Source organism: Ornithodoros turicata, chromosome 3, assembly GCF_037126465.1.
Source record: "Ornithodoros turicata isolate Travis chromosome 3, ASM3712646v1, whole genome shotgun sequence".
Taxonomy (NCBI): domain Eukaryota; kingdom Metazoa; phylum Arthropoda; class Arachnida; order Ixodida; family Argasidae; genus Ornithodoros; species Ornithodoros turicata.
The window spans coordinates 80854600-80998778 of record NC_088203.1 but is presented as its reverse complement, the minus strand read 5'-3'; the positions used below and the strand labels follow the sequence as shown (position 1 = coordinate 80998778).

The window sequence follows — 144179 nt, the reverse complement described above, 5'->3', positions numbered from 1 at the left end:
CCATCCAACACCTTTCAAGTGAACGCAACGTTCATTTCGCCAAGCGATTGTTCTGCAGCAGCACAAAGTGCTAAAAATCTACGAATTGATTAAAAGACTATTGATAAGCTTATACAACATGAGGAAGTACACAGCACGCATAGCATTTTTCATTGCTAGAGTGTATTCGAACGAAATAGTTCCCACAATGTCAAAGTAGAATGTAGACATCCGATTTCACGCTTTTTGGAAGAGAGCACTGTTTTGGAGCATTATCACTGGTCTGCGCGGGATCACTAAGCTTCGCTGTCTGTTTAGGAATACGCAGTATTATTATGCCAGGACTGTCGTTATTGATGTCACACTCTTGTCTGGATATATCGTTAACGTTGCTTCCCTGCAGGGTGTACGTATAATTACCATTCTTTAAGAGTGCTTTTACCTAATTTTGGATATTTCAAAGCCAGATTTCCTTCGCCGCTTCTCTGCAGTAGAGGCGTCCTTGCCTACACCGTCGGTGCGAACTCACTACTGATTCTACTAGAGGTAAGCTCTTGTACATATTTCAGCTGTGCTTTGAGCTGTGAGTAAACAGTGAGTTTTAGTATATCGTTCGCAACACCTTACGTATGCAAGGGCGATGCCGTACGATGCGCTGAAGTTCACTAATTCGCACTGCGTTAGCGAAGACACGCATGAACTGGGACTTAAAAGAAATGTGAGACATAGGATAATAGCAAGTTCACGTTCATTTGGGTACCAGTTCTTGTGTATGGCAGAGGTTTACCCGAAAGAGAACACCCAGAACCACACACCGGAAGCGAATAATTTGTGACGTTACTATTTTACTCGTGGTGGCCTCTATCGTGCAAGCAATAGCCATCTGCAACATTGTCCCTCTCCCCCCAAGAAAAAAAAGATAGAAAACATTCGAAATGATGTTGGGCTACTTAGTACATGCTTCGCAGGCTTCAGTACTTTAACCGAAACGCGCAGGCAACTCGACAGATCACCTTCCATGTGCGAAGGTCACGTGCTATTAAACGATGTAGTTAATTGGAGCGAGATGGAGCTTAGCTGCTGGGTATGTAGTCCTTGTGAAATATTGCTGTGCATCTTATTGAAGTTTGATTCTTTTAATTAGGTGACTCCGACAGGCAGCTGCTTCCGCTTCCGTCAGAACCGGATCGCTGTGGTCCGCAATTTGCGACCGGCTCCAGTGACTGTTACGGACTACTATAACAGCGGTAAGTTGGAAACAGTTCCTTGTCTATTCCTCATTTATATTTCACACACCTATAATAACAAAGTATAAGAACAAGTATTGCAGTAGGGCTACGATGAACGTATTCAGTACGTCAGTAGTATGCAGTAACTTACGAAAGTGCAACGAAAGTAATTTACAAACGTACACCTAAAGTAACTTACACCATCACAGACTTAGAACAAAAAACTCTTGCGTGCCTCAGTTCCTGAATTGTTCTCTGTGATTACAGTGAACAATGTCTCCACCCTATACGCTGCTGGGCACAACTGTGAGGAACCCAACATGATGTTCGGTACGGGTGAATCCTACACCTTTGGTGCGTCAAAGCAATATGGTGGACCATATACTTCTCACTAATATTTTGCGGGAAGCGTGAAATACCTTCCTATACATTATGAAGACCTAGTGGTGATACCTGCGTATCGCTACAAGTGGCAAATAAATCGTTTCTTTCTTTTAAGAGTATCATATGCAGTGCGCAATGGAAAGCTCATCATATAAACAAACACGTAGACAGTCTTTGTCACCAGACTGTGGCTGTGTTGGCTATTAAAGCCCAATGGTAACTATATAACTCATATTTGGGTGTAGAGTTAGACGTAAGGTGAGGCCGAATGACAACAATTAATTTGCGGTGGTCAATAAGTTTTCCATTCACACTCGAAGTAACTGTTCGATGGGAAGATCCTATACCCCATGCGTTTGATTGTTTGCCCCGCATGAACTCACGAGTGAACTCCAACAGCCCAGAAAACGAGGGAAAGATCAATTAATTAATTAATCTACCTATGCAGTCGATGAAAACTTCCGGATGCAAGCGCATCGTTAACTGCGACGCGAAGTCCACGGCAACGAGAATCCAGAAGTCACGAAAGGAAGGTGTAGGAGCCCGAGAGGGATGAAGTGAACAGCCCGAGTGACAACAGCAACTGTTTTTTTTTTTTTTTTCTATAATCAAACTCAAACTCAGCAACTGGTTTATTGGACGGGATCGCCTAGGTTGCTATAGGCGCGCGCTCTGCGCTATCTTGCTCATTGTCGATGGTGACGATATGCTACATAGCCCCCCCTCCAGAGACGGCGAAGGGACATCCGACCAACGAACGTGTTTGGTCTTCGGCGGAGAAGGCGTCGTCAAGGGAAAGACAGCAGCGGCGAGGCGCTCGTTGTCGACGTGGGCGGGCTTCAGGCGGTCAATGCTGACTGTGTCCTTACGGCCGTTTACCGAGATGGTGAAATGCTTGGGTGAACGGGACAAGACGAGGTGCGGACCAGAATATGGAGGGTGAAGGGACTTCCGCGTCGCATCAGTTCGAAGATACACGTGAGACGCTGTGGCCAATTCGTGGGGAACGTGATGCGGGCGGTTGGAGGGTACACGGGTATCGGTGGGACGAATCTGAGCGAAGGTATGGCGGAGGCGATCAATGTATTCGGGCGCGGCTGTGGAGGCCTGAGCTGACGGGTGGAAGAATTCGCTCGGGAGTCGAAGCGTGGTGCCAAATACAAGCTCAGCACTGCTGCACGAGAGGTCTTGCTTGACGGCAGAACGGACTCCGAGGAGGACGATGGGGACGATGTCAACCCAGTTGGTAGGGTCTGCGTGAGCCATGATGGCTGCCTTGAGCTGCCTGTGTAACCGTTCTACAAGGCCGTTACAAGAAGGTGATAGGCGGTTGTGCGGCTGCGAGATGTCCCCAAGAGCATCGCGAAGGCGGCGAAAAGGTGCGCTTCGAACTGACGGCCTCTGTTGGTGACGATTTTAGATGGGACACCAAACCGGGAGATCCACGATGAAAGGAAGGTGGAAGCGACCGTTCGCGCTGAGGCGTCAGGCATTGATGTGGCTTCAGGCCATCTCGTGAAGCGGTCAACCGCCGTGAGTAGGTAGCGAAACCCTTCACAAGGTGGCAGTGGCCCGACAATGTCCAAGTGCACCACGTCGAAACGTGCGTCGGGAGGGGCGAAACGCCCTACGGGAGCTGTGGTCTGGCGAAAGACTTTGGTGGTCTGGCAAGCAGGACAGGAAGCAACCCAGGCTCGTATGTCCGCGTGCATTTTGGGCCATACGAAACGCTCAGCAACGAGCTTTTGTGAGGGGCGAATTCCTGGGTGCGAGAGGCGGTGCAGCGACTCGAAGACAGTTCTTCTGAGTGACAAGGGCACGAATGGTCGTTGTCGGCCTGTAGATGTGTCGCACGTGATACGGAGGGAGGAACCGGCAATTTCGAAATCTTCAAAGCATAGAGAGGAGGAAGACTGCCGGAGGCTTTGGAGCTCGACTTCCGCTTGCTGCTCTCGAGCAATGTCCTCGGAGGAACAAGTCGTGCCGTGTATGGCGTCGATGCGGCTGAGTGCGTCCGCGGGACCATTGTCTGAGCCCTTCACATGCACGATGTTGGTGCAGAACTGCGAAAGGAAAGCTAGATGGCGCGTTTCCCGCGGGGAGTAGCAGGTGCTTGGAGATCGAAAGGCAAAAGTCAGGGGCCACCAAATATGTAGGAGCCCGAGAGGGATGAAGTGAACAGCCCGAGTGACAACAACAACTGGTTCATTGGACGGGATCGCCTAGGTTGCTATAGGTCGCGCACTCGGCGCTATCTTCCTCATTGTCGATGGTGACGATATGCTACAAAGGCGAAGGTTGAGACTCGAAACAGCATGCTGCCATGTACATGATGCCGTTTGGGTGGACAGTTAGCACCGGAATTATCAGACTTCCATTGACAGGTGTATTACAATGATATCTTGATCACACTGGATACGACGTAGGCCCAACAATTCCCGTATATTCGACATCACAGCCCATCATATCATGACCCATCACTTAACATCATATCCCATTATTAAACGTCACATCCCATCACATCCCCGTTATTTAACATCACAGCCAGTCACATCATATGCCATAATTCGTCTGTAACTCAGCTTCAGAACTGGTTCTGAATTCAACTTCAAAACCTATCATTTCTAGTTATGGACAGTAAAGTATAATTAAAGTGACGGGTTGAGATTTGGGGGAGAGCCGCTGGCAGCCGAGCAGTCCGCCTGCCTGAATTCGAGGGCGGCATAGCTCGTGAGACCTGTGCGTCCTTGGTGCCGATTTCACTTCTGTGAGATCAAGTCCTAAATTTTGAGTTTTGCAGTTGGGTGGCGGTGACGTTTTCTAAACTTGAACTGAATACCGCCATCATGGCAGGTTTGTTTTCTTGACTGGTGTTTGCTTCTTTTTGTTTTGCGGTGGTTGGTTGAGAGGACGAGAGTTCATTAGCTCCTCTTGCGTTGTGGTGTCGCCATAGCGGGGTGCCCAGAGCCGTGTGTGTGTGTTTGGGACGGGAGGGGGGGGGGTCGCCGGCAGTGCTACACCGAAATCCAAAGGGGCAAATGTCACCGCGTTAGCAGTGGGTGGGAAGCTGTACACTCAAGAAGGCATAACAGATCTCGCGTTCGGCCGGCTTTATCTCAGCGAATACATGGTGGTCTAGTAGACATCGAAACCTGTTCAAACTTTAGATTTTAGAGCTAAGCAAAAAGTTAATCGTTTACTAAACATCTGAAATTCTTACCGGTATTTAGACGGAACGGCCACGCTTCCACCTTTGTCCTATCAACGTACTCTTTTATTGCAAAACCAAACCAACCTTAGTTAGCACTCCGAAGTGCCTTAAAGTGCTCCTTGTATTAAGCTTACGCCGAACCGGACGAACGCCGACATGGAAGACTCTTTGCTCCCAACTGGAGCTCTTGTCATGACAAGTAAGTCAGTCCCATCTAAGCGTGGACGCCTTTCTGGGGGTGAAGGAAGCGATAGCGAGGATAGTGACATGCCTTTCGCGAGTGATGATATGTCCGACGACCGCAACCTGGAGGCCGACGACACGCGCGGTGGCCAAGTCAGAATGGCAATTAATGCAGTCCCCAACCAGAATAGCAAGATGGCGAACGACGGTGGCTTTATTACCGTCGTACACAAGAAGAACAGGGAGTCAGGAATCCGAGTAATCTTGCGTTCCGTGAAGCCCAGACCACACGTTCATTCCAGTCAATCCCAATGCAATGGCAAAAGAAGTGATGAGCGCCACCCAAGAACGCATCAAGGGACATCGAATAGCCTCGAATGGTAGCCTCGTCATTACGGTTGCTTCCCTACCTGCGGCGAAAGCCCTGCTGTCGCTCACTAGTGTTGCAAACATCGCCGTGACGCCCCGAGTGCCCAGACCCCTATGCCCGCAATGGCAGCGGTCCGTGCTCAAGCCTACGAGGAAAACGTCAACAAGAAAACCATCAAATCAATGAACATGTAGCGGCACCGTCATCGTCATCGATCATCCCGATGATCTCCAGCATAGCGTGCCGCTGCGGAATAAACAGTCGAGCTTCTGGCACGAACCCGAGCTCTTGTCTGCTCTTTGCCTCCTAGCCTCGACAATCTGGTGACCCGGACGTGATACGTTCGCCGACCTTGCGAAGCCATGTACCGCGACGAACCCTCAGCCAGTTCAGTCCCACAGCCTTCGCTGTCCGCTGTTGCTGTCAAACTTCCGCAATACTTCGACCGAAACCCCGGGGTATGGTTCATCCAGACGGAAGCCCAATTCAGCCTCGCTGGCGTCACATCCCAGCAAACAAAATTCTACCACGTCATCTCTGCCCTTACTCCAACCGCAGCAGACGAGGTATATGACGTTCTAGCTAACCCGTCCCCTACAACGCCGTACGACCAACTCAAGAAGGCTCTCCTCCAGCGAACAACAGCTTCCAGCCGCTCCGGCGCGTCTCCGCGAACAGGTCTCCGGCGCGAATTCCACTGGATGTTTCTGGTCGCCCACGTCAACCAACCAATTTTGGGCGCGGAATTCTTGAACAACTGCCACCTCTTGGTCGACATCCGCACTCGCAAGCTCACTGACTCCAATACTAACCTAGCTGTCACTGGCATACGTCCTTCCTTATCATCTTTACGTGTTGCCTTTTACCACGACACCAGCAATGCCTTCTGTGCCATTCTTAAGGACTTCCCCGAACTCACCCGGCCACCCGACTGGTCGAAGCCAGTAATGCATCGTGTAGTCCATCACATAGAGACTAAAGGACCACCTGTGTTTACTCGACCACGCCGACTGCCCCCGGAAAAGCTGAAGATTGCTCGTGAAGAATTTAACCACATGCTTGACATGGGAATTATTCGTCCCTCTTCTAGCAGCTGGGCATCGGCGCTACACATGGTGCCGAAGAAGACAGGTGATTGGCGTCCCTGTGGGGACTCTCGGGCTCTCAATCGAGTTACCATCCCCGACCAATACCCGGTGCCCCACGTCCACGACTTTACAGCCTTCCTTCATGGCGCCACCATCTTTTCGAAGGTAGACCTAGTCCGGGCTTATCATCAGATACCCGTCGCTGAGGAGGATGTACCCAAAACGGCCATTACCACCCCATTTGGTCTATTCGAGTTTCTCAGGATGCCGTTTGGGCTGCGAAATGCCGCACAATCCTTTCAGCGCTTCATTGATTCGGTTATCCGTGGTCTACCTTTCGCGTATGCTTACATTGATGACATTCTTGTCGCCAGCTCATCCATCGAGGAACACGCCGATCACCTACGTGCACTGTTCTCCAGGCTTTCCGCCCATGGCATTATCATCAACGCCAGCAAGAGTCAATTTGGCGCTCCGTCTCTTGAGTTCCTGGGCCACCATATCTCTTCTCAAGGCGTCAAGCCTCTTCTATCCAAAGTCCAGGTCATTTCCGATTTTCCCCGTCCTGCTTCTCTCAGCAAGCTCCGCAATTTTCTCGGACTCGTTAACTTCTACCGGCGATTCGTCCCACGCTGTGCTAAGATCATCCAGCCCCTCGAGAAGGTCCTCTCGACCAAATCGCAATCTTCTCGACCTCTAACTTGGACGGATGACGCCATAGCAGCTTTCGAGAACATTAAGCAGGCTTTAGCTAACGCCACGGTCCTCGCCCACCCCCGCCCAGATGCGCCAACCTGTCTTATGGTGGACGCGTCTTCAACCGCAGTTGGAGCCGTCCTGCAGCAGAACATGTCTGATGACCATACCGATTGGCAACCCATTGGCTTCTTTTTCCGGAAGTTGAGACCCCCTGAAACACGCTACAGTAGTTTTGGCCGTGAGCTGCTTGCGATCTACCTGAGCACGAAGCATTTTCGCCATTTTCTTGAAGGACGAACTTTCACGATCTTCACAGATCACAAGCCGCTCGTCTACGCTTTCCAATCTCCGAGCACGAATCATTCATCAAGAGAGCAGCGGCACCTCTCATTCGTATCTGAATTTATAACGGACATCAGACATCTACCCGCCATTCGGAACCCTGTTGCTGACGCCCTCAGCCGTGTCAGTATTGCCGGACTGAACCGCGATTCGTCCGCACCGTTAACCTTCGCCGCCATAGCTGACCTGCAGCGCACGGACGATGAGTTCCAGTTTTACCGTTCCTCTTCTCAGACCAGCCTTCAACTCCAAGACATTCCTCTCCCAGGGGTTGGAGGTACCATTTGCTGCGACTTGTCAACCGGCAGCCCACGCCCATTTCTTCCTCTGGCCGCTCGCCGACCCGTATCTGAGCAGCTGCACTCCATGGCACACCCCGGGATCCGCGCCACCCAGAAGTTGATCTCCTCGCGGTATGTGTGGCCACGTATGCAAGCTGATATCAAGCGTTGGGTCCGTTCCTGCATACCGTGCCAGCGATGCAAAGTTTCCAGGCACACCAAGACCGCACGAGCTCAGTTCCTACCACCAGACTCTCGCTTTGATCATATCCACCTGGACATTGTCGGTCCCCTGCCTTCATCTAACGGCCATCGATACCTCCTCACAATGATCGATCGCTTTACGCGCTGGCCCGAAGTCGTCTGTCTCCCCGACATCACAGCCGCCACCGTCGCCGTTTCCTTCGTACAAGCTTGGGTCGCCCGCTTTGGCATGCTCTCAGTCGTCACAACGGACCGCGGACGGCAATTTGAGTCCGCCCTTTTCACTCAACTGACAAACTTGCTTGGCACATCCCGTACAAGAACAACAGCTTACCACCCTGCAGCCAACAGGATGGTTGAACGCTTACACCGCCGGATTAAAACAGCCCTCAAGTCTGTATCCCCCGCTTCCTGGACGGACGCCCTCCCCCTCACCCTGCTGTCCCTTAGGGCCACCGTCAAGGAGGACCTGCAGTGCTCACCCGCCCAGATGGTTTACGGGACTACTTTACGCCTGCCTGTCGAATTCTTTGCGCATCCCTCGCCAATCGTCCATACCGACCCGACAACCTACCCTGAACGCCTGCGCACGGTCATGCAAGCCCTACCAGCCGTCCGACCCCGCTCACCTGCGCAGCCCTTCACCTATCGCCACCCCCTTCTTGAAACGGCTTCTCACGTCTTCATTCGCCATGACGCGCCCCGAAAGCCTTTGCAGCCCACATATGACGGTCCCTACAAGGTTCTGCAGCGGTCACCGAAACATTTCACGCTTCAGCTCGCTGGCCGCCAGGACACTGTATGTCCAACCCAGAGAAAACGTTAGAGGCATTCCCGAACCTCCCAGCTGGCGCGAGGCCCCAGTCACAACGGCAGCCGCACAAGAGTCGGGAAAAGAAAGCAGCCATCAGTCAGCCGCAGGGCATTTTGGAGATCAAGGAGACATCCAGTTAGAAACTGCCAGCACCAGCGGGAAAGCCAGTGCAGCAGCGCAGACAGAACCAACAGCCACGCCCGTCCCAAACACGGGTTCCACCGGAAAGTGAGACCCGCCGAAGCCAGTCGTCATCATTGACTCTTGAAGGATCCCTGGTGATGAAAATTGTCCTGTTCCTCTTAGCCACACTCAATACGGTTATTGCTGCCATTCCAAACGCAGCAGAGCTATCGGAAATTCAAGCAGTCAAGACTTTCGAGCCACATTTCCTAAACGTCCTCTCATCCATCCACCATGGCTAACGTCTACAACACAGCCTTCATCCTACAATGGAACTGTGACCAACTTCAAAGTAAAATTAGTGATCAGAGGAATCTGCCTCATCGCCACCCCGTACCAGTCCTAGCCCTCAGCGAGGCGTATATCGATAGGACATGCAACTGGGTAACTATGAACCGCATTTCTTGCAACCATCGAAGCGCCGAATGGTGCTTGCAGTAAAGAAGGACTTACACCATCCACCATCCTGCATCTATCACCAGGCACCATTGAATTTTTCGCCTTCAAAGATAGACCGCCGTCCTCCTGCATCACTGTAGTCAGCACGTACATCCATCCTAGGGCAACCATCAGCACTACAGCCATCAAGACACTGCCCTCCCAGTTGGAACAGCCGTTCATAATCTGCGGGGACCTGAACGCCCACTCACCGGTATGGGGAAGCCACAAGACGAATACTAAGGGAAGAATCATACAAGAAGCAGTCACCGAAAGCGGGCTGTGCATTCTAAATGACGGTTCCCCAACATACCTCCAAGGCCCGCGGTACTCATCCTGCATCGACCTCACCATCTGCAGCCCTGGCGTCGTAGCAAACTTGGCTGGGAACGTCGACGAACCTTGCAGTAATATGCACTACTGATGGTGGTACCACTGGGCAGCAAATCAACGCCAGCCTTGCCCCAGAAAACCGTGGCTATGACATTACCCGCAAAATGGGTGCTTCGGAACTTCTTGGGAGCTGGCGAGCTCGAATGCTTCCACTGTTTTGATGCGCGTTTAGACTTAGGAGTAAAATGGTGCACGAACGTTTCATCGCACGTGATGTCATGACGGCTGTCCTTCAGTGTCGAAACTGCACCTTAGCTCTTGGCATATTTCCAGTCTTCTCTGCCGATAAAACACGGAGAGCTGCCTCGGGACCCAACGGGCACTAACTGGAGGTGCTTATGAATGATAGTGTTCAACGTTCCCACAGAAAGGTCCGTTTTTCGAGCCAGTTCGAGACGTGGTATCCGTCGGTCCCTGAGGATCAGGCACTCCACAAGTTGGATGTCCCCAGGAACTCTGACACGGGGCTCCGACCCGACCCGGCCGGCATCGTCCTCCACTGATGTACGGCCGTCTCGGAACCGTTTGCACCACTCAAACGCTTTGCTGCGGCTAAGTGTATCGTGGCCATACTGAGCCTGAAGTATTCTGTGAATTTCAGATAACTTTACGCCTTCATTCACGAGAAACTTCATGACAATTCGCTGTTCGATGTGCGCGCTCACCTCGTTGTCGGCCATCTTGTCCAGCACGTGTCTTCTGTTTTGCACAAACTTTGGACCACCACGTGGTGAACACGGAGGCCTGTCGCGTGTGAAAATGACGAAAAAGAAGTAGCGCGAGCCATTTGTACACTCAGAGACAGAAAGTCCCGGTGTGACTTGAACACCCCTCGTATCAGTATTAGAAATCATAAAAATTTTACCTTAGTGCATTTTTAAGAGGTGTGAACACATCCACACATCAAACAGAGTCATTAAATTATAAGGGGCAATTCTAAGCTGTAATTGGGGCTTCTTTAGCCTTCAGGCTTACAAACTGACGTTAAATTGTTAGGAAATATCTGAAGCAAACTGAATAACTTGAAGGTAGAGTATGAAATAGATTTCAGTTTCTAACATGATAGTACTGCTCAAGTCTTCCATATTCAATAAGGTATCTCTCCACTAGACTTACTACAAGCAAACTAAAAAATGTAGGAAAACGGAGAAGCTGAAGTGAAGTTAGGAGGGTCAACTAATGAATTGTTTATCTATTTTTGTTCTTGAAACGAGCACTGGGAAGAACTCGATGGTCGGGTAGTTGGGTGTGATACCCCGGCACCACAGACATTGGTTAATGCAGTAGCGCATAGCCTCTGTGTCAATACGCAGCATTAGAGCATGAATGTGCTACTTCCTAGCATGTCCGACTGTAAAGTAAGAGCTATCATACTTTTCGTTATAGCGAAAAGAAGGAAAGAAAGAAAAACGAAACTTCAGAGCGTATTCATCGACAGTTAATATCAGCATCTGAGCACACTTTATGGGCATTGATATGGTGTGTCCTTCAAACACAGTCGTGAAAATGTGCACAATGAACAATGTAGCGGGAAATCAGCTATAGCACCATGAAAGAATGTTTTTTTATCCTGCAATTCCCAGAATTGTTAAGGAAGACTGGCGGGTCACAGTTGATTAGACTCTGGTGCTGACGCCTGACGCTTAAGCATGGGAACAATTTTCTTTCAGCAGCTTCATTACCGAAATCTATGCGCGAGCTGAGAGTCACATTTGCTCAATAACGTTCGCAAATGTTCGTAAACGTTCGTACCGTTCTTTGCTCTTTGACATTGCCATGGTGGGTGTCAAAGGACACCGACTGCTTTTGCAGTGGATTCCGGGCCACATTCGTATACGTGGTAATGAAGACGCAGACTTATTAGCTGCAGAAGCCCACCGCCGTCGACATACGACGTCCATCATATTGCCAAAAGGGGATAGACCTTACCTGTCGGCGCTTACATCAGCAAAGGCCGCCCATCAATCGCCACACTGCAGCACAAACATTGACAAGGGTATAAGTAGGCTTATCCCCGTATTGCATGCAGAGGTTCAATTGGAATAGAAATAAGAGAAGGACGACTACGGGGCAGCGAATCGAACACTTTTTCGTAAACATCCGTCTGATGTACGTACGGAACAATAGCGAGTTTTAGTTAGTGTACCCCCCCCCCCCGTTGGTATCGTCGCCGTTAAGTTACCGTGCCTACCGGAAGCAATGACAGCGTTCGTGGCTCAGATTCGTATCTGCTGATTGGCTGCGGTAGACGCGGTAGCCTACCGGGCTTCCGGTAGCGGTATGCTAAAACTGGCTAAAAGCAAATACGGTACCGACATAAGCATAAATATTTTGGAACGCCAAACAAAAAGTCATAGCTCTGGTGATACAGAGGGGAATCTAAGAATACAGACGCTTGGTAGGGGTGTACCCGATTCGGTGATGGAAATCCATAGAGTAGAGTTTTACTTCAAAAATTTTACTAAAATGCCGGTGAACTTCCAAGAGTCAGTCAGCCAGACCAAGACATTTCCGTTTACGACCTGCTCTTTTGTTGCCGTAGTTGAATTACTCGCTCACCGTGTTATCATCATGCTTTTTTGTCAGACACCATACCTGTAATAATCTGCTTCACTGCAAGCTGCATAATTGAACAATAAAAAGTACAAAGCATAAAAGAAAAGCTTGCATGACCCGTGACTTGCTTGCAGGTACTAGTTACGATATAATATTATATAAATGAATAAATGAAGGCCCTTTATAAATGCTACGGCATGCAAGCGGAGTCCTGCTTCGACCTTGTAAAGTCTAATACTGATGTGTCCACACAGCCCTGAGGGCCTTGGGAACCAAAGCGTCGAACCGCAACGTTTTTCGGTCTGTTTCGGGTTCGGGTTCGGCTATAAAGGTAAGGTTCCGGTTCAGCTCCGGAGTTCACATATATCGGTTCGGTAACCGATTCAGAGGCTGTAAACCGGTTCGGAACCGGTTCGAGGTTCTAATATGCTACAAAATTATAGGTAGCCACTAAAAATGAGACAAGATCTCTTAGTTACGCTTTTTATGCAATGCATTTATTTCTGTTCTTCGACCAACAGAACCCCCTTTCATCCCTTCCCCGTACAACGTGCCGCCAATCCAGGCAGGCAGACCGCTCGAAAGCCCACGTCAACCCCCCCCCCCCCCTTCATGATAATTTAAATTGCGAAAACAACATACCTAGATACCTACCTAAAAAAACAATATACCTAGATCATAGCGGTAACACGTCATCTGGAAGTGGAACGTATTTTTATGTAGCATCTTCACATGGCAAATGAACTAGTCACTATTGCTCAACTACACTTCCAACGCCCCATCGAAGTCTCAGGACTTGCCTTCGTGGGCGTCACTAACATATACAGGGTGGAGGGACTTCACTCACCGAAACTTGCAGTCACCTCCGTGTGCTTCATTTCGCCTTCTTTGCCTCTGCGTTCAGACAGACTGAAATCGAAACTATAGAAGTACGCCACGCCGCAGCCGCCGCTGTCGACGCCTGGGCACTTCAAAGTTGCAAATAGAAGGACTGAACTGCTGTGACAGGCGAGTCGCGGCAAACTTGCAGCAGCAGTGCAGTGCAGCCTTATTGAACATAATGGTTCTTTGACTACGTTTTTAATGTTCCACATGATGGTGTTACATTAATCTGCTGCTGCAAACTTTCGAAGGTAGGAGTGACAAAACATGTTTCTTCCTTCACCCTTGACCTTGTATGTCCCGCGCTACCGAACGGACAGCCAGATCTCGAGTATTGTGTAACAAAACAGATGTCGCCACCAGACGATGGGATAGATAACAGGCAGTACACACCAACCAGAACCGGTAACCGAACTTTTTAGATCGGTGCAGTTCCGGTTCAAGTCCAAGATGGCGCTACGGTTCAGTTCCGGGTCAGTTCCAGTTTAAAATAACGGTTAATTCCGGTTTTCGGTTTCGGTTCGGTTCGACGCTCTGTTGAAACATTGCAAACTCACAGCCTATTAAGTATCTGATGTTGTTTCTCCAAAGCATCAGTGTCGAACTAATGTATCCTGTGGCAGAATGTCGATCCTTGGTTTCTTCCTTTTCGTTTTTTCTCTCTCTCTTTTTTTTTTTTTTTTGTAACACTGAAACTCAAGCTCAACTCATTCATTGCTGCTTCTTCTAGGTGATCGTATGCCGAGAAGGGGCTACATCGATGTTGACCCTGCTCTAACTAGTCTGATGTTTTCGTACGCTGAAGCAACATTGGCATACTTGACAGTTAATGCGTACCTTTACAATTACACCCAAGCCACAGGACAAGACAGCTACCAGTTCAAAGAAAACCTTATTGCAGGCAAGTACATACAGTTTCACTCTGTCAAGTTACCTGTTCATCGAGGGCTTTGCTTGACGTGCGGCGGTATGCTGCTTGGAGAGTGATCGTGCGTCCCGTGCCGACTGCACAGACAATGGACGATTTCAGAAATTGCATAGATGGCCCACCAGAGAGTGCCGTGTTGCGAAAGCCCCGCTGCACCTTGGGATTTAGTTTTCATGGGTCGAGCGCAAACGGGTTTCGGTTTTCTCTCTCCTTCACCTCCCGCATCTTCGAGCAACAGGCAGACGAACACGAATGTAAACCGTTTCCCACGACGCATTGCGCGATGCGCGTGACTTGGGCGACAAAGGGCCCCCGTGCGGAGCAGAAGGGCAATATCTGAAATCGCCTATTGCACCGACACACGTCTTAAGACGCCTGAGAAAATATCTGAGAAAGTTACCAGAGCCGCTGCATGGATTCGAGACCGAGTCACCTCTCAGTCATGATGCCACTTTTCGGTAAGTGCTGGCGCATACAGTATACACATAGGTCCTTTTTTATATGCTAACTGCCCTTGCAATTTGCATGTGCCCGACGAGGGGTGCAGCGTGCACGATTCCTCATTTGAATGATTCCTCATTTCTGTGCTAGGAAATATGTCATCAAAACCCTCAAATGTCCTCAAATGCAAAGGAAATGGGCTTTGCTGGTACGCACAGGTTGGTTTATCTGTGCAAGGGGTGGTGGCTCATATATATTTTCCGCTAATAACCTATTTTATTCTGACTGTTTCACCACATGAGTTTAATTAAGGGAATACCGCACAGCAAGAAATAGTCGGTGGCATCAGTAGAGTAAACAAACATCTCTAAACAGTACGCTAAATAAGAGTGAAACGAGTCCATGTTCCCCGAATGAGTGTATCAGAAGTGTAAAGGGCAAAAAAGGGTGAGGAAGAGTATGTGTGAGCAGTCCTCGACCGTCAACCTTCACCGGTATGAAGGAGCAGTGAAAGGGTTCTGCAAGTGGGAGACCGTTACTTAACTGATTAAATATCAGTTAGGAGCAAAGTTTGCGGTTCGAGTTCTGTTCCTGAACGAGGAACGTGCTGCTGAAACAACAGAAAACAAGTTTAATGAACGCGAAATGGCAAGCAACGCTTCTCTTGAGTATTAATGTAAGGGGAATTTCGCGAATCCTATTTCAAATGAACTTCACCCGCCCTGTTGTTACAATCTGATTTGATTGTGATTTGAAAGTATGAGAGATTGATTTGTGAACCAGAATTTGACTTTGAACTCAAAGGAATGCTCAGATTAAATATTATGGAAAATCGGAGACAAGTTAAGTACAGCATGCGCGTTGCGCAGAGGAAATCATGATAGGAAAAAGGAGCCCATGCAAAAAGGAGCAAAAGGAGCAAAGAAAGTGCAATAGTTGCTAGAAAGCAAGCGAGCTGGTGACTGGAATTGAACACGGTGAGAACTGATGTTGTCCCCCTGTGTGGGGTTCTTAGCGTGACGAACAAAGAAACAAACAAAAACCCTGTCAAAGCTCTGTAGCATGTGACATCTGCTTGAAGAGTATATCTGTTCAGAATACATTTAACATACATTACTAGTATGATTATGCTGGGATACTGCGGCATAGAGAGTACACGGACCGTTTTCCCCCTGGGCCGGCTTCATTCGCGATTTTTTTTTTCGTGCGCAGTGGGTGGCGCGTGGGCGCATTTAATCAAAGAAGATATTCTTAATCAATATGATAACAATCAAATTGCTACTTTTATTATAACAAGTCTCAAATTCTTATACATGACCACTACCATTGTGACACTAACAATTTCCCCATTATTATATATCCCCCTGTCCCCCACTCCTTCCTGCTGTCCTCTCCCCGTCTGTCCACATCTGTACGCCGCTCATAGCCTCATACGCAGCTCATAGCAGTTGCTTCGCGGCGCTAACACGCACTAAAAAGAAAACATAATAAGAAAATCCCTGCTATATGATGAAGTGCTGTAAGGATTTCGACCACAACAGGAGATCTAAGTTGGATATGCTTTATTCCAACATAACACATTTAATTAATTTAATTAATCAGTTTCTTAGTAAGTGAATAGCGCAGACATAAGAAAATAATTTGAATCAGAAACAACACAACACGATAAGAAGCAATACAGAATAGTCAACAATATGAGAGCGAACTGGTTTCCATACCGTACTTATCCAACGCACAAAGAACAGTTACATGTAGGGAAATAATAGCGAAACAATACTCAACCAATCTATCAAAACAAAAAAAAAAACATTACAAATTTAATCAATTCCAACTGTGACTTGCGCAGACTTAAGGCCCAAGAACAGAGGAGTGCAATCAACAGCTAGCAAAAAAACAAAGAACAGACAACGATATCAGAGCGAACCGGTTTCTCTAAGCGGCACATTCTCCAACACGCAAACAACAGATGCATAATATTAATTGAAATCACCATCGCGAACTGAGCTACGCGAACAATTTTCGTTCTAAGAAACACTAGAAACCTTACTTTGTTTTATGAATCCATTGGAAGTATTCACACTAACACACAGAAAATAGACATGGTACAATGAGAAAAACCAAGGTGAGCTATCTCGCGGTTTTTCCTTCTTTCTTTGAAACGAACGGAGACAATGTCTCTCTCTATACAGTCAAAGCAAAGAAACTCTGCATGCTTTGTCCCTCCAGGGATGGGAATCACTCTCTCTCTCTCTCTCTCTTTCACATTCTTTCTTTGAAATGGGTGAGGGGACCTTCTGTCACCAAACAGGAGGCATTCTCAAGGTCGATTGCCACTCCAAAGTTTGCGCAGGGGCGATATTTTTTATTGAACGAATAGAGAAAGTCAACATTATTGAAAGTTAGAAACAATACTCAATCACAATGAGAAACATTTCAAATTTAATTACGTAATTTTTTTAATAATAATTCTTTGCAACATAAAGTTCTACATGCAGCAACCACAAAGGAGCAACACAGGTATTCATTCGAAATGTAAATGATCAGACATAACACAGAGAATATTCAATTGAAGATCATTATTTTTATTAATGTGAATCGAGTGAACACCTGGAACAAAGTAAAACGACGATAAAACCCGGAGACACGGACAGAAAGAAGACAAACACGACACGTTCTCAGACACAGCAACCCATTTAATGACAGCCTACACTCCCAATAACCTCCTGATGGGTGGAAAGGGGGAAACAGAGGGAACACTAACGCTATTGCTTCGTGACTTAATCTCTCTGTACTCAGCTAAGAGTCGCCCAAACGGGTCACGTACCTGTCGGGCACCCAAACTTTTGAAAAATTTCGAAAAAAAGAATCGAAAGTTGGATTGATTTCGAAACCGAAACTAGGACGTCTAGGGCACATTTTCGCGCAAAAAGTTTTTGATTGCGCCATATAGAACGGGAGATCTGAGCAATTTCCAAGAATTGGTCACGCCCCTCGTGAACCGAAAGTGTGACCGAAAGCAGGCATTTACATTATTAAAAATGCAACGAAAAATTCTAAGCGATACTCACGCGTTTGGCTACACACCGGGCATCGTCTGGCAACCATTCTGTGATGCTTGGAAATTTCCACGTTGTTCTGTTCGCGCTTCGAAGAAATCGTTCTACAGTTCTCCTTTTCGTTATTCGTTTCGTTTTCAGTGTTTAGATAGTATATTTTTGACAGTGCCTGTGTGAAACTGACGTGCAATGGGCAAGGGTCGCGCGGTGAGAACGAAGAAGCGAAAATTCACTGGCAATCGTTACGTGACTCGTGACAAGGTGCGCAAGCTACAGCATGATGACGACACAGCCCCTTGTGATACCACAGCGAGCTCGTCAAAACTTCGAGGGATACCAAGGGGATGAAACTCGCGAGTTCCTTTGCGGACTAAAGTGAGGCGCTGCGAGCCTTTCGCGTCATCAAACGTCATGAAACGTCAAAATTTTTACGTCGAAGCGCGAGTTCTCTACCGAGAGCATCCCATTGGCTCCTGCGGCCGCTCCCCTGGTATGCGAGCGCTCATTGGTCCGTTTGAAATTATAACCTTTTCGTGGCGCGGGAAAGCGGGCCCCGCCGTGTCTGGGGTGCCGGAGCAGTTCGCCGTAAAGTTTCGAAATATGGTGCAGCAGGGACGCACGCATAGCATCTTTGCCGGTACCGCTTTGGATGGCCTTTAGTGCCCGTCGATACCGACTCTGCAAAACTCGAATCCTCTTGGATACTTCTGCAAGTAAATTCAGTGATAGATAAGTGGAAGGCGCAGGTCTGCTTCGCTTGCTTGGCGCGACAACGATTCAAGAAGGATCAACACTGTGTTTTTCCACTCGATGGCAGGTAAGTCAGTTCCTATTCCATTCTGCCGCTTAGCGTAGCATATACTCAGCATTTCGGCCGGTAGAATTTTTAGTTTTCACGTTTTCTGATCCCTATTCTGGTCTTTCTTGCTCAGGTATCAACTAGGTACTGCTCAACTCATATCTGCTTCAGAAAAGCATCGGCATGGACGCAATAGAATGGATATGCCACTCTGAGTGGTTGGAACATCATCTTTTGGCCTAGCAGCTGAACAGGTTCCTTTGTGACGGGTCAGCCTTGACATATGACACTATACAAGCAGCAAAGGGATATGGACATGTTTCCTGTCATGTTGGATTTGTGAATGTGTGTGCCTGTGCAGTGAATTTACTGATCTACTGTGAAGTCTTCCACTTGAGACATCAGCTAACAGTGAATGTGAAGTTGCTTCGGCATATTACTCGAACTTCAGAAACAATGTTCATGTAAAGTTCGTGTTTGGCGCAGATACACTGCATATGTGTGATTTGGAAATACCAATCCCGAAAAATAAAGCACCTTGTGCAACAGAAAGAGCCAACGCTTCCGCGTTTTATTTATTTCACTGGATGCGAACGAAAATCCAGAACCGCCAAAGCGGGGAGAGAACAGAGGGGAAAGGGAACGAGAACCCCTCGGCAGCGTCGCTTTACGTCACGCGTCACCCATGGAGACAAAATAAAACAGAGCAAAAAACTACTCTACCGAGGCCCAACGATTGGCCCGACGTCGGAGGTCACGTGAGTTTTTCCCGACAATAGAAATATACTACACGTTCATTCCCCTGGGGATACCAGGTCCAGGCAATATTCCGTCAGGCTCAGCACTCTCTGGTTTCCGCTTGCTTGATGTCACGCTTTTGGTGAACGTATTTCAAGCCTTGGCATGTTCGAACTGTGGTGGAATTGGCCTTGAACTTAGTGAAACCACTGTCGAAGGACTGTCCTCAAAAATGTGCCTCACCTATACGCATTGTGCCGAGGAAACTACTTTCCAGACATCTACAAAGAGTGGAAAGGCTGCTGACTTCAACACGCGATTTGTCTATGCTATGAGACAGATCGGCAAGGGCAGAAGCAGTGCAAGGCGCTTTTGTGCAACGATGAACATGCCGGCACCGCTAAGGGAAAAGTCATATGGATCACATGCGAAGAAGCTCAAAGTCGCTGCAATGCAGGCAGCAGAAGAGTCCATGTTGACGGCTTCCAAAGTTGTGAAATCGATGAAAGGGGTTGATGATGATGGTGTGGCAAAATGCGGTGTTTCAGTTGACGGAACATGGCAGAAGCGAGGCTACAGTTCCCTCAATGGCTGCGTTAGCGCCATTTCTATCGAAACAGGGAAGGTACTTGACGTTGAGGCCATGTCATCATTCTGCCAGGTGTGCCAAAAAATGGAGAAACTACAGAAAAGCTCAGTGGAGTGCCTAGTGCTCAAGGATCATGCGTGCTCATCCAACTATAAGGGCTCAGCACCAAACATAAAACCTGTCGGCGTGTACCGAATATTCGAACGGTCAGTTCAGAATCGAAGACTGCTGTACAGTGAATACTACGGCGATGGTGACTCACAGAGTTTCCTAAAGGTCAAGGACATTTACGAACGGGAGACTGTGAAGAAGTTAGAGTGCATTGGCCATGTCCAAAAGAGAGTTGGAACAAGACTTCGTAAATTGAAGAAAGCAGTGTCAGGACTAGGAGGAAAAGGAAAGCTGACAGACTCCTTCATCGACAGGCTGCAGAACTACTACGGCATTCCTATTCGGAGCAATCCAAACAATTTGACAGCCATGAAAAGTGCTGTACTAGCATCATTTTTTCACTGTTGCTCATCAAAGGAGAAGCCGATGCATGGGCAATGCTCAAGAGGGCGGGATAGCTGGTGCCGCTTCCAGAGGAATGCTGCTGAGGGACGACAGGGTCAGTTCAAGGAGAAGGGTGGACTGCCCCAAGACATCGTCAACAAGGTGAAGCCAACATACATGGAGTTGTGTCGGGATGAGCTGCTCTCAAAGTGTCTTCATGGCAAGACACAGAACAACAACGAGTGCTTCAATGGTGTGCTGTGGCAACGGGTACCAAAAAATACTTTTGTCGGGCGTGAAACTATGGAGTTTGGTTTAGCACATGCTATAGTACAGTTCAACGAACTGCTCGGAATAAGTGCAGGATATTATACGAGCACTGAGTATATGAAGCAAGATGAGGAAAGGATTTCTAAGAGCTTGCGCTGCACGACAACCTCTGCGAAACAAGGCAGGAAGGTGCTTCGGGCAAGACGGAAGAAGAAAATTCAGAAGCACGAGGTGAATGAAGGCAAGACGTACAAGCCTGGGGAGTTTTAGGAGCCTACGGACATCTTCTTATGAGATACTTGTGAATATGTCAGAAAAATCCAATTTTCTCAAATACGCATTCTTTGCTTATTTTTGAGACGGAAAACAGGATATCTCAAAAAGTATCCGCCACACATGCATGATTTTTTGCACACACACACTGCCAGGGTACTTGGCTCTGTACTTAACTAGAATGGTGTCATTCTATCGGTAATCTTCTGTTTGGGACCTTCTTACGTAAGACAACCCCCATTTTTTTTCATCAAAAAATTTCAAAAAATCACCAAAAATTAGTTTCGTCAGAGAAGTAAGCGATTCTAGGTCATTTCACTTGACAGGCTTCAATAAAGCAGCATGCCAAATGTCAGCGGCATTGAGCTACTGGTTGTCGTGTTATCACGAACTGGGAAAATGGCATTTTTCAACGTTTTTGCAGATGCAACAAAAATCGAGTGCAAAAAAATTCACAATTTTATGCCTGTAGCCTTGTCAACCCATCAGCAATCAGTCCACGAACTCCAAATATGTTATTACTCTTGGAGGAACAAAAAAAATTTTGAGTGCCCGACTACCTTAAATACAATGGTCTCTTGGAAAAGCGGGAAACAACTGTGACAATCTCTCAAGTGTTCGACCAATTCAGAGCTTCCTGAAAGGGTGTCTGCATTACTTTTATGCTCTAAGAGTCTAATGTTTAAGCATCTACCAGACTGTCCTACGTAGCAAAAACCACATGCAAAAGGAATATAATACACAACGCCTACGGCGCACTCAACAAAGCGGGTCTTGTGAGAAATACGGCAAACTGACTTATCAGAATGAAATGGCGTTAGAGAGCTTAAACGCGCAACGTTTGAAAAAACAACTTGAACATTGCGCCGTAGGCGTTGTGTATTATATTCCTTTTGCATGTGGTTTTTGCTACGTAGGACAGTGTGGTAGATGCTTAAACATTATACTCTTAGAGCATAAAAGGAATGCAGACACCCTTTCAGGAAGTTCTGAATTGGTCGAACACTTGAGAGATTGTCACAATTGTTTCCCGCTTTTCCAAGAGACCATTGTATTGAAAAAGGTGCGTGACCCGTTTGGGCGACTCTTAGCTGAGTACAAAGAGATTAAGTCACGAAGCAATAGCGTTAGTGTTCCCTCTGTTTCCCCCTTTCCACCCATCAGGAGGTTATTGGGAGTGTAGGCTGTCATTAAATGGGTTGCTGTGTCTGAGAACGTGTCGTGTTGTCTTTTTTCTGTCCGTGTCTCCGGGTTTTTATCGTCGTTTTACAATGTAGCAGCTCGCCTGCACCCTTGCACTTCTACATGGAACAAAGACTAGCCAATAACTAATTCTGTCAATCATTTTCTAGCAAGCGAGAGATATTACTCTAACATCGGCAAGACAACACTCAATCAAAACGACAAACAAATTTAAAGAGTTCAAATTTTTCATGGTAACTTTGCAACAGAAAAATCTACATAGATCAACCACACAGAAATATGACAAGTTTACCCCCGCGGGATAGTGATTGTATTCGCAGAGAGGGGAGGATTCTCGCAGGGTCCCATACACAGAATCATTGAAAGCACACGTTTTTCTTACACATTACATATTTTTTCTAAATCCTAATTCTCATGTTCACTTGAACAGGATTTTAATAACATTCTAAGCCTGATAGCATCCCAAATTTTAACCAATAAAATGAGCACACGTGTGCTTTAATTAAGTATAGAAGCACAATAGCAAACAGAACGAGCACGAAATAATCATCGAAGAGATGGACGGATTTTGCACACGATACCACAAGTCATGGGAGGATGTGATAAAAAAGTGCTTCAAAAAAGAAGAGCCTCGAAACAGTTCCATTATAGCTGCATTTTGATGCATCATAGCCGTGGTCGTAATCGGAGATATGGTAGAAATTACAGAATTGACGGTGCAAGAATTTGTATGTCGAATCTATAATAGTTATAAAAATATCTGCACATCAAGATCGGAAGGACCACTGGGATTGATGGTGGAGTTTTAGAGGTTGGCAAACGAAGAACTGAAGTTCTCGACACCGCATGTATTTTAGTCATTGCAAAGAGCATTGCATTAATCAAGAATGCAGTCAGATCAAATTATCATATACAAGCATACACTATGCATTTGTTGAAATTACGTTCATCTATTGACATGGAAACTACATAAAAATCTTATGTGATATGTTCCACCTACCACGGTTATACAATTATTTTAATCTACCAGTTCTTGCAATTATGTCCAATGAGCAGATGTTCAATATTGTTGTACAAGGTCTGATGTACGGTCACTTATTGAAACTCATCGACCATGACAACTGCAGTGGAGTACCGGACGATTTTCATCTAATACCCTCTTGTACACCATTCAAGAATCTTCACACAAAGAAAGGAAACACCAATAAGAGATTGTGCAAGCTTGTGGCAACTAAATGTAAGTTACTGAACTGATTCAAATGAGGCGACCTCGAATCGATTGCATTAATCAACGCTGGATTGAAGCGACCCATCACAAGGACCTACTATATGATGCATTCTCAATTCATCAGTCGAGAGCACAAACGAAAACTTTAGAGTTTTGAATAGGACAATTGTACTTTATCAAATTAAACAAGCGTATAATTGAAATAATAAATATATTTCCTTTTTCATCACTATAACGAATTCTATGCATTGCAACGAACAGAGATTGATTTCTAATGTGTTTAGCATGGTTAGTTTGAAAACAATGATTGGTAGGGAATTATGTCATTATGTCAATTATGTCATTCAAATTCAGAGGCAAGATACATCAATGTTTGCTTACAAAAGAGGACCACTAATATTTTGCAAAAACATAATATTTTGTGAATTGAATTGAACACTGTGTATATTTCTCAACTCGGCTGAACTAGCTCTCTTGCTGTCTGATTCTTGGGCAATGACAAATGCATAATTGAAAGAATGTCTATACCATCTTTTGGCAATATATGTTGAAAGGAATCCATTGCCGAATGCCGTGTGGAATGCCGAATGCCGAGGCGGAGTGTACAATTCTAATCACGTCATCGGTCGTAAAACACAGCACACAAACGAATGTGCGATAAATTCTAACTCGAAAGGGGTTTCTCAGACGAGCTAACCACACGATTATCATCAGAAATGATTAACCAATACACAATTAGGATGAGCATCATGGATAAGCACACGTAAACTTAATTATGATATTATCTAAGTAAATATTCCTTTTCAAAGTTAATCATTTTAAGCGGCATAGGTCACACATAAACGTAGATCATTTATTCAGTTCACAAAATGTACCTGTGATTTCTTGAAGATGTACTGATATACTGATATCATCCTTTTCATAGTGTCAAAGCTTACGGACACTACAAATGGAAAGGGCGTAGCTTAACTGTAGAGGTTTTTAGCTCATAATGAGGAAAATGCAAACTACCAAAGACCATTTCTTGCTTAAATTTTCAACATTAAAACTGCATATATTTTCCTACAGGTTTTAGATTTTTTTAAAGATTGAAACTAAAAAGTTGTACATAGTCAGGCATCCTATACAACATATTTGATTGTGCATTAAATGGTAATCGAAACTATGCGTTTGAGGGAATACGGTTAAAAGGGTTAAAATTCGCGAATGAAGTCGGCCCAGGCGGAAAAAGGCACGACGGTCAGCGCACGCGCAGCGCTCCGCCCACGCGCCACTCGCCGGTAAGCGTTTGAACAGCCCTCCGTCCACGCGCCGCCCACCGCGCGCGGGAAAATATTCGCGAGTGAAGTCGGCCCAGACGCGACGGTGAGACCGCCTAGCGACCTTTGCATGCAACTGACCAAGATACTATACTACTTAAATTGATGCAGAGAGTGTTTCTTTTTTTTTTTATCCGGCACAGTTTTTTCTATCAAAATACTATTAGAGCTGCATAAATTTCGTCTTCGCTGTTGGGTTATACGGCCAGGCCGACGTCCTGTAGGACAGCGTATGCAACTACTGGACAGCTAATTAGCTACACTTCATTAATTAAGTTATTGTTTAGATATTTTGTGGGAAATGCGAGCTAGCACAATTGGAGCCAGTCCTTACTCAAATCCATCGCTCTTATTAAACACCTAAAGAAGAGATCGTATCTTGAGATATAAATTCCCGAATGTTGCTATTCAAATGAGCCGTGACCAGAACTACGCACTTCTCTAGCGCAGAAACGACACGACCTTGGCCTTATCTTGCCGCGGTCGTCTATCTTTCCAACAGATGCCCTCCTCTGTAGCTCACTCGGTAACGTGTTGTCTTACTAAGCTCAGGATCGCGGGTTCAAACCGCGGGCGAGGACAGCAGCAATGTGAGGAAGGTAAACATTGCTTCCAGCGCCGCGTGTCAGAGATTTCGGGCGCACGTGAGAAGAACCACAGGTGGTGGATATCATCCGCAGTCCTACCCTGCCGCACGAGTAACATGTCACCATACGATAGGCAGTCAAACCTTACATGTAACATCACGGCACCATTATTATTTTTTTGTCCAAGAGATGAGCGCCTTCTCCAATCAGCTCAATCGTTCCAAAGCACGTGACCCTCTCATGTGGTATGACCGTCGCTCTTTCTGCGCTCGAGCAGTTCGTAGTTCTGGTTTTCGGCTCATTTACATGGCAAAATTCGGAAGTTATATCTAAAGGTACGTTCGCTACTCAGGGTGTTTAATAAGGATGATGGATTTGAATAAAAACTAGGTCCAATTCTGCTATGTCGCATTTCCCAGAAAACATCAAATTAATAATAATAAGTTAATTAACTATGTTTAGCTAGAGAGAACTGATGTTCTGAGGCTGGAACAACATAGAAGGATATTGAGTCAATATGTTTAGCTAGTTAGTCGTCCAGTTGGAATAGCTGTCCTACAGGATGTCCGCCTGGATGCATAAGCCACCTGCGAAAACTATGCAGCTCTAATAGCTTTTTATATAAAAAAACATCCTGTATATCACACACCAAAATTTACAAGTATACCGAAAATCGAAAGTATATATGCACGGAATCAAGAACTCTATTATTAGCAACTGCTGATTATACAGGGATTTTTTTTTTGTCCGATACAGGTTTTAAATAAAAACTTGTGAGAGCAGCAGAGATGACTGCTCTGCAGGCATGCATTCTGTTCAAGAGAGCATGTAAATACTAGATGACTTTACCAAAGAAATCAAGACTGAACTTTTTTAAGTAGAGGCTTTCAGGAAAGTGTGAGATAGCAGAATTCAATTCATTATTTAATATCCCACCTTCTTTAACAAAATTTTGCTATGTAAATGAACCGAAAACGAAACAAGCGAGTTGCAAGCACTGGAAGGTCAACACCCATTACATGTCGGGGGGCCACGTGTTTTGAAGTAACGTAGCTCATTGAAGCAGGGGCTGATCTGGTGGCCATTATAAAATACGTCACGTCACAGATAAACCACCGACTCCTACCCCGCCCCTTACATCTTCTCTGCCTTACCATATCGTTTCCGACCACTGAATAGAGCCTTTCTTTGTTGATATTGCTGTCTGCCTCTCCCCTGGCCCAGCTGCTCAAGGTCATTCTTGGTTCCAACGAAGACGTTCGTGGCTCTACTGAAACTCCCTCTTCTATTCGATAGTCGTGCCGTTGCCCGCCTGAGCGTGACCGAGTACGGCAAGCAGTTTCATCACCACCACAATCCACGCCAAAGGCCGTGTCCTTCTTGCGGTCTTGACGCGCTTGCTTTCTGCTTACTTGTACAGAAAAATGTCGTGATCGATATCTCTGAGTACGTGTTCATTTCAGGACATTTTAAAAAGAAGGTGGCTTTAAATAGAGATTGGCTCAAACCCTGCTATCTAACGTTTCCCTGAAAGACTTTACTCAAAAGTTAGTGAATAATATAAAAGTAACTAGTGAATTAAAATCATCTGATGGCTTATTTATCGAGACGCTTACAAATATGCTGTATACGGGGATGTTTGCTAGTGAAAATTAGTAAAAGAAAAATAAGTTCAATGATCTGTCCCCGTCATCTATTGGGTATTGGCCATGCTGAGGGGTGCAACATGGCCGTCGAACGCGTTTCGTCAGGTCTGTGTCTAGCCTTTTACCCCAACAATGTTGTACTGTAGTTATCACGCTAAGAGTAACGCCATGCAATCTCCTTCCTCGTAGCATATGAAAGGCAGAAGGCATTCAGGGCCAGAGACGGTTCCTACGGAAGCTATAGTGGTGCCGACAACGAACGGAGTGTCTTTCTGACAGCGTTCGCCGTACAGGCTCTGGCAGATGCGTCAAGCGTCATGAATGACCCCACTGGTATCAGCGACGCCGAAATCGCTCAAAGCATACAGTATTTGAAATCCCTACAGGATCCTTCCACAGGTTGCTACAGGGAAACGGGTCAAGGAAATCCTGCATTTACGGTTTGTATGAGAGAGCAGTTCGTGGCATGCTTCTGGCAAAGAGGCCGTGACCAAACTATACAGGGCGCATAATACGAAGGAGACAGCAACGGAATTTAATTGGCAGTCGTCCTGTGGAAGTCGGGATATAATTTGCATCGTCCCTAATTACTAAAAGTTAAGATTGACTACGTTATTTTAATATACATTTTAAAGCAGAGAAAAACAACAAATTCGTTGCTCGCTAAGTGCCTATAGTAGGTGATATTTTTAATCGGCTTAACAACGTGTGCATAAAGGAAGGCTGATGTGTGCATTGGATTACTGATTCCATATATCTTCTAAATCCATAGACTCCGGCGCATTTGACTCTGTACGTGGGGCTGTCGGTTATCAGAGAGAGAGAAAAGGACTACGACATCTACAAGAGCGTCGTGCAATGTGTGGAAGCTGAACCCACGCTCAACAATCACTCGTTGGCAATGTACGCCTTCCTGTCTGCAAGAATAGGAGAAGAAGCCAAGGCCTCTGAACTCATCCGCACACTCCTTGCTAATGCTGACCATTACTGTAAGTTTTATTCCATTACGTTTTATTTCTTTATTATCGGACAGTTATCGGATACAGCTTCTTAATATTTCCGCTCTGTCAGATTACTACACCTACTGGTCTGCCAGTACATACAACGAACAAGTGGAAACTGCTGGATACGTCCTACATGCCATGTTCCAGATTGGCCAGGACATGACACCCGCGGCACCAGTGTCGGAGTACTTGATTGAACAGTTGAACGTCGGTGGAGTAACGCCTTACACAGAGGTATGAGAGTGCATCCTATAAGTCCCCAGCGGACAGTTGCTTCTCTTACGTGCAGAAGCGCCGATACGGTTCCATTGAATTTCGTTAAGATGTGTACCGTTGATTTTTAGCATGCATCGATTGGGCGACAAATGTGTAACTTGTTGGCAAAGGGCCAGTGTAGCATGTTGAAGATTACAAACCGGAGCCCAACATTAGCCATGGGAAAAAATCAGAAACCTAACTGTCTTAAAATATGCGTCTCTGTTGTGCCCGTTTTGCTACCACACATTACCTCACCCGGGAACGCACGACAGCCAGCAGACTCTTACGTATGTTAGCCTTTATCACAGCCATGTTCAGCGGCTGACTTGATGTGATAGATGAGGCCAAAATCTACAAGCAGTCTTGCTCACAAATGCACAAGTGGCTACCACGTAATAGAGGGAAATCATGTCTGCCTTGTGCTAGCTTCACACCATTGGGGGAGGTTTGTGAGCTCCTCCTGGCTGGCATGGTCCTTTTGCGGGGCACCGCAGTATCACTCGGTTGGATGCAATCCATATTGGCAGTGCATGCGGTGCACAAGCACACATAGCGACCAAGGCAGCCACGAAAAGTGGAATTCGGGGATATGCCTCAAAGCTACACCCTCACGAGGAATAGACCTGCATGACCCGCTCTTCAAGTTGTGCCAACGGTTGCCAGATTTGGCTATAAGTAGTCAACTTTGGCTACTTTCGGTTTGAGCTGGCGCCGTAATATCGAAGTTTGCTATTCGGAAAAACTGAGAAATAATGCGAAACAGAAAGAAAATAGTTCTTTCTTCTTTTTTTAAGCGAAGGTTTGTCTTTTTCTCAACTATGGTGACATACCGTACTCAGAAGGGGTTGGCATGCAGTGCTTTGCAGACGATAAGAACCAACTAAGCGTCTCGCCCCTCAGCGTTTCAGCAGTATACGTGGGATTACTTTCGGCATGTGGCATGATTTCTGTATTACAGTGAAACTTAACACCTCACATACAGGGTGTCCACGCTAAGTGTGAAGAGATTTTTTAAAAATATATCAATGGCTTTTTCCGAGATGAAATCAATTGCAATATAGCATATGCTGAAGGGCACTCCCTAGGGGGGCATTAACAGACTCCTAAGGCAATGTCTTAATTAACTTTCAATAATTAACTTTTTAATTACAAAAGCTACGAAGTTGCTCCAATGAGAACATCTTATCTCTTCGGTCACCATATACCAAAGCCGTTTTCAGAACAAAAATCCGTTCGATAGATCGTCCGCAAAAAATTCGTGAAGGAACGCCATTTTTTCTTTATTTTATTCATTGCGCATCTCTAGAGACGCGTCTTTCATTCGCCCCCAATACGAGAGGATGAAAGAGCACACTATCACCTCTTGCGTCCTGGAAAAAGATTAAAAGAAAACAGAAAATGCAGCCCAAGATAAGGGCAGTCGCGATAGTCACCCGATAGATTTGTGTTTTTGTTTTGTTTCCGCAAGTTAAAGCTAATCTTCGACGCATGAGGCGGCACTGTGCTCTTCCACTCTCTCACACTGGGGGTAAAGGAAAGCCGCTTCTTTGAAGATGCGCAATAAACCAAACAAAGAGAAAAATGGCGTTCCTTCACGAATTTTTTGCGGACGATCGATCGAACGGATTTTTGTTCTGAAAACGGCTTTGGTATCTGGTGACCGAAAAGATCAGATGTTCTCATTGGAGCAACTTCATAGCTTTTACAATTAAAAAGTTAATTATTGAAAGTTAATGAAGACATTGCCTTAGGAGTCTGTTAATGCCCCTCTAGGGAGTGCCCTTCAGCATATGCTACATTACAATTGATTTCATCTCGGAAAAAGTGATTGATATATTTTTAAAAAATCTGTTCACACTTAGCGTGGACACCCTGTATATACAGGGTGTCTGAGTGAAATCCCCGTGCTAAATAATTTGCGAACTGGTGCACCAGTCGAATAACTTTCTTTTTTACAAGTATCTGTCAGATACCGCCTACAATCTGCGCACCATGTGAATGAGTGGGAGGCGCTGATTAGTTAAATTAAAATGAGTTTCGTGAAAGAACATAACTTCTAAAGCAGGGCGCCGTCGGCTTGAAAACGGGTACAATCCCTTTAGGGACATTCAGTGAACACCTTTTAGAGAAAAATCTGCCACCAAAGCCGGTCATTTGTTGCAGTAATTAATTGGTTTCGGTTTACATATTCTTGTCGCGGCTGGTCGCCGTGAAGCGCAAGAGGACGCTCTTCCACTCCCATGTCCACCAATGAATTACACCAATGACTTACGTCCTTTTGCGCTTCACCGCGACTAGCCGCGGCAAAAATATGTAAACCGAAACCAATTAATAACTGCAACAGACGACTAGCTTTGGTGGCAGATTTTTCTCTGAAAGGAGTCCACTGAAGGTCCCATTTTACCCATTTTAATGCCGACGGCACCCTGCTTTAGAACTCACTTTTTTTACGAACCTCATTTGACTTTTTATTTAAATAATGAGCACCTCCCACTCATTTAGACGGTGCGCAGGTTGTAGGCTGTATCTGACAGATACTTGTAAAAAAGAAAGTTATTCGACTGGTGCATCGGTTCGCGAATTATTTAGCCCGGGGATTTAACCGAGACACCGTGTATGTATCCTGTCGGGAACAATAATAGCTCTTATTTTGATGACAATTATTCGGTCCTATCTATAGTTAGGTAAATAATTGCTGAAGTTCGGTACCGACAGGTGCTTGGTCATTATGCAGTAGTGACCAATGTTGTTTTTGTGAGCTTTTGATGTTGATTAATAGTAGGTAAGAAAACGTATTACGAAGTGTTACGAACTTTTCGGCTACAGAGAGCCTTGCTTAGCTGGCTACAGTTTGACTACGCGAGATTGGCTACATGTAGCTTTTGTCATCTGGCACCCCTAATTGATGTCTTTCCCTTTTCTTTTCTTCTTTCCCCTTTCTTTTCTTTCACCGTTTCTCATTTCTTCTTCTCCGTTTTTCTCCTTCTTTTCCTTTTCTTTTCTTCCCCCGTTTTTCTTTTTTTGAATAGCAAGCCGACCTCCGTCTGGCTGAACTTTCCTTTCCTTTGTTTTTTCTTAATAAACATATCCCCCCTCTTCCGGGTTGGAGCTTCGTCGCGCCGAGAGCTGCGTCTGTTTTCTGTCACATTATTTGCTCACAAGCACTATAACCGCTCATAAATTAGCGGTCTGCTGGTAGCTAGGCATAGTTCATGGTAGCCAGCCGTCCTAAACACTGTGTATAACATCGTAGTTATTTGAAAAAAATCCATTCGGTCGTGCTGAACCATGCAAAGACGATTCAAAGTGAGGAATAGCTGATGGACCCCTAGAGACATAACTCTACAGGGTGTCCCACCGAAAAAGGGCCAGCTGCTAAAGAAAAAACGGAGTGGTCTACAAAAATGGAACCAACTGTACGTGCTTGGCAGTTGTGTGGTCTATCCAAAAATATTTTTTCATCGGCTATTGTCAATTAATTAGCGGTAATTAATTTTCTAACTTTTTAATTATCGGTTTTAGCTCTCAGATGTCAATTAGGAAGTTGTAGTACATGTCGAAAGAGACGCAACTGAAGTGGTCCGAGGTTGCTATGGCTTGTGGTTTCGCTTTTCCCCGAGTTTAAAAATTGGTTTTGGAAGCCGCGCACACCACAGAGCTCTCCCCATAATTCGGTGCCCGCGCGCGACGATTGCAGTGCGCTCCGATAGCTGTGCCGTGAAACAAGTGAAATATCTTCCTCTTGCGTGACGTGGCCCAAGAATGGTCTCCAAGCGCTAATCGCAAGGTCAATGTACGCCGGAGGGCGCTCGAATCGTCGCGCGCGGGTGCCGGATTGCGGTCCGCCCGGCATCTGAAACGAACTTTTAAACCCGGGAAAAAACGAAACCACAAGCCATAGCGAACTCGAACCACTTCAGTTGTGCCTTTTTCGACATGTACTACAACTTTCTCATTGACATCTGGGAGCTAAAACCGATAATTAAAAAGTTAGAAAAAACTAATTACCGGTAATTAATTGACAATGGCCGATGAAAAAAATATTTTTGGATAGACCACACAACTGCCAAGCACGTACAGTTGGTTCCATTTTTGTAGACCACTCCGTTTTTTCTTCAGCACCTGGCCCTTTTTCGGTGGGACACCCTGTATATAGCTCACCGTTAGTGTGTCACGCTGCAACACTCTGTATTGTGGCTTCTGGAGACTTTATTACCGGTTATCGCTTTTATTTATTTTATTTTATTTCTGAGTGACGGATACAGTTAACCGTTCCAGGCGTATGCTGTTGGGCTCCATGCGCTGTACCACTACGTCTTGGAGACCACGTACAGACCTCACGTCTCGATGATGCTCACCGTATCCGCTGCAAACGGCTATAGCTCCCCTAGTTCGGTCGACTTCACCATAACTGATGAAAACAAGTTCATGTACCAGGTAAGTAATAGAGCCCAATGACGCCGAGCATCCGCCAAATGCTTCTTACATGCTATAATTATTCCCATGCAGCACAGAGTCCTCGAAAACTCAACTGCGACGAAGTTTCTAACCACGATTCGTCCAGGAGGGATTGGCTGTGCTGTTACCTTTGTGAGCGTGCCTTTGTAGTCGATTGTACGGGATGTTGCTTGTTTTTCTCGAATCTGCGTGATGACTTTCCTGCTGTTGAGCGGTCATTCATCACGTTCGCACACTCACTCCCATGACCGTCACGGACTTATTACCGTGCGCGATTTCTAAGTTTGGTGCTGATCTTATCAACAAACACATCTCAATTGCCGTACTCTCGCCGGCCTTCGTGGCTTAGTCAGTACTCCCGCCGGCCTAGTCAGTAGCGTGCCAACCAGGGTTGGACAGTTCAAAGCGAGGGTTCGAGGGTTCAAACAGATCGAGGGTTCAAACCAAGCCGAGGACGGTGACAACTTGATATAAGGACATAAGGGTATAAGGACACCGTCTTCCGCGAGGGACGCTAAATATGGTGCGCTGTGTGTCGAGATTTCAGCGCGCGGCGAAGACCCCTTAGGTGGGCAAAATTAATTCACAGACCTGACCATTACGGTCACTTTTGGTTGATATTAAACTGCATGTAATGAGAATCATATATTTACGTTTTTATCCTTCACCACTGCGCCCGCCACGTCGCTCATGCGCGAAGCACCCCGTGAGCCCTCCGAGAGTTCCTCTGCTTCCATCACAACAACGACAAGAAGTAAAATGCAAACAAATGAACAATTGAAAGAGTATTAAAGTTCCAAAATTATCTTTCGCACTCAGTTTTGCTTCTCTGTACACGTGTTTTATCCTATAAAAACTTAGCTCAGAACTCGCTTACCACACGTGGCGCCATCTGACGTGTGACGTGTCAGACTCTCCATGCGCATCGAATCGCCCCTGCAGCAGCGGTCAAGCATCGATGTACATCGGAACGTCGGGTGGTCATCGCTTTCCATGACCATCGAGACGGCCGTCTGGCAGGGGTACAAGATTACACGTTCGCTTTACTAAAGAAAAAGCAAAGAGCGCAGTCCATGCATTTACGTACGAATGCCCCTGGCATATGGACATTTATGTGAAGGAAAAGCTGCCTCGAGCAATAAAAAGCGAATTTAATTGATCATGTATAGGGCTATTGTCTGTTTAATACTCCTGCTTCCCATGCATGGATGTTCTTTTCTTCTTTTCTTTTTTTCACTTTTTATAGTTCCTGCTACACTCAAGGTTTAGGAAACCGAATAACACTAAATGACTTCCCTCAGGTCAAATATAGCCTCAACGTGAACAGCTTGCCACCATCCAACACCTTTCAAGTGAACGCAACGACCGTTTCACCAAGCGATTGTTCCGCGGCAGATGTTACCATCTGTGTCTGGTAAGATGGACGCAAATTGCTACAAATTTTATGACTTGATTCTAACATATTGATAAGTTAAACCACATAGGACACTACACAGTACAGGCACACTATAGCGATGAGTATGGCCCGCAAAGTTAGGCACTAAAAACGATGGAAATAGGCAGGTATTTAGACCCTCAGAAACACAAAAACAAGCAATAAAATGCAGAAGATAGGCACATTCATCTGGTACGCTCTTTGGCTTTGTTAGTGCTTAGTGTTTCAGAGTGCTTCATGCAGGAAAACGTGCTCGTTTAAAGGCTACGGAACAGCGTGAATGCTGAGCCGGCCTAGAGTCAAGCTATAATTATAATACTTTTAGTTCTCCGCCATCATGTTCTTGAAAGGAGAAGAAACGGCAAATATTTTGATCAGAAATAGATGAACACCTTCTGGCAAACCAAAGTATTGAAAGAAACCAAACGAAAAAAAGAACAAAAAGTGCAAACACGCAGAAACGAAAAGCAAAAAGGAAGCAGTTGCCATGAGCATGAAACGTGGACTTGCACTTACACCACTAAAAAAAAGGGCTGTTATGGCTTCTAAAAATGCTAAAGAAGGCTACAATTCAGAAATCGATAATAAGATAGACATCCCCGAAAACGTCCCAGTTAGGTGTTTATAGGCATTTATAGGCAAATTAGTAAAATTCCGGGTCCTACTAATGAGATAATGCCACATTTCAACAAGGTTGCCTTTCCCTTTTATCTTTCCTTCTTTTTTCCTGCAATAAATACTCCACCCAACAATGTCAAGGTCGAATGAGGGCATTCAATGTTGCGCTTTCTGGAAGAGTTGGATGTTTTCGCGCGTTCTCAGTGCTCTGTGCGGGATCACTAAGGCCTCGCCCTCCTTTAGGAATACGGAGTATTATTATGCCAAGACGGTCGTCATTGATATCACACTCCTGTCTGGATATGCCGCTGACGTTGCTTCCCTGCAGGGTGTATGTATAATTATCATTCTTTGAGCGTGACACGGGTCCAATTTAGGTGATTTCAACCGGCTTTCCTTCGCAGCATCTTTGTAACGGAGCCGTCCAAGCGTATGCAGTTGGTGCCAATTCACTAGTGATACTACTACAGGTAAGCATTCTGAAGTACTCTTTCACAGGTCCCAAGAAGCGTTTCGGAAACGCGCGAGCGTTGTACTGTTTCTTCGGTGCGGCATCCTAGCGGTGGCCGAAAGCAGGCTTGTTTACACGTTCAGAAAGGTGCCCATGTGCGGTAGTGTTCCTTGAAGTGATGGTGCTACCGGAGCTACAGCGGCGTGTCGGTTCCAGCGCACTCGTCCAACCCTCTGAACGAATGGACGCGCCAGCTTCCGTATCCGCTATGGCGTCACGCTGAATAAAAAAGAAAAAAAAAGAAGAAGAAGTAAAACACCAGAACTCGCTGTGCAGATTGGCATTCGAGATGCGACAGCATTTAAGAGCTCATCGCGGGCATTCTCCGACGATGGAGAGTAGAGGCATGTGAGGACCAAAGTAGTTGACGCACTTGGCCACCACCAGTAGTGGCCATTAGTGGGCATCAGCCCTTAGCAATACAGCCCGTACGTTCCTAGAAATATTAAAGAAACAGTGCTACGCGCAACTCGCTACGATCCAGGCCCAACAAGAAAATAATAAAAATAAATACAACACAAGAAAACGACAACGACCTCCGACTACCATCAACCTGGACACCAAATCAAGGCCGAGAACCCGCATTAGACCTGTACATTAAACTAGTAAGCAACGACATCCTTCGCGGTATTTCGCAAAGTTCGCGTGGTCACAACCTCACTAAAACACAGCGTGACATCATGAAAGCCCTACCTGACAGAGATGATATCATTATCAAGCCCGCAGATAAGGGTGGGAGTATCGTCATCTGGTCCACAGATAAATACGTTTCTGAAGCTTGTAGACAACTCAACAATACGCAACACTACCTCAAACTGGGCCATCACCCAACAAAGGAGCACACGGCGTTAATAACCCATACCATACAGGACCTCCACGAACGAAAGCTCATCACATGTGATGACCTCAGATATCTCACTCCATCAAACACAGGCGCAGGTTGTTTCTATTTGCTGTCCAAAATCCACAAGGTACACGCCAACGAGCTCTATACGGCTGACATCCCTGGCAGGCCAATTGTATTTAATAACAACACACCAACAGAAAGACTCGAAATTCCTGGACCAGTATTTAAACCATATTCCGACAACACTGCCATCGCATGTAGACGACACACCCCACCTCCTCAGAATAGGGTCTAGGACTTTTCGGTACAGGACATTTCGGTACAGGACCTTTCGGTACACGGAACTTTCGGTACACGGAACTTTCGGTACACGGCCTTTTCGGTACGCGGAACTTAAGGTACGCGGAACTTTCGGTACGCGGAACTTTCGGTACACGGACATTTCGGTACACGGCCACACCGCTGGAAGGTGGTCTTCGGCTTCTTAGTCATAAAACGGTGGCTTTCTTTTTTTTTTTTTTTTCGAGTACCTAAAATTGCGAGTACCTAGACTATGCATTAATCATGCAATGCGTTGTTTGAGTATGTCATCCAAGGGAAATACTCGAAGCATCCCATGCACGATACATGTATTTAGATGGTCGTCGCGAAAAGTATAATTTCCAGGCATTGCCTCTGCAGGGAGTAGCAGCCATAAGGCCGAAAAATCGAATGCCCGACCAAACCGAAAGTCAAATTTCAAGGCTAAGTTAGGTTAAATTATCTTTATATGGTTAGTTCAAGAAGAGTGTTTACAGTTTGCGCTTGGACGGACATTATGTTGAAATCTTGTGCGAAAAAATTTAACAATGTCTCTTCGGCCTTCAGAGAGGTCGGTGTTTTGATTTTTCGGCCCTTCGTCTGTTGGTCGTTTTAATCTTTTGGCCTTTCGTGTTTTGACCTTTTGATGGGTTTCCCTCTGCAGGACACATAAGGGCTCAAGAATGGTCGTAAATGTGGAGGCGGCAGTGTAGATTTTCCCCTAAAATTGCCTGTATCTGCATGCTGCAATGATCGCAAAGTAGCCTTTCTGCAGTGCCTTACGGGTGGCAACCTGAAGGGCGTAGGAAAGAATGACCCCGGAGAAAACGTTCCTGGAAAAAAGTGCCCCCGGTATAGCAGGCGGACATTTTTGTCTGGCTTATTTTGTTCTACTCTCTTTCACAGAAGACATCCCAGATCCCCGTTGTTAATTTAGGTCGTCAAAAATGTTATGTTCGTAAAAAAGGAAATGAAGAGGTTGCCGGACCTTTCAGCAAACGTATTTTCGTTGAAAGCCGTTAAACAGAAAGAAAGAAAGGTCATGGTAATTTTAATTTGCAGTGAAGAACGCAACGGACAACGAACTGATGTTTTCGTACGTGCAAAACGTTGTAATGCCCTTCCTTATACAGGGTGTCTTTTTTTATACAGGTTTTTTATTAAAGATATATAAGAGTCCCGGATATGCCGTTTGGGTGACAATAGCTGGCAAAGAATATCTGCCGTCCCAGAGATGTTAGAAGTGAAAACAGGACGTCTGTAGCTCATACATTTTTAATAAAAAATCTGTATTGAGAACAAAACACGTTGTCATAACCAATAAGTCGAAGACCATATTCCAGCGGTATGGCCGTGTACCGAAATGTCCTTGTACCGAGAGGTCCGTGTACCGAGAGGTCCGTGTACCGAAATGTCCGTACCGAAATGTCCTGTACCGAAAGGTCCGTATCCCCTCAGAATAATCAGAGATATAAACAACACTCGTTTGGTAGGGACACAATACTAGCCACGCTGGATGTGTCATCACTGTATACTAAAATCCCTCACAACGACGGAATCACAGCCCTCTGCAATACCCTTTCTACAACAAACACCAGAAAAGACACGGAAACCATACTCGCTCTAATGGACTTGGTCCTTAACTTGAACTACACGGTAGTACACGGTAGTACACTTGAAGTACACGGTACAACTATGGGCACCTGTTGCACCCACGTACGTAAATATCTTCATAGGGTTCTTAGAAAAAAATGTTCTCAGCGCCCTCTCATTATAACCCACTGTGTACCTTCGATACATCGATGATATATTGATAATATGGGAACACGGGGAACATGAATTTAAAAAGTTCGTAGATCTACTGAACACCGCGCATAGCAACATAAAGTTCACATCACAACAATCAACTCACTTAATTAACTTCCTCGACACCACAATATCACTAGACAACGGCAAACTCACCACAACCCTGTACAAAAAGCCAACTGACAAACAACATTACCTTCACTTCAAGAGTCACCACCCGCGTCACTGTAAGGTTGGAATTCCCAATGGGCAGAGTGTAAGACTGCGCAGAATTTGTTCAAACGACACCGATTACGCTGAGAAGCTTGACGAACTCTGCAGTACACTTGCCCAAAGGTACTATCCAGACTCCCTCCTAACCGAATTCCGTCGCAAGGCACTCACCCTCGATCGAAACGAGGTTCTGGAAAACCGAAAAAATCCTGACACGTGCCAAATGAGCTTCATCACAAGATATTCCAACGCACGTCCAAACATCAAAGCCATTCTACAGAAGCACGAGCCCCTCCTCCAAGTGACCGACGTTGCAAATTTTCACCCATCCAATACAGGTGACATACCGATGCGCAAAAAACCAAGCAGACTCTTTGGTCTATGCCAAAATCAGCAAAACGAGCACCCCGTACACGGGAACACGACCCCGCAACCGCCCGCGCTGCAAAACATGCAAGAACGTTCAACACGCTAACTCCATCAAAAGCACTGTGAGCAATTACACCCACCCCGTTAACCACGCATTCACATGCACAAGCTCCAATGTCATATACTGCATTGAATGCGGAGACTGCTCTATGCAATACATTGGTGAAACCGGCCAACAAATGAACAACCGCCTTACCGGACACAGAACCGACACGTCCAACAAACACCCCAAAGCAGTCCCCGAACACTTTAACGTTCCTGGTCACAATTTTGACAACATTAAACTATACAGGCTGTCCCAGAAAACGTGTCATTGAATTATAATTAAAAAACTACGCCACTTAGAATCATGCGGTCAACAGCATTTGTTCTTATTAGGTTTTTGCCACCTCCTAATGTGAATGTCATGTACTCCAAGTTTAATTATGTAAATATTTGCGAACTGAACTCGGAAATTTGCCAAGTAAAGGTCACTTTTTTACCCCACCAATATGAAGAGCGTGCCGAATTCACTCAGATTCGTGATAATTCACAGTGATACTCACGAACTATCCCATCGGAAAAAATAGCCGAATATCATGCTTTTCGGAGCACCGGGCGTTAGCGCGCGATGACTTTTTGAGCGCAATCGCTCGCAGTACTGCGAAAGGAGGTTCCGAAGCCAGCCCACAGAGTGATAGTAGAAAAAGTAACATTTCCTAAAATTGGGAGAGGGAAAGCATTATCCCAGCGAAAGTCGGACGTGATAAGCCGTGCCAGTTTTATCTCTTTCTGCGATGTCGGGGAGGGCTGGGTTTCCAACCTCCTTTCGTCGGGCTGACAAAGATTGCGCTGAAAAATTCATCGTGCGCTATTCTGTGCGACCTCCGTAGAGCATGATGTTCGGCTATTTTTTCCGATGGGATAGCTTCTGAATATCCCTGTCAATTATCATTAATTTGACTAAATTAGACACGCTCTTCACATTGGTGGGGTAAAAAAGTGACCTTTACTAGGCAAATTTACGACTTAAGCTCGCAAAAAATTAGATAATTAAATTTACGTTACACGACATTCACACGAGGAGGTGGCAAAAACCCAGTAAGAACAAATGCCACTGACCGGATGACTCTAGGTGGTGTAGTTTTTCTATTATAATTCAATGACACGTTTTCTGGGACACCCTGTATATTCTAGAAACCGGGCAAGATCCACACGTGACAGACGTGATAGGGAGTCTTATCTCATATACAAGTTCAACGCTCTTCATCCGTCCGGTACCAACAAATCACAAGGCACGCCAGAAACACTTCACAAAGAAAATGTGCTTTTCCCTTCTATCTCCATTATCATCTGTTATGTTCTGCATGGCCACTGCTTGCTGCTTTCTTTATTGCGTGCCACAACTTTGTACTTAAAAAAAAAGAAAACCAACCTTTGCTCCTTATGGAACAGGAATTTTCCCCACGTAACCACTACCCTCCTTATCTTTCGCTATGTTTGCCAATTCTTGCCTGTTGTCCCGTTTCGTCCACGTGTTCGTGAACCTCCCATTTTTCTGTAACCGGTCTGGAGGTTAGATCACTACGTTCACATAATCCCCTCACACTCTAACAAAGCGGCCATTCACTCCGGCCGTAGAAGCCCGACGGACCCTTTCTTCCCTCCGGGCTGTTGACCCACAATTCGCATGAACCTTTAAACACGTCACACCTAATCCTTTAAATATCATGCCAATGATGAGGACGGTGCCCAGAAGAAGAACAGTCTCTGTTCGAAATATCGGCGGCTTCTGTCCTGAGGCAACTCCCTTCCTTGGCCACCACTAGATGGTCTATGCTCCTAACGAAGACACACAATCCATAACACTTTCCGTACGGGTTCTGGTGGCTTGTCGTCACTGACTTGTCGAAGCTTTCCTTCATAAAGTCCGCGATGGACTTGTTCCGGGGCTTCTTAGTGTCCATATCGAAGTCTCCCATGAGAATCACGGGCATGTTGTGTTCCTTAAGTTTTCTGCCAACGTGTTGCTCGCAGAGTAATTCAAGAGTTTGGCCAGAAAAAACTTCTTGATCTTAGCTTTAGGGGATCCCAGCGTAGTGTATACCAGCACGATGAGGGCGGGGGCGTTCATGTATAGTCCACTTCTAGACGAATAGGTGGGATAACTTCCGCAACCACACTAGCTGTTACCGTGGTACAGAGATCATCCCAATGAAGGCTACTGAGGGATGCTCGTGTTTCCTGTGCGGTGGGTATTTCGCGACTACCCTATTCCCAGATCAGAAGGGACTGTACCCTCCCCCCCCTCTTCTGTATCACTACCTGTACATGTTCCCTTTTTTTCACTCTTCCCTCTACTCACTTGTGCCAATCATTGCCGCGAGTGATAGTGTTTGAGGAGAGAGGGAGGCGTACGCCTTTTTGTGGCAATTACCATATATCCAAATTGCCACAAATAGGCGTGCGCCCCTCTCTCTCATCGAATCAGAAGTGATAACCCTATCATTCGTGGCGATGATTTTGGGGCACGGCGTGCTATGCGGTGAAGCTCCCTCAAACATCATTCCCCCGTCTCTACGACGTATACGTCACCAGCTTCATCTGCAGCGGTTGCCGCCGGTTCGCTAGTATCGGGTCAGTCGCTATGTCGGTAGCATGCGCATTGGGGTTCTGCATGTTAAGGGCCTCCATGTTCGTCGTTCTCCTTGGCCCGCCGCACCAGCTTTTCGGAAATCTCGAGTCAAGTGGGTGTTTTTGTTTGTTTGTTCTTGTCCACCGCGCGGCCCCCTTGCATTGCAGATAAAGTTGGTGCTGTTTGTCCTTTTCGTGAGCCATTTAACGTTTAAACGGTAACGGTAACACTTAAACGGTAACGTTTGGCAGAGAAGCGGTCTGCCTGCCTATAGTCTAGCGGCACGTTGCTCGGGGGAGAGGTTAGTGGGAAGGAGGGGAAGGGGAGGCCTCCTGTTAATTTATTTGCTGGTGGCTTGCATAGCTAGCTTCAGCTTGCATCTTTCATCCGTCTCGCGTGGCCTGCTTTGCTTCTCGCATTTTGCGCAACTGCGCTTTACGAATGGTCTGAAGTCTCCCTTGTACACAGATGACGCTGCACATAGACTCACGCTTGAACTGGAGGTGTTCCTCCGCCGACAACTGCTTGCGCCGGCGTGCGTGCCGTCAGGACACCCACGGTGTGTGTCACACACGTGCAGGAGTGAGGCCTATACCACGTGAGAGAAAAGGGTACCCGACGTTCAAATAACGCTGGGATGGGACCGTCCGGTCACCCGATCATTGAGCAGTCCCGTCACACACTTGTTTACATAGCATCATTCATAACACTCGACCGACAGGATTGGAGCACAGGCTGATAAGGGAAGCCGTAGCTTGCCGCAGCAACGTTCAACCGCTGCCACACACGGCTCAACTTACGCTGATCTGGTACGGCTCCCAAGGAAGACGCCTGAACCTCAGGTTCAACCCCAGACACCACGTCGCATAAGGCAATTGCAGCCCCAGCCCGCGCAAGATACTGCCACTGGCACTAGCACCATTCTGCGGTTAGTTCTAGCCGCTTTGAAAGCAATTGTGACATGCTGCCCTGAGGCTGCGAACCTACCAGAAGTGCAGGCCCTGATGGTAATGGACATATGCTTTTCCGGCCATGGAGCAAATATATAAGCGTGCCGCCCTAATTCAGTGGAATGCACGCGGTTTGCGAAACAAGCTCCCTGACGTCAAACCTTTTTTGTTAAAACATCGTGTTCCTCTTTTGGCCATCAGCGAAGCTTACGTCAAGAAGGACTTTAGCATAAGCGGGTATGCCATGGTTACTCAGGGCGACGCGGACATTTATAGGAGTGTCTTGTTTGTCCGCCTGGACCTCGTGTCTGCAGTTGTGCCAATGTCACAGTGTCTGCCTTTTGACTGCGTAAAGTGTAAGGTTCGTCTCGGCAAGATCACTCTTACCGTTGTTAGTCTCTACATACCACCATCGGTACCGGTTTCGAAGACTGACTTGATGACCGTCTTCGACGACTTGGATCCGCCTTTTCTGGTGGTTGGCGACATAAACGCTCATCACCCTGTATGGGGCAGCCCCAAGACCGATCGCAAAGGAAAGATCTGGCTGGAAATCATTGAGAGATTTGACCTTCATCTACTTAACGACGGCTCCCCAACATTCATCGGCAGATCGTTCTCTACTGACGTCCTGGATGTCTCTCTTTGCTCTAAAGATATTGGTAGGGACTTACACTGGTACACCGATCTAGATTCTAGGGGGAGCGATCACATCCCCATTTACATAACATATAACCGTTATCCCCCGGCATCTGGCTGCAGAATTGTGAAGATAACAGACTGGCACGCTTTCCGGACTGCCTGTGCGAAACACGCTGAATCCCTGCGTTCGGTAAACGATGTCGGAAAGCTGATTGTTCGCTCTTGGGCGCTCTCTACCAAGTCAGTCCACTTGACCCCTGGTCACTTAGGCACTAACCCCCGGGTGGAACAGCTCCGAGCTCTCCGGCGACGTGCAGAGCGCAAAGCTAGGCGGACTGGCGACATTCATGACATCCAGGAAGCACGACGCGCCAGCAAACAGGTACAGAAGGCACTCCGGGACATTGACCGTCAGCGTTGGCGCCAATTTTGCATGACACTGTCCCCATTTGCAAGCCCTGCCCGGATCTGGAGAATTGCACGTAGCCTGAAGGAAACTCATCCAGTTAGAAATCCTTTAGGGTCCTTGGCCCTATCCACGTCCTCTTCGGAGAAGCTGGTTGCCTCAGAATTTTGTCGTCTCATTACGAGAGCTGCGGACGTGTGTCGTTGTGCTGAGTACCGGGCAGGCACAGCTTGCTTGAAGTCTACCCTTGAACAGGTGATTATGCCATCAATACCCCCTCTCGACATGGATTTCACCATGGAGGAACTCCTCACGGCGGTATCATCTTCGAGTAGAAAGTCATCTCCTGGCCCGGACGGTATCACCTACGCTGCTATTAGGAACCTGGATACTCTGTCCCTCAAGGCTGTGTTAGCCATGTACAACCATTCGTGGAGAAGCGGACAGGTCCCTTTGGAGTGGAAAGTAGGTCAGGTGGTGCCGCTCTTGAAACCAGGAAAGCACCCGTCTCAGCTGTCTTCATTTCGCCCAGTTACCCTCACCAGTTGTTTGGGCAAAGTCATGGAACGAATGGTCCTACGGAGGCTTGAGTGGTGGCTTGAGAGCCATGGATTCTTTCCCCAGGAGCAGAGCGGCTTTCGCCGTTACCGTAACTCAATGGACTCTGTAGTTGATCTCGTCACAGCTGTGCAAGTTGGTAAACAGCGCAGGAAGATTTCCGTCGCCGTTTTTCTTGATGTCAAAAGGGCGTATGACACGGTCAGTCACGTATCCATCTTGCATGATCTGTACCAAGCTGGTCTCTCGCATCGTACACTATGTTGGCTCCAGGACTTTCTCCATCAACGGTCCGTCTTCGTCCGCACATCACAAGGCGACACCGACTTGTTCCCGGTCCCTCAGGGTGTTCCACAAGGAAGCGTCCTGAGCCCGCTCTTATTTAATGTTGTAATGGCGGGCATTAAGAGTTCCATTCGAAGGAAGGTCAACTTGTCCCTTTACGCCGATGACATATGCATCTGGTCAACTGGTACATCTCGCCCTGCCATTCGACAACGCCTCCAGGCTACATTGGACGACATTCACACTTACCTGCTCCGAGCAGGGATGGAAATATCAGCGGAGAAAAGTGCGGCACTCGCCTTCTCCCGCAAATCCATGCAACGATGCCGTCTGCACATTGGGGACAGGCCACTTATAAATGTCCAGCACCACAAATTCCTCGGCGTAACTCTAACCACTAGCCTCTCTTGGAAACGTCACATCGATGGCATGGAGAAGAAAGTTCAGCGCTGGACCGCTGTCATCCGTCACTTCGCTGGAATGAGGTGGGGACGCGATGAGAAGGACCTCCTGATGCTGCATAACGCCTTGATTCGCGCCACAGTCGCCTACAGTCTGCCTGTGCTTCACGATCTCTCCAGCACCTTAGCACAGAGGATCCGCGCTATGCTGGCACGGAGCCTACGGGTGTGCCTCGGTGCCCCCCGCGGGGCCGAGACAAGGCTAGTGGTTGCGGAAGCCCGCGACATCCCTTTTGAAGTTCTCCGAAATACAGAAACTGTGCGCCAGTGTCTCCGCCTGCTTGCACACCATCGCCACCACCCGCTCATCCGGAAACTTCGGGCAAGGCGCAGCACGCCAATCCACGGATGTATAATGTCATTCAAATCCCGCGTTCCGAAATTCGTGATCAGCCCCGCCGCTGAAAGCACGGCCCCGTGGACACTTCCGTCGCCAAGCGTCACCGCCTCTGTCCCAGGGATCACGGACAACAAAAGGAGCTACCCCGACCTCGTACTACAGCAACTGACTATGGATTTCATCGGCACCGCATATGATGGGTTGTGCACGGTCTTCACGGAAGGCTCCTCAACGAAAACTTCGTCATCCTCATCTTTTGTGGTACCCTCGATACCGCTCACCCGGGGTTGCCGGTTATCCCATCGCACCTCTTCGACCTCAGCCGAGCTGTACGGAATCCTGTTGTTCTTACAATATGCGGCCACCTGCGATCCACGGCGATGGGTAGTCTGTACGGACTCCAAGTCAGCTCTTCGATGCCTGAAAACCTCAGGTCTCCGCGGCTCACTGGCCACACTTGTGATAAACATTCTACGCCTACTGAAGTCCATAACTGCCCACGGCCACACCATCGCTTTTCAATGGATTCCGGGTCATTGCGGAATCTCTGGCAATCACGTTGCCGACGCTGCCGCAGCGGCCGCTCACCACCAGGGCAAGTGTGTCCCGATTGTTCTCCCAAGGGGGGACAGACGGTCCCTTCTTCGTGACTGGGCTGCCTCCTCATCCGTCGAACAATGGCGTCGGGATGTCCCGGCCAGTACCACACTGGGAATTGTAGACCCAACATTCTCGTGTCGCTTACCGACATCTCTACCGCGCGCCATTAAGTCCCTCCTACATCGCTTACGGCTGAATGTTGCCTTTTCGCCGTACTACCGTTACCAGATAGGGTGTGCCAGTAGTCCCTTGTGCCCGGAGTGTGGTGTGCCAGCGACCGCGGACCATGTGATCATCGCATGTGCCACCCATAGGAGGGAGCGTCACTTGTTGGCAAACGACCTTGCGCGGATTGACAGCCGACCCCTTGACCTCAGACTCATTTTGGGACCATGGGACACACGAACGCAGATGTCCGTCTTACGACCCTTCATCAAATTCCTGCAAACTACCGGCCTCATCGACTCTCTCTAAAACCCTGTCAGCGTCGTCAGCATCATCCTCATCACCATCCTCTCATTTTCCCCCAATAGCAATGGGGTAGCATTCTGCTCAATGAGCGGAAGTCATCCCCATATCATCGTCATCATGTATTTCTCTCTCTCTCGACCGGCTATGCGGGAACATAAAATGTTACAACGGACTGGGCTTGCATAAACCATAGAATACAATAGATCTCTTGCGGTCAAAACAAACGAGGGTGTCCCTCGTCGTGGTGAAGAGATAAACAGATGACCCTGTCGGAGATTTTCCACACAACGCAAATGATGGATCCGGAGTTCACACGGAGTGAACCTAAATTGATCTCAGACGCGCACAGGTTAGAAAAGACAAAGACACTTCATCAGCCCAACACTGATGCGCAACCCCGAGGCGCCCGATACGCCACTGAGTTGTGCGACTTGTCACGGAGATGGCCCGATACCAACTAACAGGTTGTCGGGTTCGAGATGCCGAACAAACATAGTCCAGAGCCTATGACGAAGGCTTGTCTCCGATCACAAGGGGCAAGGGGGTCCAACGAGCGCAATATCCAAACGGGCAGCTTAATGGCGCATCAAGTTAAGCTTACAATTTCAGTGCGGTTCAAGGCGAACTCAAGCCGGGGAGACACAGTGGGACAGAAAATGAGTTACACCTGTGACTGTGTTTGCCCCGAGGCATCTGAAAGACATCTGAAAAAGCGTCCTCACTCATGGCGGTTTGTGTCCGCGCTTGAACACGTATGGGAATTTTTACATCAAAATCACATGCCGACCTGTCTGACCACAGCTGCTGCCCCATGAACACAGCAGCGTACAAGTTAGCAAACAGAAAGTATGTTTTTTTTTTTTTTTTTTTTGCTTACATGCAATTCTGCCGCTTCAGCTCTGCACTGTCCTCTGTCTGCTCTGTGCAATGCTGTGAATGTGCCACTCCTTCAACTACGTCTTGTCTCTTCTTTTCTCCCTGCTTCGTGCTTCTGGCGCCACGTCGCTGCGAGGGAGTTTTTCCACGTTTGGTGCCCATGTTTGTTATCGCCTGGTAACATTTCGGCGTTATCACCACGCACGTGATCTCCAAGCAACTGACAATGAGAGCAGGTCTTACGCTGCGAGATACCCTGTCTCAAGAAGACGCAGTGGGTCCGCTCACCCATGCTATCGCATTTAAAAGTACACTGTTTGCGCGTTCCGAAAGCTTTTGTCGGGACCTGTACATTTTTTTGCCGAGTGAATATCGCACTGCGCTGGTGAAGATTATAAAACTGTGGTACGAATAAAATGCGACTGTGCGATAAAAATAATACGTGCAGCGCATAGGGTGATAAGAAGTTCACTTGGATTGGGTTACCAGTTCTGCGTACACGACAGAGTTCTAGCAACTAGAGAACATCGAAAACTACACACCGGAAATGAGGAATTTGTGACGTTACTATTTTACGCGCCACGGGCGCAATCGTGCAAACATAGCTTGTGCATTAATGTCGGTCCCATCAAAATACAGTCGAAACAATCTTAGGCTACTTTGTGCAGCCTCCGTGAGATTTAACTCAAACATGCGTCGCCGTGCAGACAGCAGGAAAAATCAAATCACATTTCACGTGCGACGGTCACGTGATGTGGAATGATGGAGCTGATGGAAGCGAATCGGAGCTTAGCTGCTGGATCTATACACCTTGTGAAATATTTATGTGCATGTTATTGAATTTCGATTGTCTGAATAGGTGATTCCGGCAGGCAGCTGCTTCCGTTTCCGTCAGAATCGGATCACTGTGGTCGGCAATTTGCAACCGGCTCCGGTGACCGTTACGGACTACTATAATAGCGGTAAGCTGGAAACCATATCTTGTGAACTCCTCACTTATGTTTCAGCACCTATAATAATAGAAAAAAAGAAGTGTTACAGGAGACCTATAATGAAGATTTACGTGCTGAAGTAACTTGAACTCTAGATACAAGAAAGCGCAACGATATGCATGCACTGAGAGAGGTTAGCCGGGTGATTTCAACACTCAATTGTTCTCGTAAAAGCAGGTATGCATTTATTTCACTGTCTCATTTTAGTTTATTGTTCATTTTTCTGGCACAGAAAATTGTAGAATTGCCCCTGGATGACGTCACTGGAGTAAAGCGCAATTGAACCAACGCTTTTTACGACTTCTGTTAGATTAGAGTCGTTTATAGACGGGAAAAGATGACCGTGGAATTGACTGAATGCGTAATTCATGACATTCACACACCTTGCTTCACACTCGATGTTTTCTCCAGCCCGCAAAGTTGTGGAAAAGTTTGAATTATTACAATGACAACAATTCATAGCCTTACGTCGCGTGACAACTTTGATCATGAGCGACACCACTGTGATAGGGTCATGTGACCCTTTGCTTTGAGCTTGGATCTAGAATACTTGGAGTATTCGTATACTTGTGTTTCTACAGTTGAGTGTCCCTTATACAGCGATAGCATTTTTTGTTTTAGTTTCATAGTTTTGTTTTCCAGTCATTTTGCTTCTCGTAATTTGCCTCTCTTACAGAATCGTTCTGTTCAATTGCAGTGAACAACGTGTCCGCACTATACAGTGCTGGGGACAACTGTGCTGAACCCAACCGGATGCTCGGTATGGGTGGATCCTACACCTTTGGCGCATCAATGAAATATGACAAACCATATTCTCCTTATTAATATTATGGGTGAGGCGTTAAAGACCTTGTGGAATATTATTAAAATGTAGTGATGATGCCTGTCTGTCGTTGGAGGTGGGAAATAAATCGTTAGCTCGTTTAATAGTGTCACAAGGAATACGCAGTGGAAAGGTCATCGTTAACACTCACGTAGACAATCTTTTTCACCAAACCGTGACTGTGTTGGCCATTCAAGGCCATTGACGACGAGGTGAAATTATTGGTCTATGGGGTTTAATCAATTTTCCCATGACTCTCGTCTCGAGGTAAGGGTTCGATGGGAAGCTCCTTGCGTTCCCGTTTGATTCTTTGCGCTGCATGAACTCACGAGAAAGTTCCGACAGTTAAGACAACGAGGGAGGGATCCACTGATCAATTAATCGACCTATGCACTCGATGGAAAGTTTCGAGCGCATGCACTTCATTATTAGCGACACGCGTGTCCACGAGAACGAGAATCCAGCAGTCATGAAGCTAAGGGAAAGGTGAAGATGCTGCTGCGCACATGGTGCCTTTGCGTGGGCAATTTTAACCGTTGATGTTGATATCATTGAAACAACAAATAATAGGGAGAGATTGAATTCGTCACACGACAAATTCGGCTACTCCCATAAACAGACCCCCCGCCCACAAGAAGAAAAAAAAACGGGGCAAATACAAAAGAGAAACCCCCCGCTTTCGCGATAACTATCGGACAAAGGTGTAAATCACCGGTTAACGTAGCGCACAATGAATCGCACGGTCCTAATAGACTAAAGGCCTAAACGCATGGAGCGTTTTGCCAACGTTTTCAGGACGCGCGCGCGCTCGGCGTGCGTGTGACCTCGTAAAAAACAGTTTTTCAACGCGTGCGGATACCGTAGGGCGAAATCTGTCGGCTACAGTTATGCGCGCGTCTGGGCGCGTTTTCCGTGAAGTAGACAGAACCATGGCCGTCGTACGGCAGACAAGGTTGCGTATAAGCAGCTCCCACAAATTTTTGAGGCATTATTCATCACACTAAATTTACGTGAACATTTTAATGATATCAGGAATCAAAGAACGCCGGAAGCACTACAAAGAAGATCATCGGCACGTTCTAACATATATTTGTGGTGGACGAATACAGCAATAGTGGCGCGCGTCACTCGCTCCGTCGCGTCCCATGCGTTTCGGGTGGTCGCCTCGTTGGCGTTTCTTCGCCGCGTGTGCAAGGCCATGGCGTGCGCGCGACGTTTTGTCGCTGAGAAAACGTCCAATGCGTTTCGCCCTTAACTCCAACGCACACGTCTGAATAAATGTCACAAGTGCTGACAAGGCAGCATCCCTCTTGCAGGTGGCTAACGACCCAGCACTTCAAAGTTGCGGTTGTCCAGTCGGTCGAGAGCAGATTTCATGGTAGCCCGTTGAGGTGCGTATCTAGAACAGTGCAGGAGAACGTGCTCAGTGTCCTCCACGGTTGCACAAAGTGTACAGCACTCTGAATCAGCCTTCCCAATTTTATGGAGGAATTGGCGCCCGTATGGCACGTTCAGACGGAACCTGTGCAAGGGCGCCTTAATAGACCAAGGTAACGTGGACAGAACTATAAATTTCAGATCCGGGTCAACTAGATGGAGCAACGAGAAGTTCACGTCGCCTTGTAGCCATTGCTGTCTAGTCATAGTCTGTGTAAGAGACCTCATATGTCTTCCACATTGGTCCATCGAAAGTCAAACTTATGCAGCGCTAGACCATTCTACGTTTGCCTCTCGCCCAGGTGAGATTAATCAAAGCTTTGGCAAGTGCTTGGCCAACGAGCTCGTATCTTGATACGGATCTGTACCCTGGCCGACGGCTTTCAAATCCTCGCTCTGCCTATCACTATGCAACGCTGCGCCAACGTTGGATGGTCGAAAGAGTCGTTGACCAACTGTCATCCGACCTTTTGCCAACCGTCGGCCATCGGCCATTGCTTGCTTGGGTTTGCGCCGGCACCCTCATTGGACCCGTCTTCCCTGATGGGTCATTGACTGCGGACAGATACCTAAGCGAGGTTCTTCAGGGCCCTGTGGAAGAGTTCTACGCCAACCACCAACTCGCGCGATATGGCGAGCTGTGGTTTCAGCACGATGGCGCTCCCGCACACAGCTCCAGCCCAGCTCGCGCCTATCTCGACCGCGCAATTCCTAACCAGTGGGTGGGAAGGTTCGGATCAGTGCCATGGCCTGGCAGGTCCCCGGACCTTACGCCTCTGGATTTCTTCTTATGGGGATATGTGAAGGACCGCGTGTACGTCGAGGACATGTCAACATCTGATACCCTCAAGGTGAAGGTCACCCAAGTTTGCCATGAAATCCCCGAGGACATGTTGTGAAGGGCGACCGAGAACACAATCAGGAGATGCCGATTTTGTCTGATCACACACAGCGACCTCCTCGAGCACCTGCTCTGAATATCCATAATATTGTTTCTGTTATGTTGGAATACATGTGCGAAATGCACACTCATATTGTTCCATCTTAAAATAAGTTGTCATTAAAATAACTGACACCAAAAACAGACAATTACTTTTATCTTGCTCGTTTCTGTTTTCCCTGTGCAGCACTTAGTGGAAGCATCATACCTGCTGGCTCTTCGCTGGAATAAAGCATTGCTTGTGCCACAAACCATTTTACAGAGAGTGGCTGTAAATGAGTAAATGCGTAAACGTTAAAAGAGCGTCTGAAGAAATGCCACCCGGGACAGCTCTTCCAAGTGTTTTCTGGTTTGCTTGGTTATTTTTCCTGTTTTGTAATCACATGCTACAGGTTCAAGGTGCTTCCGTGGAAAGATAACCTTCCCTGTCGCGTACTTTGAGTTGTTACACGGCGAAAGAATGAAAAAAGAGGAGGAAATCCAACAAACAATAAAAAGACAAAGCGCCGCGTTGTCACGGTCAGCATGCCTCCTTATAGTCTAGCAGATACGCAACCATGCAAGGGTGATAGATAACTGTGTAGGTGGAATGGATCGGATATCTCCTTATTCCTCAAGTGGACATGAGAGGGCTCTGCGATGGAGCGACGCAAAGATGCTGAAGATGCTGATGATTTTGATGCGACGGAATGATGCTCCGTCCTAGTTTCAGAAGTTCGGGCCCATTTCTGCAGACTCAGGAAAAAACGTGTTGTTAGATCTAAAGTGTTGGAAGACACTGGATTCGTTTTCTCATGGCAGCACCTACAACTTCACAATTGACACCTTCATTGTAATCCTCGTAACTAGAAAGTTATAAAATCAATATCTACTAATTAATTAATTAATTGTGGTACAAAAATACTCTGAAACACTTTAGGCTACTAGTAATACTATGCAGTTGGTTTCGTTGTGATGCAATGAGTCGTTATTTTTTTCAAGGTGGGGTTCGAGCTAAATGAAACACCCTGTAGATAATTACGTTCAAGCGTTCCATAATGACAGCATGTCTGCATTTAATAATGGCCGAAAATTGTATCACTGTAACCTCTCCTCCGGAGAGAAACCTGCATTGAATCGCCTAAAATCCTGAGATGATATTATAATTAGACCTGCCAACAAGGGTGGCGGCAAAGTTGTTCTGAACACCTCCGACTACGCAGGCGAATCTCTGCGACAACTGAGCGACTCGAAATTCTATAACATCCTAGATAAAGATCCCAACAAATATTTTTGTTGCATTATGAACCGAACTATTGACACACTCTCACATAAAAGCCTGGTCGCCTCTGATATATCTAAATTCACCAAGCCAAAGAACGTTAAGCCAGGCAATTTTTACCTTATTATCAAAGTTCATAACGAAAATCACCTAGGCAGACCTATCATTTCAGGTGTAAATACCCCGACAGAGTACATTTCCTTAGTTCTAGATAAGTGCCTCAACCATTCCCTCCTCTCCAGTAGTAGGGAGTGACCACCAGCTGCCGCCGACACACAGGGGGCTTGCATAACATTAAATTAGCAATTAGGGCACCCCCACAGTAGTTGGGACCATCCAGTGAGTCACCACACTAATTGGGGAGCATCTAACTCGTGCTTAGCCCACCCTGTGTGTTGCCGGCAACCAGGGGTCATGGAAAAGAAAAAATAGATAGAAATAGAAATGAGAGAAACAATTTATTTGACAATCAACAATGTCGTGTCGAAGATAGGGCTACAGAATGGGCGGCTGACAACCGACTGCCATGGTGCTTGTTGCCGGCTGGTAGTTTTGTTGACGGCAGATATCGACGACAGGTGGCTACCTAGTTGCAAGGCATCACACCAGATCGCGCCATCCCCCTCATGGTGATATGCGTGGAAGATAGAAAAAACAACAAAATACCAGCAGCAGGCAAAAACTGCAACAAGAACGACACTGCTAGACACGTTTAAACATGCGAGAGCGCGCACCAAACATCGTGAAAAAGGCCTAACCGCTACGGCAAATGCTAGACATACGACAGCACGGAGAAGAGGCCTAAGACGAGTGCTTAGCCCTAATCGCTGCATAACCGCACATCGCTACGAAACCCGACGACTCACTGAAGATGAAAACATCAACAAAATACTACCCAAGCGGCAGAAAAACCTTGGGCCAACCTTGGCACTGGCTTGGCCAGCCAACCTGGCCACGCTTGGCTTGTGGTTGGCCAACGACGTTGTTTCTTGGTACGGATCTGTTCCTTGACCAACAACTTGCCAACACTCGGCCAGCCAGTGTGCTCCCAATCTTCAACCAACTACACTGAGCAGTTGGCCAACAAGCTCGTTTCTAAGCACTTCCAACGTACGAGACCAACGATGGGCCAGCCAGTATCCACCCAATCTTTTAACAAACCATTCATAGTTGGCCAACAGGCTTATGTCTTGGTACTCCCATGCTTCTTGGCCACCGAGCTCGGCAGTGGTTGGCAAGCCACTTTTTTCCCAACTTCTAGCCAGCTTGGATAGTTCTAAAAAAGACCATTTGCTTCAACTTCAAGGTTGTAATGTATTGTTTATTATTTACTTCAAGGACAACTTCAACTGCGCTGTAGATGCACACAACCTCCATTCAATACAAAATATACATATAACAATTGGTTATTTCGTGGCAGTTACAGCTTTACCACACACAGGAAAGGCAACAACACAGAATTTTTTGTCACAAGCGGTAATAAATTTGCAGCTGTAAAAAACGTCGGGAAGAAAGAAGCGACAGACAGGCACACTAGCACCTACAATGACGATAACCTTCACACAATGGTACACACAAAATGTAACAGCTCGTGTCACAAAGAGAAAAAAGCTCGCATCAGCAACAGATGGAGATAAAAGGATTGAAATATATTAAAATATACGAGAATAACAGTTATAAAAAATCAACTGGCTTGTGTCAGCAATCTTGGTTACCAGTCCAAAGTTATACAGAGGAAAGAACTTCAGCAGCATAATTGTGACCTGGAAAGAGAGTAACATTATGCCTTCGTAAATTCTGCCACCCTGAGCTCCCATCTGACTAGGTGTCCACAGTTACACAGGTAAAAATGAAACTTGCACAACTGTGATGCTCATATAAAAAGAGAATGTATCACTACATCTCCATGAAGGGCAGTAGTTTTCACCAGCCAGTAACGAGCACCTCAGGAAGAAAGCAGATACGAGAGTACTGCCTAGTGCCAGTCAAAACAAGCAGCCATGAGGACAATTACGAAGTACAGCTAAAGGGCAGATGGGACAACTGCTTACTCGCAACTAAACTTTTACTGAACGATGGAGGGCTCCAATTGATGAGAGATGCCTAAAAACTTGGATACCGAGTACAAAAGGATATCTTAGTTGCCGAGAAGATAGTTTGTGTCCTGAGGGTTATCGACGGGGTGCTTATACAAGCGTCCGAGGTGCCCGATAAGAAAGTCTACCCATATCTCACGATATCTGTTAACAAAATAACGCCCTATTGCTGTAGAAATTAAGATTTGGCATTCAGTTTTTCTTCGCGTGTTTGTTTGAAGTTTTTGCTTCATTTAAAGTTTTAGTTGTGAGTAAGCAGTTGTCCCGCCTGTTCCTTATCTGTACCCCATGTTCTTCTCACAGCCGCCTGTTTTCATTTACCAAATACCGACAACCGCCTTGCAGGTGTGGTACTACCGAGGTAGAAAGCTACAGACATCTGGACTACAGGAAAACAGTACTCGCACTTCAAGTGCACTGCTGCCACTCCGCTGTGGTTCGTCCACATGTGGAACTCCTGTGAACGTGTCCATTGTGCACTTAAAATAGTGCATAGAGAATACAGCAGAAGTGCAGTATAGGATATGGCGAACTGGCTGGTCCTGCAACAAAACAGCATCCTTCGCTAAAGGGATGTTTCTTTTCTCACACCTCTGCTGTCTGCTTCTTCTTCCGCCTTCTAATTCTGGCCACCACCACTGTCACTGTCACAGGTCAGCCAGCTTCTACAATGCTCTTTACAACAGCATCCGTAATGATGTTGAGGTGAACTCTAGCGGACGCTGGAAACATATGAGTGAAACGCCTCTTAATAAGTACACTTACAATATTAATTGGCGCAATACATGTGCTGTTTAACTGATTTGGCACTGAACTCCTGATAACTCAAACACACACCACCCAAGTGTGCATTTGGCTTCAGCAGTGGTTTCACATATCCAATACACATCATAATACCGTAAACATATTTTTATGCGCGATATATTAATTTACGCGAGTCGCGCATTCAGTTATTTGCAATGTTATTCCCGTCTTTTCACGTCTTTGAAGCGACGTACAGACCTCACGTCTCGATGATGCTCACTGTGTCCGATACAAACGGCTATAGCACCCCTCGTTTTGTTGACTTCGACATAACTGATGAAAACAAGTTCATGTACCAGGTAAGTGGTAAGCGCTAAAAGGCACAGACGATCTGCCAAGCGTTTCTTACATGATATGTTTATTCATTCCCATCTAGCATAGAGTCCTTGAAAAGTCGACTGCGACGAGGTTTCTAACCAGAATTCGACCAGGAGGGATTGGCTGTGCTGTTATATTTAAGCCCACCTTGTTGTGGTCGATATCGCTCGATTTTCTCGACTCTACGAGATGACTTTCTTGCTGTTGAGAACCCATCTATTATGCCTGCTCACTGAGGGACGTGACTGCCACGGACTTATCTTCTCGGGGTGGTCTCTCAGGCTAGCGTTAACGTTAACGTTACCCATTGACGCGTACCGTGCTCTGAATGCGCGATTTTCATCAGTGTTGCAGATAGGAAATCCTGAATTTAATTTAACAAGCTGGCTAAACGCTTAGGGAACGTTTAGGGAGATGAGTAAGCAATCTTCTCTGGCTCATTTCGTGGGGTCAATGTTACACACATACACACGATACAGGGAATAGTAGGGCAAGACATTAAGGAAGATTGATTTACTAATTGTGTGACTCATTGAATTAGTCAACAATACAAATCTGCACTAGAGGCTTGGGAATTCCATTGGAATGTCATTGGTGGCCATTTAATGCTAGGATTTATATTTCGATGTAACCACGTTTCTTGAAGAGGCATCTGGGATTGAATCATTTTTATGGAGTGGGATATTACGATTGAATCATGCCCTTGCAGAGGGCTTTCGATTGAATCACTTTTCTGCATAGGGATTTGGAGTCAGATTGAATCCTTCTGCTGCAGACAAAACTGAATTTTAGCTGACTCGACATTCACATGTGGGCTTCCAATGCTCGTCCATGATACGTATTTAAAGCCACAGTGTCTTATACATATATAATGCCGTGTTCGCCCTTATTTATATATACGATACCCCAAAGAACACATGCGGTCCTCAGGACGTCCCCACAGTGTCATCGTGTCCTCATCCTTCTAACATATCCTCAGGACGTCCTGAGGATAACACTCTCAGACTGACCGTGAAGAGTCATTCAGGTACGTCCTGTGCCCGTACCTGTGGGTAGCTAGCGGGACGAGAAATATTACTTTGTTTAATTTACCTGTTCAGACTTTCTGTACACATTTGTTTTCTTTTTGGGCCGATCATAGGACCTGATTGACATTTTTCTGAAATAAAGGGTGGTCCTGGGTAAAATTCTCTGTATCTAAAAAGGATGACTGTCTATGATAAATGGAGCGTATTACTTGTGCAATGAAGAGAAACGCGCGATTCTGTCGCACTGCTTTTGACTTTCAAAGCTCCTACCTGAAGGTCTCAAACCAAAACGAGTAAGAAATATAGACTTTGCATTGATGTGGAGCTAATACTTCAATCAATTCCTCACTTTGAGTATTCTTTCTTTGCATAATCGAAAGAAACATGGATAGCTCACTCTTCATTTTGTGTCACAGCCGACCAGGACTCTCGAATGTACGGAGCATCGCGTTATAATCATAAACTGTTAGCAGTGCAGCGCAGGGCAACCTAGGTGTTCTGGAACGGAGACAGGAAGAGGAACCGAGACGTGGTTGATCCAACTTCAACGCTTTTCTTTTTTGATGAATGCGCTGGGCGCGAGCAGTGCAATATACATGGTGTCCCAGAAAACGTGTCATTGAATTATAACAAAAAACTACGCCACCTAGAATCACGCGGTCACCAGCATTTGTTCTTATTAGGTTTTTGCCACCTCCTAATGTGAATGTCATGTACTCCAAGTTTAATTATGTAAATATTTGCGAACTGAACTCGGAAATTTGCCAAGTAAAGGTCACTTTTTTACCCCACCAGTATGAAGAGCGTGCCGAGTTCACTCAAATTCATGATAATTCACAGTGATATTCACGAGCTATCCCATCGAAAAAAATAGCCGAATATCATGCTTTTCGGAGCACCGAACCATAGCGCGCAATGAATTTTTGAGCGCAATCGCTTTCAGTGCGACGAAAGGAGGTTCCGAAGCCAGCCCACAGAGTGATAGTAGAAAAAGTAACAGTTCCTAAAATTGGGAGAGGGAAAGCATTATATCAGCGAAAGTCGGACGTGATAAGCCGTTCCTGTTTTATCTCGTTCTGCGATGTCGGGGAGGGCTGGGTTTCCAACCTCCTTTCGTGGGACTGACAAAGATTGGGCTGAAGAATTCATCGTGCGCTATTCTGTGCGACTTCCGTAGAGCATGATGTTCGGTTATTTTTTCCTATGAGATAGCTCCTGAATATCTCTGTCAATTATCATTAATTTGACTAAATTAGACACTCTCTTCACATTGGTGGGGTAAAAAAGTGACCTTTACTAGGCAAATTTCCGACTTAAGCTCGCAAAAATTTACATAATGAAACTTACGTTACACAACAGTCACATGAGGAGGGGGCAAAAACCCAGTAAGAACAAATGCCATTGACCGCATGACTCTAGGTAGTGTAGTTTTTTTATTGTAATTCAATGACACGTTTTCTGGGACACCCTGTATACCAAACCAAACAAAGAAAATGAACCACTCCCCTTTCGCCCACTGGTGGCGGTACATTACACACAGAAATACCAACACACCCCCTAATGTACTGACACCATAATCTATACACATGTCTTGATGCCAAGGTTATTACGGTGTTCTGCAGTTTTCGTTCCAGGCATGGCCTTTGTGAAGATGTCGGCAGGATTTCTGGAAGACTCAATGTGCTGCAGGTCCAACTTTTCCTCTTCGATCTTCTCTCGAAGAAAGTAGTACTTAATGTCAATGTGCTTGCTCCCTTCTGATGTTATGTGGTTTTTGCTTATAGAGATTGCCGCCTGGTTGTCAGCGAACAACACTTGTGGTTTCCGTGTGAATTCTCTGGCCCCGATTTCTTCTGCGAAGTGCTGAAGCCATAGCACCTCCCTTGCTGCATGACACATTGCCATGTATTCTGCTTCGACAGTTGACAGCGCGATAGTTCGCTGCTTTTTACTGCTCCATGAGATAACAGAACCTGCCAAAGTGACCGCGTATCCGCTGAACGACTTTCGGTCAGTCTTGTCTCCAACCCAGTCCGCGTCGCAAAAGGCCTGTACGCAGTTTCCGCTTCGGCGGTAAACGAGCCCATGATTGATTGTTTGCTTCACGTAGGGAAGGATATGTTTTATTCCATTCCAGTGCTCCTCGCTCGGGTTGTCGCTAAATTGGCAGTTGCAGGCTAAATTGGCTTCATGTAGGCAGTTGCGAACGCAAGATCCGGCCTTGTTCCGCCCGAGAGGCACAGTAGTGCTCCAACCGCTTGTCTGTGCTTTCGTCCAAGCTCTCTACTTGAGCTACTGCTCTCCGCCCTTTCGTACTTACTTCCGGGATCCAGGGGTGAGGATGTCCCTTTTATGTTCGACATACCGAAAGCCTCCAGGATCTCTTCAGCGTAAACTGCCTGGTCGAGAGATAGATCCCCGTTCGCATTTCGCTTCAAGCCTATTGAGAGAATGTGACTAGCCTCTCCCAAGTCCTTTATCTCAAATTTTTCGCCAAGCCGTCGCTTGTACTTTGCAATTTCTTCATCGTCTTTAGATATGATGAGCAAGTCGTCCACGTAGACCCCTACAATCAACTGCTTGTCTGGACTGACGTAGACACAAGGGTCTGACTTGGCTCTCTTCATGCCATCGTACTTCAAGAATTTGTCCAAGGTGTAATTCCATTCTCTCCCAGATTGTCGTAACCCATAGAGACTTTTCCGTAGAAGGCAGACTTCGTCTTGGTCCTGTGGCTCAAAGGACTGAGGCTGCTCCATGTATATTGTCTCCCTTAATGTCCCGTTTAGGTAGGCTGCTGTGACGTCCACCTGGTGAATGGTCCACCCTCTTTCTACGGCTAAGACCAGCAGTGTCCTTACGCTCTTCAGCTTTACAACGGGCGAAAAGGTTTCACTGAAATCCACTCCCTCCACTTGCGAATAGCCACATGCCACTAGGCGTGCCTTATAGCGATCCAGCTCGCCGTTTGCGTTGTAATTTTTGTGAAACACCCACTTGCATATTATGACTTGCCTGATCTTTGGTCGAGGCACAATTTCCCACGTTCCGAAGGTTTTTAGATTGTCTAACTCGCAGTTATTAGCAGATTTCCATTCTTCTCTATCAGGTGCTGCTAGCGTTTCATCAAAGGTCTTCGGATCTTTGCTATCGACTTGTTTGGCAACGCACGTCACGTGACTGGCCCCTGCTTGCAGTCTCTTGTTTGCTAGCCTTTCTGAGCGCCTCAGCGTGGAGACTTCCACTTGGTGTTCACTGGGGGAGTCTCTGCGTGGACTTCTGCCCTCCTCCAGGGTCTCTCTGATCGCTGGTGTCGAGGTGTTCGGCTCTTCTCCCAGTTTCTTCATAAGCTTCTTCTGCGTCAAAGGTAACTGCGATGTGACCGTCGTCGGACACTTCAATGCCGGTGTCTTTAGAGTGGCCGTGCTTGCACGGAAAGAACTCCTCATTACAGACAACATCGCGACTCACGAAGAAGGATCCGTCTTTCAGACTCAGTAGCTTATAGCCTTTTACTCCTTGTGGATACCCGACGAAGACACACTTTTCTACTTTCGGGTCCAGCTTTCCTCTCTGCTTCCTCCGGCTCTGCGGACTCCATGCACGGCATCCGAACATCCGTAGATGATTTAGTACTACATCGCTCCCTGACCAGAAAGCTTCTGGGGACTGTCCTCCAATTTCCTTCAATGGGCACTTGTTCCTGATGTAACATGCAGTAACTAATGCATCCGCCCAGAGCTCTTTGGTCACTCCAGACTCAATGAGTAGACATCTGGTCGTATCCAGCAGTGTTTGATTCATTCGTTCCGCAACTCCATTCTGTTCAGGCGTTCCAGGTATGGATAGTTGCCGTCGAATTCCGTGCTTTACCAAGTACTCGTTGAACTCTCTGCTGGTACACTCCCCTCCATTGTCACTGCGGAGTGTCTTGATCGTCCTGTTGTGCAGGTTCTCTGCCATGCGCCTGTACTCATCAAACTTTTGGATGACTTCACCCTTTGTCTTGATCGGATATACTACTGTGTATCTCGAGTAATCATCGATGAATGTGACAAAGCAACTCGATCCTCCCTGCGACGTCGGAGTGATCCTTCCCGCTACATCCAAGTGTACCAGTTCAAGTGGTGCCTTTGCTCGAGTGGCTTCGGCCTTTGGAAAGCTTCGTCTTCTCATCTTTCCCAAGCAACAGGTTCTGCAGACGTCCCCTGTACGCTCCTCTTCGTTTATTCCACACAGCTGCTGTACCGCTTCGTGATGGAGATGTCCCAGCCGTCGATGCCACAAGGACAGATCCCTTAACCGCGGGCCTTTCGATTCTGTTTGAGATTCGCTGATTTGGTACAGTCGTCCTTCACGAGTTGCAGTGAGGATTATCACACCAGTGTTTTCGGTAACTTCAGCTGAGCCTTCAGCAAAGGTGACACGCAATCCGCGTTCTTCGATTTTTCCTACAGAAAGAAGATTGCAGTTCAAGTCGGGCACGCAAAGTATGTCTTCGAGAGTGAGGTTTGTCCCTCCATGCTCTTCAGCCAGCTGTATTTGTATGCGCCCTTTGCCGATGACGCGCATGGATTCCTTACTTGCTGTCTGGACATTTGAATCGCAGGGCTGAAAGTCTGTCAGCTTGGCCCTATGTGACGTCATATGATCCGTGGCGCCGCTATCGAGGTGCCAGACATAGGAGTCCTGCGACACGCTATTCCTGATGCACAGTGCCTTGTGCGCAATGATCCTCTTCTCAGATCTCATTCTTCTTCTCTGTGGCCCACTCTTCTCTTCTCTGGGGAACTGGTCACAGTCTTTGGCAATATATCCTATCTTGCCACAGGCAAAACAGCGTACTCTCCTCTTTTCCTCAGGCCTTGAAAAAATATTTTGGTTCCCTTGTCTGTCATCCCGTCTCCCATAAGCTTGAGTGATGAGAGCTGCGGTCTGTCCGTCTTCTTCCACAGCGTGCCCATCTTGACGACGGGACTTTCTTCTCTCTTCGACGAGAAGCCTCGTCTTATTCACGGTCTTCGTAGTTAAAGCTTCCTCGTCCTGTTCGAGGTTTAGGATGAGTGGCTCGTACGTATCTGGGAGACCCATGAGCATTACCAATGCTACCTCCATGTCCATAAAACCATGACCAACATAAGCCAGCTTCCTGTGCAGTTCCAGGAGTCTGCCCAAGTAGTTCCTCATTTCTTCTTCTCGCTTCATCTTCAAGTTGAAGAAATCCCGCATTAATTGAAGGATGTGTAGGAGCCCAAACTTGGAGTGCATTTCATGCAGCGCATCCCAAGCCTCCTTAGCTCTTGAACTGGTGCCAATGTCGTCTAGATAAGTATCTTCAACGACGAGAAATAGGAATGTGAGGGCTTTGCTATCATTCTTCTTCTCTTGGTCGGTCATTTCTTCTGCGTATCCGGGATCGATGGCTTCCCAGCATCCCTTCTGGACCAAGGCAGCCCGAGCCCGTATTGACCATGAATGGTAGTTGTCCGAGGACAGCTTTATAAGCTTAAACTCATCCGTCGCGGACATGTTCCTCGAGAACTCACTGCTTAACCTCGTCTTCTTGACTCGTCTTTCGCAGCAGCCGTGCCCCGTCTCCAGCCTCTTGCTCCTCAAATGATTCCGGCGTACGTCAGCGGAAACCAAAAGATATGTCAAGGATACCGAGCTCAGGTCCCGTGATGCCGTCCGCAGTCACAACTGACGTCTTAGATGCCGGTCCAGAAAATGATTCCCGATGCGCTGGCCTGGGTCCATAACCTGTTAGCAGTGCAATATATACCAAACATCCAAACCTAACAAAGAAAACGAAACATTGCGCTTTCGCCCACTGGTGGTGGTACATTACACACAGAAATACCATCATAAACAGTGTTTGTTTTGGCTTCGTAAGAGAAGACTAGTAACTTTCAGAGTGGGTTCTTCGAACTTCCTGCCCCTGACGAGATTTTTATTTTGCGTCTTTTGTATTTCTCTCTGCTTTCTCTTTGAACCACTGCGCTCGTTGTCCGTTATGAATTGTACTAGAAACAAACAGCGACATTGTATTGCAGAAGTTAATCAAGATGTATGGAAAAAGAGAAGTTATCAGGACTGCGTCTGGTTTCCTATGAATTATACGCAGAAAAATGAGGTGCAGGTGAAGTCGTCCTCACAAGGTCCTGCGAGTGTTCAAGGTTGACACCCTGAGGATGTGCAGGTGATATGACCGGGAGTCCCACTTTAACACGGAGGTAACACTGGGAGGACCAGTTGATAACTTCCTGAGGATGTCATCGTCGTCCGGGGTTGACATCCTGGGTATGATCGCAGGACGTTTCTGTGTTGTTGGGGTCATCAAACTGTGAGTCACTAACAGGGCTGCGAATTAACTAGTTATAAGTCACGAAGTCACTTCAAATAATTACTTTTAGCATAATTAACTGCTGCACGCAAAATACTTTTAGAACTGGGTAACTGCAGTTGAAACGCAATTATGTTTTGCCTATGACTTGGACTGGGAGGGATAGTGACTTTCTGAAGTGACCTAAGGTAGTCACATCGGCCGAAGTTTCGTGTCTTCAGAACTGCACCGAATTTACACAATTGCTTTTAAAGTTTCTCACACTGTACGCGTCAAAAATGAGAAAATACAACGGATTTAGCACGTTCGTGTTGAACATTCATGATATTTAGCGCAACAACAACAGCAGTTTTTTGATGATGATGATGATGATTGGGCAGTTTCATCGCCAAGGGCGATACGCTACCCCATTACTAATGCTGGTGGTTTGTTGCAGTAAAGTATCACGAATGTCCCAAAATATTGTGTCTCAATGAGAACCGGAAATACTTCTGAAAACTACCGATCATGTTCATTGTATTTCCAGTTCCCATAAAGACACAATATTTTGGGAGATTCGTGATACTTTAGCGCAAAAAACCACCGTCACCAACAGCAGCAATGGGGTAGGGTATCGCCCCTGGTGATGAAACTTTCCAATCATCATCATCATCAAGTCATTCATGGAAAATTGCATCCGATTACGTCGTCCATCCAACACCTTTCAAGTGAACGCAACGTCCGTTTCGCCAAGCGATTGTTCTGCAGCAGATGTTACCATCTGTGTGTGGTAAGCTAGACGCAAAGTGCTAAAAATCTACGAATTGATTAAAAGACTATTGATAAGCTTATACAACATGAGGAAGTACACAGCACGCATAGCATTTTTCATTGCTAGAGTGTATTCGAACGAAATAGTTCCCACAATGTCAAAGTAGAATGTAGACATCCGATTTCACGCTTTTTGGAAGAGATCACTGTTTTGGAGCATTATCACTGGTCTGCGCGGGATCACTAAGCTTCGCTGTCTGTTTAGGAATACGCAGTACTATTATGCCAGGACTGTCGTTATTGATGTCACACTCTTGTCTGGATATATCGTTGACGTTGCTTTCCTGCAGGGTGTACGTATAATTACCATTCTTTAAGAGTCCTTTTACCTAATATTGGATATTTCAAAGCCAGATTTTCTTCGCCGCTTCTCTGCAGTAGAGGCGTCCTTGCCTACACCGTCGGTGCGAACTCACTACTGATTCTACTAGAGGTAAGCTCTTGTACATCTTTCAGCTGTGCTTTGAGCTGTGAGTAAACAGTGAGTTTTAGTATATCGTTCGCAACACCTTACGTATGCAAGGGCGATGCCGTACGATGCGCTGAAGTTCACTAATTCGCACTGCGTTAGCGAAGACACGCATGAACTGGGACTTAAAAGAAATGTCAGACATAGGATAATAGCATGTTCACGTTCATTTGGGTACCAGTTCTTGTATATGGCAGAGGTTTACCCGAAAGAGAACACCCAGAACCACACACTGGAAGCGAATAATTTGTGACGTTACTATTTTACTCGTGGCGGGCTCTATCGTGCAAGCAATAGCATCTGCAACATTGTCCCTCTCCCCCCAAGAAAAAAAAGATAGAAAACATTCGAAATGATGTTGGGCTACCTAGTACAGGCTTCGCAGGCTTCAGTACTTTAACCGAAACGCGCAGGCAACTCGACAGATCACCTTCCATGTGCGAAGGTCACGTGCTATTAAACGATGTAGTTAATTGGAGCGAGATGGAGCTTAGCTGCTGGGTATGTAGTCCTTGTGAAATATTGCTGTGCATCTTATTGAAGTTTGATTCTTTTAATTAGGTGACTCCGACAGGCAGCTGCTTCCGCTTCCGTCAGAACCGGATCGCTGTGGTCCGCAATTTGCGACCGGCTCTAGTGACTGTTACGGACTACTATAATAGCGGTAAGTTAGAAACAGTTCCTTGCCTATTCCTCATTTATATTTCACACACCTATAATAACAAAAAATAAGAACAAGTATTGCAGTAGGGCTACGATGAACGTATTCAGTACGTCAGTAGTATGCAGTAACTTACGAAAGTGCAACGAAAGTAATTTACAAAAGTACAACTAAAGTAACTTACACCATCACAGACTTAGAACAAACTCTTGCGTGCCTCAGTTCCTGAATTGTTCTCTGTGATTACAGTGAACAATGTCTCCACCCTATACGCTGCTGGGGACAACTGTGAGGAACCCAACATGATGTTCGGTACGGGTGAATCCTACACCTTTGGCGCGTCAAAGCAATATGGTGGACCATATACTTCTCACTAATATTTTGCGGAAAGCGTGAGATACCTTCCTATACATTATGGTGACCTAGTGGTGATACCTGCGTATCGCTACAAGTGGCAAATAAATCGTTTCTTTCTTTTAAGAGTATCATATGAAGTGCGCAATGGAAAGCTCATCATATAAACAAACACGTAGACAGTCTTTGTCACCAGACTGTGGCTGTGTTGGCTATTAAAGCCCAATGGTAACTATATAACTCATATTTGGGTGTAGAGTTAGACGTAAGGTGAGGCCGAATGACAACAATTAATTTGCGGTGTCCAATAAGTTTTCCATTCACACTCGAGGTAACTGTTCGATGGGAAGATCCTATACCCCATGCGTTTGATTGTTTGCCCCGCATGAACTCACGAGTGAACTCCAACAGCCCAGAAAACGAGGGAAAGATCAATTAATTAATTAATCTACCTATGCAGTCGATGAAAACTTCCGGATGCAAGCGCATCGTTAACTGCGACACGAAGTCCACGGCAACGAGAATCCAGAAGTCACGAAAGGAAGGTGTAGGAGCCCGAGAGGGATGAAGTGAACAGTCCGAGTGACAACAGCAACTGGTTTATTGGACGGGATCGCCTAGGTTGCTATAGGCGCGCGCTCTGCGCTATCTTGCTTATTGTCGATGGTGACGATATGCTACATAGCCCCCCCTCCAGAGACGGCGAAGGGACATCCGACCAACGAACGTGTTTGGTCTTCGGCGGAGAGGGCGTCGTCAAGGGAAAGAGAGCAGCGGCGAGGCACTCGTTGTCGACGTGGGCGGGCTTCAGGCGGTCAATGCTGACTGTGTCCTTACGGCCGTTTACCGAGATGGTGAAATGCTTGGGTGAACGGGACAAGACGAGGTGCGGACCAGAATATGGAGGGTGAAGGGACTTCCGCGTGGCATCAGTTCGAAGATACACGTGAGACACTGTGGCCAATTCGTGGGGAACGTGATGCGGGCGGTTGGAGGGTACACGGGTATCCGTGGGACGAATCTGAGCGAAGGTATGGCGGAGGCGATCAATGTATTCGGGCGCGGCTGTGGAGGGCTGAGCTGACGGGTGGAAGAATTCGCTCGGGAGTCGAAGCGTGGTGCCAAATACAAGCTTAGCACTGCTGCACGAGAGGTCTTGCTTGACGGCAGAACGGACTCCGAGGAGGACGATGGGGACGATGTCAACCCAGTTGGTAGGGTCTGCGTGAGCCATGATGGCTGCCTTGAGCTGCCTGTGTAACCGTTCTACAAGGCCGTTACAAGTAGGTGATAGCCGGTTGTGCGGCTGCGAGATGTCCCCAAGAGCATCGCGAAGGCGGCGTAAAGGTGCGCTTCGAACTGACGGCCTCTGTCGGTGACGATTTTAGATGGGACACCAAACCGAGAGATCCACGATGAAAGGAAGGTGGAAGCGACCGTTCGCGCTGAGGCATCAGGCATTGATGTGGCTTCAGGCCATCTCGTGAAGCGGTCAACCGCCGTCAGTAGGTAGCGAAACCCTTGACAAGGTGGCAGTGGCCCGACAATGTCCAAGTGCACCACGTCGAAACGTGCGTCGGGAGGGGCGAAACGCCCTACGGGAGCTGTGGTCTGGCGAAAGACTTTGGTGGTCTGGCAAGCAGGACAGGAAGCAACCCAGGCTCGTATGTCCGCGTGCATTTTGGGCCATACGAAACGCTCAGCAACGAGCTTTTGTGAGGGGCGAATTCATGGGTGCGAGAGGCGTTGCAGCGACTCGAAGACAGTTCTTCTGAGTGACAAGGGCACGAATGGTCGTTGTCGGCCTGTAGATGTGTCGCACGTGATACGGAGGGAGGAACCGGGAATTTCGAAATCTTCAAAGCATAGAGAGGAGGAAGACTGCCGGAGGCTTTGGAGCTCGACGTCCGCTTGCTGCTCTCGAGCAATGTCCTCGGAGGAACAAGTCGTGCCGTGTATGGCGTCGATGCGGCTGAGTGCGTCCGCGGGACCATTGTCTGAGCCCTTCACATGCACGATGTTGGTGCAGAACTGCGAAAGGAAAGCTAGATGGCGCGTTTCCCGCGGGGAGTAGCAGGTGCTTGCAGATCGAAAGGCAAAAGTCAGGGGCCACCAAATATGTAGGAGCCCGAGAGGGATGAAGTGATCAGCCCGAGTGACAACAACAACTGGTTTATTGGACGGGATCGCCTAGGTTGCTATAGGTCGCGCACTCTGCGCTATCTTCCTCATTGTCGATGGTGATGATATGCTACAAAGGCAAAGGTTGAGACTCGAAACAGCATGCTGCCATGTACATGATGCCGTTTGGGTGGACAGTTAGCACCGGAATTATCAGACTTCCATTGACAGGTGTATTACAATGATATCTTGATCACACTGGATACGACGTGGGCCCAACAATTCCCGTATATTCGACATCACAGCCCATCATATCATGACCCATCATTTAACATCATATCCCATTATTAAACCTCACAGCCCATCACATCCCCGTTATTTAACATCACAGCCAGTTACATCATATGCCATAATTCGTCTGTAACTCAGCTTCAGAACTGGTTCTGAATTCAACTTCAAAACCTATCATTTCTAGTTATGGACAGTAAAGTATAATTAAAGTGATGGGTTGAGATTTGGAGAGAGCCGCTGGTAGCCGAGCAGTCCGCCTGCCTGAATTCGAGGGCGGCATAGCTCGTGAGACCTGTGCGTCCTTGGTGCCGACTTCACTTCTGTGAGATCAAGTCCTAAATTTTGAGTTTTGCAGTTGGGTGGCGGTGACGTTTTCTAAACTTGAACTGAATACCGCCATCATGGCAGGTTTGTTTTCTTGACTGGTGTTTGCTTCTTTTTGTTTTGCGGTGGTTGGTTGAGAGGACGAGAGTTCAGTAGCTCCTCTTGCGTTGTGGTGTCGCCATAGCGGGGTGCCCAGAGCCGTGTGTGTGTTTGGGACGGGAGGGGGGGGGGTTGCCGGCAGTGCTACACCGAAATCCAAAGGGGCAAATGTCACCGCGTTAGCAGTGGGTGGGAAGCTGTACACTCAAGAAGGCATAACAGATCTCGCCGGCTTTATCTCAGCGAATACATGGTGGTCTAGTAGACATCGAAACCTGTTCAAACTTTAGATTTTAGAGCTAAGCAAAAAGCTAATCGTTTACTAAACATCTGAAATTCTTACCGGTATTTAGACGGAACGGCCACGCTTCCACCTTTGTCCTATCAACGTACTCTTTTATTGCAAAACCAAACCTACCTTAGTGACCACTCCGAAGTGCCTTAAAGTGCTCCTTGTATTAAGCTTACGCCGAACCGGACGAACGCCGACATCGAAGACTCTGTGCTCCCAACTGGAGCTCTTGTCATGACAAGTCAGTCAGTCCCATCTAAGCGTGCACGCCTTTCTGGGGGTGAAGGAAGCGATAGCGAGGATAGTGACATGCCTTTCGCGAGTGATGATATGTCCGGCGACCGCAACCTGGAGGCCGACGACACGCGCGGTGGCAAAGTCAAAATGGCAATTAATGCAATCCCCAACCAGAATAGCAAGATGGCGAACGACGGTGGCTTTATTACCGTCGTACACAAGAAGAACAGGAAGTCAGGAATCCGAGTAATCTTGCGTTCCGTGAATCCCAGACCACACGTTCATTCCAGTCAATGCCAATGCAATGGCAAAAGAAGTGATGAGCGCCACCCAAGAACGCATCAAGGGACATCGAATAGCCTCGAATTGTAGCCTCGTCATTACGGTTGCTTCCCTACCTGCGGCGAAAGCCATGCTGTCGCTCACTAGTGTTGCAAACATCGCCGTGACGCCTCGAGTGCCAGACTCCTATGCCCGCAATGGCAGCGGTTCGTGCTCAAGCCTACGAGGAAAACGTCAACAAGAAAACCATCAAATCAATTAACATGTAGCGGCACCGTCATCGTCATCGATCATCCCGATCATCTCGAGCATAGCGCGCCGCTGCGGAATAAACAGTCGAGCTCCTGGCACGAACCCGAGCTCTTGTCTGCTCTTTGCCTCCTAGCCTCGACAATCTGGTGACCCGGACATGATACGTTCGCCGACCTTGCGAAGCCATGTCCCGCGAGGAACCCTCAGCCAGTTTAGTCCCACAGCCTTCGCTGTTCGCCGTTTGCTGTCAAACTTCCGCAATACTGCGACCGAAACCCCTGGGTATGGTTCATCTAGGCGGAAGCCCAATTCAGCCTCGCTGGCGTCACATCCCAGCAAACAAAATTCTACCACGTCATCTCTGCCCTTACTCCAACCGCAGCAGACGAGGTATATGACGTTCTAGCTAACCCGTCCCGTACAACGCCGTACGACCAACTCAAGAAGGCCCTCCTCCAGCGCACAACAGCTTCCAGCCGCTCCGGCGCGTCTCCGCGAACAGGTCTCCGGCGCGAATTCCGCTGGATGTTTCTGGTCGCCCACGTCAACCAACCAATTTTGGGCGCGGACTTCTTGAACAACTGTCACCTCTTGGTCGACATCCGCACTCGCAAGCTCACTGACTCCAATACTAACCTAGCTGTCACTGGCATACGTTCTTCCTTATCATCTTTACGTGTTGCCTTTTACCACGACACCAGCAATGCCTTCAGTGCCATTCTTAAGGACTTCCCCGAACTCACCCGGCCGCCCGACTGGTCGAAGCCAGTAATGCATCGTGTAGTCCATCACATAGAGACTAAAGGACCACCTGTGTTTACTCGACCACGCCGACTGCCCCCGGAAAAGCTGAAGATCGCTCTTGTAGAATTTAACCACATGCTTGACATGGGAATTATTCGTCCCTCTTCTAGCGGCTGGGCATCGGCGCTACACATGGTGCCGAAGAAGACAGGTGATTGGCGTCCCTGTGGGGACTATCGGGCTCTCAATCGAGTTACCATCCCCGACCAATACCCGGTGCGCCACGTCCACGACTTTACAGCCTTCCTTCATGGCGCCACTATCTTTTCGAAGGTAGACCTAGTCCGAGCTTATCATCAGATACCCGTCGCTGAGGAGGATGTACCCAAAACGGCCATTACCACCCCATTTGGTCTATTCGAGTTTCTCAGGATGCCGTTTGGGCTGCGAAATGCCGCACAATCCTTTCAGCGCTTCATTGATTCGGTTATCCGTGGTCTACCTTTCGCGTATGCTTACATCGATGACATTCTTGTCGCCAGCTCATCCATCGAGGAACACGCCGATCACCTACGTGCACTGTTCTCCAGGCTTTCCGCCCATGGCATTATCATCAACGCCAGCAAGAGTCAATTTGGCGCTCCGTCTCTTGAGTTCCTGGGCCACCATATCTCTTCTCAAGGCGTCAAGCCTCTTCCATCCAAAGTCCAGGTCATTTCCGATTTTCCCCGTCCTGCTTCTCTCAGCAAGCTCCGCAATTTTCTCGGACTCGTTAACTTCTACCGGCGATTCGTCCCACGCTGTGCTAAGATCATCCAGCCCCTCGAGAAATTCCTCTCGACCTCTAACTTGAACGGATGACGCCATAGCAGCTTTCGACAACATTAAGCAGACTTTAGCTAACGCCACGGTCCTCGCCCACCCCCCGCACAGATGCGCCAACCTGTCTTATGGTGGACGCATCTTCAACCGCAGTTGGAGCCGTCCTGCAGCAGAACATGTCTGATGACCATACCGATTGGCAACCCATTGGCTTCTTTTCCCGGAAGTTGAGACCCCCTGAAACACGCTACAGCACTTTTGGCCGTGAGCTGCTTGCGATCTACCTGAGCACGAAGCATTTTCGCCATTTTCTTGAAGGACGAACTTTCACGATCTTCACAGATCACAAGCCGCTCGTCTACGCTTTCCAATCTCCGAGCACGAATCATTCATCAAGAGAGCAGCGGCACCTCTCATTCGTGTCTGAATTTATAACGGACATCAGACATCTACCCGCCATTCGGAACCCTGTTGCTGAGGCCCTCAGCCGTGTCAGTATTGCCGGACTGAACAGCGATTCGTCCGCACCGTTAACCTTCGCCGCCATAGCTGACCTGCAGCGCACGGACGATGAGTTCCAGTTTTACCGTTCCTCTTCTCAGACCAGCCTTCAACTCCAAGACATTCCTCTCCCAGGGGTTGGAGGTACCATTTGCTGCGACTTGTCAACCGGCAGCCCACGCCCATTTCTTCCTCGGGCCGCTCGCCGACCCGTATCTGATCAGCTGCACTCCATGGCACACCCCGGGATCCGCGCCACCCAGAAGTTGATCTCTTCGCGGTATGTGTGGCCACGTATGCAAGCTGATATCAAGCGTTGGGTCCGTTCCTGCATACCGTGCCAGCGATGCAAAGTTTCCAGGCACCCCAAGACCGCGCGAGCTCAGTTCCTACCACCAGACTCTCGCTTTGATCATATCCACCTGAACATGGTCGGTCCCCTGCCTTCATCTAACGGTCATCGATACCTCCTCACAATGATCGATCGCTTTACGCGCTGGCCCGAAGTCGTCTGTCTCCCCGACATCACAGCCGCCACCGTCGCCGTTTCCTTCGTACAAGCTTGTGTCGCCCGCTTTGGCATGCCCTCAGTCGTCACAACGGACCGCGGACGGCAATTTGAGTCCGTCCTTTTCACTCAACTGACAAACTTGCTTGGCACATCCCGTACAAGAACAACGGTTTACCACCCTGCAGCCAACGGGATGGTTGAACGGTTACACCGCCGGATTAAAACAGCCCTGAAGTCTGTATCCCCCGCTTCCTGGACGGACGCCGTCCCCCTCATCCTGCTGTCCCTTAGGGCCACCGTCAAGGAGGACCTGCAGTGCTCACCCGCCCAGATGGTTTACGGGACTACTTTACGCCTGCCTGTCGAATTCTTTGCGCATCCCTCGCCAATCGTCCATACCGACCCGACAACCTACCCTGAACGCCTGCGCACGGTCATGCAAGCCCTACCAGCCGTCCGACCCCGCTCACCTGCGCAGCCCTTCACCTATCACCACCCCCTTCTTGAAACGGCTTCTCACGTCTTCATTCGCCATGACGCGCCCCGAAAGCCTTTGCAGCCCACACATGACGGTCCCTACAAGGTTCTGCAGCGGTCACCGAAACATTTCACGCTTCAGCTCGCTGGCCGCCAGGACACTGTATCTATTGACAGGCTGAAGCCGGCCTTCATCGAAAGCCCCGTTGACGTGTCTCCTGCCACCACGCCTCCCAGTTTGCCTCCACATCAATTTCTTCCAGAAGACACCCCTCAGCCAGTTCCCCGTCGCCATGTTCATTGGGCTCGTCCCCTCAGCACCACTCACCACTGATATCGCTTCGCTAGGGGGGGGGGGGGGTCCATGTAGCGGCATCGTCATCGTCATCGATCATCCCGATCATCTCGAGCATAGCGTGCCGCTGCAGAATAAACAGTCGAGCTTCTGGCACGAACCCGAGCTCTTGTCTGCTCTTTGCCTCCTAGCCTCGACAAACACAGCTCTGGTGCAGTCACCCATGTCCAACCCAGAGAAAACGTTAGAGGCATTCTCGAACCTCCCAGCTGGCGCGAGGCCCCAGTCACAACGCCAGCCGCACAAGAGTCGGGAAAAGAAAGCAGCCATCAGTCAGCCCCAGGGCATTTCGGAGATCAAGGAGACATCCAGTTAGAAACTGCCAGCACCAGCGGGAAAGCCAGTGCAGCAGCGCAGACAGAACCAACAGCAACGCCCGTCCCAAACACGGGTTCCACCGGAAAGTGAGACCCGCCGAAGCCAGTCGTCATCATTGACTCTTGAATGATCCCTGGTGATGAAAATTGTCCTGTTCCTCTTAGCCACACTCAATACAGTTATTGCTGCCATTCCAAACGCAGCAGAGCTACCGGAAATTCAAGCAGTCAAGACTTTCGAGCCACATTTCCTAAACGTCCTCTCATCCATCCACCATGGCTAACGTCTACAACGCAGCCTTCATCTTACAATGGAACTGTGACCAACTTCAAAGTAAAATTAGTGATCAGAGGAATCCGCCTCATCGCCACCCCGTACCAGTCCTAGCCCTCAGCGGTGCGTATATCGACAGGACATGCAACTGGGTAACTATGAACTGCATTTCTTGCAACCATCGAAGCGTCGGATGGTGCGTGCAGTAAAGAAGGACTTACACCATCCACCATCCTGCATCTATCACCAGGCCCCATTGAATTTTTCGCCTTCAAAGATAGACTGCCGTCCTCCTGCATCACTGTAGTCAGCACGTACATCCATCCCAGGGCAACCATCAGCACTACAGCCATCAAGACACTGCTCTCCCAGTTGGAACAGCCGTTCATAATCTGCGGGGACCTGAACGCCCACTCACCGGTATGGGGAAGCCACAAGACGAATACTGAGGGAAGAATCATACAAGAAGCAGTCACCGAAAGCGGGCTGTGCATTCTAAATGACGGTTCCCCAACATACCTCCAAGGCCCGCGGTACTCATCCTGCATCGACCTCACCATCTGCAGCCCCGGCGTCGTAGCAAACTTGGCTTGGAACGTGGACGAACCTTGCAGTAATATGCACTACTGATGGTGGTACCACTGGGCAGGAAATCAACGCCAGCCTTGCCCCAGAAAACCGTGGCTATGACATTACCCGCAAAATGGATGCTTCGGAACTTCTTGGGAGCTGGCGAGCTCGAATGCTTCCACTGTTTTGATGCGCGTTTAGACTTAGGAGTAAAATGGTGCACGAACGTTTCATCGCACGTGATGTCATGACGGCTGTCCTTCAGTGTCGAAACTGCACCTTAGCTCTTGGGATATTTCCAGTCTTCTCTGCCGATAAAACACGGAGATCTGCCTCGGGACCCAACGGGCACTAACTGGAGGTGCTTATGAATGATAGTGTTCAACGTTCCCACAGAAAGGTCCGTTTTTCGAGCCAGTTCGAGACATGGTATCCGTCGGTCCTTGAGGATCAGGCACTCCACAAGTTGGATGTTCTCAGGAACTCTGACACTGGGCTCCGACCCGCTCCGGCCGGCATCGTCCTCCACTGATGTACGGCCGTCTCGGAACCGTTTGCACCACTAAAACGCTTTGCTGCGGCTAAGTGTATCGTGGCCATACTGAGCCTGAAGTATTCTGTGAATTTCAGATAACTTTACGCCTTCATTCACGAGAAACTTCATGACAATTTGCTGTTCGATGTGCGCGCTCACCTCGTTGTCGGCCATCTTGTCCAGCACGTGTCTTCTGTTTTGCACAAACTTTGGACCACCACGTGGTGAACACGGAGGCCTGTCGCGTGTGAAAATGACGAAAAAGAAGTAGCGCGAGCCATTTGTACACTCAGAGACAGAAAGTCCCGGTGTGACTTGAACACCCCTCGTATCAGTATTAGAAATCATAAAAAATTTACCTTAGTGCATTTTTAAGAGGTGTGAACACATCCACGCATCAAACAGAGTCATTAAATTATAAGGGGCAATTCTAAGCTGTAATTGGGGCCTCTTTAGCCTTCAGGCTTACAAACTGACGTTATATTGTTAGGAAATATCTGAAGGAAACTGAATTACTTGAAGGTAGAGTATGAAATAGATTTCAGTTTTTAACATGATAGTACTGCTCAAGTCTTCCATATTCAATAAGGTATCTCTCCACTAGACTTACTACAAGCAAACTAAAAAATGTAGGAAAACGGAGAAGCTGAAGTGAAGTTAGGGGGGTCATCTAATGAATTGTTTATCTATTTTTGTTCTTCAAACGAGCACTGGGAAGAACTCGATGGTCGTGTAGTTGGGTGTGATACCCCGGCACCACAGACGTTGGTTAATGCAGTAGCGCATAGCCTCTGTGTCAATACGCAGCATTAGAGCATGAATGTGCTACTTCCTAGCATGTCCGACTGTAAAGTAAGAGCTGTCATACTTTTCGTTATAGCGAAAAGAAGGAAAGAAAGAAAAACGAAACTTCAGAGCGTATTCATCGACAGTTAATATCAGCATCTGAGAACACTTTATGGGCATTGATACGGTGTGTCCTTCAAACACAGTCGTGAAAATGTGCACAATGAACAATGCAGCGGGAAATCAGCTATAGCACCATGAAAGAATGTTTTTTTTTTATCTTGCAATTCCCAGAATTGTTAAGGAAGACTGGCGGGTCACAGTTGATTAGACTCTGGTGCTGATGCCTGACGCTTAAGCATGGGAACAATTTTCTTTCAGCAGCTTCATTACCGAAATCTATGCGCGAGCTGAGAGTCACATTTGCTCAATAACGTTCGCAAATGTTCGTAAACGTTCGTACCGTTCCTTGCTCTTTGACATTGCCATGGTGGGTGTCAAAGGCTGCGTTTCCAAGGGCGTGAACCTGTCAATTGTACGCGGATGATGTATGCGTATGGACAGTAGGAAAACCTCGTCCAGCCATACAAGTACGGTTACAGCGCTTGCTGGACGCCATCAGCAACCTCTACCTGGATGCAGGGATGGACATCTCAGCTGAAAAGTGCGCAGTCCTCTCATTTACGAAGAAGCATATGCATCTTTTTCGGCTTCATCTTGCATTGAGTCACCTGCAGCAAGTGACTCACCATAAGTTCCTTGTATCCCCAACTGTCTGTCATGGTGCCGACAAGTGAACTATTTCGTTTCTAAGGCACAGCGCTAGATCAATTAATGTGATCCGCCACTTTGCTGGTGCACGATGGAGCAGTAAGGAACGGGACCTTCTCATGATGCATAAAGCGCTCGTTAGGGGATCAATGCTCTATGGTCTACCTGTTCTCCATGGCATGTCCCGGACCTCTATTTCCAATCTTCGTGGTACCTTGGCACGTAGTCTACGGGTTTGCTTAGGAGTACTGGCCGCGCTGTACTGACAAACGCATGGTGATGGCGGAAGCGAAAGAGATCCCGATGGAGATCCTATGTCAGAGAGAAACTATCCTGCATCACGTGCGCTTGTTGGCCCACCATCGCCTTCATCCTCTGGTCAGAAAGATCTGTAAGCGAAGAAACAGCGAAGTCTTCGTATGTGTCCGTGAAGCGCATCAAGACCTCCCTCGTTTCAGAGTGCAGCATGTAGTTTCCTCTTTACCTCCGTGGACACTCCCAACACCGGCAATCTCGACCTTTGTCCCCGGGATCAAGAACAAGAAAAAGGAAGTCCCAGTTTCTGTTTTGAGGTAAGCGACACTAGAAATGACAGACGCGGTATACGCAACTCACACTGTTGTCTTCACCGATGGGTCTTCCACTCAAGAAGGTTCATCCTCCGCTTTCGTCGTGCCCAAGGAGACCCTGCATAAGCTTTCCCACCGCACGTCATCCACCTGTGCGGGGTCTACGCAGTAGTCTTTTTCCTGAAAAAGCTCTTAGAGTGTCACTTTCAACTCCGCTCCTTTGTGATGTACACTGATTCTGAAGCAACCCCACAGTGTATTGCAAGTAGGGGCATTCGAGGTTCCTTCACCGCCGTCGACATACGATGTCCATCATGTTGCCAAAAGGGGATAGACCTTACCTGTCGGCGCTTACATCAGCAAAGGCCGCCCATCAATCGCGTCAAGACATCCCGGAGGGATCCCTCCTGCACTCAGTAGATCTCACACTACACTTCATAATGCCGTCTACCCTTCGTCGGACCCTTGCGTCTGTCGTCCGTCGACTTCGTTTGAACGTCGCATTCACCCCGTACACTCTTATAGACATGTGACAGTTAATAAGAGGATTTTTTTAATTTGCCGCCTAGAACAGGCGTCACCGCGTGCTCTCTACACAAAGGTCAACACTGTAACGCGTGGTGCACGTGTTACACGGTGCCGCTTGCACACATGGATACGGTGTAGCGCGTGGGATACCCGTTACATTGTGCTTCCCAGGGTATGCAGCACGAAAAACCGCCTATACAGTAGCGGTCCAACGTGCCGCGTCGCGCGCCCGTTATTTTGATCAACATGACAGAGGCAACATGGCTGACTCCGAGGACAGCGACAAGGCAAAACGGATAGAGAGCACGCACGAAGGATTCAATAATGAGTCCGCTGTGTGTTCTCCGGTCCGTATAGACTCGTCAGTGTTCTCTGGCTCAAAGCCATGCTGTCTCTGTCACGATAACAAAAGGGCAAGTACAATATGTAAAACTATGCAATTACAAATTCAGGGACGAATACCGACGCGCATTTTGAAAGCGTACGGCTAGGATAAAGATAGGTAAAACCCTTTTCGCGAATCCCGAAAATCCGAGAACTTTAAAGGACGACGGAAGCGAAAATAAGCAGCAAAGCTGTTTGCCTCATATTGCGATGTGTACCAAAACTTGACTTAGATTTACGTATATTGGTTGAAACGCCGCCACAATCGCGATATAAAATTCGGCCGCGGAGCACTCTGAGCCCCTGGTGAGCGTCGCCGCGCCGCCGTAGCAGACCACGGAAGTGACGCACGTTGTCTCTCCTGTTGGAGCGCCGGACTTTCATTTCGCGGTTGTTTTGCGATCGGAGATTGATTTTCGCAACAAGAAAAATTCTATATGCTCGTGAAGTCTTTCCTGGTTGTGCTTCAGTAACGCGAGGACATAGTGTTCCTTGCACGAACGATACACGGATAGACAACAGAAACATAGCGTCAAACATCGACTGACGTTTATTACAAAGACAACACTACCGAGGCTGGCCCCCAAAATCCATTCGACGGAAGGTGATCTCATTCTCTCTAGGGATGAGTGTCTTGCTGCTTACATTGCTGGCTGTCTTACCTTGCGTTCGACCAGGATATGTTTAAGAACAAACACGCTCTACCAGTCTGTGGTTGTTTCCGTGGCCGTATTGGCCATTGGCGCTCGACTGGCAATCGAGAGATGCGAAGTTCAAATTCCGCTGATGTCTGACTTTTTTGATGACTGTCATATTTCAATTGTTTCCGACAGACAGGAATCTTATTCTCGCCGCAAATCCGTCTATGCCTACTTGTAGACAGGTGAAACAAGACAAGTAGTGTGCAGACATATTATTGACGAATGGTTCAAAACAAATCCAGAGGTGCTCACTAGCCTTGGCTTGTCAACGAAGTACATCAGACTGAAAGAAAGAGCGGCCCCTTCGGTATTTTCACGAAAACGGAAGGCACAAATCTTTACCCCCACTTGGCGTTTCGGCGTACGTCCGATTCCCGCTACGGAGAAAAAACGGGGACGAAGAACCATAGGTACGAACCCATCTCTCATAGGATATATCGCCATAAGACTTCCACGAGATCTCCGAATCGAACATCTTCAGGCGTGATTCGAAATTCACCGTGTTTATCCCGTTCACCGGGCAGCCGCACATGGAGCACGAGAGATATTTGACGTCACGCGCTCCTCAGATTTTCCCGCAATGCTTTGCGGCAGCGGGTGCGCTCCATGGGCGATCGTGTCGGGTGGGCGGCCCAGCGCGCTTGTAATCGTCAAAAATATGCCCATCCGTACAGTGCACTCGCAAAATACTTGTGCCACCATAATTCTCCGTAATATCTAGACCTTGTTCGGACCCTTTTTTGCAATGGACAAATTTCGCTTCCGTTGTCCTTTAAGGGCACGCAAATAGTTCAAAACAGAGAAGGAGAAAAGCTCGAGAAGAAGAAGCTGGAAGAGCTCGCGGAGCTCGCGAAATTTAGTCACCACGAATATGTCCCTCTCACTCGATTCGGGAAAATTTAAGGGCGCGAAATTAGAGTTTTACCCTACAAGGACCATTCTTCCTGATATGAAAACCCTGAGCGTGGGTAACCATTAGTGGGACAGGGTAAACACACCACTCGTGTGTTTGTTACATTCAAACCATTATTTCACCAGAACCATCAGCCCAACAAGATTTTGCAAATTCTCAATCGCTTGTTTTACAGTACCTGATAATGCAATTTGAAAACGTGTCAATTAGTGATCAACAAAAGATGCGAAATATATATTTATTTATGTCACGACACCTAGATTCAGGCAACAACGCAATCACTATATAAGAGCTGAAGCATTTTGTCACATAGCAATATCACAGAACAGTAAATATCACAGGACGTTTTCTTCTAAAACAATGCAGAGCCGGCATTTTGCATTGCATATAGTGAAAATCAAGGTAACGTTGAAGTCCTTATATGACACCGAAACCGACTGAAAAATACGCTTGTCAATGCACTCCCCGAGCACCAATGGTGTACCATGATGATTGAGGGAGTTGCCGTAAAAGGCTGTGGTGTCCGTGCCTTTCTGGCGTGCTGGCTGGGTTGTTTGAAGGAGACACTCGGTTTTCAAATTTTGTAGAGGCTGGGACGGTGAGAGATGTCGCTGACTTATTGAAACCTCTAGTTTTGTTGAGTGATTTGGCACACCATCGAAACTTAACACGCTGCTTGTGGAGTTACCTCTGCAAGAAAATTATGTGTTTGACAAAAATGCTGCGGGAAACTACTGAACGCTGGCAAGGGAAGATTTTGAACTTGAAAGTCATGAAAAGTGAACAACAATTTCGCGCGCCTGCACTTTAGCAACATAATTGTCCAACGCAAAACAAAAAGGGTGATAAGATCACTCAAGATGATTTTCTTGCTGCTTCGCTCGTTGCTCTGACAGACTGCTCAGGGGGGCTGCATTTTGGGAAACTTCATTGGAAGCGTGACTTGTGTGTGGTGCGCTACTGCTTTATTCTAGCGCATCTGTATGAAACAGATAGGAAGAAATGTGAACCTATTTGCGCACTCACAAATTCATTTCATGATGCAACGACCAATTTTAGTTCTTACAGGGGGGGGGGGGGGGAATCTATTTATTTTCACAGGAATGGTCACAGTTCTTACGCAGCATAGCAGGCACTATGGGAGGGTTCATACAGTAGAGACACCACCCCCTTCATGAGGTACTCTCCTGTTTGGTAACAATACATGAGTGGGCCTTCGACGTAGTTCCGATCGAACTCCCAGCACTCATCGGAACTGCATATCCCCCCACGGAACTCCCCTAGCTTGTCTGTTACGTGACAGTTGTGGATCAAAATCGGCACAGTCACTGCTACATCCCGTTCATTCCGCAATCGCCATGCATGCCACGCACATTTGGTTCGGTCATATCAGTGACTCACATCGCAGTAAGCCCTCCCGATTGAGTTGACGGCATCGATAAACAGGAGCCTGGAACAGAGCATATTCCACGTCAAGTTCTCGTCAAATCACAACGCTCTGAGGGTCTGAGGGCCTACATAATCAGTGTCTGTAGTACAACTGCTATTAGGAATAATCGCAGTGTACACAAAGAGAATTCGACAATGAAGATTTATTCTCTGTTACATGCACAAGCGTTCATAAAAGTACTAACTTTAAGCTTCTACATGTAACCCTTTCTTATGGCTGCTCCCTGTATGAATATTCACTACTTTTCGGTACACCGCTAAAAAATGAACATAAATACTTACTTACCTTGAGCGTGTCAACAACGTACCTGACGAACCTGACGCGACCGGCACAAATGTAATTGTGCACTACCCTACATTTTTGCAATACACTTTGGAAATGGACAGCCGGCCCGCCTCGCCGCTTCGTAGTAGTCTATGTTGACTGAGAGACCTCCTGAACGTCAAATTCCTTAAATTCCGTCAACAATACTACGGTGCATTTTATTTTCCACTCGCAAGCGTAGACAAGCAGTTAAACGCGCGTCCTCGCGTTCTGGGGTTATGGTCGTTATGGTGGTAATCGCTTATCAACTGCCAGGTGAGAGAGAAACGGTTGGCGACGCAGGCAAGAGCGGAAGTAAGCAAACAAAAGAAACAAAAAGCCAGAGACGTTTTCGCTTACCCGGCACAAACAGGCAGCACATTACTTTCGGTGGACAACTTTCCTCTCATGAAGCGTTAGATTTGTGCCGCGTATTACGAGTAAAATGACACATTCAGCCTTGTATCGCTAACAAATTGACGGGAAAAACGCTTGCAATAGGCGTTTTTCCATCGCAAGCGGCACAGTAAGCGTTTTTGGATTTAGAGTGTACTTCCGCCACAAGCTGGGTTACAGTAACACAATGCTATGCACTTGCTGTAATACTCCAAATACAGTCCAGCACATTCTCATCGACTGGCAGCAATATTCCACTCAGCGACGCGTCCTCCAGCGCCAACTTGAAGCCACTGGGACACCCTCACTCGCCCTTCCTGAACTGCTTGGGCCTCCGGCTATCCCAGCCCATCAGGTACGAGCTCTTCAAGCCCCCATCACCTTCTTAGCACCTTCTTAGCAGCATCAGGGCTCCATCGTGAACTCAGAACATTCATCATCATTCACCATCTTCTTCTCCCCAAGCAATGGGATAGGATACCGCCTCAGCGGCGCAACATCCCATTACATCATGTATTGTATCTTATTAACGAGTTTCGCTGTATATACAACTGTTATTCACTGCTTACACTGTACATATCATCAGGCGAATGTAATAAATTTTCTTTATACATCATCATTACTTATTTGTTGTTGTTGTTGCTGACAGCTTTATCGTATCGTTTCCGTAGGGTACTGCCGAATACTCCCGAAGTGTGCTTATTTCGAAAGCGGGCTTCTTTTGCATCTGAAATCGAGTCGTCGTCCTTCGTCTGTCGTAATGCTATCGCATTTCATACGCGTTTGGCAGTGTACAATCATTTTGTGCTCGCTCGCTGGTGGACTGGAGCATTTTGGGGACAAACCATTGCTGACCAATCATGGAATCTTAGAAAGCAAAAGTGTGTGTTTGCGGGATTTTAAAAAGCGAAAGTTTCTTTGTGTTTTGCTTGTTATGATATTGGGCGGGACGCGCGGATGTTCGAACAAAAAAGCCGTGTCGCCCACGCCGTGGAACTTTTCGTTTCGGAATGAGGTAATGCTGGACAACTTGTACACGGTGTAGATAAACATCTTCATCTACTACAACCTGGACTGGCCTGGTTCGCTCCGAAACGGACTTTCGTCATCCCAACACCATCTCTTTCACGATAACTCTTCCTCGTCACGCGAGGAAGAAGTTGACTGGCACCAGGAAGCTCGGGCATTTCGATAATATACGCAGAACACTACATACCACAATGGATAATATCACCTGCCGCCAGAAGCTGCTCTTTCCAACTTCCATTCCAACTCCATTCAGTGGGTAATGAACAACGAAAGGGACAATGAAGATAAACGGCAAAGTGAACAAAGTGAAACGTTCAGCGAATTCCTGAGACGATTTCCCGATGAATTTCCTCAACGCACTCACAGGGCTAGACGCATTGTTTTGCTTAATCGTTCGGACTTAGTTCATGATCAGTCGTTCAGCTTGTACTCACCGAATCAAATATTACTGCAAGGCTCCGAGTAATCCATGCAGAGGAGGAATAACCACGGTCGCCGTCTTTCACGCACGCAAAGTACCTAGCAAACCAGTGATGGCCAGTAGTTAGCTACATGTAGTTAAACTACTAGTTAAACTACTATTTCGAGTAGTTAACTACAGTAGTTAGGCTACTGCAGGTGCCAACTACTTCCGATTTTGCCGCAAGATTTACGGCACGATTGTGCTTTCGACATTACCTTGAGCTACTTCCGACAACAGAGAGAGGGCGCAGACAAGCTGGTTCATGATGACAAGGATGCAACCCGAGGCAGGGAATTAAACAACAGACAACAATTTCCTCAGACACAGCAACAAAATTTAAGAGCAAAACCGTCACTATATACACAACAACCTCCGGAGAGGGGGTATGGGCACAAAGGAGGGCTTGCTGACGCAATGTCCACGTGCAGCTATTTCTAAAGATTCCCTGAGTAACCTCCGCCACAAGTTATTTTCTTTACACAAAACTTCGGTTTCAGAGAAAATCGGTTGGCGATTGTTGCATTCACGTACACGGGCTACGAGTTCACTGGAAATGTGATTCTTGCAGTCTATGATTCAAGCACCTCTTTGTTTGCCCCACATAGCATAGACCACAACTAAAAGGAATACAGTAAACCACTCCGCTGGAACAAGGTACGAAGGGCTTTTTGTGCGTGACAGTACAGCTTTGTGATCGGGACAAAAAAGGCGTCAGTCTGGATAACTTCTAAGCATTCGTGAATACTACCCTTATGCCATAGTCTTTTGCGACTGCGAAAATATTATGAGACACTGAGTGGAAATAGGGAATAGAAACTGTATGGCCGAAAGAAGGCTCTGTTGATGATTGATTACAGGGGGGTCCCATCATCTTGCGCAAAAGAATTACAGCACGCTTGGCCAGAATGTGTTGTTCGTACCCAGCCTGTATCAAACGGAAACATTGTGCAGACTGTACGCAACGTGGTGGACACAACTTTTCGAGATGGCAGAATTAAAGAGGTTGGAAAATTTGACCATTTTGGAGTGAGAGCTGCGTTGAGGTAAAAGGGGCTTTGGGTTGTCTTTTCCATAATACCAACAGAGGCCTCTTTCGGCAATCAGGATGAGGTCCAAAAATTTTAGTCTATGCTCTGTGGGATGTTCAACAGAAAAAGTTAGTTCAGGGGAGAAGGACGTGATCGTACTCGATAAAAGCTCGGCCGTCAAGAACGGAAGATCGGTTAGGACAATGATAGCGTCAACATACCGCCGTATACACAAACGTTCACAGGAAGTCTCGGTTATCAAATTTCTAATAGAACGATCAAGGACACTGAGGTAGATTTCAGCTAGAATGGGTGCAACGGAAGCACCAATACAGACACCTTCGGCCTGAATATATGGTTTTCATTCCCAGGTTACAACAGTAGATTGCAGGTAACATTCTAAGATGGTGAGAAAGTTCGCGGCCGACATACCAGCAGTGTTTTGGAAAGCTCAGTGGTTATCAATTATCTCAGAGGTGTTATCAAGGCTTGTGGTTATCAATTAGCTCAGAGTTGCGTTCGAGTAGGAGCGGTACATTCATTGAATAGTATAAGTCCTTGATGTCCAGGGAAAAGAGAGTAACCTTTGAACCATGAAAAGGATTTAGAAATTGTAGCAATTCCTGTGAACTACGTAGGGAGGTCGATTCGGGGAGGGGAAGCGAGCGCAGGGACCTTTGTAGAAAATCTGAGACTATTCTTTGCCATGAGCCACGCTGACTGATGAAGACACGTACCGGCATACCCGCCTTATGATCTTTTAGAAAAAAAACTTGACGGATAGGGACGAAGGCTTACAATTAATGATTGCATTCTTGAGAGGATGTTCATTCTTTGAAAGGACATTGACAATGCTTGATTTGGACAATTTAAGTGAACCCGTGAAGGGCTTAAAAAGTGAGTCAAGAGCGGTTCGCACCTTGGACTGGAAAGATGACATCGGAAGAACACCAAACTTGCCTGACTTGTCGCATTGAATTAGTTTGAGGTCGGCACTGTGGAGTTCACTCTGCACCTCCCGGATTTTACGCAAGCTATGATTACTCCCAGTACGGAAGGCATCTGACGGAATCCTGGAGATACATCGTTCAGCGAAGACATTTTTCTTGGTTGGATCACTTATTTTGGACGCGACATTGGAAATGATAGCAGCAATATCAAATTTTGAAGGTGTCACAGGAACTTGTGGCGGAGGTTACTCAGGGAATCTTTAGAGATAGCTGCATGTGGACATTTTGTTGCTGTGTCTGAGGAAATTGTTGTCTGTTGTTTATTTCCCTGCCTCGGGTTGCATCCTTGTCATTGAGCTACTTGTTTGATGAGAACGGAGGTGCAGAGCAGTTGTGCCGTGCATGTGTACTAAATCTTCATTTTTAATGCTTGTGTAGTGAAGCCTCTTTCGCTGTGAAATAATTTTGCAACTTAGTTTATATATTTGTGCGTGGCGGATTGATCTGTGAGGAAGGAGCCTGAGTATAAATCTCGTACATGGTCGGTCGTATGTTGTACATACCTTTATAGCCCGGAAGCTTTCCCTCAATGGAAAATATTTCCGCAGCAAGCTCTTTTGTCAGCTCATAATGTACACGGGACAGGGACTGGATTTTACGACAGTATGTGAATTCAGCGGCGTAGGCACAAGAGTATATTTTAAATATCATTATCACTGCTTGTGATTCATATTTAAGTGTCCAAGAAGACAACAAGGGATTGGTGTTGATGGACAACGTTAAGTAGTTATAGATGTAGTTAAAATACATTGCAGTAGTTAAAGAAGTAGTTTTAACTACTGCCCTGAAAAGGAGTTGAACTACTAGTTAAACTACTAGGTAAACTACACCATCGCGAAGTAGTTGGTAGTTATAGTTGAACTACTGTAGAAGTAGTTAGTGGCCATCACTGTAGCAAACAAATGCTCCTATGTTACAATTTCGTACCGTCAAAAGGACGCGTTATTTTTTTCTCACGACAAAATATATCAATTCGTATGTCCACTGATATAACATATTACCTCCCACATGGTGTTCATTTTCTGTTACCATATTGCCGTAGGGTTCCGCGTTTTCGATGTTTATTTTCGGGCGGATTCGGCGTGTGTTTTTCGATGTTTATTGATTTTCGCGAAATCGGAGTGTTTCGATGATTTTCCTTGCGTGTACATGGTTTACCCGACAGTTATCGGCGAATTACAATGTAATTTCAGTGCTGTTCGCGTCTAACGCAGCCCTAACAACAGCAACCCATGCGAATTATCGCTTTTACTAGTACCAGTTTTACGAAGTACTAGTTCGAGTTCTATAAGTGCTGCAAGAAATGACCGGAAGGCATTTGCTCGCCTTGTTCGTTACGAGGATTCTTCAGATTCACGTGGCACCGCGATTGCACGTGCACCCATATGCGCGCCGCACCTCTTCCACAGCCCACATTAACTGTCACGCGACGATACTTGCACACTACAACATCTTTCTTGCCTGAGAGTACAAAATCTTGATTCTAGCAAACTTTGTCCCAGGCTCTCTTACTTTTTCTTCGCATTTCGGGTGCCGCGGAAAGACAGGACCGCCGTACGTGAAACGTGGAGGTGTATGTACTGTCGTGACATCTCCACTAAACAACCAAAGGCCGGTGACCGAGATCGTACTTGACGTCACGTCCCTAACAGGTTCACAAGCGCGGTGGGGCACCTACAATGGCAGAAGAATGAGATTCCTACCAGCACATCCGATCCGGGACAACAGGATTGACCCTGGAAAACTCAATGTGGTCGCAGGTCATCCAACCTTGGCAAATACCAAGAAGAGTAATGAAGGAAAGCCTGCTTCGCATGTTGGAGTCTTAAGCTGGCAGGTGCAGCAATTTATCGGTCATGGTTCCTGGAATGTTCCTCTGTATGCGATGTTTTTCGCGATGTTCCGCCGTCGGAAACAGCATTCCAGCTGTCGGCTTACGCCAAAAGTGCAGCAAGTTGATCGAAATTGATGTAACCAGTTCTTAATTCGCCAGAAGTAAAACAAACGAAAAACGTCACAGAAAAAAAAAAAAAGCTTAGATGAAAAAGTCCACCGGGCTATCAGTGGCTTCCTCATTCGCATGAACTGTAAACAGGTTAGTCATGTGGCAGCGCAGGTGGCAGCGCAGGTGCGACCTCCTGTTGAACCAACATTATATCCTGTCGCCGAAGTAGGAGGCCGGGCACTCTTCCTCGACGTGGAAGGTAGTGAAGCGGCCGAGTAAGGTACCGTGCGAAAACGCGGAGGGTCTCGCCGTCCGGCAGGACGCAGAAATATTCTGAAAAAAAAAGAAGAAAAGAAAAGAAACATGATTTTGATTGCAATAGCGTTTTACGACCACGAACTTCCGGAATTCAGGAAGAAAAATGCTGCCAATGCGCGCGGCAATTTTTAGAGATTAAATATACATAGGTAATTCCAAGTAGTCGGTTGGGGTTAGTAGAAGTAGCATGGTTGCCAACCGTCATTCTATCGGCAGGCTCCTCTATATAGGCATGATTGTGGCATGTGATCGAAACTCAGCTTCGTTTTTTGCCCACATTTATAAAAAACAGATAACGCACCGGCGTGTAGAGAGAGCCAGGTACATCTAATCAATAAATTCAAGGAATATGTTATAGGTATTTATATGTATGGTCTGTATTGCGGATATGAATACATTAGCTAAGCTGGTCGTTATACAAACACGCAGTTGCCGAAACATCAAAGATTACTTTCCCGAAACGTTTCCGTTGCTTGTTCACTTGCTTTGATTGGCTTCGAGAAATCATCGGTTATCAGCAAAAATTGCGAGCATGTGGGTTACATGGAAATATGTTGTACGTACAAGGGGGGAGGGGGACATGTTTATTAAGAAAAGAAGAAAGGAAGGGTCAGCCAGACGGAGGTCGGCTTGCTATTCCAAAAAAAGAAGAAAGGAAAATGAAAGGAAAGAAAAAGGAAGAACACAAAACAAAACTGAAAAATTACACATACGGTCACACAATCACAAGCCGTTGGCAAGGTTCGAAGCGTGGAGAAAGAGGAGGAGCACAGTTGTGACGGCCCACTGGGTCGGCCGCGGAACGGGACCCAGTAAGATAGCCAGTGTCATAGTACCGTAGCCCAGTTGGGATACACGACGACAGAGGGCGTCACGGTGCAGAAGGTGTTGCCGGCAGTGTAGATTGCAGTGGGGAATATCAGCCACCACGCCACAGCTAGTGCACAGGGGAGTGCTAGATTGACCCATTTTCAACAGCTGTAGAAGTGCGCTGGCGACGTTTAGACGGAGGCGGTGAAGGAGCGATTCCTCGTGACGAGTGCCGCGACACGTAATAAAGAAGTCCACTGAGGGGTCGATTGATTGGTGACTGTTGTATGAGGCAACTCAGCTCTGAACGTTTGGGCACGAGCAGCACACCGGTGGCGTATAGACATACCGCAGGCAGAAACAGTAAGGGGCAGATGTACAGTGGCAAGCGTCACAACTTGTGCAGCACGTCGTGTAGACGCACAACTGCATGCTTATGCCTTACCATTGCAGCACATTTCCTATGGGGCTCGTACATGGTCGGCTCGTACATTCATATATTTACTGCTGTGGCGTGACCCGGACGTGGCTCACCTCCTGCTCGTGGCTGCTCAGCTTCCGGAAGGTGCCTGTAGAACGCCGCCGTGTCCGTCTTGTGTCTTGCGTTGTGAATCATGTTTGCTCCAAACGAACATACTCTTCACCGCCTCGCATAGAAACGAAAAGTTCAGCTTCAACCCCAACTGACGAGAAAACACAGAACAAAGCTGCATATAACGCCACAGCAGTAAATATATGAATACATGCAAAAAATTCAGCAGTGTCACTACGACCAACGGAAATGTGTATTCCGCTTGTCAGATAAAACGAGACTCTCATACCTGACACAATGACAACAAATTGAACTCTGGAAGGTGACACGGGTTTGAATCCTGTCACCGGCTGTGCTGTCTGAGGTTTTCCCTTGGTTTTCCGAAGGCTTTCCAGACGAATGTCGGCACAGTTCCCCCTGAAGTCTGCCCAGGACGCATACTAACCACCCTATCCCCCACTCCTTCCTGCTGTCCACTCTCCATCTGTACACGTCTGTACTCCGCTCACAGCCACAGTTGCTTCGAGGCGCTAACACGGAATTAAAAGAAACAACGAAACAAAATGAACTGTCCGTTTTACTATTCGAAAAACACAAAAGCACCACAAGAACCTGTGGTCATTGCAGTCACAACATTTACCCATCACGGGGCACCTAGAGTCGTTAAATACGGGCACAGAACATCGCATTCTTTTTCCGCGCCGGAGACGCCGTTGGTTGCCCGCCATTGGGCCGACCGTGTCACGTGGTTTTACCTTCCAAGAACACACCGTCCATGTTGAGTCCCCTCCTTCCAAACCGGTTTCCTCGGTTGCGAGCTGGATCTGCTGCGCGCTGTTCTCCGGCGGAGAAAGGGGAGATTGGCGCCCCATTGCTTAGCAACGCAGCCCTGCCGGACACAACATGGCGGGCTCGCTCGCCGACGTGGCTCAGTGTCGCTACTCTGCTCCCTATTTAGTGACTCTAGCACCACCATGGGCGTTCTGACAGGAGGGGGCGGCGGGCGCTTAGAGCCAGTGGAAATTGTGTTGTAACGACAGTGAAAGTGGTATATGTGAAAGAAAGAGGCGTACGACTAGTTGGCAACCTGTAAAGTCAAGGTTTACACGTTGCCATTGCTTGCATTAAGGTGTCAATAACTTGAACATTAACTGCCGGGTACACACACCACAGGTTTTGACAGTTTGCAAAACAGTGGCAAACACTTGCAACAAACGCTAAGCTGAAAAAAAAAACATGTTCAAATAAACGCAACATTGGCGATACAACTCAACTTGAAAATGATATGCCGCATATGCTATTACAACGAACTCACAACTATGCGCCGCACAGGCTATCGAGGTTATAGCAATGCCACATGAGGTAATTCAAACCAGTAGCAAAAGAACAGAAGAAGTTACTCTGTATTGCTTGCGTGGCGCAGTAGTAAGGTTTCAAGTTCTAGTTTTGTACTAACATTTTTACTTTTGTTTATGAATTACGACGCTCCTTCGGTACTGACCGGGGAGAGGCACCGCACCACAGTGTGAAATCATGCCCCGCAGATGTATCTCAACGACCGTTACGAACACATTTATTCAGTTTCAGTAGTGATAGTTAATAAAGTAATAAAAGGTAATAAATAATAATAGGTAATAATAATAAAATAATAATAATAATAATAAATCATAAGCAATAATAATAAAAGGTAATAGTCAAAGAGGTAATAAAAGTGATGAAGTTATACGCGATGTGCCCCCATAACGTCCTGCTTCCACCTGAACAGCCCCGTGAAACACCCCGGTATAATGCTGCCAAGCTGATACTTGTGTCAAATCGAGACCACGTGGTGCGATCGAAAATCACCCACCGTTCGAAATTAATTCGTTATCAATCATCATACAATGGTGTGCACTTGTAATCTTTAACTCTGCCGACACTTAATCAGAGAAAAACAACGCGTACATTAGCTTATTATCTCAAACTCCTCAAACATAGCGGTGGTCCATGCAGATTGCTGTCGTTCGTTCGTGTTCGGGTACAGTCGAGTCGACTGGACCTGACGCACTCACGACTGAGTCGACTGAGTGCGACGGGGCTCGCCGACAGAAGCCACGACACAGCAAAAGCCTAAACTTCGCATGGCTCATCGCGGCGGTCGGTATTATGTCGTAACTTCATCGGCGAACAATTATTTTCTTCAGGCTAGACCAGTGTTTCTCAACCGGGGTTACCGCGGAACCCAGGGCTTCCGCGAGCCTCGTCTGAGGTTCAGCGAAGAGGATTCTGTTCAGCACCCGCGAGTGTAAGTTAACCGCCCACCAAGGCTCGTTCTCGGACAGCCTCGTTATATCGAACAGTGCTCGACATTTGATCGTTGGCATCGGAATTGACGTCGAGATCGCAGGACCAGGTTGACAAGGCTGACGGTCATTGCAAACAACCAGCAGCTGCGATCTTCATGATTTGGCTCATCCCGCAACTCAACCCAACAGTTTCTCCGCACCACGCTTTTGCTTTTTTCTCCTATGCTTCAAAAGCTGTGGTCCCTGGCCACATCCAGCCCACCACCGTTCTGCCCTCAAAGCTCTCTTCATCTTTCAGGATACCATAGGACTTCGATCCTTATTGTGAAGGGGCTCATTATTTCATTCCTCGCATCCCCACCAGCAATGGGGTAGAGTATCGCCCCTGGCGATGAAAGTCCCCATTCATCACCTCCTAATAAAGTTGTTGTGTTGTGGAAAGCCATAGCCACTTCGGTGAAACTTCGGAGAGACTCTCCTGCGCACGTGGGATTTACAAGCATCAGTGGCAACCCACAAAACGTTATCTGGGGAGAAGTATTGCGAAACAGTTGAATGAATCCAGCAAACCTCAAGCAATAAATACTTAAATAAATTATAATTAAACGTTTATAAAATCAGTTAGACAATATAATTATTTGCGACTTGTGCGGAATCAAGTTCGCCTCATCCGCTTCTACACACAGTTGCCCCAGTGTGGTGGGTCCCTTGAGGTCGTGCTGGCAGGATCAGGGGTTCCCTCGAATAACATAGTTAAGAACCACTGGACTAGACTGCCGTCTCCTGGTCGCATGACCATTTGTCGGCAATCGGTTACTGGCAGGTCGGAGCGCGATCCCGTCTTCCTCGCCAATGTGTTTCGTCCTCGCACACGAGACGGACACCGGTTGGGCAACTCGTGCGACAGAGAGCCGATCGTGCCATGCTCTTCCCGTACTGCACCCGACACGCTGTACTGACTGGGCACTTCTACTAGAGGCCCACAAACAGTGATGGGATGTACTTGAAGTACCAAGTACTCAAGTGCTACTTTAAGTGCATTTCTCAGTACTTTTACTTTACTTCAGGTACATTTCAATTTGTGCACGTTTGTACTGTACTATAACTCCTTTTCTTCGGTACTTTCCTTTCAAGTACTCAAGTACGCAGTTGGCAATACAAACGCAAAACTTGGAGGCAAAATCATTTATTCCGGTTCATATCAATGAGTCAGCTTAGCCTAGCCATGTTTTGTAATTAGCACTTGGCAAAAATGCTAGTCAAAAAGCTAACAGTCGAAACATATAATTACCTCGCGTTTTATCACTACCAAGTTTTGAAACGTCCAGCGATACGATCTAAACTTGTGATCAACTGGATGAATACTTTAAAGGACTTTGTACTTTACTTTAAGCACATTTGTAGTATGGCACTTTGCGCTGTACTTAAAGCTCAGCTCCGCCGATTTTCGACTGTGACAGAATGGAGCCATGCTTGGGCTGTGCGTTCGTTTCCGCACAGGGAGCATACATGTGAAAAATTTTCACCCATTTGTTTGTAGTTTTTAAGAAAACAATATTTTAAATTTCCCTGGCACGGCGGTCCTGTGGTCGGCAAACCCTCACCAATCCCGGCTTCGTCCTGGCTTAGCCGCGCTCGTGGCTTGGCTAACGCCAAATCGTCGATACGATGGCGGAGATCTATGGGCGAAGGTGGATGTTTTGGGCGTGTTCCGTGATAATTGCTGTCGTTAATAGCCTTAAAGATAGTTTTGCCGGTCTTCTTTAACAAGCCTTACAGGATGGCCTCGTTGTGCAACGACGGCCGTCGTGAGCGGACATTCTGTGCCCGCACTGTGCTTCATGCTACCAACAAGACCTAACACCTAACGTGTGACGTACTCTTACGCATTCTCAATAGCTTTGGCAGCGCACTATGCGCGGAGTTGCTGCGCGTGCAGAAAGCACCACCAAAGCTATTGAGAACGAGAACGTGTTCGAATACGAAGTATTCCATATAAGTAACATGATAAAACGGTGCGGTGGTCCCCGATAGCTCGTGACAGCTATTTCAGCACGATACAGCGGCCATGACGGAGTGTAAACACAAACTGGTTGCCAGGCAGAGCTGGCTAGGTGTGGCTATCCAATCCGCGCAGTTCCAAGTATGACGAACGAGTGGAACCGCCGCCCGGTAGTTTTTCTCAAATTTCTCACGAAGTAGTATGTAAATTTGGAAAGCAATGTGCGTTTATGAATGAAGTTGGGACCACTGTTCTGAATATCACAACGTCTTCATACTTTCGGAACAGCAGCGGAGCTGCTCTTTAAAGCACGACAAGTGTTATGTACGTGGTACTTCAGTTTGCCCATCGCTGCTTACAAAGAGTCGTTCAAGTCAAACACGGTACTATTTGCGCTACACGCTCTGCAATGTTATCGTTCATATCGAGTAAACAATGATGCCAGCTGTCGACTGGCGAGCAAACTGATGGAAACTGGTGTAACCCGTTCCAGTTCGCCAGAAGTAATGTAGAACGAACGAGAAACGTGAAAGAAATGTAGACGAAATAGTTCACCGACCTGTCAGTGACTTTCCCATGCGCATGAACTGTAAAGAGGGCAGTCAGGTGGCAGCACAGGTGGCCCCTGTCGAACCACGCGAGCTTCGCGTCCCATTACAATACCATATATCGTGGTTTAGTAGTTGTCAAGTCATTGCTGGTTCGCTTGTAATGGCACACGTCGTAGTGCTCGCGATTTCCCTTGCGTTTTTTCGAATGACTTCCGCATCGGTGGCTAGGTAAGGTAGAGTGGTTTTAGGATACACGCTAGATAACTACGATATTTCATTTCTATAGGCCTAGTCCTTTTCCCGACATGTGTGTCACAAGTGGTTAATAGTGAGTTTTAGGATATCGTACGCTATCGCCTTTGCTTACGTAAGGGATAGGGTAGGCGATTCTGCGCACGCGCAAGACACAAGTAGAGCTTTTCGCATTGCGCAGAACCATCACGGTACCCCTTACGCAAAGGCGACGGTGTACGCAAGGCGTACGCAAAGGCGACGGCGTACGTTCTACTAAAACGCAGTAACGAATGTGCAATGCGATGGCACGAGGTGCATAAGGAGCACTAGAGTGCAAAAATATCTACCGGGGGAATTTAAGTTGCCGCTACCTGGGCAACAATTCAAAAGGAACGGGATTTATCCGTTGCGTCGTTCATGATTTACGCGCAAATGAAACTGCAATTCACGCTTTCCTCTTCTCTCCGTCTCAAGAAGCGCGGCAATGTGGTGCGGTCTGCCATTGGTCTTTTGAAACGATTCGCGCAATCATGCTGGGAGATCTGTTAAGGTGACCAATGGCGCATGAATCACGAACAAGGTCGCGGATCAATACAGTTCATTTTTGTGTTTACGTCGTGGTAACGCCATCTTTCATCCCACGAGGAGAAATCTTTGCACTTCAATGCCCGTCCATGTAATACATTTCAAGTCATGTTTTCGTTTATATTACATGCCATAAAGTTTGCTATTCCAGTATAGGTTTCCCAGCGTCAATCATTGTTTGAAAGTTTCACACGCCCATCAAATTCGCGAAATTCATGAAAGTAAGGGGCTCCCGTACATCAAGAATCTTACAGTAGAACGGTTGTCCCGCCCTAAAAATTCTGCGTAGTGGAAGAACAACCTATGACTGTGACGTCAGAGAACACAAAGGACCTCAACCGGTTTCTCTCAATGTTACATTCCCTCCGTACATTGCATTGGGAGAGAAAGCCAGCGTCATTGTTACGGCAACAAGCAACGTCGATCAATGCATTGTGGTAAGTTTGGGCACTGCCTGTTTCGGGTATGCAGATACCGGGAAAAATGGCGTATTTGACCATTTGCACAATACGGATGCTATTTCAGGTCAAAGCAGGTCTACAAGCCACACAGAACTTGAATATAGTCTCGGCACCTTGCGACGTCTATGCTTCGATATGTCGACTCTCGGGTACCGCATCGTTCGTCTTCTACGTTGTCCCATTTGCTGCTGGAATCGGCGTGCTCACTGCTACCGTGGAATACGATCCCGAATTTGCTTCGTACGCTCCGGGTAGCAATGTGTATCCTCACACCGGTGTAGACAGGGCTGCTGTGTCTCTGAGTATTAGGGTAAGTATGCCCGGTCTCGACTATACTGAAGGTGACGGTGATAGAAAATAAAATCAGTGCAATAACTAGGTCGCGGCTTATTTGTATGTCAACACTTGAAACCCAGGCATTGGAAAAAACTAGGCTACCACAATAAGATTTTTGACGCAGTCGTCTAATTTTTTTTCCTCCGTCCGTCCTTTTTCGCTAATCTCTATGTGTCCTTACGGATTACTGCGGTATTTATAGTCTCATTCATTGTATGCCATGTCCGTGCTGGTCTTATCGCCGACGTGGTGAATATTGACTCGGATGTCTATTGCCCTTCAGATATAGTCTATTTGGTACTCACCGAATCAGTAAATGAGAGCTTGAACGGGTTATTACAACGGCGTAAACGAAACCACTTTCAACGGGAGTCAGATTTCAGACAACGTTACACATGGTGTAAACACTTTACTTTTCTATTCAATTCGTGAACGTGAATTCAAGAACGTGAACAAAATCAATGTGCAAGTTTCCGGCGATGCAGAATCAAATATAATATACCCGGTTAAGAGGCCTGTGTACGGCGACTGTGTACGGTGGCCCATTACAGCCGTTTATACAGTGAGTTTATTTATTTTTATTTATTTTTATTGTACGAATTATTTGTTTTTCTGCCCATTGTCATCTGTCTGTTATTCTTCACATGTTGCACAATGATACACAATCAGTAACCCGCGAACTCCGCACCACTTTCCCAAAGTCTGTAGGCTCTTAGCCATCAAGGTGCTCCGTGTCCTCAATCCTTCGCCCTTGAGCCCTAATTCCCCGAACGCATTCTAAGGCTCGTTTTCGTTAACTGCCCGCTGTCTATTGATGTGATGTGCATTGGTTTCCTCCACGTACACCTCCAACCCACCTGTATGTCTGTCTGGCCACCACCACTTTGTCTAGCCACCTCATATGAATTGCGTTTTGCTTTTGTTTATACTTGTATTGCATTTGTTTGTATTTCTCTGAGCCCTCACCCTTTTCTCTTGTACCATTTGACATGACTTCGATATATCCTTCACCACTTGTAACAGGTCCTCAAACCTGAAGAAGTGCAGCCTACTGCACGAAAGTCTTGTTTTTAATTTGTATATAGTAAACAGTTGATGCTCTTAACCGTCTTCGTTATAAGTGTACTTCAGCAAATAACAACGTTTTTCGTACCAGGCAATTCACGATAAAGAAACATATTACGCAACACTCAGAAAGAAAATTAACGTGCTCTCGCAAAAGGCTCCTCATGTTGTTTATGGCGTCATCGTGCCGCAGAGAATGGGAGGACGCGGCAGTGTTGGTGCGGTGCGTCACCCCTTCCGTCACTTCACCCGGTGCGGACCGCACCCCCCGCACCCCCTAGTGACGCCACTGGTTGATAACAGCTGCTATGAGGCTGATAATGACTGCTTCCATTTCAGCCAGGAGGAGTGGTGGTGCCCGTGACCATTACGTACCCGATCTGCGCTGAAGGTAAGTAAGAAAAAAGACGGTTGAGAATATTCCGTCGAGACGGACAATATTTAAGTAATAGTGTAGAATAATTATTTTATTGTGGGTAAATAAGTAATGGTAAAATTTTAATAATAGTCTAGTAAGTATGTCAATGAAAAACGTCTAATAACAGTAAGAGTTTTAGAGTAGGAAACCCAAGCGCTTTGTGCTCCGAAAGATAACACCATTGCGTTTTCTCTAATGCGGATGCTCAGAACCCAAGCCATGCTGTAGTATTTGGGATCGCTCGCTATTTTTCGAAAATAGCGCTGGGGCAGCGTAGTTGACTTGCGTCGCTCTCCCGGCTAGAGAGAATACGCGTGAGTGTGTCGTCTGCAAACGGCTGAAAGTATTGGCAGCACTAACAAAACTATCCTGACCAGAATTCTGTGACAAAAACTGAAAGCGTGCTTCACCTGCATACTTCTCGAGGCGCATTCCATAAGAAATGCAAAATTGATTGTAATTTGCTTGGTTGATACCGCTCTACGTTTGTTCTCTAGAGGTACGTTCTTTATACCACCAAGGGTGATTTTTATCCAAACTTGTCGGTAATTAACGCAGTGTTGGAGGTTCAATTTAGGTTCCAATGTACAATCGTGCAGGTGAAGCCAACTTTACGTTCTCTCCGTATTTGTTTCGTTGTCACTTAATGCCAATTTCTTGTGGGAGACCAGCGAAAACAATAGACGACGCACAAGCGTGAAGTGATCCAGAAATAGTAGCAGCAACAACGCGCGCCGTCGAAGCTACTTCGTCTTGCTCTCTGCAGACCACCATAGTTGTGGTGGTACTGCAGATAGTATACAGAAACTGCTCGTGGTAGTCGACCTCGCTATGGCGGGAAACGTGACGGGAAATGGCCAACAACAACAACATCAACTTTATTGTGATGTATTCGCTCCGTGAAGCGAATACACGTCGAAAGAACAACGACATTCGCTGGGCCTCTGACACCCTTCATGAAAAGAAATTGTCACCGTCATCGCAAAAATTCATTCCATGGGGTTGGCCTTTAGCTACATTAGCGGTCAGTCTGTCGTCGTCGTTTTAAAGGCACAACGCACTTTTTCCTACTGCTTTGTACCACTGTCTACGTATTACGTAGGACGGTATTTCATAACTGTGAAGAATACTCTAACGAAACAATCCAAAGAGTCACGTATAATTTCCAGGTCACAATTATATTTCGCTACGCAGTAAGCAGCCGGAAGCAAGGACTGTCACCTCTGGGCATTCTTGAGCAGGTCAAAACCGCCTGTAGATTTGAAATCGCGTTAACAGTAAAGCGGTAAGAGCAGCGCCGACAATGGTAGGAGTAGAGAACAAAAACGTGGGATTGGATCTCCTCCTGGCTTTCCTACTATCTTCTCCTATCCTCTTTCATGTGCTGTAGAGCTATGCATTTCAGTTTGTACTAAAAGGGGAAAAGGAATCATCTCCTGATAAACATAAGGGTCCTGCTCGAGAACGGAATCTAACATCGTGAGAAATCCGCGGTGATACGTCGCGGGTGGGAGACACCCTCTCTCTGATCATTGGAGTCTACATGTTACTGTTTCCCCATCCAGTAAAGATACGTTATCATTGTTCTGCGTGAATCGATAGTGCATTCTCTATGTTTGCTTACAATGACATGGGGACAGTAGGGAACTAAATCTACCTAAAATAAATGTGCGGCTCCATACTTGTTTCTTTATTTGTAAAACGGCAAGATTTACTGCTCGGTAAAGTCTGTATCAAACATCAAAACACACTAAATTATTTTTTCGTCTCTCGTTAGTCATAAACTGTAATTCCACAGCGGTCGCTATGTGGCGCATTACTATTTGCCACGCGAAGGTTCGTTAACCTGGAAAATGAGCGTGAGAGAGAAAAGAATAAGACGTTGTCTTCGCACAGCATTTTTAGCGTGTGAGCGTGGTTACCATAGTAAAAACGGGAAGATATTAAATTCGTCGCCTGACGAATTCTGCTACTCCCATAAAGATCCCCTAACTTAATGAGCCCCACCTACGTACCCCAAAAAAAATGAAAAGATAAAAATAGAAAAACATCACCCCTCCCGGTCAGGGAACTGTATTTGCACATGCGTAGCTGTACCCCCGGAAGCGAAATGAAATGGCGAGAAATTTTATCATCATTTTTTCAAAAAAAAAAAATTCTGTTGAACAAGATATTAACGTTAGGCAACATCCATAAGCACATATATGCGCCAGCTTGATATCGTCGGCTAGGGGTACACAGTACACGCTGATTGATTTTCGATACAGCTGCCATGCAGTTTCCGCTATCTACAAAGGATGAGATATCAGACGGGCACACGTAACTCTATAGGAGAAAATAATAAGACACGAGCAACTGATTGCAGAAAAGATAACTAAAACTAGATCGTTCGTTGACAAAATTGGAAAATAGCTATACCGACATGCTCGGGGGGCATTTCAAGGAGCGGTCGACGTTCCGACAGTGACACTATCTGTATATCTTACTTATAGTGCTGCAGATGAATATTTACGAACGGTTGAGCAGTATTATCATCCGAGTCCCTATGTTTATCTATAATGATGATATTGATTAATCCTTGTTCAATAAACAGCTTAACATTCATCTTAACAATATTTACAACTGCGAAGAAGGTGCAGGTGTCCATACCATTTGCCGCACGCTAGTCGTTTAGACGTCTTTCTACTGCTTGCAACCCGGTTGTCTCAAATTAGCGTCCTGCTGTTGATGCCATCCTAAATCTCCATTCGTTTTGAGTAGTAAACATGTGCACCATATGATCTACCTTTAAATACAACATTGACACAACATTTAGGAGGGCAACCAAAGAAGCGCGGGCTGCGGATCCACTGATAAGCGATTTCAGGCAACCGTATCGCGCGCAGTACATGTCGTGTGGCCTTGTACGGAACTTCAAGGCCTTGGATGTAAATAGAAGTATACCTTATTTTTTTCACAACAAATAATTTACCAACAACAACAACAAATAAGTAATGATAATGTAGTGGTAGCAGTCTCTGAAATAATGAAAATCTTTGGTGTTTACGTTTCACGTTTTGTCTTCACCGTTTTCCTTTCTTTCTTTCTTCGTTTGACCAAATCTGTTTAGACAAACTTTTCTTTCGACTAAAGTAAGGTAGAACCCTTCCTCAGAATGCAGGCTGAATATGTTATCTCCGTTGGGCGTATGGCTGGAACGTAGACACAGAAGGTTGAATGGGTGGCAGTAGGGATCACTGTCTTTTCTTCCGACGTAGATAAAGTAACACCAGTGACTGTACCTGTCAAATTTGTGCTACAATATGTGGTCTATCAGGCCTTCCCTCTCCCCCATCTCTGTGTTCTTTTGTTTTATTATTTTATGAAGCCAGAATAGGGCTTCCGCAAACGGCGGGCCGCAGCCCAAATTCGAACGATAGCGCTGACCTCACGGGTTTCATTATCGAAATACTTGCACCTTTATGCCCAGAAATAAGATAAGAGGAGGGATACGAAACACAGACGCCTCCATGTGAGCGGTTTTCGAGGTGTGTTTGTGCAACATATTTTCCGCACCTCCCTTGCAGTTAGAGATTAGGGAGTTTCAGGAAATCGAAAGCGCGCTCCGGTTCTTACTCCGAATCGCTGTCAGTCAATCAGACATCAGCAACATGATGTCAGCCACCCCAAATGAATTTTGCGATTGGCTTACCACGTTTTCTGAAACCTTATCGTCAAACTTCAACGTTTTCCTAAAGATCCCTATTAACAAGCGGCCTTGTTCGCTACTCAGGACATATATTACGGGCATAGATGGGGATCGCAGTCAGATCACGCAGTTAAATTACGATTGCAGCTCAGGTCGACGCAAGAGGGTAATAGTCAACAGAACAGTCAAAACTAACAGAATGATACGGGACTATATCGGTTATACCTACTGCACGTCTTTCTGGACAGTAGAAAAAAAAAATACAAAGTGGAGCCTGCCCACTCACTGCCATTATAACTCTGACGGCCATACACCACCATCACGCCCATCTGCGCTTAGGAACCCAAATGGAACCTCAAAGATAGCACTCCATGTAGAAATCTGTAGTCAAACACTTCGGATGTGGAGGTCGTGATCCTAGAGAGCAAATGCACAAAATTCTCGCTATCAACCAAATAAACTACAGGCAATTCTGTATTCCTGATGCCTTGTGTCTATGGGAGTACGCAGATCAAGCACGTTTTAAGTTTTTGTTACATAATTCTGTTAGTTCTGTTCTTCGTTATGATCCTCTTGTTTCTCCCACAAATGAATAGAATGTGACTTATATCCTATGAGAAATGTTTTTCTTACAGTTTTGAGGATGGTTGAAAGAATATCTCAGATCCTTCTGAGAACCGAAGCCCACAACGTCGTATATTGCTCACATAAGTCAAGTTTTTTCATGACATTTAACGTGTCAAAGCACACTTGTGCAGTAGGATTTTAATACAGTGTATACCACGTATTGAATAAGTCAAATTTATCAGCAATATTCGTTCCGAGATCGAACGGTGTCGGCGCTCTGCGGAGAACGGAGAACTAGCATAGTGTGGACGCATAGCCTGCTTTTACACGCTTATTCCGCATTCAGTGCAGTAGGTGGAGCATTGGGGAGCCGAACAGTATCGTACCATCGCGGCACAAGTGATCTTCGGGTGAATATACACAAGAATTACGAAAAAGAACCATCAACTCTGAACATCGGCCCACGTGTTATCCACACTAGAAAGGTGACAGTGTCGCCCCCTATAAGTCGATATCGCAGCGAATAAGCGCTACATATGAAGCAAGCACGTTAGCTATTCTCGCTGCTTTGAGGCTGCGACAATAGGATAGTGCTTTCAAAATCAAAGCACATTTTGTGCATTTATGCAATTCCAAAAATCGCATTACTCAATCTGCTAAACAGGAGATGCAGTTACGAATTCATTCATGTCAATGAAAGTCTGGAGCAGAGAAAATTGTTTTATCGATTGGTTTATAGCGATTTAGAACTCAAGTTGTGATGGAACACATATTCATCTTGAGAGGCAACTAACGAGTACAGGAGCGGGATTAATGTTTCCTGGTGCAGGGACAATGAGGATTTTTATATAGGAACAGAATACTGAGAAAATATATGTGAATTTTAATGGGAACGATCCCATTTATTACTGCACGCCAACTACAACAAAGCGACTAAATTCATAATGCCCCTCGGCTGGTCAAATTATAAAAGCGAAAGCTTCACCGCAACGAACTCCGCTAAACCGTCTGCTCCCGTGTGTATTCACACCGACAGCTTCCCAACCATGCCACTAGGAAACTTCTGCTCCGCTTATCTGTGACAGGTGGTGAACGTAACCTGTTATCTTTTGAAAGTAGACGGGAATATCTAGATAACGTTTTGTCGCACAGCTATCGTTTCAGGGCCTGATTGTAACCACTTTTGCGTCATGCTCACAGAAGGACCTTTAATGATCATCCAATACAGAGCATATAGAAGATTTAATAATAATAATAATAATAATAATAATGGGGGGTTTACGTCGCGAGACAACTGAGATCATGAGCGACGCAGAAGATTTAATCCCAGCGTACTGTCAACGCGTAACTGTGGGGGAGGTAAAAGTACCCCCGGAGGTTCAAATTATCCGCAGTCCTACCCTGCGGCACGTGCAACATGTCGCCACACTGCGCAGACAAACCTTACGTGTAACATTACAGTACCGTTACCATTAATTAAGTGGCTCCCGTATTTTTTTCCAACAACTTTTCTCCACTTCACCTGAAGAACAATTCGTAGACTTGTTCGCAACTTAAGCTGTATACAAGCATTGCAAAGGATCACAAACGCGTTAAAGGGGCTATGAACTCTACCAGGCTTATTCATTAATGTGTGAAAACAATGTCAGGATAATGATATACATCAGAATAATATAAATAACGGAATGATATGATGCGCATTAGCTTAGGTTCAAACAGGAATATTGGGCGAAACTCGTTTTTTTTTCTTTCTGTAAAACATAAAAAGCCGTTACAGACGAATGCTCACTGCATTCACCTGTAACGATTGTCTACCTCTACCACTACGACTTGTATACGTTGGAACCTAAATGGAACCTCGGAGGTCGTCTTAACCACCTCCGATTTTGTATTTCTTATGCGTTGCGTCTATGGGAGTGTGCAGGTGAAGCACGCTTTAAGTTTTTTTGTCACAAAAAGTTGGGAATAATTTGTTTTACGGTACCAATTATGGTTACTATAGCCGCACAATATTTTTACAAAAATAATTGTTTTATTCCTGGATTCCTTTATCTTCTGTATTTCTTGGTCGTTATCCGTAGTCGCGCTGTAGACGAGGAACGCAAGCGCACCACTCTGCAACGTGAAAACCCTACTCTATATAAGCGGCACGCTGGGAGCGGCTTCTGCGTAAGTTGTGGCGCTTGCGTTTTGGGCCCCTATTCTCACGTACCCTATCCGAAAGCCCCCTGGTCACTCGCTTCCAGCATATTTGCACGTTTTTACGTAATATGTGCATTTCCCCATGAAACGCAGTCGAAAATTTCGTTAATCGAATGAATTAAATTGATAAATACTAAGTAAACGAATTCTCAGACATTGCGCACCAAAACAACTTGTCCCTGTATTGGGCACACATGCGGGAAATATAAGAGTTCTAATTTGCTATGTAATTGAAATTTTACGCTAATAACTTTCTTAATGATTAAAGCAGTGACATGGCTGAAACTACAGAGACGACGTCCATTATACGAGTCTACCATTAACGCAAATGTTTAGGACCTACGGGCGCCCGTAGGCCGTTCTCAGGGGCTAAAAACGTGCCACTATTTTAGCCGTCGAAAATGACCTGAGCCACGTCGTAAGACTCTTCTGCTGAAGACAAGTGCGCGCATCATTGTCCTCACCTGTTCTATGCTGTTCAGCAATCCACTCATACCGATAGCCACGCTAACAGTCACAGTGATGAACACTAGAGACTATTGCTTATTAATCTGTTTCTCATTTTCCTTCCTGAAGAACGACTGATTGGAGTAGGAATTCGCGTGGGTCCAATTCGAGCTGGACGTAAGTCGAAATCAATCTTGGCTATTCCATCTAATCAAGTGGATATCGTGAAGTCTTCAAATTTTTCTCCTCCATCTTCAAATTTCGCATGATTTTCTGAGTAACACTTTTAACGTCTACCAGAACCTGTATGTTAATGGAAGAACCTCGGGACAAAAGCCGCCGATATTTCGAATAGAGACTGTTATAGAGAGTGTATCGTGATGGACTGTGCACCCAGAAGAACAGTCTCTGTTAGAAATATCGGCGGCTTTCGTCCTAAGGCACTTCCCTTACCACTCACCCACCTGTTCGCTGAATTTTCTACCTTTCTACTGCCGGAACTTGTAGGTTTTCTCTTCCAGCGTAAAAAGTAACATATTGTCCCGTGTGGCTTCCTCACGTTTAGACTTTCATCAGTTTGGATTTCTGAGAATAGAAATTACTGAGACGTTTATAATGTACTGCAAGTCGAAATTTTACACAAACGCACCTACCATCTAAAAAAAATTCAAGCTTGTCGTGTAGCTTTAGTACACCTACTTTACTTCAAGCGTTTTCGAGGCAATCGTTTATGATTGAATGGAGCAAAAAATCCTTACGTACTTTCTGATTTGACGGATCAGCTTGCTCCTCCACCCGAAGAGAGTCAAGGAGCTATAATATATCATAGCTTATTTGTGAAATCGGTGCTGAAGAGAAAAAATCCTGCACAGGAAGAATACTGCTGCTGTCATCTTTTGATGCTTTTGCTGGACGTCCTTTAACGCTACAGAGGAAACGAAAAACGTGACTACCTTAGTGCAAATAAGAAGAACATTGCAAGCTAAATTCCGCAGCGCCTGCTTAGTCAATCATCTCCATTAATCACCATTGTCATGTACGCTAAGCATCTTATCCGTCACCGACAAGTAAAGGACAATAAGCGCCAAAAAGTTTAGCTTAGAACCACCCCTTGAGATTTCCGTAGTTCACGTCTGCAGTGTCAGATTCAGCTTTCTCTATCCGTCAAGTGTCTTGCGTGATATCCTTCCTGACCGCTTTCCGCGGTGTTGCTGAACAGGCAGAAGGAGGTCCGTCTGCGATACGACAGCGCTCCCTGGCTTCCCAGCAACTGGTCACGTGTACGCCACAGGTATGTCAATCCAACTGTAAATCTGGAAGAGTGTTATTGTATTTAAAGGGACTACGCATTAAAGAAGTTTCGAGCATTGTGAGCTAACGCCCTCGTGGATGGAACAATCGAAATTCCTCCCACCGAAGAGCTTGATACACAATACTTTAGAACTTCTTTAACACGTGTTTCCCAGACTCCAAGTGGAATGGGAATTATGAGGATGGTGCCCAGTAGAAGAACAACCTATCTTCTGAATAGCGGGTGATCCCGGCTCTCGATTTCATTCGTCAAGTTCTTACATGCTTCGCATATCCTGGCCGTGAGCTATTAGAGAGATTTCCGCACAATAATTGAAGCTCTGTATGCAATAAGAAGATACGCCGAAAAACCCCAAACCGAGAAGACTCCGAGTGGACAATTGGTAAGGTGATCGCCGCTTGTATTCCTCCAATAACGCCAATGAAACGTGTGGCGTACAGGTCCTGACAAAAGGTTACAGAAAGCGCGAGCGGTGTAATTTTTCTTAAGCACAACGCCCTAGCGGCGGGCGGAAGCAGGCTGGTTCACTCGTTCCCTCCGGTGGACGAGTGCCCCTGTTAGCGACACACCGCTGTAGTTCCGGTTGCATCATCACTTCAATGAAAACTCCCGCGCTGTGTCGCTGCCAACTCCGCACTAGGCCACTTCTCTGAAGGAGTGAACGAGCCTGCTTCCGCCCGCCGCTAGAGTGTCGCGCTGAAGTACACTGCTCGCGCGTTCCGTAAACTTTTGTCGGGACCACTTCACGTGCGCATCTACCCCGATGTACCCCGATCTACCCCGACCTCTTCAATTCTGCGTGTACGGTGGAGGGGGAGGGGCAAAAGGGAGCCTGCTCTTGTTCTTAGGGTGACAGCACTTTCGTTAACGCAGTCCGCCTTGGTGGACCGTGTCGTGGAACACACAACCACACCACTACATCACCACATTACACCAACACCACCACACATTACCATATCCCAGTCACCATACTCCTTCCAGCCACCTTCTCTTCTCATACCCAACACGCTATGTCTCAACTCGAGGCTTCACACATCCATCCGACAGACAGACGATCATGATTTTCCAGCTTGCGGGTTCTAATGCTAACGCATTAATAAGGAACGAGTCAGACTTGTTGGCTCAGCAATGGTAATCTTTGGTAGGATGAAGTCACTTTTGTGTAGTGGAGCAGCCAAGATCTGGCTTATTGTGCTGCAAAATGAGCACGCTCTTGGAAATGATGTCCTGTAGATGACCATGATAGTATGACATACCACCATGAGGCATGAATGCATACGTTTTCCCGATTGCAACGCCCACTAACTCTGACAACACAATCATGTAAGGTTGGAAGAACGTGTCCCTCGAGCGGAGGTCGAAGTTTATATCCGCATAGTAATGAACCAGTAAGCTACACCGATTTGCATGCACGTGTAGAAAAGAGACCCGTATGACTGTCCGTCTCCCGCGTTTCTCGTTTCTTACTGTCCCGTAGTAGGCCAATGAATTGCTATACGGTCGTAAATTTTCTGTGGTAAGTACATACTGACGCTTCGATGCCGTTGCAGCACAAACATTGACAAGGGTATAAGTAGGTTTATCCCCGTATTGCATGCAGAGGTTCAATTGGAATAGAAATAAGAGAAGGACGACCATGGGGCAGCGAATCGAACACTGGTTCGTAAACAACCGTCTGATGTACGTACGGAACAATAGCGAGTTTTAGTTAGTGTACCCCCCCCCCCCTTTGGTATTGTCGCCGTTAAGTTACAGTGCCTACCGGAAGCAATGACAGCGTTCGTGGCTCAGATTCGTATCTGCTGATTGGCTGCGGTAGACGCGGTAGCCTAGCGGGCTTCCGGTAGCGGTGTGCTAAAACTGGCTAAAAGCAAATACGGTACCGACATAAGCATAAATATTTTGGAACGCCAAATAAAAAGTCATAGCTCTGGTGATACAGAGGGGAATCTAAGAATACAGACGCTTGGTAGGGGTGTACCCGATTCGGTGATGGAAATTCATAGAGTAAAGTTTTACTTCAAAAATTTTACTAAAATGCCGGTGAACTTCCAAGAATCAGTCCGCCAGACCAAGACATTTCCGTTTACGACCTGCTCTTTTGTTGCCGTAGTTGAATTACTCGCTCACCGTGTTATCATCATACTTTTTTGTCGGACACCATACCTGTAATAATCTGCTTCACTGCAAGCTGCATAACTGAACAATAAAAAGTACAAAGCATAAAAGAAAAGCTTGCATGACCGGTGACTTGCTTGCAGGTACTAGTTACGATATAATATTATATAAATGAATAAATGAACGCCCTTTATAAATGCTACGGCATGCAAGCGGAGTCCTGCTTCGACCTTCTAAAGTCTAATACTGACGTGTCCACACAGCCCTGAGGGCCTTGGGAACCAGAGCGTCGAACCGCAACGTTTTTCGGTCTGTTTCGGGTTCGGGTTCGGCCATTAAGGTTCGGTTCCGGTTCAGCTCCGGAGTTCACATATATCGGTTCGGTTAACCGATTCAGAGGCTGTAAACCGATTCGGAACCGGTTCGAGATTCTAATATGCTACAAAATTATAGGTAGCCACTAAAAATGAGACAAGATCTCTTAGTTACGCTTTTTATGCATTTATTTCGACCAACAGAACCCCCTTTCATCCCTTCCCCGTACAACGTGCCGCCAATCCAGGCAGCCAGACCGCTCGAAAGCCCACGTCACCCCCCCCCCCCCCTTTCATGATATAATTTAAATTGCGAAAAAAGAAACGATATACCTAGATCATAGCGGTAACACGTCATCTGGAAGTGGAACGTATTTTTATGTAGCATCTTGATATGGCAAATGAACTAGTCACTATTGCTCAACTACACTTCCAACGCCCCATCGAAGTCTCAGGACTTGCCTTCGTGGGCTTCACTAACATTTATATATATATATATATATATATATATATATTTACAATTTGATCGTACACTCCCAGCCAAGGACAGCTGTTTCGCTCTACTTGGAGCTCGTCAGCCTGGCGTAGGGAAGTGACACGATCTTGGGTCGGCACAACAGTGCGTCTCGGCGAGACGTCAATGTTCCACGGTGACGACGCCACCTGTGGAGGCCGCAGTGCAAGCCAGCAAGTACATATAAAAAGTAAAAAAATAGAAGAAGCTCTGTAGCTGCACGTTGAGCATATGTTTACAATTTGATCGTACACTCCCAGCCAAGGACAGCTGTTTCGCTCTACTTGGAGCTCGTCAGCACGTCAACATTGACGTCTCGCCGAGACGCACTGTTGTGCCGACCCAAGATCGTGTCACTTCGCTACGCCAGGCTGACGAGCTCCAAGTAGAGCGAAACAGCTGTCCTTGGCTGGGAGTGTACGATCAAATTGTAAACATATGCTCAACGTGCAGCTACAGAGCTTCTTCTATTTTTTTACTTTTTATATGTACTTGCTGGCTTGCACTGCGGCCTCCACAGGTGGCGTCGTCACCGTGGAACATTGACGTCTCGCCGAGACGCACTGTTGTGCCGACCCAAGATCGTGTCACTTCCCTACGCCAGGCTGACGAGCTCCAAGTAGAGCGAAACAGCTGTCCTTGGCTGGGAGTGTACGATCAAATTGTAAACATATGCTCAACATGCAGCTACAGAGCTTCTTCTATTTTTTTACTTTATATATATATATATAAGTAAAATAATAAGACTTGGACTACAGATTACAGGAACGTTAACTAAAACTAATTTATTTAATGGGCAATTTAACACATAGATTAAAAAAGAATGGTCGACGTTTCGACAGTGGCACTGTCTTCCTCAGGACAAAAGAGGTACAAGGGTTGCATATTGCTTAAATAGGTCATATTCTGGTCCAGAATATGACTCAGACAACTGCCACATGGCATACTTGCACCGATTGTGACGTCACCCAGGAAACCTATTTAAGCAATATATCACGTCGCGTCACAATCGGTGCAAGTATGCCACGTGGCAGTTGCACCGATTGTGACGTCACCCAGGAAACCTATTTACGCAATATGCAACCCTTGTACCTCTTTTGTCCTGAGGAAGACAGTGCCACTGTCGAAACGTCGACCATTCTTTTTTTAATCTATGTGTTAAATTGCCCATTAAGTAAATTAGTTTTTGTTAACGCTCCTGTAATCTGTAGTCCAAGTCTTATTATTTTACTTTTATTCAACTTCGTAGCCGTCTGATATATTAACCTATTTGTTCTATATATATATATATATATGGTTAGAGGGACTTCACTCACCGAAACTTGCAGTCACCTCCGTGTGCTTCATTTCGCCTTCTTTGCCTCTGCGTTCAGACAGACTGGCACAACTTCGGCCAGCGTCTACACCTCTAAAATCGAAACTATAGAAGTACGCCACGCCGCAGCCGTCGACGCCGGGGCACTTCAAAATTGCAAATAGAAGGACTGAACTGCTGTGACAGGCGAGTCGCGGCAAACTCGCAGCAGCAGTGCAGTGCAGCCTTATTGAACATAATGGTTCTTTGACTACGTTTTTAATGTTCCACATGATGTTGTTACATTAATCTGCTGCTGCAAACTTTCGAAGGTAGGAGTGACAAAACATGTTTCTTCCTTTACCCTTGGCCTTGTATGTCCCGCGCTACCGAACGGACAGCCAGATCTCGAGTATTGTGTAACGAAACGGATGTCGCCACCAGACGATGGGATAGATAACAGGCAGTACACGCCAACCAGAACCGGTAACCGAACTTTTTAGATCGGTTCGGTTCCGGTTCAATTCCAAGATGGCGCTACGGTTCAGTTCCGGGTCAGTTCCAGTTTAAAATAACGGTTAATTCCTGTTTTCGGTTTGGGTTCGGTTCGACGCTCTGTTGAAACATTGCAAACTCACAGCCTATTAAGTATCTGATGTTGTTTCTCCAAAGCATCAGTGTCCAACTAATGTATCCTGTGGCAGAATGTCGATCCTTGGGCTGTGTTTCAATACTCGGCGCAGGAGAAGCTGTCTGAGTGGACGGCTAGATAGACGCCTTATCGGCGGAGATTTGGAACAGACTTGCGGACTTGGCGCCGCTGTCGCCATCTGTCATGGCCCGTAGGAACATCAATTCCGCACTTTGTTTAAACGCCGCGTAATTCATTAATAAACGCTGAAATAATTCAGCTCACATGTCGATGCATTCTCCCTGCGTATCGTTATATTGCAGAACACCTAGTGACCTCAGTATCATTAGTTAACAATGATCGGCAAAAATGCCGGCACGGCTCATTCATATTACGGCGTAGCCTTTCAAGAAATACGCGTTTCTTGTATCTTCTTGATGTGTTCATATCGTTCGTATATGTCTCCATTTCCTCAGTGTTCCTTGCATTTCGTTGTTCTTCACGTTTTGCAAAACTTCACTCCGCCATGTATTAACCCTGGGTCCTTATGGCACTACAATAAATAAATTCAATAAAATATCACTTTTTGGACTTATTGTTGAACGCCGTAAACACGTCAAACCTAATCGCATCTATGTTGCAGACAAGTGTATTAATTTTCAAGGCTGCTGTCAATGACGACCACTCAGACGCGTAGCTAGTCTGCATCGATGCAGACTAGGCGAAAGACGCCTGAATAGCAGTCTAGGCGGGAATTGGAACGAAACTTAACATGGCGGCACTTCCGGTTAGACCGCCAAGTAGTCGACTTACCGGAGTATTGAAACACAGCCTTGGTTTCTTCCGTTTCGTTTTCTCTCTCTCTCTCTCTCTTTTTTTTTGTAACACTGAAACTCAAGCTCAACTCATTCATTGCTTCTTCTTCTAGGTGATCGTATGCCGAGAAGGGGCTACATCGATGTTGACCCTGCTCTAACTAGTCTGATGTTTTCGTACGCTGAGGCAACATTGGCATACTTGACAGTTAATGCGTATCTTTACAATTACACCCAAGCCACAGGACAAGACAGCTACCAGTTCAAAGAAAACCTTATTGCAGGCAAGTGCATACAGTTTCACTCTCTCAAGTTACCTGTTCATCGAGGGCTTTGCTTGACGTGCGGCGGTATGCTGCTTTGAGAGCGATCGTGCGTCCCGTGCCGACTGCACAGACAATGGACGATTTCAGAAATTGCATAGATGGCCCACCAGAGCGCGCCGTGTTGCGAAAGCTCCGCTGCACCTTGGGATTTAGTTTTCATGGGTCGAGCGCAAACGGGTTTCGGTTTTCTCTCTCCTTCACCTCCCGCATCTTCGAGCAACAGGCAGACGAACACGAATGTAAACCGTTTCCCACGACGCATTGCGCGATGCGCGTGACTTGGGTGACAAAGGGCCCCCGTGCGGAGCACAAAGGCAATATCTGAAATCGTTAATTGCACCGACACACGTCTTAAAGGGACTATGAAATTTCCCGAACCCCCATACTTTTTTTCGATGGAAACTGTTCTTCCCGCAGAGAAACTAATATGCCACAAATTTTTCCGGACGAAATCGCTCCACTCTGCGTGGAGCGCGCGCTGGAAATGTCTCTTCCGCGTTCCTCCTCTCCCGCGCATATTTCCCTGCCGATGGTGTAACTGTACGGACCGCTCTTCGGTTCCCCGTTACGTCACCGGTGTTGCACAATGGCAAGTAATGCCGCGAGCTCGCGCTGTGGCTGCCGCCACTGCCGAAATCTGCCGACCGCGCGAAAGCTGCTGTCATGGAGATTTCCACTCCCGATGAACGCATACGCGGGATCCTACGGCGCATGCTCCTGGCGGGATTCCTCGGCTCGGCAACACGTCACGATGACGTGTTGCTGAGCCGGCCGTGGTCGCGTCAAGTTACCCGTTGTGTCTCCGCTCGGCAGCTCGTCACGGCGCGGCGCCAGCTGACCTCCCTTCGCCGCTCCGTTTAAATTCGCTCCCGAGAAATCCGCTCGCGCGACGAAAGTAAAATTTCGGTTCTAGACTCAGAAAAATGTCTTCTTTCGAACAAAACGAAGAAAAAAATCGTTTCATAGTCCCTTTAAGACGCCTGAGGAAATATCTGAGAAAGTTACCAGAGCCGCTGCATGGATTTTGAGACCGAGTCACCTCTCAGTCATGATGCCACTTTTCGATAAGTGCTGGCGCATACTTTCCTCATTTGAATGATTCCTCATTTCTGTGCTAGAAAATATGTCATCAAAACCCTCAAATGTCCTCAAATGCAAAGGAAATGGGCTTTGCTGGTACGCACAGGTTGGTTTATCTGTGCAAGGGGTGGCGGCTCATATATATTTTCGGCTAATAACCTATTTTATTCTGACTGTTTCACCCCATGAGTTTAATTAAGGGAATACCGCACAGCAAGAAATAGTCGGTGGCATCAGTAGAGTAAACAAACATCTCTAAACAGTACGCTAAATAAGAGTGAAACGTGTCCAAGTTCCCCGAATGAGTGTATCAGAAGTGTAAAGGGCAAAAAAGGGTGAGGAAGTGTATGTGTGTGCAGTCCTCGACCGTCAACCTTCACCGGTATGAAGGAGCAGTGAAAGGGTTCTGCAAGTGGGAGACCGTTACTTAACTGATTAAATATCAGTTAGGAGCAAAGTTTGAGGTTCGAGTTCTGTTCCTGAACGAGGAACGTGCTGCTGAAACAGCAGAAAACAAGTTTAATGAACGCGAAATGGCAAGCAACGCTTCTCTTGAGTATTAATGTAAGGGGAATTTTGCGAATCCTATTTCAAATGAACTTCACCCGCCCTGTTATTACAATCTGATTTGATTGTGATTTGAAAGTATGAGATATTGACTTGTGAACCAGAATTTGACTTTCAACTCAAAGGAATGTTCAGATTAAATATTATGGAAAATCGGAGACAAGTTAAGTACAGCATGCGCGTTGCGCAGAGGAAATCAAGATAGGAAAAATGAGCCCTAAGAAAGTGCAATAGTTGCTAGAAAGCAAGCGAGCTGGTGACTGGAATTCAACACGGTGAGAACTGATGTTGTCCCCCTGTGTCGGGTTCTTAGCGCGATGAACAAAGAAAGCATATAATGCATAACAAGGTTAGAGCCCTGTCAAAGCTCTGTAACATGTGACATCTGCTTGAAGAGTATATCTGTTCAGAATACATTTAACATACATTACTAGTGTGATTATGCTGGGATACGGCGGCATAGAGAGTACACAGACCGTTTTCCCCCTGGGCCGACTTCATTCGCGATTTTTTTTTTCGTGCGTAGTGGGTGGCGCGTGGGCGCATTTAATCAAATAAGATATTCTTAATCAATATGATAACAATCAAATTGCTACTTTTATTGTAACAAGTCTCAAATTCTTATACACGTAGCTCTGTCCGTAGTTCGAACGAAGCTGAGAGCTGACGTTGACTTAGAAGACCGCACTGATCTTTCAGTTGAAGACATTTTAGAACTTTTAAAGTTATGCCTCGGACAAACCTTCTTCCAATTCAAGAACAGGTTCTTTAAACAAACCGACGGATGCCCCATGGGCAGCCCAATTTCAACGACCATTGCCAACTTAGTCATGGAGTTTGTTGAAGACAAGGCCTTAAAGGACGCAGGACAATTCATCACCTTTTACAGACGTTATGTTGACGACACATTTGTGATTATTAAGAAGAATTTCACCAACACATTCTTTGACAAGCTGAACAGCATTCATCCTAACATCCAGTTCACGTGCGAGGAGGAGAAAGAGAAAAAGATCGCCTTTTTGGATGTCCTCGTGCAAAGAGACCCGTGCGGAAACTTGAAGACCTCGGTTTACAGAAAACCGTGCGACACAAGTCAGGTCTTGCATTATGGTTCGGGGCACCCTCTTGAACACAAGCGATCGGTTGTTCGTTCCCTGCTTTCACGTGCCATGAAGATCCCTTCAGATCATCAGACAAGACATGAAGAAATAACAAAGGCCAAAGCGGATCTACGAAGAAGGGCATACCCCGAGCAATTTATCTGTAATACATACCACCGAATGATGAATACACGCCCGGAACAGGCGGAAAGTAGTCAAGAAAGACCCATGTACGTTACCATCCCCTACCTGAAGGGTGTGTCAGAACCAATTAGACGGGTGCTCTCCCAGGTGAACATTAAAACTGCATTTAAGCCCACGACAACACTGAGGAACGTACTAAGCCACCCCAAGGACAGAACACCACCGGAAGAAGAACGAGGCGTTGTATACAAGGTATCTTGCCAAGATTGCCCTGCCGTGTACATCGGAGAAACAGGAAGGAAGACACGAACAAGAATGAAGGAACACAAGAAAGATATCGAGAAATCAGCAACAAACCCAACAGAACTGTGTGAACACGCGCGCAAAACAGGACACGTGTTAGACCTTGACAACCCATGCATTCTGGCGAAAAAGAACAAATGGGGGTTGAGGAGACAGCTGGAGTCATGGCACATAAAGAAAACAAAAGAAGCTATCAATCGACAACCAGGCCCCCTCCCAGAATGCTACGCTCCTCTTCTACGTAAATACCCGGTGACGACCAGGACAGCGTCATTCTGATGATGGGACCCGAATGGGACCCGAAACGTTAACTGTATTTTGTTATGTTTGTTGAAAGCCGGTGCGGTTCAAACTAGTAAAGATGTCTTTTTTCTGTCCGTGTCTCCGGGTTTTTATCGTCGTTTTACAATGTACCAGCTCGCCTTCACCATTGCACTTCTACCTGGAACAAAGACTAGCCAATAACTAATTCTGTCAATCATTTTCTAGCAAGCGAGAGATATTACTGTAACATCGGCAAGACAACACTCAATCAAAACGACAAATTTAAAGAGTTCAAATATTTCATAGTACCTTTGCAACAGAAAGATCTACATAGATCAACCACACAGAAATATGACAAGTTTACCCCCGCGGGATAGTGATTGTATTCGCAGAGAGGGGAGGATTCTCGGAGGGTCCCATACACAGAATCATTGAAAGCACACGTTTTTCTTAGACATTACATATTTTTTTCTAAATCCTAATTCTCATGTTCACTTGAGCAGGATTTTAATTACATTCTAAGCCTGATAGCATCCCAAATTTTAACCAATAAAATGAGCACACGTATGCTTTAATTAAGTATAGAAGCACAATAGCAAACAGAACGAGCACGAAATAATCATCGAAGAGATGGACGGATTTTGCACACGATACCACAAGTCATGGGAGGATGTGATAAAAAATTGCTTCAAAAAAGAAGAGCCTCGAAACAGTTCTATTATAGCTGCATTTTGATGCATCATAGCCGTGGTCGTAATCGAAGATATGGTAGAAATTACAGAATTGACGGTGCAAGAATTTGTATGCCGAATCTATAATAGTTATAAAAATATCTCCACATCAAGATCGGAAGGACCACTGGGATTGATGGTGGAGTTTTAGAGGTTGGCAAACGAAGAACTGAAGTTCTCGACACCGCGTGTATTTTAGTCATTGCAAAGAGCATTGCATTAATCAAGAATGCAGTCAGATCAAATTATCATATACAAGCATACACTATGCATTTGTTGAAATTACGTTCATCTATTGACATGGAAACTACATAAAAATCTTATCATGTGATATGTTCCACTACCACGGTTATACAATTATTTTCATCTACCAGTTCTTGCAATTATGTCGAATGAGCAGATGTTCAATATTGTTGTACAAGGTCTGATGTACGGTCACTTATTGAAACTCATCGACCATGACAACTGCGGTGGAGTACCGGACGATTTTCATCTAATACCCTCTTGTACACCATTCAAGAATATTCACACAAAGAAAGGAAACACCAATAAGAGATTGTGCAAGCTTGTGGCAACTAAATGTAAGTTACTGAACTGATTCAAATGAGGCGACCTCGTATCGATTGCATTAATCAACGCTGGATTGAAGCGACCCATCACAAGGACCTACTATATGATGCATTCTCAATTCATCAATCGAGAGCACAAGCGAAAACTTTAGAGTTTTGAATAGGACAATTGCACTTTATCAAATTAAACAAGCGTATAATTGAAATAATAAATATATTTCCTTTTTCATCACTATAACGAATTCTATGCATTGCAACGAACAGAGATTGATTTCTAATGTGTTTAGCATGGTTAGTTTGAAAACAATGATTGGTAGGGAATTATGTCATTATGTCAATTATGTCATTCAAATTCAGAGGCAAGATACATCAATGTTTGCTTACAAAAGAGGACCACTAATATTTTGCAAAAACATAATATTTTGTGAATTGAATTGAACACTGTGTATATTTCTCAACTCGGCTGAACTAGCTCTCTTGGTCTCTGATTCTTGGGCAATGACAAATGCATAATTGAAAGAATGTCTATACCATCTTTTGGCAATATATGTTGAAAGGAATCCATTGCCGAATGTCGTGTGGAATGCCGAATGCCGAGGCGGAGTGTACAATTCTAATCACGTCATCGTCGTAAAACACAGCACACGAATGTGCGATAAATTCTAACTCGAAAGGGGTTTCTCAGGCGAGCTAACCACACGATTATCATGAGAAATGATCAACCAATTAGGATGGGCATCATGGATAAGCACACGTAAACTTAATTATAATATTTTCTAAGTAAATATTCCTTTTCAAAGTTAATCATTTTAAGCAGCATAGGTCACACATAAACATAGATCATTTATCCAGTTCACAAAATGTACCTGTGATTTCTTGAAGATATACTGATATACTGATATCATCCTTTTCATAGTGTCAAAGCTTACGGACACTACAAATGGAAAGGGCGTAGCTTAACTGTAGAGGTTTTTAGCTCATAATGAGGAAAATGCAAACTACCAAAGACCATTTCTTGCTTAAATTTTCAACATTAAAACTGCATATATTTTCCTACAAGTTTTAGATTTTTTTAAAGATTGAGACTAAAAAGTTGTACATAGTCAGGCATCCTATACAACATATTTGATTGTGCATTAAATGGTAATCGAAAGTATGCGTTTGAGGGAATACGGTTAAAAGGGTTAAAATTCGCGAATCAAGTCGGCCCAGGCGGAAAAAGGCACGACGGTCAGCGCACGCGCAGCGCTCCGCCCACGCGCCACTCGCCGGTAAGCGTTTGAACAGCCCTCCGTCCACGCGCCGCCCACCGCGCGCTGGAAAAAATTCGCGAGCGAAGTCGGCCCAGACGCGACGGTGAGACAGCCTAGCGACCTTTGCATGCAACTGACCAAGATACTATACTACTTAAAATGATGCAGAGAGTGTTTCTTTTTTTTTATGCGGCACAGTTTTTTCTATCAAAATACTATTAGAGCTGCATAAATTTCGTCTTCGCAGTTGGGTTATACGGCCAGGCCGACGTCCTGTAGGACAGCGTATGCAACTACTGGACAACTAATTAGCTACACTTCATTAATCAAGTTATTGTTTAGATATTTTGTGGGAAATGCGAGCTAGCACAATTGGAGCCAGTCCTTATTCAAATCCATCGCTCTTATTAAACACCTAAAGAAGAGATCGTATCTTGAGATATAGATTTCCGAATGTTGCTATTCAAATGAGCCGTGACCAGAACTACGCACTTCTCTAGCGCAGAAACGACACGACCTTGGCCTTATCTTGCCGCGGTCGTCTATCTTTCCAACAGATGCCCTCCTCTGTAGCTCACTCGGTAACGCGTTGTCTTACTAAGCTCAGGATCGCGGGTTCAAACCGCGGGCGAGGACAGCAGCAATGTGAGGAAGGTAAACATTGCTTCCAGCGCCGCGTGTCAGAGATTTCGGGCGCACGTGAGAAGAACCACAGGTGGTGGATATCATCCGCAGTCCTACCCTGCCGCACGAGTAACATGTCACCATACGATAGGCAGTCAAACCTTACATGTAACATCACGGCACCATTATTATTTTTTTGTCCAAGAGATGAGCGCCTACTCCAATCAGCTCAATCGTTCCAAAGCACGTGACCCTCTCATGTGGTATGACCGTCGCTCTTTCTGCGCTCGAGCAGTTCGTAGTTCTGGTTTTCGGCTCATTTACATGGCAAAATTCGGAAGTTATATCTAAAGGTACGTTCGCTACTCAGGGTGTTCAATAAGGACGATGGATTTGAATAAAAACTGGGTCCAATTCTGCTATGTCGCATTTCCCAGAAAACATCAAATTAATAATAATAAGTTAATGAACTATGTTTAGCTAGAGAGAACTGATGTTCTGAGGCTGGAACAACATAGAAGGATATTGAGTCAATATGTTTAGCTAGTTAGTCGTCCAGTTGGAATAGCTGTCCTACAGGATGTCCGCCTGGATGCATAAGCCACCTGCGAAAACTATGCAGCTCTAATAGCTTTTTATATAAAAAAACATCCTGTATATCACACACCAAAATTTACAAGTATACCGAAAATCGAAAGTATATATGCACGGAATCAAGAACTCTATTATTAGCAACTGCTGATTATACAGGGATTTTTTTTTTTGTCCGATACAGGTTTTAAATAAAAACTTGTGAGAGCAGCAGAGATGACTGTTCTGCAGGCATGCATTCTGTTCAAGAGAGCATGTAAATACTAGATGACTTTACCAAAGAAATCAAGACTGAACTTTTTTAAGTAGAGGCTTTCAGGAAAGTGTGAGATAGCAGAATTCAATTCATTATTTAATATCCCACCTTCTTTAACAAAATTTTGCTATGTAAATGAACCGAAAACGAAACAAGCGAGTTGCAAGCACTGGAAGGTCAACACCCATTACATGTCGGGGGGCCACGTGTTTTGAAGTAACGTAGCTCATTGAAGCAGGGGCTGATCTGGTGGCCATTATAAAATACGTCACGTCACAGATAAACCACCGACTCCTACCCCGCCCCTTACATCTTCTCTGCCTTACCATATCGTTTCCGACCACTGAATAGAGCCTTTCTTTGTTGATATTGCTGTCTGCCTCTCCCCTGGCCCAGCTGCTCAAGGTCATTCTTGGTTCCAACGAAGACGTTCGTGGCTCTACTGAAACTCCCTCTTCTATTCGATAGTCGTGCCGTTGCCCGCCTGAGCGTGACCGAGTACGGCAAGCAGTTTCATCACCACCACAATCCACGCCAAAGGCCGTGTCCTTCTTGCGGTCTTGACGCGCTTGCTTTCTGCTTACTTGTACAGAAAAATGTCGTGATCGATATCTCTGAGTACGTGTTCATTTCAGGACATTTTAAAAAGAAGGTGGCTTTAAATAGAGATTGGCTCAAACCCTGCTATCTAACGTTTCCCTGAAAGACTTTACTCAAAAGTTAGTGAATAATATAAAAGTAACTAGTGAATTAAAATCATCTCACGGCTTATTTATCGAGACACTTACAAATATGCTGTATACGGGGATGTTTGCTAGTGAAAATTAGTAAAAGAAAAATAAGTTCAATGATCTGTCCCCGTCATCTATTGGGTATTGGCCATGCTGAGGGGTGCAACATGGCCGTCGAACGCGTTTCGTCAGGTCTGTGTCTAGCCTTTTACCCCAACAATGTTGTACTGTAGTTATCACGCTAAGAGTAACGCCATGCAATCTCCTTCCTCGTAGCATATGAAAGGCAGAAGGCATTCAGGGCCAGAGACGGTTCCTACGGAAGCTATAGTGGTGCCGACAACGAACGGAGTGTCTTTCTGACAGCGTTCGCCGTACAGGCTCTGGCAGATGCGTCAAGCGTCATGAATGACCCCACTGGTATCAGCGACGCCGAAATCGCTCAAAGCATACAGTATTTGAAATCCCTACAGGATCCTTCCACAGGTTGCTACAGGGAAACGGGTCAAGGAAATCCTGCATTTACGGTTTGTATGAGAGAGCAGTTCGTGGCATGCTTCTGGCAAAGAGGCCGTGACCAAACTATACAGGGCGCATAATACGAAGGAGACAGCAACGGAATTTAATTGGCAGTCGTCCTGTGGAAGTCGGGATATAATTTGCATCGTCCCTAATTACTAAAAGTTAAGATTGACTACGTTATTTTAATATACATTTTAAAGCAGAGAAAAACAACAAATTCGTTGCTCGCTAAGTGCCTATAGTAGGTGGAATTTTAAATACCACGCGCGAAAATAATCTGACACACCTGAGACTGTAGTCTCGTAAATTGCATTTTCTTAATAGCTTCGTTTAAGTTGCATTAAGCACGCTTTATGCAGACGTATGAAATCCATTCACTGGTGTACCAGTGGCCAGCACAGTGCCATATTCTATTGCGACATCATCAGATAACATGTGAAATTTCTTCTGTTTTTTTTTTCTTTTCGCAATGACGTTAGCCTGATCCCTTGCGCACTGCACATAAATACCTGACGAACAGATGCTGAGCGAAGCGAAGGGAGTGTTGCTTCTTTTTTAATCTTCTGTGAATGCTGTCCAGCATTTACATTCAGATTGTTCAAAGTTACACTAGACGACAGATATAGGGCAAAGAGAAAACTTTAGACATGTACACGTGGGGAAGTTAACGAAATAAAAAAAAAAACGTACGTAAGAGGACATCATATTGATTGTTTCGTCTTTCGGTGATATTTTTAATCGGCTTAACAACGTGTGCATAAAGGAAGGCTGATGTGTGCATTGGATTACTGATTCCATATATCTTCTAAATCCATAGACTCCGGCGCATTTGACTCTGTACGTGGGGCTGTCGGTTATCAGAGAGAGAGAAAAGGACTACGACATCTACAAGAGCGTCGTGCAATGTGTGGAAGCTGAACCCACGCTCAACAATCACTCGTTGGCAATGTACGCCTTCCTGTCTGCAAGAATAGGAGAAGAAGCCAAGGCCTCTGAACTCATCCGCACACTCCTTGCTAATGCTGACCATTACTGTAAGTTTTATTCCATTACGTTTTATTTCTTTATTATCGGACAGTTATCGGATACAGCTTCTTAATATTTCCGCTCTGTCAGATTACTACACCTACTGGTCTGCCAGTACATACAACGAACAAGTGGAAACTGCTGGATACGTCCTACATGCCATGTTCCAGATTGGCCAGGACATGACACCCGCGGCACCAGTGTCGGAGTACTTGATTGAACAGTTGAACGTCGGTGGAGTAACGCCTTACACAGAGGTATGAGAGTGCATCCTATAAGTCCCCAGCGGACAGTTGCTTCTCTTACGTGCAGAAGCGCCGATACGGTTCCATTGAATTTCGTTAAGATGTGTACCGTTGATTTTTAGCATGCATCGATTGGGCGACAAATGTGTAACTTGTTGGCAAAGGGCCAGTGTAGCATGTTGAAGATTACAAACCGGAGCCCAATATTAGCCATGGGAAAAAATCAGAAACCTAACTGTCTTAAAATATGCGTCTCTGTTGTGCCCGTTTTGCTACCACACATTACCTCACCCGGGAACGCACGACAGCCAGCAGACTCTTACGTATGTTAGCCCTTATCACAGCCATGTTCAGCGGCTGACTTGATGTGATAGATGAGGCCAAAATCTACAAGCAGTCTTGCTCACAAATGCACAAGTGGCTACCACGTAATAGAGGGAAATCATGTCTGCCTTGTGCTAGCTTCACACCATTGCTGGAGGTTTGTGAGCTCGTCCTGGCTGGCATGGTCCTTTTGCGGGGCACCACAGTATCACTCGGTTGGATGCAATCCATATTGGACCAGCGGCATGGCCGAGTGGGCTAAGGCGTCCGCTCGTTGGCGGTAACCAAGGTCGTGCTGTAGACTGGGAGGTGGTGGGTTCGAATCCTACCGCCGGCTGTGCTGTCTGAGGTTTTCCCTGGGTTTTCCGAAGACATTCCAGACGAATGTCGGCACAGTTCCCCCTGAAGTCGGCCCAGGACGCATACTAATCCCCCTGTCCCCCCACTCCTTCCTGCTGTCCTCTCTCCATCTGTCCACATCTGTACGCCGCTCATAGCCACAGTTGCTTCGCGGCGCTAACACGCAATAAAAAAAAAAATCCATATTGGCAGTGCATGCGGTGCACAAGCACACATAGCGACCAAGGCAGCCACGAAAAGTGGAATTCGGGGATATGCCTCAAAGCTACACCCTCACGAGGAATAGACCTGCATGACCCGCTCTTCAAGTTGTGCCAACGGTTGCCAGATTTGGCTATAAGTAGTCAACTTTGGCTACTTTCGGTTTGAGCTGGCGCCGTAATATCGAAGTTTGCTATTCGGAAAAACTGAGAAATAATGCGAAACAGAAAGAAAATAGTTCTTTCTTCTTTTTTTAAGCGGGGGTTTGTCTTTTTCTCAACTATGGTGACATACCGTACTCAGAAGGGGTTGGCATGCAGTGCTTTGCAGACGATAAGAACCAACTAAGCGTCTCGCCCCTCAGCGTTTCAGCAGTATACGTGGGATTACTTTCGGCATGTGGCTTGATTTCTGTATTACAGTGAAACTTAACACCTCACATACAGGGTGTCCACGCTAAGTGTGAAGAGATTTTTTAAAAATATATCAATGGCTTTTTCCGAGATGAAATCAATTGCAATATAGCATATGCTGAAGGGCACTCCCTAGGGGGGCATTAACAGACTCCTAAGGCAATGTCTTAATTAACTTTCAATACTTAACTTTTTAATTACAAAAGCTACGAAGTTGCTCCAATGAGAACATCTTATCTCTTCGGTCACCATACACCAAAGCCGTTTTCAGAACAAAAATCCGTTCGATAGATCGTCCGCAAAAAATTCGTGAAGGAACGCCATTTTTTCTTTATTTTATTCATTGCGCATCTCTAGAGACGCGTCTTTCATTCGCCCCCAATACGAGAGGATGAAAGAGCACACTATCACCTCTTGCGTCCTGGAAAAAGATTAAAAGAAAACAGAAAATGCAGCCCAAGATAAGGGCAGTCGCGATAGAGTCACCCGATAGATTTGTGTTTTTGTTTTGTTTCCGCAAGTTAAAGCTAATCTTCGACGCATGAGGCGGCACTGTGCTCTTCCACTCTCTCACACTGGGGGTAAAGGAAAGCCGCTTCTTTGAAGATGCGCAATAAACCAAACAAAGAGAAAAATGGCGTTCCTTCACGAATTTTTTGCGGACGATCGATCGAACGGATTTTTGTTCTGAAAACGGCTTTGGTATCTGGTGACCGAAAAGGTCAGATGTTCTCATTGGAGCAACTTCATAGCTTTTACAATTAAAAAGTTAATTATTGAAAGTTAATGAAGACATTGCCTTAGGAGTCTGTTAATGCCCCTCTAGGGAGTGCCCTTCAGCATATGCTACATTACAATTGATTTCATCTCGGAAAAAGTGATTGATATATTTTTAAAAAATCTATTCACACTTAGCGTGGACACCCTGTATATACAGGGTGTCTGAGTGAAATCCCCGTGCTAAATAATTTGCGAACTGGTGCACCAGTCGAATAACTTTCTTTTTTACAAGTATCTGTCAGATACCGCCTACAATCTGCGCACCATGTGAATGAGTGGGAGGCGCTGATTAGTTAAATTAAAATGAGTTTCGTGAAAGAACATAACTTCTAAAGCAGGGCGCCGTCGGCTTGAAAACGGGTACAATCCCTTTAGGGACATTCAGTGAACACCTTTTAGAGAAAAATCTGCCACCAAAGCCGGTCATTTGTTGCAGTAATTAATTGGTTTCGGTTTACATATTCTTGTCGCGGCTGGTCGCCGTGAAGCGCAAGAGGACGCTCTTCCACTCCCATGTCCACCAATGAATTACACCAATGACTTACGTCCTTTTGCGCTTCACCGCGACTAGCCGCGGCAAAAATATGTAAACCGAAACCAATTAATAACTGCAACAGACGACTAGCTTTGGTGGCAGATTTTTCTCTGAAAGGTGTCCACTGAAGGTCCCATTTTACCCATTTTAATGCCGACGGCGCCCTGCTTTAGAACTCACTTTTTTTACGAACCTCATTTGACTTTTTATTTAAATAATGAGCACCTCCCACTCATTTAGACGGTGCGCAGGTTGTAGGCTGTATCTGACAGATACTTGTAAAAAAGAAAGTTATTCGACTGGTGCATCGGTTCGCGAATTATTTAGCCCGGGGATTTAACCGAGACACCGTGTATGTATCCTGTCGGGAACAATAATAGCTCTATTTTGATGACAATTATTCGGTCCTATCTATAGTTAGGTAAATAATTGCTGAAGTTCGGTACCGACAGGTGCTTGGTCATTATGCAGTAGTGACCAATGTTGTTTTTGTGAGCTTTTGATGTTGATTAATAGTAGGTAAGAAAACGTATTACGAAGTGTTACGAACTTTTCGGCTACAGAGAGCCTTGCTTAGCTGGCTACAGTTTGACTACGCGAGATTGGCTACATGTAGCTTTTGTCATCTGGCACCCCTAATTGATGTCTTTCCCTTTTCTTTTCTTCTTTCCCCTTTCTTCTCTTTCACCGTTTCTCATTTCTTCTTCTCCTTTTTTCTCCTTCTTTTCCTTTTCTTTTCTTCCCCCGTTTTTCTTTTTTTTTTTTTTTTGAATAGCAAGCCGACCTCCGTCTGGCTGAACTTTCCTTTCCTTTGTTTTTTCTTAATAAACATATCCCCCCCTCTTCCGGGTTGGAGCTTCGTCGCGCCGAGAGCTGCGTCTGTTTTCTGTCACATTATTTGCTCACAAGCACTATAACCGCTCATAAATTAGCGGTCTGCTGGTAGCTAGGCATAGTTCATGGTAGCCAGCCGTCCTAAACACTGTGTATAACCTCGTAGTTATTTGAAAAAAATCCATTCGGTCGTGCTGAACCATGCAAAGACGATTCAAAGTGAGGAATAGCTGATGGACCCCTAGAGACATAACTCTACAGGGTGTCCCACCGAAAAAGGGCCAGGTGCTAAAGAAAAAACGGAGTGGTCTACAAAAATGGAACCAACTGTACGTGCTTGGCAGTTGTGTGGTCTATCCAAAAATATTTTTTCATCGGCTATTGTCAATTAATTAGCGGTAATTAATTTTCTAACTTTTTAATTATCGGTTTTAGCTCTCAGATGTCAATTAGGAAGTTGTAGTACATGTCGAAAGAGACGCAACTGAAGTGGTCCGAGGTTGCTATGGCTTGTGGTTTCGCTTTTCCCCGAGTTTAAAAATTGGTTTTAGAAGCCGCGCACACCACAGAGCTCTCCCCATAATTCGGTGCCCGCGCGCGACGATTGCAGTGCGCTCCGATAGCTGTGCCGTGAAACAAGTGAAATATCTTCCTCTTGCGTGACGTGGCCCAAGAATGGTCTCCAAGCGCTAATCGCAAGGTCAATGTACGCCGGAGGGCGCTCGAATCGTCGCGCGCGGGTGCCGGATTGCGGTCCGCCCGGCATCTGAAACCAACTTTTAAACCCGGGAAAAAACGAAACCACAAGCCATAGCGAACTCGAACCACTTCAGTTGTGCCTTTTTCGACATGTACTACAACTTTCTCATTGACATCTGGGAGCTAAAACCGATAATTAAAAAGTTAGAAAAATTAATTACCGGTAATTAATTGACAATGGCCGATGAAAAAAATATTTTTGGATAGACCACACAACTGCCAAGCACGCACAGTTGGTTCCATTTTTGTAGACCACTCCGTTTTTTCTTTAGCACCTGGCCCTTTTTCGGTGGGACACCCTGTATATAGCTCACCGTTAGTGTGTCACGCTGCAACACTCTGTATTGTGGCTTCTGGAGACTTTATTCCCGGTTATCGCTTTTATTTATTTTATTTTATTTCTGAGTGACGGATACAGTTAATCGTTCCAGGCGTATGCTGTTGGGATCCATGCGTTGTACCACTACGTCTTGGAGACCACGTACAGACCTCACGTCTCGATGATGCTCACCGTATCCGCTGCAAACGGCTATAGCTCCCCTCGTTCGGTCGACTTCACCATAACTGATGAAAACAAGTTCATGTACCAGGTAAGTAACAGAGCCCAATGACGCCGAGCATCCGCCAAATGCTTCTTACATGCTATATTTATTCCCATGCAGCACAGAGTCCTCGAAAACTCAACTGCGACGAAGTTTCTAACCACGATTCGTCCAGGAGGGATTGGCTGTGCTGTTACCTTTGTGAGCGTGCCTTTGTAGTCGATTGTACGGGATGTTGCCTGTTTTTCTCGAATCTGCGTGATGACTTTCCTGCTGTTGAGCGGTCATTCATCACGTTCGCACACTCACTCCCATGACCGTCACGGACTTATTACCGTGCGCGATTTCTAAGGTTGGTGCTGATCTTATCAACAAACACATCTCAATTGCCGTACTCTCGCCGGCCTTCGTGGCTTAGTCAGTACTCCCGCCGGCCTAGTCAGTAGCGTGCCAACCAGGGTTGGACAGTTCAAAGCGAGGGTTCGAGGGTTCAAACAGATCGAGGGTTCAAATCAAGCCGAGGACGGTGACAACTTGATATAAGGACATAAGGGTATAAGGACGCCGTCTTCCGCGAGGGACGCTAAATATGGTGCGCTGTGTGTCGAGATTTCAGCGCGCGGCGAAGACCCCTTAGGTGGGCAAAATTAATTCACAGACCTGACCATTACGGTCACTTTTGGTTGATATTAAACTGCATGTAATGAGAATCATATGTTTACGTTTTTATCCTTCACCACTGCGCCCGCAACGTCGGTCATGTGCGAAGCACCCCGTGAGCCCTCCGAGAGTTCCTCTGCTTCCATCACAACAACAACAAGAAGTAAAATGCAAACAAATGAACAATTAAAAGAGTATTAAAGTTCCAAAATTATCTTTCGCACTCAGTTTTGCTTCTCTGTACACGTGTTTTATCCTATAAAAACTTAGCTCAGAACTCGCTTACCACACGTGGCGCCATCTGACGTGTGACGTGTCAGACTCTCCATGCGCATCGAATCGCCCCTGCAGCAGCGGTCAAGCATCGATGTACATCGGAACGTCGGGTGGTCATCGCTTTCCATGACCATCGAGACGGCCGTCTGGCAGGGGTACAAGATTACACGTTCGCTTTACTAAAGAAAAAGCAAAGAGCGCAGTCCATGCATTTACGTACGAATGCCCCTCGCATATGGACATTTATGTGAAGGAAAAGCTGCCTCGAGCAATAAAAAGCGAATTTAATTGATCATGTATAGGGCTATTGTCTGTTTAATACTCCTGCTTCCCATGCATGGATGTTCTTTTCTTCTTTTCTTTTTTTCACTTTTTATAGTTCCTGCTACACTCAAGGTTTAGGAAACCGAATAACACTAAATGACTTCCCTCAGGTCAAATATAGCCTCAACGTGAACAGCTTGCCACCATCCAACACCTTTCAAGTGAACGCAACGACCGTTTCACCAAGCGATTGTTCCGCGGCAGATGTTACCATCTGTGTCTGGTAAGATGGACGCAAATTGCTACAAATTTTATGACTTGATTCTAACATATTGATAAGTTAAACCACATAGGACACTACACAGTACAGGCACACTATAGCGATGAGTATGGCCCGCAAAGTTAGGCACTAAAAACGATGGAAATAGGCAGGTATTTAGACCCTCAGAAACACAAAAATAAGCAATAAAATGCAGAAGATAGGCACATTCATCTGGTACGCTCTTTGGCTTTGTTAGTGCTTAGTGTTTCAGAGTGCTTCATGCAGGAAAACGTGCTCGTTTAAAGGCTACGGAACAGCGTGAATGCTGAGCCGGCCTAGAGTCAAGCTATAATTATAATACTTTTAGTTCTCCGCCATCATGTTCTTGAAAGGAGAAGAAACGGCAAATATTTTGATCAGAAATAGATGAACACCTTCTGGCAAACCAAAGTATTGAAAGAAACCAAACGAAAAAAAGAACAAAAAGTGCAAACACGCAGAAACGAAAAGCAAAAAGGAAGCAGTTGCCATGAGCATGAAACGTGGACTTGCACTTACACCACTAAAAAAAAGGGCTGTTATGGCTTCTAAAAATGCTAAAGAAGGCTACAATTCAGAAATCGATAATAAGATAGACATCCCCGAAAACGTCCCAGTTAGGTGTTTATAGGCATTTATAGGCAAATTAGTAAAATTCCGGGTCCTACTAATGAGATAATGCCACATTTCAACAAGGTTGCCTTTCCCTTTTATCTTTCCTTCTTTTTTTCTGCAATAAATACTCCACCCAACAATGTCAAGGTCGAATGAGGGCATTCAATGTTGCGCTTTCTGGAAGAGTTGGATGTTTTCGCGCGTTCTCAGTGCTCTGTGCGGGATCACTAAGGCCTCGCCCTCCTTTAGGAATACGGAGTATTATTATGCCAAGACGGTCGTCATTGATATCACACTCCTGTCTGGATATGCCGCTGACGTTGCTTCCCTGCAGGGTGTATGTATAATTATCATTCTTTGAGCGTGACACGGGTCCAATTTAGGTGATTTCAACCGACTTTTCTTCGCAGCATCTTTGTAACGGAGCCGTCCAAGCGTATGCAGTTGGTGCCAATTCACTACTGATACTACTACAGGTAAGCGTTCTGAAGTACTCTTTCACAGGTCCCAAGAAGCGTTTCGGAAACGCGCGAGCGTTGTACTGTTTCTTCGGTGCGGCATCCTAGCGGTGGCCGAAAGCAGGCTTGTTTACACGTTCAGAAAGGTGCCCATGTGCGGTAGTGTTCCTTGAAGTGATGGTGCTACCGGAGCTACAGCGGCGTGTCGGTTCCAGCGCACTTGTCCAACCCTGTGAACGAATGGACGCGCCAGCTTCCGCATCCGCTATGGCGTCACGCTGAATAAAAAAGAAAAAAAAGAAGAAGAAGTAAAACACCAGAACTCGCTGTGCAGATTGGCATTCGAGATGCGACAGCATTTAAGAGCTCATCGCGGGCATTCTCCGACGATGGAGAGTAGAGGCATGTGAGGACCAAAGTAGTTGACGCACTTGGCCACCACCAGTAGTGGCCATTAGTGGGCATCAGCCCTTAGCAATACAGCCCGTACGTTCCTGGAAATATTAAAGAAACAGTGCTACGCGCAACTCGCTACGATCCAGGCCCAACAAGAAAATAATAAAAATAAATACAACACAAGAAAACGACAACGACCTCCGACTACCATCAACCTGGACACCAAATCAAGGCCGAGAACCCGCATTAGATCTGTACATTAAACTAGTAAGCAACGACATCCTTCGCGGTATTTCCCAAAGTTCGCGTGGTCACAACCTCACTAAAACACAGCGTGACATCATGAAAGCCCTACCTGACAGAGATGATATCATTATCAAGCCCGCAGATAAGGGTGGGAGTATCGTCATCTGGTCCACAGATAAATACGTTTCTGAAGCTTGTAGACAACTCAACAATACGCAACACTACCTCAAACTGGGCCATCACCCAACAAAGGAGCACACGGCGTTAATAACCCATACCATACAGGACCTCCACGAACGAAAGCTCATCACATGTGATGACCTCAGATATCTCACTCCATCAAACACAGGCGCAGGTCGTTTCCATTTGCTGTCCAAAATCCACAAGGTACACGCCAACGAGCTCTATACGGCTGACATCCCTGGCAGGCCAATTGTATTTAATAACAACACACCAACAGAAAGACTCGAAATTCCTGGACCAGTATTTAAACCATATTCCGACAACACTGCCATCGCATGTAGACGACACACCCCACCTCCTCAGAATAGGGCTTTTCGGTACAGGACATTTCGGTACAGGACCTTTCGGTACACGGAACTTTCGGTACACGGCCTTTTCGGTACGCGGAACTTTCGGTACGCGGAACTTTCGGTACGCGGAACTTTCGGTACACGGACATTTCGGTACACGGCCACACCGCTGGAAGGTGGTCTTCGGCTTCTTAGTCATAAAACGGTGGCTTTCTTTTTTTTTTTTTCGAGTACCTAAAATTGCGAGTACCTAGACTATGCATTAATCATGCAATGCGTTGTTTGAGTATGTCATCCAAGGGAAATACTCGAAGCATCTCATGCACGATACATGTATTTAGATGGTCGTCGCGAAAAGTATAATTTCCAGGCATTGCCTCTGCAGGGAGTAGCAGCCATAAGGCCGAAAAATCGAATGCCCGACCAAACCGAAAGTCAAATTTCAAGGCTAAGTTAGGTTAAATTATCTTTATATGTTTAGTTCAAGAAGAGTGTTTACAGTTTACACGCGCTTGGACGGACATTATGTTGAAATCTTGTGCGAAAAAATTTAACAATGTCTCTTCGGCCTTCAGAGAGGTCGGTGTTTTGATTTTTCGGCCCTTCGTCTGTTGGTCGTTTTAATCTTTTGGCCTTTCGTGTTTTGACCTTTTGATGGGTTTCCCTCTGCAGGACACATAAGGGCTCAAGAATGGTCGTAAATGTGGAGACGGGAGTGTAGATTTTCCCCTAAAATTGCCTGTATCTGCATGCTGCAATGATCGCAAAGTAGCCTTTCTGCAGTGCCTTACGGGTGGCAACCAGAAGGGCGTAGGAAAGAATGACCCCGGAAAAAACGTTCCTGGAAAAAAGTGCCCCCGGTATAGCAGGCGGACATTTTTGTCTGGCTTATTTTGTTCTACTCTCTTTCACAGAAGACATCCCAGATCCCCGTTGTTAATTTAGGTCGTCAAAAATGTTATGTTCGTAAAAAAGGAAATGAAGAGGTTGCCGGACCTTTCAGCAAACGTATTTTCGTTGAAAGCCGTTAAACAGAAAGAAAGAAAGGTCATGGTAATTTTAATTTACAGTGAACAACGCAACGGACAACGAACTGATGTTTTCGTACGTGCAAAACGTTGTAATGCCCTTCCTTATACAGGGTGTCTTTTTTATACAGATTTTTTTATTAAAGATATATAAGAGTCCCGGATATGCCGTTTGGGTGACAATAGCTGGCAAAGAATATCTACCGTCCCAGAGATGTTAGAAGTGAAAACAGGACGTCTGTAGCTCATACATTTTTAATAAAAAATCTGTATTGAGAACAAAACACGTTGTCATAACCAATAAGTCGAAGACCATATTCCAGCGGTATGGCCGTGTACCGAAATGTCCTTGTACCGAGAGGTCCGTGTACCGAGAGGTCCGTGTACCGAAATGTCCGTACCGAAATGTCCTGTACCGAAAGGTCCGTATCCCCTCAGAATAATCAGAGATATAAACAACACTCGTTTGGTAGGGACACAATACTAGCCACGCTGGATGTGACATCACTGTATACTAAAATCCCTCACAACGACGGAATCACAGCCCTCTGCAATACCCTTTCTACAACAAACACCAGAAAAGACACGGAAACCATACTCGCTCTAATGGACTTGGTCCTTAACTTGAACTACACGGTAGTACACGGTAGTACACGGTAGTACACTTGAAGTACACGGTACAACTATGGGCACCTGTTGCACCCACGTACGCAAATATCTTCATAGGGTTCTTAGAAAAAAATGTTCTCAGCGCCCTCTCATTATAACCCACTGTGTACCTTCGATACATCGATGATATATTGATAATATGGGAACACGGGGAACATGAATTTAAAAAGTTCGTAGATCTACTGAACACCGCGCATAGCAACATAAAGTTCACATCACAACAGTCAACTCACTTAATTAACTTCCTCGACACCACAATATCACTAGACAGCAAACTCACCACAACCCTGTACAAAAAGCCAACTGACAAACAACATTACCTTCACTTCAAGAGTCACCACCCGCGTCACTGTAAGGTTGGAATTCCTAATGGGCAGAGTGTAAGACTGCGCAGAATTTGTTCAAACGACACCGATTACGCTGAGAAGCTTGACGAACTCTGCAGTACACTTGCCCAAAGGTACTATCCAGACTCCCTCCTAACCGAATTCCGTCGCAAGGCACTCACCCTCGATCGAAACGAGGTTCTGGAAAACCGAAAAAATCCTGACACGTGCCAAATGAGCTTCATCACAAGATATTCCAACGCACGTCCAAACATCAAAGCCATTCTACAGAAGCACGAGCCCCTCCTCCAAAGCAGTGACCGACGTTGCAAATTTTCACCCATCCAATACAGGTGACATACCGATGCGCAAAAAACCAAGCAGACTCTTTGGTCTATGCCAAAATCAGCAAAACGAGCACCCCGTACACGGGAACACTACCCCGCAACCGCCCGCGCTGCAAAACATGCAAGAACGTTCAACAATCTAACTCCATCAAAAGCACTGTGAGCAATTACACCCACCCCGTTAACCACGCATTCACGTGCACAAGCTCCAATGTCATATACTGCATTGAATGCGGAGACTGCTCTATGCAATACATTGGTGAAACCGGCCAACAAATGAACAACCGCCTTACCGGACACAGAACCGACACGTCCAACAAACACCCCAAAGCAGTCCCCGAACACTTTAACGTTCCTGGTCACAATTTTGACAACATTAAACTATACAGGGTGTCCCAGAAAAAGTGTCATTGAATTATAATTAAAAAACTACGCCACTTAGAATCATGCGGTCAACAGCATTTGTTCTTATTAGGTTTTTGCCACCTCCTAATGTGAATGTCATGTACTCCAAGTTTAATTATGTAAATATTTGCGAACTGAACTCGGAAATTTGCCAAGTAAAGGTCACTTTTTTACCCCACCAATATGAAGAGCGTGCCGAATTCACTCAGATTCGTGATAATTCACAGTGATACTCACGAACTATCCCATCGGAAAAAATAGCCGAATATCATGCTTTTCGGAGCACCGGGCGTTAGCGCGCGATGACTTTTTGAGCGCAATCGCTCGCAGTGCGGCGAAAGGAGGTTCCGAAGCCAGCCCACAGAGTGATAGTAGAAAAAGTAACATTTCCTAAAATTGGGAGAGGGAAAGCATTATCCCAGCGAAAGTCGGACGTGATAAGCCGTGCCTATCTCTTTCTGCGATGTCGGGGAGGGCTGGGTTTCCAACCTCCTTTCGTCGGGCTGACAAAGATTGCGCTGAAAAATTCATCGTGCGCTATTCTGTGCGACCTCCGTAGAGCATGATGTTCGGCTATTTTTTCCGATGGGATAGCTTCTGGATATCCCTGTCAATTATCATTAATTTGACTAAATTAGACACGCTCTTCACATTGGTGGGGTAAAAAAGTGACCCTTACTAGGCAAATTTACGACTTAAGCTCGCAAAAAATTACATAACTAAATTTACGTTACACGACATTCACACGAGGAGGTGGCAAAAACCCAGTAAGAACAAATGCCATTGACCGGATGACTCTAGGTGGTGTAGTTTTTCTATTATAATTCAATGACACGTTTTCTGGGACACCCTGTATATTCTAGAAACCGGGCAAGATCCACACGTGACAGACGTGATAGGGAGTCTTATCTCATATACAAGTTCAACGCTCTTCATCCGTCCGGTACCAACAAATCACAAGGCACGCCAGAAACACTTCACAAAGAAAATGTGCTTTTCCCTTCTATCTCCATTATCATCTGTTATGTTCTGCATGGCCACTGCTTGCTGCTTTCTTTATTGCGTGCCACAACTTTGTACTTAAAAAAAAAGAAAACCAACCTTTGCTCCTTATGGAACAGGAATTTTCCCCACGTAACCACTACCCTCCTTATCTTTCGCTATGTTTGCCAATTCTTGCCTGTTGTCCCGTTTCGTCCACGTGTTCGTGAACCTCCCATTTTTCTGTAACCGGTCTGGAGGTTAGATCACTACGTTCACATAATCCCCTCACACTCTAACAAAGCGGCCATTCACTCCGGCCGTAGAAGCCCGACGGACCCTTTCTTCCCTCCGGGCTGTTGACCCACAATTCGCATGAACCTTTAAACACGTCACACCTAATCCTTTAAATATCATGCCAATGATGAGGACGGTGCCCAGAAGAAGAACAGTCTCTGTTCGAAATATCGGCGGCTTCTGTCTGAGGCAACTCCCTTCCTTGGCCACCACTAGATGGTCTATGCTCCTAACGAAGACACACAATCCATAACACTTTCCGTACGGGTTCTGGTAGTTTGTCGTCACTGACTTGTCGAAGCTTTCCTTCATAAAGTCCGCGATGGACTTGTTCTGGGGCTTCTTAGTGTCCATATCGAAGTCTCCCATGAGAATCATGGGCATGTTGTGTTCCTTAAGTTTTCTGCCAACGTGTGGCTCGCAGAGTAATTCAAGAGTTTGGCCAGAAAAAACTTCTTGATCTTAGCTTTAGGGGATCCCAGCGTAGTGTATACCAGCACGATGAGGGCGGGGGCGTTCATGTATAGTCCACTTCTAGACGAATAGGTGGGATAACTTCCGCAACCACACTAGCTGTTACCGTGGTACAGAGATCATCCCAATGAAGGCTACTGAGGGATGCTCGTGTTTCCTGTGCGGTGGGTATTTCGCGACTACCCTATTCCCAGATCAGAAGGGACTGTACCCTCCCCCCCCCTCTTCTGTATCACTACCTGTACATGTTCCCTTTTTTTCACTCTTCCCTCTACTCACTTGTGCCAATCATTGCCGCGAGTGATAGTGTTTGAGGAGAGAGGGAGGCGTACGCCTTTTTGTGGCAATTACCATATATCCAAATTGCCACAAAAAGGCGTGCGCCCCTCTCTCTCATCGAATCAGAAGTGACAACCCTATCATTCGTGGCGATGATTTTGGGGCACGGCGTGCTATGCGGTGAAGCTCTGTTTTTAGAGTGATGTCTGCACCGAGCCCCCACACACGAGCGGGCTGACCGCAGCTCCCTCAAACATCATTCCCCCGTCTCTACGACGTATACGTCACCAGCTTCATCTGCAGCGGTTGCCGCCGGTTCGCTAGTATTGGGTCAGTCGCTATGGCGGTAGCATGCGCATTGGGGTTCTGCATGTTAAGGGCCTCCATGTTCGTCGTTCTCCTTGGCCCGCCGCACCAGCTTTTCGGAAATCTCGAGTCAAGTGGGTGTTTTTGTTTGTTTGTTCTTGTCCACCGCGCGGCCCCCTTGCATTGCAGATAAAGTTGTGCTGTTTGTCCTTTTCGTGAGCCATTTAACGTTTAAACGGTAACGGTAACACTTAAACGGTAACGTTTGGCAGAGAAGCGGTCTGCCTGCCTATAGTCTAGCGGCACGTTGCTCGGGGGAGAGGTTAGTGGGAAGGAGGGGAAGGGGAGGCCTCCTGTTAATTTATTTGCTGGTGGCTTGCATAGCTAGCTTCAGCTTGCATCTTTCATCCGTCTCGCGTGGCCTGCTTAGCTTCTCGCATTTTGCGCAACTGCGCTTTACGAATGGTCTGAAGTCTCCCTTGTACACAGATGACGCTGCACATAGACTCACGCTTGAACTGTAGGTGTTCCTCCGCCGACAACTGCTTGCGCCGGCGTGCGTGCCGTCAGGACACCCACGGTGTGTGTCACACACGTGCAGGAGTGAGGTCTATACCACGTGAGAGAAAAGGGTACCCGACGTTCAAATAACGCTGGGATGGGACCGTCCGGTCACCCGATCATTGAGCAGTCCCGTCACACACTTGTTTACATAGCATCATTCATAACACTCGACCGACAGGATTGGAGCACAGGCTGATAAGGGAAGCCGTAGCTTGCCGCAGCAACGTTCAACCGCTGCCACACACGGCTCCACTTACGCTGATCTGGTACGGCTCCCAAGGAAGACGCCTGAACCTCAGGTTCAACCCCAGACACCACGTCGCATAAGGCAATTGCAGCCCCAGCCCGCGCAAGATACTACCACTGGCACTAGCACCATTCTGCGGTTAGTTCTAGCCGCTTTGAAAGCAATTGTGACATGCTGCCCTGAGGCTGCGAACCTACCAGAAGTGCAGGCCCTGATGGTAATGGACATATGCTTTTCCGGCCATGGAGCAAATATATAAGCGTGCCGCCCTAATTCAGTGGAATGCACGCGGTTTGCGAAACAAGCTCCCTGACGTCAAACCTTTTTTGTTAAAACATCGTGTTCCTCTTTTGGCCATCAGCGAAGCTTACGTCAAGAAGGACTTTAGCATAAGCGGGTATGCCATGGTTACTCAGGGCGACGCGGACATTTATAGGAGTGTCTTGTTTGTCCGCCTGGACCTCGTGTCTGCAGTTGTGCCAATGTCACAGTGTCTGCCTTTTGACTGCGTAAAGTGTAAGGTTCGTCTCGGCAAGATCACTCTTACCGTTGTTAGTCTCTACATACCACCATCGGTACCGGTTTCGAAGACTGACTTGATGACCGTCTTCGACGACTTGGATCCGCCTTTTCTGGTGGTTGGCGACATAAACGCTCATCACCCTGTATGGGGCAGCCCCAAGACCGATCGCAAAGGAAAGATCTGGCTGGAAATCATTGAGAGATTTGACCTTCATCTACTTAACGACGGCTCCCCAACATTCATCGGCAGATCGTTCTCTGCTGACGTCCTGGATGTCTCTCTTTGCTCTAAAGATATTTGTAGGGACTTACACTGGTACACCGATCTAGATTCTAGGGGGAGCGATCACATCCCCATTTACATAACATATAACCGTTATCCCCCGGCATCTGGCTGCAGAATTGTGAAGATAACAGACTGGCACGCTTTCCGGACTGCCTGTGCGGAACACGCTGAATCCCTGCGTTCGGTAAACGATGTCGGAAAACTGATTGTTCGCTCTTTGGCGCTCTCTACCAAGTCAGTCCACTTGACCCCTGGTCACTTAGGCACTAACCCCCGGGTGGAACAGCTCCGAGCTCTCCGGCGACGTGCAGAGCGCAAAGCTAGGCGGACTGGCGACATTCATGACATCCAGGAAGCACGACGCGCCAGCAAACAGGTACAGAAGGCACTCCGGGACATTGACCGTCAGCGTTGGCGCCAATTTTGCATGACACTGTCCCCATTTGCAAGCCCTGCCCGGATCTGGAGAATTGCACGTAGCCTGAAGGAAACTCATCCAGTTAGAAATCCTTTAGGGTCCTTGGCCCTATCCACGTCCTCTTCGGAGAAGCTGGTTGCCTCAGAATTTTGTCGTCTCATTACGAGAGCTGCGGACGTGTGTCGTTGTGCTGAGTACCGGGCAGGCACAGCTTGCTTGAAGTCTACTCTTGAACAGGTGATTATGCCATCAATACCCCCTCTCGACATGGATTTCACTATGGAGGAACTCCTCACGGCGGTATCATCTTCGAGTAGAAAGTCATCTCCTGGCCCGGACGGTATCACCTGCGCTGCTATTAGGAACCTGGATACTCTGTCCCTCAAGGCTGTGTTAGCCATGTACAACCATTCGTGGAGAAGCGGACAGGTCCCTTTGGAGTGGAAAGTAGGTCAGGTGGTGCCGCTCTTGAAACCAGGAAAGCACCCGTCTCAGCTGTCTTCATTTCGCCCAGTTACCCTCACCAGTTGTTTGGGCAAAGTCATGGAACGAATGGTCCTACGGAGGCTTGAGTGGTGGCTTGAGAGCCATGGATTCTTTCCCCAGGAGCAGAGCGGCTTTCGCCGTTACCGTAACTCAATGGACTCTGTAGTTGATCTCGTCACAGCTGTGCAAGTTGGTAAACAGCGCAGGAAGATTTCCGTCGCCGTTTTTCTTGATGTCAAAAGGGCGTATGACACGGCCAGTCACGTATCCATCTTGCATGATCTGTACCAAGCTGGTCTCTCGCATCGTACACTATGTTGGCTCCAGGACTTTCTCCATCAACGGTCCGTCTTCGTCCGCACATCACAAGGCGACACCGACTTGTTCCCGGTCCCTCAGGGTGTTCCACAAGGAAGCGTCCTGAGCCCGCTCTTATTTAATGTTGTAATGGCGGGCATTAAGAGTTGCATTCGAAGGAAGGTCAACTTGTCCCTTTACGCCGATGACATATGCATCTGGTCAACTGGTACATCTCGCCCTGCCATTCGACAACGCCTCCAGGCTACATTGGACGACATTCACACTTACCTGCTCCGAGCAGGGATGGAAATATCAGCGGAGAAAAGTGCGGCACTCGCCTTCTCCCGTAAATCCGTGCAACGATGCCGTCTGCACATTGGGGACAGGCCACTTATAAATGTCCAGCACCACAAATTCCTCGGCGTAACTCTAACCACTAGCCTCTCTTGGAAACGTCACATCGATGGCATGGAGAAGAAAGTTCAGCGCTGGACCGCTGTCATCCGTCACTTCGCTGGAATGAGGTGGGGACGCGATGAGAAGGACCTCCTGATGCTGCATAACGCCTTGATTCGCGCCACAGTCGCCTACAGTCTGCCTGTGCTTCACGATCTCCCCAGCACCTTAGCACAGAGGATCCGCGCTATGCTGGCACGGAGCCTACGGGTGTGCCTCGGTGCCCCCCGCGGGGCCGAGACAAGGCTAGTGGTTGCGGAAGCCCGCGACATCCCTTTTGAAGTTCTCCGAAATACAGAAACTGTGCGCCAGTATCTCCGCCTGATTGCACACCATCGCCACCACCCGCTCATCCGGAAACTTCGGGCAAGGCGCAGCACGCCAATCCACGGATGTATAATGTCATTCAAATCCCGCGTTCCGAAATTCGTGATCAGCCCCGCCGCTGAAAGCACGGCCCCTTGGACACTTCCGTCGCCAAGCGTCACCGCCTCTGTCCCAGGGATCACGGACAACAAAAGGAGCTACCCCGACCTCGTACTACAGCAACTGACTATGGATTTCATCGGCACCGCATATGATGGGTTCTGCACGGTCTTCACGGATGGCTCCTCAACGAAAACTTCGTCATCCTCATCTTTTGTGGTACCCTCGATACCGCTCACCCGGGGTTGCCGGTTATCCCATCGCACCTCTTCGACCTCAGCCGAGCTGTACGGAATCCTGTTGTTCTTACAATATGCGGCCACCTGCGATCCACGGCGATGGGTAGTCTGTACGGACTCCAAGTCAGCTCTTCGATGCCTGAAAACCTCAGGTCTCCGCGGCTCACTGGCCACACTTGTGATAAACATTCTACGCCTACTGAAGTCCATAACTGCCCACGGCCACACCATCGCTTTTCAATGGATTCCGGGTCATTGCGGAATCTCTGGCAATCACGTTGCCGACGCTGCCGCAGCGGCCGCTCACCACCAGGGCAAGTGTGTCCCGATTGTTCTCCCAAGGGGGGACAGACGGTCCCTTCTTCGTGACTGGGCTGCCTCCTCATCCGTCGAACAATGGCGTCGGGATGTCCCGGCCAGTACCACACTGGGAATTGTAGACCCAACATTCTCGTGTCGCTTACCGACATCTCTACCGCGCGCCATTAAGTCCCTCCTACATCGCTTACGGCTGAATGTTGCCTTTTCGCCGTACTACCGTTACCAGATAGGGTGTGCCAGTAGTCCCTTGTGCCCGGAGTGTGGTGTGCCAGCGACCGCGGACCATGTGATCATCGCATGTGCCACCCATAGGAGGGAGCGTCACTTGTTGGCAAACGACCTTGCGCGGATTGACAGCCGACCCCTTGACCTCAGACTCATTTTGGGACCATGGGACACACGAACGCAGATGTCCGTCTTACGACCCTTCATCAAATTCCTGCAAACTACCGGCCTCATCGACTCTCTCTAAAACCCTGTCAGCGTCGTCAGCATCATCCTCATCACCATCCTCTCATTTTCCCCCAATAGCAATGGGGTAGCATTCTGCTCAATGAGCGGAAGTCATCCCCATATCATCGTCATCATGTATTTCTCTCTCTCTCGACCGGCTATGCGGGAACATAAAATGTTACAACGGACTGGGCTTGCATAAACCATAGAATACAATAGATCTCTTGCGGTCAAAACAAACGAGGGTGTCCCTCGTCGTGGTGAAGAGATAAACAGATGACCCTGTCGGAGATTTTCCACACAACGCAAATGATGGATCCGGAGTTCACACGGAGTGAACCTAAATTGATCTCAGACGCGCACAGGTTAGAAAAGACAAAGACACTTCATCAGCCCAACACTGATGCGCAACCCCGAGGCGCCCGATACGCCACTGAGTTGTGCGACTTGTCACGGAGATGGCCCGATACCAACTAACAGGTTGTCGGGTTCGAGATGCCGAACAAACATAGTCCAGAGCCTATGACGAAGGCTTGTCTCCGATCACAAGGGGCAAGGGGGTCCAACGAGCGCAATATCCAAACGGGCAGCTTAATGGCGCATCAAGTTAAGCTTACAATTTCAGTGCGGTTCAAGGCGAACTCAAGCCGGGGAGACACAGTGGGACAGAAAATGAGTTACACCTGTGACTGTGTTTGCCCCGAGGCATCTGAAAGACATCTGAAAAAGCGTCCTCACTCATGGCGGTTTGTGTCCGCGCTTGAACACGTATGGGAATTTTTACATCAAAATCACATGCCGACCTGTCTGACCACAGCTGCTGCCCCATGAACACAGCAGCGTACAAGTTAGCAAACAGCAAGTATGTTTCTTTTTTTTTTTTTTTTTGCTTACATGCAATTCTGCCGCTTCAGCTCTGCACTGTCCTCTGTCTGCTCTGTGCAATGCTGTGAATGTGCCACTCCTTCAACTACGTCTTGTCTCTTCTTTTCTCCCTGCTTCGTGCTTCTGGCGCCACGTCGCTGCGAGGGAGTTTTTCCACGTTTGGTGCCCATGTTTGTTATCGCCTGGTAACATTTCGGCGTTATCACCACGCACGTGATCTCCAAGCAACTGACAAGGAGAGCAGGTCTTACGCTGCGAGATACCCTGTCTCAAGAAGACGCAGTGGGTCCGCTCACCCATGCTATCGCATTTAAAAGTACACTGTTTGCGCGTTCCGAAAGCTTTTGTCGGGACCTGTACATTTTTTTGCCGAGTGAATATCGCACTGCGCTGGTGAAGATTATAAAACTGTGGTACGAATAAAATGCGACTGTGCGATAAAAATAATACGTGCAGCGCATAGGGTGATAAGAAGTTCACTTGGATTGGGTTACCAGTTCTGCGTACACGACAGAGTTCTAGCAACTAGAGAACATCGAAAACTACACACCGGAAATGAGGAATTTGTGACGTTACTATTTTACGCGCCACGGGCGCAATCGTGCAAACATAGCTTGTGCATTAATGTCGGTCCCATCAAAATACAGTCGAAACAATCTTAGGCTACTTTGTGCAGCCTCCGTGAGATTTAACTCAAACATGCGTCGCCGTGCAGACAGCAGGAAAAATCAAATCACATTTCACGTGCGACGGTCACGTGATGTGGAACGATGGAGCTGATGGAAGCGAATCGGAGCTTAGCTGCTGGATCTATACACCTTGTGAAATATTTATGTGCATGTTATTGAATTTCGATTGTCTGAATAGGTGATTCCGGCAGGCAGCTGCTTCCGTTTCCGCCAGAACCGGATCACTGTGGTCGGCAATTTGCAACCGGCTCTGGTGACCGTTACGGACTACTATAATAGCGGTAAGCTGGAAACCATATCTTGTGAACTCCTCACTTATGTTTCAGCACCTATAATAATAGAAAAAAAGAAGTGTTACAGGAGACCTATAATGAAGATTTACGTGCTGAAGTAACTTGAACTCTAGATACAAGAAAGCGCAACGATATGCATGCACTGAGAGAGGTTAGGCGGGTGATTTCAACACTCAATTGTTCTCGTAAAAGCAGGTATGCATTTATTTCACTGTCTCATTTTAGTTTATTGTTCATTTTTCTGGCACAGAAAATTGTAGAATTGCCCCTGGATGACGTCACTGGAGTAAAGCGCAATTGAACCAACGCTTTTTACGACTTCTGTTAGATTAGAGTCGTTTATAGACGGGAAAAGATGACCGTGGAATTGACTGAATGCGTAATTCATGACATTCACACACCTTGCTTCACACTCGATGTTTTCTCCAGCCCGCAAAGTTGTGGAAAAGTTTGAATTATTACAATGACAACAATTCATAGCCTTACGTCGCGTGACAACTTTGATCATGAGCGACACCACTGTGATAGGGTCATGTGACCCTTTGCTTTGAGCTTGGATCTAGAATACTTGGAGTATTCGTACACTTGTGTTTCTACAGTTGAGTGTCCCTTATACAGCGATAACATTTTTTGTTTTAGTTTCATAGTTTTGTTTTCCAGTCATTTTGCTTCTCGTAATTTGCCTCTCTTACAGAATCGTTCTGTTCAATTGCAGTGAACAACGTGTCCGCACTATACAGTGCTGGGGACAACTGTGCTGAACCCAACCGGATGCTCGGTATGGGTGGATCCTACACCTTTGGCGCATCAATGAAATATGACAAACCATATTCTCCTTATTAATATTATGGGTGAGGCGTTAAAGACCTTGTGGAATATTATTAAAATGTAGTGATGATGCCTGTCTGTCGTTGGAGGTGGGAAATAAATCGTTAGCTCGTTTAATAGTGTCACAAGGAATACGCAGTGGAAAGGTCATCGTTAACACTCACGTAGACAATCTTTTTCACCAAACCGTGACTGTGTTGGCCATTCAAGGCCAGTGACGACGAGGTGAAATTATTGGTCTATGGGGTTTAATCAATTTTCCCATGACACTCGTCTCGAGGTAAGGGTTCGATGGGAAGCTCCTTGCGTTCGCGTTTGATTCTTTGCGCTGCATGAACTCACGAGAAAGTTCCGACAGTTAAGACAACGAGGGAGGGATCCACTGATCAATTAATCGACCTATGCACTCGATGGAAAGGTTCGAGCGCATGCACTTCATTATTAGCGACACGCGTGTCCACGAGAACGAGACTCCAGCAGTCATGAAGCTAAGGGAAAGGTGAAGATGCTGCTGCGCGCATGGTGCCTTTGCGTGGGCAATTTTAACCGTTGATGTTGATATCATTGAAACAACAAATAATAGGGAGAGATTGAATTCGTCACACGACAAATTCGGCTACTCCCATAAACAGACCCCCCGCCCACAAGAAGAAAAAAAACGGGGCAAATACAAAAGAGAAACCCCCCGCTTTCGCGATAACTATCGGACAAAGGTGTAAATCACCGGTTAACGTAGCGCACAATGAATCGCACGGTCCTAATAGACTAAAGGCCTAAACGCATGGAGCGTTTTGCCAACGTTTTCAGGACGCGCGCGCGCTCGGCGTGCGTGTGACCTCGTAAAAAACAGTTTTTCAACGCGTGCGGATACCGTAGGGCGAAATCTGTCGGCTACAGTTATGCGCGCGTCTGGGCGCGTTTTCCGTGAAGTAGACAGAACCATGGCCGTCGTACGGCAGACAAGGTTGCGTATAAGCAGCTCCCACAAATTTTTGAGGCATTATTCATCACACTAAATTTACGTGAACATTTTAATGATATCAGGAATCAAAGAACGCCGGAAGCACTACAAAGAAGATCATCGGCACGTTCTAACATATATTTGTGGTGGACGAATACAGCAATAGTGGCGCGCGTCACTCGCTCCGTCGCGTCCCATGCGTTTCGGGTGGTCGCCTCGTTGGCGTTTCTTCGCCGCGTGTGCAAGGCCATGGCGTGCGCGCGACGTTTTGTCGCTGAGAAAACGTCCAATGCGTTTCGCCCTTAACTCCAACGCACACGTCTGAATAAATGTCACAACTGCTGACAAGGCAGCATCCCTCTTGCAGGTGGCTAACGACCCAGCACTTCAAAGTTGCGGTTGTCCAGTCGGTCGAGAGCAGATTTCATGGTAGCCCGTTGAGGTGCGTATCTAGAACAGTGCAGGAGAACGTGCTCAGTGTCCTCCACGGTTGCACAAAGTGTACAGCACTCTGAATCAGCCTTCCCAATTTTATGGAGGAATTGGCGCCCGTATGGCACGTTCAGACGGAACCTGTGCAAGGGCGCCTTAATAGACCAAGGTAACGTGGACAGAACTATAAATTTCAGATCCGGGTCAACTAGATGGAGCAACGAGAAGTTCACGTCGCCTTGTAGCCATTGCTGTCTAGTCATAGTCTGTGTAAGAGACCTCATATGTCTTCCACATTGGTCCATCGAAAGTCAAACTTATGCAGCGCTAGACCATTCTACGTTTGCCTCTCGCCCAGGTGAGATTAATCAAAGCTTTGGCAAGTGCTTGGCCAACGAGCTCGTTTCTTGATACGGATCTGTACCCTGGCCGACGGCTTTCAAATCCTCGCTCTGCCTATCACTATGCAACGCTGCGCCAACGTTGGATGGTCGAAAGAGTCGTTGACCAACTGTCATCCGACCTTTTGCCAACCGTCGGCCATCGGCCATTGCTTGCTTGGGCCCAAGCGGCAGAAAAACCTTGGGCCAACCTTGGCACTGGCTTGGCCAGCCAACCTGGCCACGCTTGGCTTGTGGTTGGCCAACGACGTCGTTTCTTGGTACGGATCTGTTCCTTGACCAACAACTTGCCAACACTCGGCCAGCCAGTGTGCTCCCAATCTTCAACCAACTACACTGAGCAGTTGGCCAACAAGCTCGTTTCTAAGCACTTCCAACGTACGAGGCCAACGATGGGCCAGCCAGTATCCACCCAATCTTTTAACAAACCATTCATAGTTGGTCAACAGGCTTATGTCTTGGTACTCCCATGCTTCTTGGCCACCGAGCTCGGCAGTGGTTGGCCAGCCACTTTTTTCCCAACTTCTAGCCAGCTTGGATAGTTCTAAAAAAGACCATTTGCTTCAACTTCAAGGTTGTAATGTATTGTTTATTATTTACTTCAAGGACAACTTCAACTGTGCTGTAGATGCATACAACCTCCATTCAATACAAAATATACATATAACAATTGGTTATTTCGTGGCAGTTACAGCTTTACCACACACAGGAAAGGCAACAACACCGAATTTTTTGTCACAAGCGGTAATAAATTTGCAGCTGTAAAAAACGTCGGGAAGAAAGAAGCGACAGACAGGCACACTAGCACCTACAATGACGATAACCTTCACACAATGGTACACACAAAATGTAACAGCTCGTGTCACAAAGAGAAAAAAGCTCGCATCAGCAACAGATGGAGATAAAAGGATTGAAATATATTAAAATATACGAGAATAACAGTTATAAAAAATCAACTGGCTTGTGTCAGCAATCTTGGTTACCAGTCCAAAGTTATACAGAGGAAAGAACTTCAGCAGCATAATT

The 144179-nt window shown here is 46.6% G+C and overlaps 3 protein-coding genes across 3 annotated transcripts; all 3 read left to right on the top strand.

Annotated features, from left to right (window-relative positions):
- Positions 1-26888: 26888 nt before the first annotated feature.
- Positions 26889-48762, top strand: LOC135389710 (ovostatin-like). Its single transcript, XM_064619743.1, has 11 exons — positions 26889-26913; positions 26998-27248; positions 27581-27797; positions 27880-28046; positions 32349-32507; positions 32580-32660; positions 33830-33942; positions 34825-34912; positions 34986-35051; positions 47750-47852; positions 48580-48762. Exons 1-11 carry the CDS (start codon positions 26889-26891, stop codon positions 48705-48707), a joined length of 1398 nt encoding a protein of 465 aa, XP_064475813.1. The 3' UTR covers positions 48708-48762.
- A 44368-nt stretch (positions 48763-93130) lies between these two features.
- On the top strand, positions 93131-114166 carry LOC135389709 (uncharacterized). Its single transcript, XM_064619742.1, has 9 exons — positions 93131-93232; positions 94113-94260; positions 94349-94594; positions 96025-96076; positions 103137-103184; positions 104227-104298; positions 110119-110289; positions 112612-113070; positions 114015-114166. The coding sequence occupies exons 1-9, from the start codon at positions 93165-93167 to the stop codon at positions 114164-114166; spliced, it is 1416 nt and encodes a 471-aa protein (XP_064475812.1). The 5' UTR covers positions 93131-93164.
- A 4545-nt stretch (positions 114167-118711) lies between these two features.
- LOC135389708 (pregnancy zone protein-like) lies at positions 118712-141470 on the top strand. Its single transcript, XM_064619741.1, has 11 exons — positions 118712-118736; positions 118821-119071; positions 119884-120100; positions 120183-120349; positions 124975-125133; positions 125206-125286; positions 126456-126568; positions 127451-127538; positions 127612-127677; positions 140417-140519; positions 141247-141470. The coding sequence occupies exons 1-11, from the start codon at positions 118712-118714 to the stop codon at positions 141372-141374; spliced, it is 1398 nt and encodes a 465-aa protein (XP_064475811.1). The 3' UTR covers positions 141375-141470.
- The last annotated feature ends 2709 nt before the right edge of the window (positions 141471-144179 follow it).

Excerpts from the sequence above, each read along its gene's own strand:
- LOC135389708 (XM_064619741.1), top strand. The coding sequence starts at position 118,712 with ATGGCCGTCGAACGCGTTTCGTCAG. Across the intron at positions 120,350-124,974 it reads GAGTAACGCCTTACACAGAG|GCGTATGCTGTTGGGATCCA; the intron begins GTATGAGAGTGC and ends TAATCGTTCCAG. Across the intron at positions 127,678-140,416 it reads CACTACTGATACTACTACAG|GTGATTCCGGCAGGCAGCTG; the intron begins GTAAGCGTTCTG and ends TTGTCTGAATAG.
- LOC135389709 (XM_064619742.1), top strand. The coding sequence starts at position 93,165 with ATGGCACACGTCGTAGTGCTCGCGATTTCCCTTGCGTTTTTTCGAATG. Across the intron at positions 93,233-94,112 it reads ACTTCCGCATCGGTGGCTAG|TGGAAGAACAACCTATGACT; the intron begins GTAAGGTAGAGT and ends AATTCTGCGTAG. Across the intron at positions 103,185-104,226 it reads GGGTCCAATTCGAGCTGGAC|GCAGAAGGAGGTCCGTCTGC; the intron begins GTAAGTCGAAAT and ends GTTGCTGAACAG.
- LOC135389710 (XM_064619743.1), top strand. The coding sequence starts at position 26,889 with ATGGCCGTCGAACGCGTTTCGTCAG. Across the intron at positions 32,508-32,579 it reads AAAACAAGTTCATGTACCAG|CACAGAGTCCTCGAAAACTC; the intron begins GTAAGTAATAGA and ends ATTCCCATGCAG. Across the intron at positions 47,853-48,579 it reads TACGGACTACTATAATAGCG|TGAACAACGTGTCCGCACTA; the intron begins GTAAGCTGGAAA and ends GTTCAATTGCAG.